The sequence below is a fragment of the Cetorhinus maximus genome, chromosome 33 (genome assembly GCF_964194155.1).
Source record: "Cetorhinus maximus chromosome 33, sCetMax3.hap1.1, whole genome shotgun sequence".
Lineage (NCBI taxonomy): Eukaryota > Metazoa > Chordata > Chondrichthyes > Lamniformes > Cetorhinidae > Cetorhinus > Cetorhinus maximus.
The window spans coordinates 10,000,280-10,137,966 of record NC_135911.1 but is presented as its reverse complement, the minus strand read 5'-3'; the positions used below and the strand labels follow the sequence as shown (position 1 = coordinate 10,137,966).

Genomic DNA, 137,687 nt, shown 5'->3' with positions numbered 1-137,687 from the left:
ATCAACTCTTTATCCATGTATAATTTCTATCAATTTTCTCAGAATGCCAGGTAACGCCCTTCTTTGGTTACTGGGAAGGAGCACCAACATTAATCTGCTCAGGGAAATGTCCTTCAGTGAGCACTTCATGGCCAGGTTTGACACCTCTGACCAAGGCACAGAAAGAGCCCAGCTTTTGGAAATAGTGGCTTATTTGACTGGGGTTTGGGTCCTGTAAGGAGATGTCACTCAGTCACTTTAACCCCAGTGTCTGACATGAGTGTCTCTCCCTCTCTTGTTCTTTCATTCTCTCTCTCTCTCTCTCTTTTTCTCAGTCTCCATCTCTCCCTCTCTCTCTCTATTTAAAGGCAGGTGCCCGGGACAGCCTTTCTGCACTTCCTACTGGGTAAGAGACCACAACACAAAGATGCTCCTAGTTTATCAGTAAGTCCACAATCCCACTCTGAGATGCGACAGTGAAAGATATGGGCAGCATAACACTGCTGCAGTCAGAGTTCTTTCCTAATCTGGGCTCCTCAACTAAATTTGAGGCCATTCATTCATCTTCCTCAGCTGTTTCCTGCCACCCCACCCACTACTTTTCCAGTCCTCCACTTTCCAAATATGCCTCTCCCACCCCCCTCCTCAATCCCGCCTTCACACCTTTCTCCACACTCTCTCCAATGTCCCCTCGTGCCATCTCTGAATTTGCCCCTTACCTCCTGCCCCCGTGACTCTAAGCCAAAAGCCACCCCACCCTCCTGCCCTGTTAGCTGGATCTCCAAACCGCTCCCGCTCTTCAGGTACTTCCCCTCCCCCTTCCTATTCTGCCGTCTTCCTTCCATTCCTCAAGGGACCCTTCCCTCATTGCATTGGCTTGTTTCCATCTCCAACCTCCCTTTCCTTTCCAAAGTCCTTGACTGAAGACTTCTCAGTGACTAATATCCCTCCCATTCAGAATTGACGATTCCTCTCACTCTTGACACATTCCTGATTCCATTCGCTCCGGCATTGGCGGCCCTGCCTCCCACTGCCAGGACCCTAAGCTCTGGAATTCACTCCTGCAACCTCTCCGCTTCTCCCTCTCTTCTCCTTCAAACCTGAGCTCAGCATCATCCCTCCTAACGTCACCCCCTCTCCGCCCCCCTCAGATTGCTATCCTGTGCTGCCTGGTCCTCCCTCACTCAGGCACCCCAGGATACCTTGCTACATTTCTTCAGTTCTCCGGTTGAACCACAGCGCCTCCAACATGGGCAGGGCAAGGAAACAGGTCCTGAATCCACCCAAGCCAGAATGGGGACTGAGCCCTGTGCGGTTGTCACCAATCTGATCCACACCGGCCATCCAGCCAACCGAGCCAGTAGCGCCAGTACTGAGGGAGCACCACACTGTCACAGGGTCAGTGCTGAGGGAGTGCTGCACTGTCACAGGGTCTGTACTGAGGGAGCACCGCACTGCCACAGGGTCAGTGCTGAGGGAGCACCGCGCTGTCAGAGGGTCAGTGCTGAGGGAGGGCTGCACTGTCACAGGGTCAGTGCTGAGGGAGTGCTGCACTGTCACAGGGTCAGTACTGAGGGAGCACCGCACTGTCACAGGGTCAGTGCTGAGGGAGCACCGCGCTGTCAGAGGGTCAGTGCTGAGGGAGGGCTGCACTGTCACATGGTCAGTGCTGAGGGAGCACCACACTGTCACAGGGTCAGTGCTGAGGGAGCACCGCACTGTCACAGGGTCAGTGCTGAGGGAGCACCGCACTGTCACAGGGTCAGTGCTGAGGGAGCACCGCACTGTCAGAGGGTCAGTACTGAGGGAGAACCACACAGTCACAGAGTCAGTACTGAGGGAGCACCACACTGTCACAGGGTCAGTACTGAGGGAGTGCTGCACTGCCACAGGGTCAGTACTAAGGGAGTGCTACACTGTCACAGGGTCAGTACTGAGGGAGGGCTGCACAGTCAGGGAGTCAGTACTGAGGGAGCGCCGTACTGTCAGAGGGTCAGTACTGAGGGACTGCTGCACTGTCAGAGGGTCAATACTGAGGGAGAACCATACTGTCAGAGGGTCAGTACTGAAGGACTGCTGCACTGTCAGAGGGCCACTACTGAGGGAGTGCTACACTGCCACAGAGTCAGCACTGAAGGAAAACCACACTGTCAGAGGGTCAGTACTGAGGGAGCGCTGCACTGTCAGAGGCTCAGTACTGAGAGAGTACTGCACTGCCAGAGGGTCAGTACTGAGGGAGTGCTGCACTGTTGGAGGGTCAGTACTGAGAGAGTGTTGCATTGCCAGAGGGTCAGTACTGAGGGAGTGCTGCACTGTCGGAGGGTCAGTATCGATGGATTGTTGCACTGCCAAAGGGACAGTACTGTGGGAGCTCTGCACTGTTGGAGGGATGTACTGGCACTGGTTGCATTGCCAGCAATGCAGATAAAATGTCCAAACTGAAGTTAAGGAACTGTTCTTCCTCTTTATTCCAACAGCCATCACCTGTTGATGAGGTTTCATTCGGTGTTAACTCACTGCATTGCCTTCCAACAGGAACTGGACCGCTTCATGACTGGAGCAGAGACCAGGCTGCAGATAGAAGGCGAGCGGGTTCAGGTGAGTGCTGGAACAAAGGCACCACCTTCCTCCTCAAGTGAGCATGACGATCCCATGGTATTGTTTGCAAAGAGTGCCGGTTACAATTTCCCCGGCAACCTGACAAATAGTTATCCCTGCGCCAACATCACCAAAACAAGCGATGTGGGTCATTAAAACATTGCTCTTTTGGGGGAGCTTGCTGCTCTGAAACTGATTGCTGCATTTACTGCATTACAACAGCGTTGGCCCACTTTGTATACGTGCTTCATTGACAGCAAAGGGAGGTCCTGAGATTGCGAAGGTGCTTGAGGAATACAAGTCATTCTTGTTAAGCGCAAAATTCAACCGGAAATATTCAAGACCTTAACAGGGGACTGTAAAAGAGGAGCTTGTGTAGATGGTGGTGCAGTGGACAATGCTGCTGCCTCACAGGCTCCAGGGATCCTTGGGGATCTGTCTATGTGGGGCTTGCATGTTCTCCCCGTGTCTGTGTGGGTTTATGCTGGGTGTTCTGGCTCCCTTCCCATTGCCCAAAGACAGGCTGGTTAGGTGGATTGGCTATGGTAAGCTGTCCCCCCTGTGATGGACTGGCACCCTGTCCTGGGTGTATCCTGCTTAGCACCCATTGCCTGCCAAGGTAGGCCCTGACTCCCCACGACCCCAAAGTGGGTGAACTGGGAAAGTGGGTGGGCTTGGTAGCCCCTAATGTGCATAGGTTGTATTTTTGTTTTTATTGACCAGATAGTATCAGCAATCTGCATCCACTCAAATTTGGAAATCCCCAGACTATGAGTCTTTTGCAGCATTAACAGTTTCCTCAAGAAGGAATGAGGAAACTGGAATAATTCATTGTCCCTTTAAATTAATGCTTAAAAAAAATTCCCTCTCGCAAGATTTGCATGCCTGAATGTTAAAAATATTCCTCAACCCCTCAGGGAAGGATGGAATGTACCAGGACAACCTTCACACCTCATCCACCATCACAGAGACCAGGCTGTTTATCCAGAAAGAATAGAACACAGAGCCAAAACAGCAACAATAATGATTTACATTTATATAGTGCCTTTGATGCAGCACAACATCCCGAGGCATTTCAAAAGAGCAATAATCAAACAAATTTAGATATTGAGCCAATGGAAATATTAGGGACAGGTGACCAAAATGCTTGACCAAAGAGGCAGGATTAAAGGAGCCTCTTGAAGGAGGAGAGAGAGAATCCCAGAGCTTAGGGCCCAGGCAGCTGACTGCACCACTGCCAATGGTGGGGCGATGGGAATCGGGGTTATGAAAGAGGCCAGAATTGGAGGGCTGCAGAGATCTCTGGGGGTTGTAGGGGCTGGAGGAGGTTACAGAGATAGGGAGGATTGTAGGGGCTGGAGGAAGTTACAGAGATGGAGAGGGTTGTAAGGGCTGGAGGAGATTACAGAGATAGGGAGGGTTGTTGGAGGGGCTGGAGGAGGTTACAGAGATAGGGAGGATTGTAGGGACTGGAGGAGTTTACAGAGATAGGGAGGGTTGTAGGGACTGGAGGAGGTTACAGAGATAGGGAGGGTTTTAGGGGCTGGAGGAGGTTGCAGAGAAAGAAAGCATGGTAGGGGTTAGGGGAACTTACAGAGATAGGGAGGGTGGCGTTCGCAACAGGTAAGGTATGAACTATACCCAAACAGCCCGTGCTTGCAAAACTCAAAACACAGTGTCCAACATTAGATGTGATTCCGCGATTGAACAATATTTGCTAAATAATCCTCTGTGTGCTAAGAATTACACTGCCAACCAATTTAAGATTGTCAGTTGGGCTCACAGTGTGGCGCATCTGCGAGTACTTGAAGCTACATATATTACTACACAGGGACCTGTTCTTTGCAGACAGAAAGAACATGTACACACATTGCACCTGTTTCAGCTAAACAAAATTAAGTGACAGCTATTCGTTCATTCATTCCCTAGGGCAAAGTCTTGACTAATCAGAATCAGGCTGCCTGGTTTAAATTCCAAAAACAATTCTTGGCAGTTAACTATCAGTCACCATCAATTGGTGCAATCTTCACGTCAACGCCTCTACCAATCAGAGTACCCTTGCTAACCAATCAGCACTCTCTTCTCATAAAGTATAAATATATTGTTTCCCCTGACATGGGCACTTTTTTGTATCTGTCCTAATCAGTGCAAGACAAAAGGCCTTGACAAAAAAAAGTTTTTTTTTCAGCAATATTTAACATCATGGTTCATACCCGGCCAATAGACTATCTCTCTTGTGAGTCATCTCATCTGCTCTCTGCCCATGTGTGAATGATGAAGTTGTTGAAGAATATCAGGCTGCAAAGGTTCTGGCATGATAACCTGCCTGCCTTTAAAACTGACGCCCCGGGAGATGCCAAGCTTGTCCCAGTAAGGCCAAAATAGACTCATGCCTTCATGGACATGCTGAATTGAATCAGGCCATCCTTCAGTGATGGTTTTCCAGTTACTATAGTGTAGAATCTTTCACCATTTCTTCTTGTAGCTGTTGGCATTTGTGTTGCGCAAAATGTACCAGATCAATTGATGGACTTGCATTCTCCTGCAAGTGTAATGCTGCAGCTCCCTTGAAACTGTCAATTTTGTCTAAACATAATGGATAAGTTGATGTTAGGTCATGAACTGAGCTGATAGGAGTGGTTTCTGATGTTAATTGGCTATGTGATGTCTGACTGATTCCATGGATTGGTGCTAATGTGAAGTCATGGCATGCTGAGAGACCTGAAACCACTGGGCCTGTGGTCACCACGATGTAGAAGATCTGTGACACCCAGGCAGACTGATTGTATTACACCTGAACTATGGAATCAGTGAACTGTTGTACGCTAAGGGTTGCGCAGTAGTAGGTTTCACCATGGCCTCCCATGTCTGTGGATACATGTCTCTTATAATCTGCAGGGACAGTATCTTGGCACTTTCCCCTGTGTCAACCTTGGCCAATGATGAATAGTTACCAACTTTCTTAGGCAGATAATTTGATTCCTGGCAAACACTTCAGATGGTGTGGCTGTGTCCATGTTTTCCACAATATTTACAGTGTGAAACATGCTCACTGCTCTTCATCTCGTCATGCACATCATCACCGTTTTCTGGTTTGTCAGTCACCTCATCTTTATGTTTCTGATGGGATACCTGATGGTCATTCCTATTGATTGAAGATACCCGTTGTGCACGATCTGTTTGGTAGCTGCATCAGCCTTTGAAACATAGAAACTAGGAACAGGATAGGCCTTTCGGCCCTTCAAGCCTGCTCCGCCATTCAATATGATCGTGGCTGATCCTCTATCTCAATGCCATATTCCTGCTTTCTCTCCATACCCTTTGATGCCCCTAATATCCAAAAAATTATCAATTTCTTTCTTGAATATACTCAGTGACCCAGCCTCGAAAGCCTTCTGTGGTAGAAAATTCCACAGGTTGACCACCCTCTGAGAGAAGAAATTTTTCCTCATCTCAGTCCTAAATGTCCTGCCCCGTATCCTGAGGCTATGGCCCCTGGTTCTGGACTCCCCAACCAGGGGAAACATCCTCCCTGCATCTAGTCTGTCCAGCCCTGTATGAATTTTATATGTTTCAATCAGATCCCCTCTCATTCTTCTAAACTCCAGTGAATACAGGCCCAGATGAACCAATCTCTCCTCATACAACAATCCTGCGATCCTCGGTATCAGCCTGGTGAACATTTGATGCACTCCGTCTACGGCAAGTATATCCTTCTTAGGTAGGGAGACCAAAACTGCACGCAATACTGCAGGTGTGGTCTCACCAAGGCCCAATATAACTGTAGTAAGACATCCCTACTTCTGAGCTCTAATCCTCTTGCAATGAAGGCCAACATACCATTTGCCTTCCTAATTGCTTGCTGCACCTGCCTATTTACTTTCATTACTGGTGTACAAGGACACTCAGATCCCTTTGTACGTCCTCATTTCCCAATATATAAATAATACTCTGCCTTTCTGTTTTTCACACCGAAGCATATAACTTCATATTTATCCACGTTACTGTATCTGCCATGTGTTGCCCACACACACAACTTGTCTAAATTGCCCTGAAGTGTCCTTGCATCCTCCTCACAACTCACAACCCCACCCAGTTTTGTGTCATCAGCAAACTTGGAAATATTGTACCTGGTTTCCTCATCCAAGTCATTTATATATATCGTGAATAGCTAGGGTCTGAGCACTGGTCCCTGCAGCACACCACTAGTCACCGCCTGCCATCTGGAAAAAGACCCATTTATTCCCACTCTCTGTCTCCAGTCTGTCAACCAATTCTCAATCCATGCCAGTATATCACCCCTGATCCCATGTGTTTTAATTTTGCCCACTAGCCTCTTCTGTGGGGCCTTATCAAAAGCTTTCTTGAAATCCAAATACACCACATCCACTGGTTCTCCCTTATCTATTCTACCAGTTACATCCTCAAAAAACTCCAGTAGATTAGTTAAGCATGATTTCCCTTTCATAAACCCATGCTGACTTTGACTAACCTCGTTAATGCTTCCCAAGTGTTCTGTTACCACGCCCTTTATAATAGACTCTAGCATTTTCCCAAGTACTGATGTTAGGCTAAATGCTCTGTAATTCTCTGTTTTTTCTCCCTCCTTTTTTAATAGTGGGGTTACATTTGCCACCCTCCAATCTGTAGGAGCTGCTCCAGAGTCTATAGAATTTTGGAAGATGACTACCAATGCATCTAATATTTCTAGGGCCACTTCCTTTAGTACTCTGGGGTGTAGATTGGCTGGCCCTGGGGATTTTTCAGCCTTTAACCTCATTAAGTTCTCCAGCACCATTTTTTTTTAACTAACTCTCAGCTAGAATGTCGGAGCACGGTGGAGAGGGCACTTCACACTTGCTTGAGGATAAGAGGGGATCTGATTGAAACATAAAGTGCTAACAGGGCTAGACAGGCTGGATAAGGGGAGGATGTTTCCGCTGGTTGAGGAGTCTGGAACCAGGGGCCACAGTCTCATGGTATGGGGCAGGCCATTTAGGACTGAGATGAGGAAAGGTTTCTTCAAGCAGAGGGTGGTCAACCTATGGAATTCTCCACCACAGGAGGCTGTGGAGGCCGGGTCACTGAGTATATTCAAGAAAGAAATCGATAATTTTTTGGATATTAGGGGCATCAAGGGGTATGGAGAGAAAGCAGAAATATGGCGTTGAGATAGAGGATCAGCTATGACCATATTGAATGGCGGAGCAGGCTCAAAGGGCCGAAAGGCCTACTCCTAGTTTCTATGTTTCTATGGCCAGAATTTTTGGCTCGGTGACCGGGGGCGGGGCTCACCTGACGAGGTGTAAAATGACACGGGATGACATCAGGCATGTGTCCTGACATCACCGCGTCATTTAGATTTTCAGTTCGGCGGGGGCACAGCCGAATTGGCTGCGCCCCCGCCGAACTGTCAAAGGTCTAGTAAGGCCATTTAAAAACTAATTAAACCAATGAACTGAGCTGCCCATCCAACCTTAAGGTTGGAGGGCAGGTGAAGAGCCCAGGCGGCCTTCGCATTTTTCATGGAACCTCATCCACGGGCGGGATGAGGCTTCACGAAGAGTTTATAAATTGAATAGAAATTTTTATAAAAATTCATTGACATGTCCCAGCTCATGTGAAACTGTCACATGAGGGGACATGTCTTAAACTTTTTCTTTTCTTTATTTAGCTTTTTAAAACTTAAACTGTGCTTGCACACGAACAGGAGAGCGAGCACATCCTGAGTGGGGCCCAGCCAGAGTGGGTATTCGGAATTTGGTGCAAAGCGGGAATTGAACTGGTAAGTCTTTAATTTCTCTTGAATTTCTGTAAGTTCAGTAGCCTAGTTAAAAGGTTGGTAAGGTAGCTGACTCAGCTAACTGTGCGACAGTTAACTGTCAATCACCTGAAGCCTGATTAGGGCCTGAATAGGGGTTAATTACTATTTGAAGCTTAACTAGTGGTGAGTCAAGTCAGCTCTATTTACATTCTATTATAGGAAGGATGTGATTGCACTGGAGGGGGTGCAGAGGAGATTCACCAGGATGTTGCCTGGGATGAAACATTTAAGTTATGAAGAGAGGTTGGATAGATTTGGGTTGTTTTCGCTGGAGCAGAGAAGACTGAGGGGCGACCTGATTGAGGTGTACAAGATTATGAGGAGCATGGACAGGGTGGATAGGGAGCAGCTGCTCCCCTTAGTTGAAGGGTCAGGCACAAGAGGGCATAAGTTCAAGGTGAGGGGCAGGAGGTTTAGGGGGGGATGTGAGGATAAACTTTTTTACCCAGAGTGTGCTGACGGTCTGGAATGCACTGCCTGGGAGGGTGGTGGAGGCAGGTTGCCTCACATCCTTTAAAAAGTACCTGGATGAGCACTTGGCACGTCATAACATTCAAGGCTATGGGCCAAGTGCTGGTAAATGGGATTAGGTAGGTAGGTCAGGTGTTTCTCACTTGTCGGTGCAGACTCGATGGGCCGAAGGGCCTCTTCTGCACAGTGTGATTCTGTGATTCTAATCTCCTTGAGGCACCTCTGTGCCTCAGGGCATGAAAGAGCGTAGGCCCCAACTCAGGGAATCCCCCCCTGCCCACACAGGGAGCGCTCAGCGCTTTCAGGTGAATGTAACGCTGGGCGGGCCTTAATTGGTCCGTCCACGTAAAATGGCTGTGCAGACCCGATCAGGGGCGCCGATCGAATCTGCGCACGCCCCAGCCCGGCCCCGCACAACCCCCCCCCCTCCACCCCCCACCAATGGGGGTAAATTTCTCCCCTGTGTTTCTAACACCCACCAAGGAGCTGGGATCTGCACTGGTGCCTGCTTCAGAGTGCAGGTGTGATGCAGGTGCTTGTGAAGCCTGGTGGTCCTCTGGCATCAGGGGCAGCTCTTCGGGGTCCTGCATTCGAGTGCAAGCTGGCGAATCTAAGGGAGAACAACAAAATATCATTAAGTTAAAGTCATCGCACTGTCACTGTGCATGCCAGGCACCCTGGTGAGGCAATGGAGACCTGCATCATGGTGCCATCATCTTACAATGATCAATGAGGACTCCAGTTTTGAGGCTCCCATCAATGATGAGACTACGCAAGATTTTCTGCACAATCTGACACTTTCACCTCAGTGCCTGCACTCTCACCTTTGTCAGAGACCCCTGCCGCTCCACAGCCAGTTGACCCCAAGGCGTCTTGCTCAAATCTGCTTAGGGGGGCTTGGGGGGGTCTCCGCCCGTCCATGACCTCTCTAAGTTGTTATGGGTCGTCTTCTCCAGAAAGGACAGAGGAGCATTGATGAGTCCGCTCTCTACCTGCAGCACGATTGCAGCCTGGCCAACCCTGCCTGAGAAGCACCTTGCAGGGCATATCCAAGTCGTGGCCCCTCGAGCCGCAAGGCACTCAGTCCAAGCAGCCAGGGCTCACCCCCTTGGCCAGCCCCGGCGTCATTGACAGTTGGCACTCACCGGACTCTAATACTCCTGAGAGCTCCACGGAGGGGGCGGGCGGGGGGACCAGCCAGACCCGCCCCCACCCAGCCCTTCCCGACCATTGGCCCTCATTGGCCAGCCAACGTGAAACGACCTTGGGCAGAGGCCTGTTTCCCAACCAGTTTCAGGCCCTCCAATCACGCCCACCCGCCATGGGTAAAATTTAGGCCTTGTGCGCTAATTGAGAAATCCACCAGGGGGTTCTCTACCACAGTCTACCACAAGCCTACCTTCACTGGTCAGTATACACATTGGGATTCTTGCAGTTCCACGCGCTATGAGATTGGCCTTATCAACAACCTCGTAAATAGGGCCCAAGCCCTATGCAAGCTTGATGCTGAAATAGGGGCATCAAAGACATCCTGCAGAATAATGGCTACCCTCATCAGGCCATTTTGCTCTGTTTATCGTGCTAGCTCATGAATAGGCCTAAGGCCATCACTTTTGGCCCTGCAGAGTGTCCAGTCGACCTCAGATCATCCTGGAAAGGTATCCCAAAAATTTGAGCAACAGGTGAAGCTAGCTGTTTCACGCTGCTACTCTGCAGTAGCAACACGAGTGGTATTCACCACTAACAGGAGCTGCCATCAAGGCAAAAAGACGTTCTGGCTATCACACAAATAAGTAAGGTGGTCTATGAATGTCAGTGCCAGTGTGATGCTAGGTATGTAAGCCAAACATCCCAAAGACTGGCGGATTGTATTAAACAGAATGTCCCAGCTGTTGTTCGCATTGGACAGGGTACAGACCGTAACCAACCAGCCCGAGCTTGCAAAGCTCAAAACAGTGTCCAACACTAGATGTGATTCTGCAATTGGATGATGCTTGCTAAATAATCCTCAGTGTGCTAAGAACTACACTGTCAACCAATTTAAGATTGTAAGTCAGGCTCAGTGTGGTGCATTTGCGTGTACTGGAAGCTACATATATTAATACACAGGGCCCTGTTCTTTGCAGACAGAAAGAACATGTACATACATTGCACCTGTTTCAGTTAGAGAAAATAAGTGACAGCCATTCACAGGCTCATTCCTCAGGGCAATGCCTTGACCAATCAGAGTTAAGCTGCCCAGTTTAACTTTCAAACAATGCTTGGCAGTTAACTGTCAGTCACTATCAACTAGTGCATTCTCCGTGGCAACGCCTCTACCACTTGCCAACCAATCAGCACTCTCTTCTCATATAGTATAAATTGTTGTTCGCTTTACATTTGGTATTCTTGCGAATTGCCCTGATGAGTGCAAGACGAAAATCTTCAACAAAAAACGTTTCTCTTTTTCAGCAATACTCAAGTCCTGTGCCACCAAACGACTATAATCATATTTCTTGGAACTGTGAAGAAGCCAATCATGTATTGTTGCTAAATGCAGTTCAAATTAATTCCTTGCTCTATCTCTTCCTAGCACACAGGCAATGTTTTTCATTATAGCATGTTTGAGAGCACTGGGTGCAAAAAGTTTCATTATCTAGTTTCAGAAGATTACTTATAATTTCCTAATTAAGTCTAGTTACAGCATACATACATATCATTCATGCATTTGGTGTTTGACTGTGTGTGTTTAGTAAACCATCACAATAGTTTCAAACTGCTAATAGCACCAACAGCCTATCTTTATTCTCTTTGCCACCTTTAGGTGCCTCTCGTCTTTCTGTGCCATGTCATGCATGAACTGTGGTGTGAGTTGTCTGCAAAGATGGGTTCAATCAACTTACTTCCAGCTCCTGGCACTTACTCGAAATCTTTCATCCCCTTCAAATGGTACATGAGAAGCTGAACTGTGCAGATTGTCTGCACAAAGCCTCAGCAGCCTCAATTATGCCCTAGTTATACACCCGGTTATTGGGAAGGTTGCAGGTTGCTGGCATCTCTGCTTTGCCTACTTGTTGGGACCTGTCCTCTATCTTAATTGTTGAAAACTGCTCCACGGGTTTTCAAAGTGTTCTTTATATGCCACAGGAAAACCTTTTGCAAGAAACATTGGCGCCCGTAGTTGAACCAATTAGAAATGTCGCCACACAAAAATATAATATCGGGCATCATGGCACCCGGTGCAAGATGGTAGGGGGAGGGACTGCAGCTGAAGACTGGACTCTCCACTTATCTAACCGCCCACTGCTTCAATAGGAATCCAGTGGAAGTTATAGGGATGAATTGTGGGTCTTCAGATTGGACTTCCTGGGATCGCCACCTGTTTCTCAACCTCTAACATAAAAGCAAAATACTGCGGATGCTGGAAATCTGAAATAAAAACAGAAAGTGCTGGAAAGACCTCAGTGGGTCTGGCAGACTCTGTGGAGAGAGAAACAGAGCTAATGTTTCGAGTCGGTGTGACTCTTCTCCAGTGCACGCTTCTTAACCTCCCCGATTTATAACCTAAGCTGCAAGGTTTGAATTCGGTTACTGCTCTGCCCTGGGAAAGGATTGAATCAAAATCTTCTGTGGTTGCGAGGGGGATGAATCCTATATTTACCCATCGAGGTAACTTTGCATAAATTACACTTTCTAAACCCGGGCAGACAACCTGTCCTGCTGCACATCAACCAGGGGCCGGCCACAGACCCTGAAACTCAGAGCTACCTCCAGACACAATCGCCTCCTGTCTCACACGCCGCCTCTCCCTGTTCAGCAGACAGAGAGAGGAGAGGAATTATTTTGGAATGTCGCTGTGCAGGGTGGATCTACCTAAACTCTAGCCAGCGGGTCAGCTGAAAGCAGGTACCATTAAAAGGAAGGAATTTGCATTTGCAGTGTGAGCATGGATGTGAATTAATTCACACGAATGATACTCTTAGCTAGCATCATCTCAATTTTAAATCTCTCCATGGCGTTACCCTGTTCCCTCTCTCCGTAACTTCCTCCAGTCCCTACAATGCTCCAGTGCCTACAACCCTCCCTATCTAAGTAACCTCCTCCAGTCCCTACAATCCTCCCTATCTCTGTAACCTCCTCCAGTCCCCACTACCCTCCCTATCTCTGTAACCTCCTCCAGCCCCTACAATCCTCCCTATCTCTGTAACCTCCTCCAGCCCCTACAACCCTCCCTATCTCTATAAACTCCTCTAGACCCCATAACTCTCCAAGGTCTCTTCATTGTTCCAGTTACCTCTTGAGTATCCCCCGATTCCTATCGCTCCACCATTGGCGGCCGTGCCTTCAGCTGCCTGGGCCCTAAGCCCTAGAATTCCCTCCCTAAAACCCTCCGCCTCATTCTCCACCTCCAAGGGGAAAATATTTACAGGGCCCTTGGAAAATAGCAGTGAAATGGGATTAGTAGCTCTCCCAGAGAGCTGGTGCAGGCATGATGGGCTGAATGGCCTCTTCCTTGCGCTGTATCATTCTATGAATTTGCTCCCTAAACCTCTCCACCAATCTCTCCCCTCCTTTAAGACGTTCTTTAAAACCGACCTCTTTAACCAAGCTGTTGGCTGCCTGTTCCTAATATCTTCTGGTGAAGTGTCAATTGTTGCCTGATTACATTCCTATGGAGCACCAGGAGAGGGTTTTACTGCATTTAGGGCACTATATTAAAGGAAGTTGTTGCTGTTGTCCAAATTTCTTTGGAACCTCAACTATTCTACACTGGGAAGTTCTGAGGAACAAAGGGACCTTGGTGTGTGTGTCAATAGATCTCTGAAGGCAGAGGGGCATGTTAGTGGGGTAGTGAAAAAGGCATATGGGACACTTGCCTTTATCAATCGAGGCATAGATTACAAAAGTAGGGAGGTCACGTTGGAGTTGTATAGAACCTTGGTGAGGCCACAGCTGGAGTACTATGTGCAGTTCTGGTCACCACATTGTAGGAAGGATGTGATTGCACTGGAGGGGGTGCAGAGGAGATTCACCAGGATGTTGCCTGGGATGAAACATTTAAGTTATGAAGAGAGGTTGGATAGACTTGGGTTGTTTTCGTTGGAGCAGAGAAGACTGAGGGGCGACCTGATCGAGGTGTACAAGATTATGAGGGGCATGGACAGGGTGGATAGGGAACAGTTTTTCCGCTTAGTTGAAGGGTCAGTCACGAGGGGGCATAAGTTCAAGGTGAGGGGCAGGAGGTTTAGGGGGGGATGTGAGGAAAAACGTTTTTACCCAGAGGGTGGTGATGGTCTGGAATGTGCTGCCTGGGAGGGTGGTGGAGGCGGGTTGCCTCACATCCTTTAAAAAGTTCCTGGATGAGCACTTGGCACATCATAACATTCAAGGCTATGTGCCAAGTGCTGGTAAATGGGATTAGGTAGGTAGGTCAGGTGTTCCTCTCGTGTCGGTGCAGACTTGATGGGCCGAAGGGCCTCTTCTGCACTGTGTGATTCTATTCCTCCTCAAATGAAACCTGTTTTGACTACTCCCTCTGCCACACAGCAGCCAATTTGGACATCAAAGCGTTTACGTTTTAAGCTGGTTCTTGCCCCATCAACAATTGGGCAATGGGCATGGGTGGGGTAGGATAGAACCTGGGACTTTCTGGAGCTGCATGCCACTGATAATCTCCAATGATCACAAGAGAGCTACAACAAAGGCTGTTTGTGTGCTAGAGGCTGAACTAGTTTCACCACGAATAAACATCAGATACCATAACAATTTCAAAGCTTCTATGTTCTCTAAGTACAGAGTCATCCTCAAATTACTCTTCCTGTTCTGTGGACTGAGTTGCGCTCATTGCCCCCCAAGTCAGAAGCCCTTGTCACCCCAATCCAGAAATTTGCTCTCCTCTATCGAGCCTCATGGATGAGGTTAAATCAAAGCCCCATTCTCCTCCAGCCGCATAACCCTCCGAAAATCTTTGATTCATATCATAGAGAGCCTGGGAAATTTACAGCACAGTTGGAGGCCACTCAGCCCATCATGTCTCTGCTGTTCCAGCTAAATTATCAGGCTGCTTCATCCGCTATTCAGTACTGGATGAGCAGAAGTTATCTCCGATTAAATATTGAGGGGGCTGAAGCCATTGTTTTTAGGCCCAGCTCCAAACTCCACTCCCGAGCGACGGACTCCATCCCTCTCCTTGGCAACAATCGGAGACTAAGTCCAAGTTTTTTGCAAACTTGGTGTCACATTTCACCCAGAAGTGAGCTTTGGCCACATTTCTGTGCCATCAATAAGACCACCCATTTCAACCTCGGTAACATGGTCCAATTTTGCCCCTCTCTCAGCTCATCCGCTGCTGAAGTCCTCATCCAAGCCTTTGCTCCCTCTTGACTGGACTATTCCAGCTCACTCCTTGCTGCTCTCCCACATTCTGCCCTCTGTAAACCTGAGGTCATCACGGGCTGCCCTGTGTCCTAACCGACACCAAGTCCCACTCCCTGATCATTCCTCTGCTCAATAACTTACATTGGCTCATGGTCAAACAGTGAACAGATATTATAATCCTCATACTCGTTTTCAACAGCCTCGGCAACTCTCTATCACCGTAACCTCCTCCAGCTCCTACAACCCTCCCTATCTCTGTAACCTCCTCCAGCACCTACAGCCCTCTCTATCTCTGTAACCTCCTCCAGCCCTACAACCCTCCCTATCTCTGTAACCCCCTCCAGCCCCTACAACCCTCCCTATCTCTGTAACCTCCTCCAGCACCTACAGCCCTCTCTATCTCTGTAACCTCCTCCAGCACCTACAACCCTCCCTGTCTTTGTAACCTCCTCCAGCCCCTACAACCCTCCCTATCTCTGTAACCTCCTCCAGCCCCTACAACCCTCCCTATCTCGTTAACCTCCTCCAGCCCCTACAACCCTCCCTATCTCTGTAACCTCCTCCAGCCCCTACAGCTGTCAGGTCCCTAAGCTCTGGAATTCCCTCCCTCATCCGCTGCCCCTCTCAACCTCTTTGTACGCCCCTGAAAACCAATATCTTTGTCCAAGCTTTTGGCCTCCTGTCCCGAATATCTCCTTATGAGGCTCGGGGTGGAACGTTACTCGAATTTTGTTCATGTGAAGTGTGCTGTGATGCAGCAGGTTGTGTGTCCGAGTCTCATTTCAGAGGCTTGAGCCCAGAATCTCGGCCGGCGATCCCAGTGCCAATACCGAGGGAGAGCCGCATTGTCGGGTGAAACATGGAGGTATGACTTTGTTTGGTGATTGAGGTGAACAGTACCACAGTCAATAGTGTAAGAAATCCAGCTGTCCTAGTGTTATGTCTGGTGCAGTTGCTAAAGTGGAGTTATTTAAAAATCCCAGAGGGAAACATTATGTAACTGTCATAACCTATAATTTTATGTGTTATGTTTGTGATGCGACTCTAAGTTCAGGAATCAGACTACCAGTTCTCAAGGTTTTATATTAGACTAAAGGAAACATTTTTATTAAGTTACACAGGTATACACATGGCTACAAATTACTGCGATCATAACTTTTAACAAATTTCCAAGCTAATCTCCATTAAGGCAACAGCAACCCATAGACTGAACCAAACACCAGGCAAAGCGTTTTCATCGTACAGATTCAAAATGAGGTTGTTTCCACTGTGGACCCAGCTAGAGGCTTGTGGCGGCTTTTTGATCTTACATTGCCTCTGCACACCCGAAAACTACTGAAGTTATACCTACCACCACTGATTGGATTCAAATTTTCATTGTCTCACTAGCCTCTTTGAACTTTACCTTTTAACCAATGAAACCCCTTTATTAGTAATATTTCTTGGTAGCTGCTGGATAGGCATCAAGTTTTCAACCCACTTCTTGAATGCTCTTTTCAACAAATGCAAATATGCTCTACCTCTCTGTTTACATCTCAAACTAAACATATCAAAGCACCCAGACTAGCTGACTTTAATCCAATTAAGACACAGCCGCAGACTAAGCCTCTATTTTAAAAGAAAAATATTTTACAAAATATTATATACATTAATAGCTTCATGACACTAGCCACACCTCAGCTGGTTCCACAAGTAGCTGATTAAATGGCCGCTTCATCTCATTTGGAATCTTGCTGTGCACAAAGGGGTCATAAACTAACTAACAACAGCTTCCGAAATAAGGCCTTGGCTGTGAAGGGTTGTTGGCAGGTTGGAGGGGGTGCAAGGCACCAGAGAAATTAAAGAACTTCCTTTCTGCTTACTGGCCAACACCTGGATCACCCACGCTGAGTGTTCTGCTTCCATTAATCTAAATAGGAATAGAGCCTCAGGCCTGGTTGTTGTCCCCTTAGCACTTTGCCAGCTCAGCTGATTCAGGCTGAAACCTCAGAACCAGTTTAAAAACCTGAGCCTGCAACAACTTGGGAAACCTGCGATGCTCACCTGAGGGTCTCTCAAAGGCGAGGGAGGGGTTAGGTGGGACAGAAGTGATGAGGAAGACAAGGCAAACTCCTCTTGTGTGCATTGCCTGCCCTCAACCACAGAGTGAGAGGCGAGAGGAGAGTCCCTCAATGGATATTGGAGAGGGGATTTCTCAACCAGGAAAGAGCTAGGGAAATTTCCAAGTCGGGGGCTGTCCCCAGAGAGGGTTGGGCTACAGCTACGGGTCCTGATAGTGAGGGTAAAATCATTGGCTCCCTTAAGAAAAAAAGCCTTGAAATCAATTTGACGCATTTAATGCAATTAATTTGGGAGCTTCACTCACCACTGACATTACCCTCCCCACCATCAACATCCTGGGGGCTTAACCATTGACCAAAAACTGCATTGGACCAGCCATATACCTGGAACCTCTGGTCTCCGGGTGGTTGTACCCTGGAGTGTGCCAGGAGGTCCCCTGGGGGACCCCCTCCCCCTTTCCCCACCCCCCCAGAAGCCCCCACGCAAGGATTGGGTGGCAATTGCCCAGGAAGTTCAAACGCCCAACGGGCAATTACCCTGCACTGGGAATCACCCGATATTCCGATCTAAATCGGAGATTTCAGATGGCTCCAGCTCCCATGCCAGGAATATTTCGCCAGGAAAGGTTCGAAGGATTAACTCCTGGGTAACTATAGCGTTGAACCCCTCCACCCCCACCCCCAACAACTACCTCCCAATATCCCCTACTGGGCCCTCCGGCTACCTCCCCAATGAACCCACCCCGACTACGCACAACCCCTACTTCATTCCAAGCACCCACGTGCCCTCTCAACCTCCCGGCTACCCTCCCCACCACCTGAATACCCCACGATCCCCAACTACCCCTGCACCCTCCCGACTACCCCCTCCCCCCATGAATACCCTTCCACACCCCTCCAGCCCCCACCCCGACTGCACCCCCCCCCACCCCTCAGACTGACACGCCGACGCTCCTCCCCAACACCTCCTGCCCCACACCCTCCCCCTACTCCCCACCCCCACACTGCAGGCCCCTCACCCACTTACCTTACACACTTACCTTCTCCCTGGCTTCTCAGCATCACTTGACCTTTAAACTTACCGCTTTATGGCAGTTATTGCTGTAAAAAGCTTCCCTTCATCTGATGATACTGCCCTGCAGAGTCCGAGGAGCTGGTACACGGCACATTTGTTTGTGGACCCGGGTCCGAAGGTCGGACGATAACTGTGCAGCCCCCCCCAGCTAAGGTAAGTGAAAAGGGACGATTGTGATTGTCACTCCACAGGAGCTTTGGTCCCCCATAGCTACAAGAGCAGGTCAGTGGCTGGGAATCCTGTAGCGAGTAACTCACCTCCTGACTCCCCAAAGCATGTCCCCCATCTACAAGGCACAAGTCAGGAGTGTGATGGAATACTCCCCACTTGTCTGGATGAGTGCAGCTCCCACAACACTCAAGAAGCTCGACACCATCCAGGACAAAGCAGCCCCGCTTGATTGGCACCACATCCACAAACATTCACTCCCTCCACCACCGACGCACAGTAACAGCAGTGTGTGTACCATCTACAAGATGCACTGCAGGAATTCACCAAGGCTCCTTCGACAGCACCTTTCAAACCCACGACCACTGCTGTCGAGAAGGACAAGGGCGGTAGACACATGGGAACACCACCACCTGGAAGTTCCCCTCCAAGTCAATCGCCACCCTGACTTGGAAATATATCGGCCTTTCCTTCACTGTCGCTGGGTCAAAATCCTGGAACTCCCTCCCTAACAGCACTGTGGGTGTACCTACACCACATGGGCTGCAGTGGTTCAAGAAGGCAGCTCACCCCCACCTTCTCAAGGGGCAATTAGGGATGGGCAATAAATGCTGGCCCAGCCAGTGAAGCCCACATCCCGTGAATGAATTTTTTTTTTTTAACTGCCTGAAGTGTGCCCTGAATGTGCAGCAGTTCTATTTATTCCATTGTTGGCACACCACCCGATCCAAGTAAAATGGAGGATATTAAAACCATGACAACTCCTCAAGATAAGGACGATCTTCGAAGATGCCCGGTCTCTTTAGTTTCTTGTCTCCGCTCATTCCCAATTTCACTCAGAAGCTTCACCGCGAAGGGGTTTGTTGAGAAAGGATGAGCCTTTCCTGTGGCACGCAGACCAGAAATTCCTCTTCGAAGCTCTGAAACTCTCATTATCAGAAGCATGGGCATTGTAATTTTACAATCGTAGGGAGATAACTACCCTGGAGGTAGATGCTTCTCAGAAAGGTCTGGGAGCGTGCAGACTGCTAAAAGGCAAACAGGCTGCATTGGCTTCAAAATCTCTGTCCGTAACACAATCCGACTACTCCAACATCGAGACGGCACATTAGCTTTAGTATTTTGGGATGATGTGTTTTCATACCTATCTCATTGGCAAAAGATTTGTGGTAGAGACTGACCAGAAGCCACTGGAGATGATTTGGTGAAACTATTGACCAATGCACTGTCGAGATTGTCTGTTGATAAAGGTTCAAGATTATGACTGTGAGATTAGGTACAAGCCTGGTAACCTGTCGATCACATCAGGTACACTTAACAGATTATCTAACCCAGTGAAAACACAAGATGTACCCTTCAATCTACAAGTTGACTTCACTGACATCAAACTTGAAGATGTTCTCCAAATTGATCGGATACATCTTCTGCTACTCAAATGCCAGCAGCAAGAAGAAGAGGCAAAAGGTTCGACACTATGGAAACATGGAAAACCATCACTGAAGGATGGCCTGATTCAATTCAGCATGTCCATGAAGACAGGAGACCATTTTGGCCTTACTGGGATGAGCTAGGCATCTCCCGCGGAGTCATTTTTAAAGACAGGCAGGTCATCATACTTGGAATCTTTGCGGCCTGATATTCTTCAACAACTTCATCACTCACACATGGGCAGAGTTCAGACGAGGAGACTCGCAAGAGAGACATTCTATTGGCTGGGTATGAACAATGACATCATCAAGAAGTGTGAGGAATGTCAAGTGAATATGCCGAAACAGCACAAAGAACCACTGATTCATCATGAAGTTCCAACCCATCCTTGGTCCAAAATCACATCCGGCCTCTTTCATGTCCATGGCATTGACTTCATCGTCATCGTCGACTACTTTTCCAAGTACCCCATTATTTGACAATTGCATAATACGTCAAGCACAACTATCACGCACACTTTAAGTGTTATTTTCAGTCCATTTTGGATGTGTCTAGAGAGATTATTGTGGATAATGGTCGGCAGGATATTTGTGAGAAGTGGAATATCGATCACACTACTTCTTCTCCTCCTCATTACCCTAGATCTAATGGCATAGCTGAATGCATAATTCGCACAGTGAAACCCCTAATTCTCAAATGTAGGCAGACCAAGCAAGATGTACGCATCGCAATGTTACATCTGAGAGCAACAGCTTTAACTGCAACTATTCCATCACCAGCACAGCTCATGTTTGGCAGACCAGTGCATACCAATTTACCAATTTACCCATTCTACTCTCTCAGAAGCTAGAGAGCAACTTTTAAAACTGCAAGAGCAGATGACCAACAAAAATGAGGCATACAATTTCCAAGTTTACAATTGGGACAAGTTTGCACCCAGGGTCCCATAGAAGGCACATGCCAACCAGCCAAGGTGACAAGGATTTGTTCAGAACCAAGGTCCTATGAAGTCATTACACACAGGCGTAACCAAGGACAAATCCAGAGATTAATACCTTTGAGGCTCTGCTTTTTAATTTGACCCCTAGTTGTTCATACTCTCTAGCAGAACCTCTTTCCCAGCCCCACCTATGTCGTTGGTACCTACGTGGACCACAACAATTGGATCCTCCCGCTCCCACTGCAAGTTCCTCTCCAGCTCAGAGCAGATATCCCAAACCCTGGGACCAGGCAAGCAACACAACATTCTGGAGTCTTGCTCTTGGCTTTAGAGAATTGTGTCTATCCTCCTGACTATACTGTCCCCTGCAACCACTACATTCCTATTAACACACCCCCCGCCACCCCACCCCCGCCATCTTGAATGGCTTCCTGGACCAAGGTGCCATGGTCAGTTCGCTCAACCACCCTGCATGCCCTACTTTCACCCATACATGGTGTCAAGGACCTCGAACTTGTTCACTCACCAAACCAGCCCACTGACCAATGGAAAACGATGTGGACAGATGAGTGCCAATCATTAGAAATTGTTGGTTGATTTTGATGTAATATCTCCTCCTGGTCACCAGATGGTGCTGCAAGGCTTCATTGGACAGTGTGGCGGTAAATGGCACAGCACTGCCCTCTGCTGGGCACAGCATGTCATCACAAGTGTTTATCAACCTCACCTGAGGCAACGCCTCCAATCATAGAATGACACGGCACAGGAGGAGGCCATTTGGCCCACTGTGCCTGTGCTGGCTCTTTGAAGTATCTATCCAATTAGTCCCCACTCTCCTCCCTGCTCTTTCCCCCACAGCCCTGCAAATTTTCCCCCTTCAAGTATTTATCCAATTCCCCCCTTTTGAAAGTTCCTATTGAATCTGCTTCCACCGCCCTTTCAGGCAGCGCCTTCCAGATCACAACAACTCGCTGTGTCAAAAAAAATAATTCTCCTCATCTCCCCCTCTGGTTCTTTTCCTGATTCTCTTCAATCTGTGTCCCTCTGGTTACCGACCCTCCTGCCAATGGAAACAGTTTCTCCTTATTGACTCTATCCAAACCCCTCATGATTTTGAACATCTCGATTCAATCTCCCCCTTAACCTTCTCTGCTCTAAGGAGAACAATCCCAGCTTCTCCAGTCTCTCCACACGAACTGAAGCCCCTCATCCCTGGGACCATTCGAGTAAATCTCCTCCGCACCCCCTCCAAGCCCTCGATATCCTCCCGAAGAATCCTCCTCCTTCTTGCGCAGTCCCTCAGGATTTTTAAAATTCCTTTTTATTCACAGAATGTGGGCTTCGCTGGCTGGGCCAGCATTTATTGCCCATCCCTAGTTCCACCGCCTTTTGAGGAAGAGAGTTCCAAACACTCTCAACACTCTGGGAGAAAAGAATTCCCCTCATCTCTGTCTTAAATGAGCAACCCCTTATTATTAAATGGTGACCCCTAAATCCAGGCAAATACTGTCAGTGCAAGAACTCCGGAAGGTGCCTTCATTTCTAGTCCATCTTCCACATTTCATCAGTTTCAGCTCATCCAGTCCCATGTCCTAACTCAAACCTGCCCCATTCACCCCAAACCAGTCACATTCACCCGGAATCCATTACTTGTTGATCGACTTTAGCTCTTGCTCAGCAGCACATCAATCTTTAAATTTTCATTATTGTGTTCAAATTCATTCAGACCTCACCCCTCCCTATCTCTGTAACCACCTCCAACGCCTACCGTCCTCCCTATCTCTGTAACTTCCTCCAGCCTCAATAACCCTCCCTATCTCTGTAACCTCCTGCAGCCCCTACAACCCTCCCTATCTCTGTAACCTCCTCCAGCCCCTACAACCCTCCCTATCTCTGTAACTTCCACCAGCCCCTACAACCCTCCCTATCTCTGTAACCTCCTCCAGCCCCTACAACCCTCCCTATCTCTGTAACCTCCTCCAGCCCCTACAACCCTCCCTATCCCTTTAGCCTCCTCCAGCCCCTACAACCCTCCCTATCTCTGTAACGTCCTCCAGTCCCTACAACCCTCCCTATCTCTGTAACCACCTCCAGCCCCTACAACCCTCCCTATCTCTGTAACCTCCTCCAGCCCCTACAACTCTCCCTATCTCTGCAATCTCCTCCAGCCACTACAACCCTCCCTATCTCTGTAACCGCCTCCAGCCCCTACAACCCTCCCTATCTCTGTAACCGCCTCCAGTCCCTACAACACTCTCTATCTCTGTAACCTCCTCCAGTCCCTACAACCCTCCCTATCTCTGTAACCTCCTCCAGTCCCTACAACCCTCCCTATCTCTGTAACCTCCTCCAGTCCCTACAACCTACGGTGGGAAAATGTGAAGTTGTTCACTTTGGCAGGAAGAACAAAAAAGCAGAGTATTACTTAAATGGAGAAGGCTGCATAATTCTGAGGGGCAGAGGGATCTAGGTGTTCTAGTACATGAGTCACAAAAAGTTAGTATGCAGGTACAACAAGTAATTAAGAAGGCTAGTGGAATGCTAACCTTTATTACAACAGGAATTGAACATAAAAGTAAGATTTCCAGCATCTGCAGTATTTTGCTTTTTGAAAAGGATGTTATGCACCAGTTATACAGGGCATTGGTGAGACCACATCTCAAATACTGTGAGCAGTTTTGATCTCTTTATTTAAAGATGGATGTGATTGCATTGGAGGTGGTTCAAAGGAGGTTCACTAGATTGATACCTGGAATGAGTGGGTTGTCTTATGAGGAAAGGGTGGACAGACTGGGCTTGTTTCCACTGGAGTTTAGAAGAGTGAGGGGTGATCTGATTGAAGTATACAAGATCCTGAACGGCCTTGACGAGGCTGTACGTGGAAAGGATGTTTCCTCTTGTGGGTGAGTCCAGAACTAGGGGGCACTGTTTTAAAATTAGGGGTGGCCCTTTTAGGACAGAGATGGGGGGAATTTTTTTCTCTCAGAGGGTTGTGCGACTTTGGAACTCTCTGCCTCAGGAAGTGGTGGAGGAGGGGTTATGGAATATTTTTAAGGCAGTGGTAGATAGATTCTCGTTAGGGAATCAAAGATTATCGGGGGTAGTTGGGAATGTGGAAATCGTAACACAAACAGATCAGTCATGATCATATTGAATGGCAGAGCAGGTTCACGGGACCGAATGGCCTATTTCACATGTTTGTATGTAACCCTCGCCATCTCTGTAACCTCCACCGGCCCCTACCAACCCCTCCTTTCTCTGTAACCTCCTCGAGCTTTCCCAGATCTCTGCGCTCCTCCAATTCCGGCCTATTGACCATCCCCCGATTTCCAATGCTCTACCGTTGGCGGCCGTGCCTTCAGCTGCCTGGGGCCCTAAGCTCTGGACTTCCCTCCCTAAACCTCTCCACCTCCCTCTCTGCTCCTACTAGGATGCTCCTTAGAACCTGCCTGTCTGCCTCAGCTGCTATTCACTTGTCCTAATATGTGGCTGAGTGTCAAATGTTGTCATTCCTGTGAAGCACATTGGGGTGTTTTGTTAAAGGCGCTGCAGGAATGCAAGCTGTGGCTGCAAAGTAAATGATAACTTTTTAAAACAACAATGCGGTTTGATAGGATGGGCGTAGCAAAACTGCTCCTACCAGTTGCTGAGTCAGACAGTCAGCGTTAGCTGAGGTTGATAAACACTTGCAATGACGGGCGTTTTCCACTTGAGGGCAGTGTTGTGTAGGCCTTAGCCACAGCTCACCCAATGGGCAAGGTCTTCCTGTCCCACCTGGTGGCCACATGCTGGCACTGCGATTCCCTGTCATTAACTAACCCCAAACAAAACCACACAGACCCTGCAAATTCAGAAAATGTTTATTGCTTATATAAAAAGATAATTTAGGGCTCATCCAAGATATACAAAACATATCCCGTACCACAGCTTCGGCAGGACACAGACAGCATTAGGATAATTAGTAATTTCATTTCATCCTGAAACAGTGAAAGGGAATATTCTGACACGCCCTCCCATTTATATCCAGTGTTAAATCTTTAATTTCATCTTGTTTTACACACACATACACGCACACGCACACAGACACTGTCAGGACAGAAATCAGCAGCAGGATTCAAAAGGCGTAGGAACCCCTCGTAGTGTCACTTTGATTAATCACAGAAATGAATACAATTATATCACAGAACATAAACTATTCACATTTTGTTATTTCTCTTGCAAAATTAAAATTCAGTTAATTCACCCATACGGCAGCAGCAATGATTTCTCTGGGTTATGAAGGACATCGGTACGAAATAACAGATCACCGTGCATCTCGCTTTGAACTTGCTTCCCCGCCTGCACACAATTGCATATCACCCACACCTCTTAGTGTTAAATAAAAACGAAAATTGCTGGAAAAGTTAACTCTGTCTTCCTCCCCACAGATGCTGTCAGACCTGCTGAGTTTTTTCCAGCCATTTTCATTTTTGTTTCAGATTTCCAGCATCCTGCAGTATTTTGCTTTTGTTCTTTCCTCTTAGTGTTAAGGCTGCTCCTTAAAAAACCAGCCTCTCTGACCTAGCTTTTGGTCACCTGTCCTCACTCCTCCTTATGTGGTTCAATGTCAAATTGTCTCTGACTTTTGCTCCTGCGAAGCACCTTGGGATGTTGCAATTTGGTAAATGCACTTTCGAAATGATGGGTGAATAAATTCAGGGTCTGAGGTTGCATGTTGTTGACAGGAGTCACCACCAGGTGGCAACATTACTCTACCCAAGTCAAGGAGTGATTGTTCTTCCAATTTACTCAAAGCCATAGTTTTTCCAACAGGGAGAGTCGTTATAAAACTTGGGTCATTGGCCATGTGCCAATTATTTACTGTGCAGATGTGTTAATTCTTCACTAAAAATGAACTTTGAGGGCCAAACGTATCATATCGATTTGCAGTTATTCTGAACTGTTGGAGTGTCAGTCCTAATTTTAATTAACTATCTAGGGCATTCCTGTCAATTGGAAGCAGTGAGTCGTACTCCCACTTCTGAATCAGAAGGTTGTTGCCTTGAGAACCACTCCGGAGACTTGAGTCCCTAATCCATCCCAGTACTGAGGGAGTGCTGCACTGTCAGAGTGCCAATACTGAGGGAGCAGCGCACTCAGGGAGTGCCGCACTGTCGGAGGGTCAGCACTGAGGGAGTGCCGCACTGTCGGAGGGTCAGCACTGAGGGAGCGGCGCACCGTCGGAGGGTCAGCACTGAGGGAATGCTGCACTGTCGGAGGGTCAGCACTGAGGGAATGCTGCACTGTCGGAGGGTCAGTACTCAGGGAGTGCCGCACTGTCGGAGGGTCAGCACTGAGGGAATGCTGCACTGTCGGAGGGTCAGCACTGAGGGAATGCTGCACTGTCGGAGGGTCAGCACTGAGGGAATGCTGCACTGTCGGAGGGTCAGCACTGAGGGAATGCTGCACTGTCGGAGGGTCAGCACTGAGGGAGTGCTGCACTGTCAGAGGTGCCATCTTTCAGATGAGACATTAAACCTAGGGCTCTAGCGTCCCCCTCAGTTGGGCAAAGATCCCACGGCCACTATATCGAAGATGAGTTTGGGGGTGGGGGGTGCAGTATGGCAGGACCGGCGGTGGAGTTCTCCCCAGTGCCCTGGGGCCAATATTTATCCCTCAACCGTCACTTAAAACTAGACGATTTGGATTATTATCACATTGCTGTTTGTGGGAGCTTGCTGTGCGCAAACCGACGACCGCGTTTCCTTATATTATCGTAATGACGACGCTTCAAGGCCACTCATTGGCTGCGAGGTCCTTTGGGACGTGTGAGGTTTGAAAAGCGTTTACAGAAATGAAAGCCCTTTCACCCCCGGCTGAACAAAAAGCCGGAATTCCAAAGATAGATCCTTTCTAAAATGTGCCAAATGGTTTAGTAGCTTTGCACCCACCCCCCACCCCCCCATCTCTCCTCTGTGGGCACACGGCCACAGGCCAGCTCCAGGCTTCATGCTTGGCCTGCAGTGAGGAACTGAGGTTTCATCAGCCAATAGCTCACAACGTAATCAGCGGCCCTCCTTCCAAAAATAAAATGAACACTTTTTTCAGATTGTAATAATCCATCTTCCTTTGACTCCTCGATAAAGATTTTGTCAAAGGAACGATGGCAGCCTTACAGGAGCTGACTATACAGCAGAGAGCTAACATTGGCTGCAGGCTAATCGCCAGTCTCCCTGGACAACCATTGTGCCTCTTGCTCAATTCACACGCATGACAGGGAAATGACAGCGTTTTAAGCCCAGTCTGAGATCACAGGAAAGGGAATAAATAAGGGAGGGACTGTTCCCACTGGCAGGAGGGTCAGTAGCTCAGAGAGGCCACCGATTGAATGCAGGAACATTAGAAACGAGGTCAAGGCTCTGGATGGGGGAGCGGAGGAGATGGCACCAGGGGGATGAGGGGCTGCAGCTCATGTGGGAGAGACCGGGACTGCGCTCCTCGGAGCAGAGACGATTAAGGAGGAGATTGAATCGAGATGTTCAAAATCATGAGGGAGTTTGGATAGAGTCAATAAGGAGAAACTGTTTCCAGCGGCAGGAGGGTCGGTAACCAGAGGGACACAGATTGAAGAGAATCGGGAAAAGAACCAGAGGGGGAGATGAGGAGAATTGTTTTTTTTTGACACAGCGAGTTGTTGTGATCTGGAAGGCGCTGCCTGAAAGGGCGGCGGAAGCAGATTCAATAGGGGAACGTTCAAAAGGGGGGAATTGGATAAACAGTTGAAGGGGAAAAATTTGCAGGGCTGTGGGGGCTGAGCAGGGGCCATAGGACTAATTGGACAGATCTTTCAAAGGGCTGGCACAGGCACGATGGGCTGAATGGCCTCCTCCTGTGCTGTAACAATCTACAAGAAGCTTTGTAGCTGGAAATACTAACCCTCAAACTTATTAAAACAATTTAAAATAAAAATCTAGCTGCGATGGCAACCCCGCAATTTATTTTTCCGATTATTCCTGATCCTAAACATCTTATCACTCCCGGAACAGAAGCTCGTAATCTTTTTCGTCCACCTTTAATCTTTGCTCTATTGTGATGGATGAAACAATTTTTTTTTAAAAATGGTTAAATCAAGAGAGTTTCTTTCTGACTGAATGAGGTGATTGGAAGGGTCAATCTGACGACATCGCCCTGCCCAAACAAATATCCCTCAGACATGAATTTAAAAATCAAATCAGATTTTAAGAAAACATTGAAAGGAACGATAATGAAAATTAAATTGGATTATTCCTAAATTCCAGATTAGGACATGATGGATTTTCCATCCCATGTGTTTCAATGGCTTTCAGACTCTAGAATACTTGCTCCCTGTGACTTCCTCTCACTGCACAATAATATCAGGGAGTCGCTAATTGTAATTCTCGATGACGCTGGGGGCTTGTCCCAGCTGTTAGTCGAGGGGCCGCGAGAGGCACACGCGTAGGAACACAAGGGCTCCACCATCCACCCATGCAGGGTTCACAGAGCCCAGCCGAGGTGGGGGGGAGTCGAGAAAGCAGTAATCTGCAGCCATTGCGCAAGGACATCCTGAGGGTGGCTTGTGATGCACAGCACAGTTGGACAGCCGGCTGGCACTTGTGGTTAAAGGACACGCCTGGGTAGAGGGGCTGGAGGACTGCCCAGGCCCCAGCTGATCGCCCCACCCCCACCCCCTCATCGAGTACCCCACTCCCCCCATACCCTCCCAATATCTCACTCCCCCAATACCCTCCCAGTACCCCACTCCCCCAATACCCTCCCAATATCTCACTCCCCCAATACCCTCCCAGTACCCCACTCCCCCAATACCCTCCCAATATCTCACTCCCCCAATACCTTCCCAGTACCCCAGTCCCCCAATACCCTCCCAATATCCCACTCCCCCAATACCCTCCCAATATCCCACTCCCCCAATACCCTCCCAGTATCCCACTCCCCCAATACCCTCCCAATATCCCACACCCCCAATACCCCACTCCCCCATTACCCCCCCAATACCCCACTCCCCCATTACCCCCCCCACAATACCTCACTTCCCCCATTCCCCCTAGTGTGCCTCACCCAAATCACCCAATCTCTCGAGTATCGGATCATCTACCAGCCTGGGTAAGAGGCCATTTCATGCCACTGGATTGTGAGGGTGGGTGGGGGGGACTCTAGAATGCACCTCCTACCCCCACCCCCACCCCACCCCCCACCCCATGCAGGAGTCAGGGGTCCCGTGATCGAGTCTCTCTCCTTCCCCCCCACCCCATCCCCTAACAAGGCCAAATGTATCCCCTCTGTGTTCAGGGAGCACCTCTGGGTCAAGACCAAACAGTGGGTGACACCAGCAGAGATAGAGAGAGAGGGAATTTGAAGAGATGGGGATTGGTTCAGCATTAATTGTTATATTAGTGTCATCCTGACATTGGTCAGTTTGAACAGTTGGAAAATGGGAACCATCTCTCCCTAGCAACACAGTTGCTAATAAAATTAGTGTACGAGTAAGTGAGATTTGGATTACCCATTGGTAGAAACAGCTATTGTTGGCTCCCAAGTAATCATGTGTGCTTAGTAGTGTCAGTCATAATTTTCTATTTACAAACTTGGATCCAAGGATTGGACAGTTCCTGTAGTGAGTGGAAAGGTGAAACTTAATCCCTAACCCGATACGCCCCCCACCCCACCCTCAACCCTGCTCACCACCCCAGGTGGGCCAGTGCAAGGGGACACAAACCCCCTCCCTTTCCCCTCCAGGCCCAGTTTGACAGCAAGGCTGCAATACAGGCTTTGCGGCCTAGTTTCTGCTACAGGAGGGCCTTCTCCCAAGCGAGGCCGAGGGTCAAATCAAGTGCCGTGGAGGGTTGGGAGTTGGGGGGGGGGGGGCGCGGATGGGGGGGAAGGATGGGTGAAGTGAGGTGGAGGGGTGGCATCCCTAGAGGTATCTCTACCCAAAAGGAGAGGGGTTCGAACCTCCCCTCGCACCCCCACAAAGGTTACAGGCTTCCCAAAGATTACAAGGCTCCAAATCCACCCCCAACCTCTGCAAAAAAAAGCATCAGTATATTAGTCTCCAGCAACATTTTTGAGTAGAAATAGAAAGGGAAGATGTCGACCCATTCCCCATTAGTGTTAAGAGGAACAAAGGTGTCGTGGGGAGTGGTGGTATCGCAGAGAGAAGCCTGAGCCTTACACGTACATTCCCTTTGACACAAACTCCTGGCTCTTGCGATGTTCAGGCTCCGGGTAGGACAGGTCATTGTAGATGGGGTTCTCTTGCTCCAGATATTTACCAGGCACGATGTCATTGGGAGACTTCAGGTCAGTGTTTAGGTCAGGTTCATCTTGATACTGGGTGACCATCTACGGAGAGAGAGCGAAGAAGCCAATGGTTAACAGCCCAATCTCTTATCTCCTCCCTATCTCTGTAACATCCTCCAGCCCCTTCAACCCTCCCTACTTCTGTAACCAAATCCAGCTCCTACAACCCTCCCTATCTCTGTAACATCCACCAGTTCCTTCAACCCTCCCTACTTCTGTAACCTCCTCCAGCCCCTACAACCCTCCCTATCTCTGTTACCTCCTCCAGCCCCTTCAACCCTCCCTATCTCTGTAACCTCCTCCAGCTCCTACAACCCTCCCAGATCTCTGCGCTCCTCCAATTCCGGCCTCTTGCACATCCCCCGATTCCCATCGCTGCACCATTGGCGGCCGTGCCTTCAGCTGCCTGGGGGCCCTGAGCTCTGGGATTCCCAAATACAGTATTTCCAGCACAACTATCCCCAACAGGATGAACATAACACTCGGAGGTCAAACACTCACCAACAGTCAGAACCAGGAACTAAATTTTTGATTTGGGTGCTCAAGGGCACTCTGGAGACCCTCACAACAGGAGGCCCATTGTGCCTGTGGTAGCCCTTTGAAAGGTCTGTCCAATTAGTCCCCACTCTCCCCCCTGCTCTTTCCCCCGTATCCCTGCAAACTTCTCCCCTTCAAGTATTTCTCCAATTCCCCCTTTTGAAAGTTCCTATTGAATCTGCTTCCACCGCCCTTTCAGGCAGCGCCTTCCAGATCACAACAACTCGCTGTGTTAAAAAAAAATAATTCTCCTCATCTCCCCCTCTGGTTCTTTTCCCGATTCTCTTCAACCTGTGTCCCTCTGGTTACCGACCCTCCTGCCACTGGAAACAGTTTCTCCTGATTTACCCCATCCAAACCCCTCATGCCTTGATTCAATCTCCCCCTTAACCTGCTCTGTTCTAAGGAGAACAATCCCAGCGTCTCCAGTCTCTCCAGATGAACTGAAGTCCCCTCATCCCTGGGAACATTTTGGTAAATCTCCTCCACACCCTCCCCAAAGGCTTTTTGGCATCCTTCCCAAAAGTGCGGGGCCCAGAATTGGACACAATCCTCCCAGCTGCAGCCTAACCAGGGTTTTATATATGTTTAGCAATAACTTTGTTTTCTGTGCTCTCCCCTTCTATTTAAAAAGCCTTCTCAACTTGTCTAAACATCTTCAAAGATTTCAGTACGTACACTGCCCAAGTTTCTGTTCCTTCATCCCCTTTTTAAAATGTCCCACTTAGCCTAGATTTCCTTTCGCTCCGAAGAATGAGGAAATGATTCCAATCACAATTCTCTACATTAAATTAACTGATGCCTCTTCCTGGCTGCGTGACACTTACGATCCGATCACCGTCGTCTGTGCTGGTTTCAAAGTAGGTTGTGTTCAGGGGGATACTCTCCATTTTCTCAGCTTCTGTTTTCTCGACCTACGGGAGAGCAGAGTTCGTATGAAACTTGTGATAGTGACGTCCGAACCAAGAGAGGACAAACTTTACAGCCAAGAGGTGCCAGTGGATGGGAGGTGTCTGCTGTGTGCTCGGTTCTCTCTCCCGCCGCTCAGGCCAGAAGGTCAACATCAGGAGGCCTGGGCTCAGAATCCAGCCCAACACTCCCGGTGCCCGCACTGTCGGGGGGCAGCACCCGAGGGAGCCCTGCACTGTCAGAGGATCAGCACCCGAGGGAGCCCCGCACCGTCTGAGGATCAGCACCCGAGGGAGCCCCGCCCCCTCAGAGGGACAGCACCCGAGGGAGCCCCGCCCCCTCAGAGGGACAGCACCTGAGGGAGCCCCGCCCCCTCAGAGGGACAGCACCCGAGGGAGCCCCGCCCCCTCAGAGGGACAGCACCCGAGGGAGCCCCGCCCCCTCAGAGGGACAGCACCCGAGGGAGCCCCACCCCCTCAGAGGGACAGCACCCGAGGGAGTCCCGCAGCCTCAGAGGGACAGCACCTGAGGGAGCCCCGCCCCCTCAGAGGATCAGCACCCGAGGGAGTCCCGCACCCTCAGAGGATCAGCACCCGAGGGAGCCCCGCACCGTCTGAGGATCAGCACCCGAGGGCGCGCCGCACCCTCAGAGGATCAGCACCCGAGGGAGCCCCGCCCCCTCAGAGGGACAGCACCCGAGGGAGCCCCGCCCCCTCAGAGGGACTGCGCCCGAGGGAGTCCCGCCCCCTCAGAGGGACAGCACCCGAGGGAGCCCCGCCCCCTCAGAGGGACAGCACCCGAGGGAGCCCCGAAGCCTCAGAGGGACAGCACCCGAGGGAGCCCCGCCCCCTCAGAGGGACAGCACCCGAGGGAGCCCCGCCCCCTCAGAGGGACTGCGCCTGAGGGAGTCCCGCCCCCTCAGAGGGACAGCACCCGAGGGAGCCCCGCCCCCTCAGAGGGACAGCACCCGAGGGAGCCCCGCCCCCTCAGAGGGACTGCGCCCGAGGGAGTCCCGCCCCCTCAGAGGGACAGCACCCGAGGGAGCCCCGCCCCCTCAGAGGGACAGCACCCGAGGGAGCCCCGCCCCCTCAGAGGGACAGCACCCGAGGGAGCCCCGCCCCCTCAGAGGGACAGCACCCGAGGGAGCCCCGCCCCCTCAGATATGCTATCTTTTCGAATGAGACATTAACTAAGGCTCCCATCTGCCCTCTGAAGTGGGCATAAAAGATCCTACTGCACTGTTGGAAAAGGAGCTGGGGGTGCGTGGGGGGTTGGCGATTGGGGGGCGGGGTGGTTGTGGGGGTTGGAGGGGGGTGCGGGGTAAAGGGAAAAAACAGTTTCCCCAGTAACCGCTAACATTTATCCGTCAACCAACATTACCAAACAAAAACAGGCGGTTAGCATCAGATCATCGCAAGACTTTGTGGGATCTTGCTGTGCGCAAATTGACTGCCACGTTTCCTTAGGTTACGAGAGTGACCAAACATCAGGAAGGGCTTCATTGGCTGTGCAGGCTAGAGACCCGGCAGCTGTTGGAAGGGGCTACATAAATGCAAGCGGTTTAAAGACAATTCGACCTGAAAATACCTTTCCAATTTCTTCCATGTTTTTCTTCGGGGGAGGTGGTTTGTAGTTTGGGGGTTCAAAACTAAGAAAAAAAAGAGAGATTTTATTTTCTTTGTGTTTTTAAATAGCCCGAGAGATACGCCACATCGCTCAGAGTAACATTCCCAATCATTTTCCAAGACCTCTTTTCTATTTCATAGATGATCACCGTGGAGACGTGTCAGGGGTACGCCGAGGTCTCAGAGTCACAGGGCTGACGTCTGCGTCTGAGATTCCCCCTCCCCTTCCCACAATGAGTTAGACAGACTCGTGATTGACAAGATCGGGGAGGTGGACAGGACAGAGGGAGCACCGCACCCGCCAGAGGATCAGCGCCGAGAGCACATCAGCCACGATTTTGACCAAATGGCGCAGCAGGCTCGAGGGGCCGAATGGCCCACCCCTGCTCCTAATCGGACGCTCGTACGAGCTCCCACTTCCCGCCAGCCCGTTAATATTCCCTTGTCTGGCCCTTCAGCCAGTGGGTACAGGCTTGTTGCTCAGCCGCCAGACATGACCATTAAGGGTCAGCCACATTGACCGGGGCTGGAGTCACATTCAGGCTTGGGCCAGGGGAGGGCAGCAGTTTCCCTTCCTTAACAGAGACATCAGCGAGCCAGAAGAGGTTCTTAAAAACCCCACAACCCCTGCAGTCACTTTCACCGAGGCTCATTTCCAGTTCCAAAAGGCGGAACCGAGACAATCAAACGTCCTTGGGGTTATTGGTCCAGTCACGTCCTCTCTTTCTTTGGCCCTCGTCCCCATCTCGTGAGATGGTGGCTGGAGGGTCCTCTCCAGGGTGCAAACCTTGGCAAAAAAAGTGTGGAAATCCTGGGCTATCCCAGGCGTCAGGGTCTCTCCCCTCTGGTGGGGTCCGCAGGAATGGAAAGCATTATTTTTGGCTTGGTTCTGAATGTTGTCGAAAAGATGGCGTATTTAGACTCGGGGCCCCCACCACCCACCTTCCAGGCTCCACACCAGATTTTTCAGTCAGGGTTTAATTCCCTTAGCCCTCAACTTTCCCCAAGTTATCCACAACACAGTGGAGCTATTCATCCGTAGCTGGGAGTTTGGTTCATGACTACCAGTAAGTGTCCATATGCCAGAGGGCCAGCACACTGCATGTCTCGGGGTGGAGGGAGGTGTGTGGTATGGGGGATGGTCAAACCTCCTCAGAGTTCCTCTGAAACTTCAGCCTGGGTCTGCGAGGAACCCAGTTTGTGAATCGTCACAAGGCAGCCCAGCTGAGGACATGTCGATGGAGAGGCTGTGTACTGACCAGGAGAGACTTACACATTGACCTCTCTCTGTCGCTCTGCTGCTACCCAGAGCTGCAGGCTGAAAATGAGAAGCAAACTAGCAACACACAGAAAAAAATAAACAGGAAGGACACTGACTCTCATCACCCACAAGAAACCCATCACATTGTCCTGTTGGACCAGTAACAAACACGCACCCTCACAGCCACAATACAATGCATGCAACATTAAGCTGTTTAGACATTTGGTAACACAGAACTTGAATATTGCTTAAAAAAAAAGACATGGTGTTGAAGCTTTTCATCTTACACTCATCAGGACATATTCGCAATAATACCAATTGTAAAGGGAACAACAATTTACACTGCACGAGAGGAGTCCATTTGCCAACCAATGTGCACTCTCTTTTCGTGCACAATAAATTGTTGCTCCCTTTACAATTGGTATTCTTGTGAATGTGATGATGAGCGCAAGATGAAAAGTTTCAACAGCACGTCTTTTTTCTCAACAATATTCAAGCTATTTAGCTGAGAGTTCCAGACGAGGCATATGCATAAGTGGTGGTAACTCCAAATTCCTGCTTTCAGAGAACAGCAATGGATTTGGGGTTGTTGGAGGATGGAATGTCTCTGCCCTATGGAACAAACAGAAGAACTTTCCCAGATTACTGAGGCATTCTTCTGCTGCCACTTCCTGCTCTACTTACAGTGGTCGGGACTCTCCAAGTGACAGTGGAATGTGGTTTTCCCATGGGAATGAATTTAGCCTGGGACCGCTCCACGTCACGAAGGTCAGCGGGCGTGAGACATCCTTTCCATCAGCCTGCACTGGGTGTAAACGCAGGGTCCAAGAGGTTAGAGGTCATGGTTCAACCCATCGCTCACCCTCTCCTCGTGTGACTGAAGTCAAGGAGCTTTTCACACCAGCTCCATACTCACTCTCCATCATCCTCGGTCATGTACTTCCTTTGCCTCTTGAATATCAGCACAGCTGTCACCAGCACTGTCAGAATGACGATTGCTGCAATGATTCCACCCACAATAGCTCCAGTCGTCGACCCTGAGTCCATCGGGGTCTCTAAGATGTGGAGAGGAAAGGAGACATTAAATTAATCATCACTGTTCTTCTACACTGTCCCCATCAAACACTCCCAGGACAGGTATAGCACGGGGTTAGATACAGAGTAAAGCTCCCTCTACACTGTCCCCATCAAACACTCCCAGGACAGGTACAACACGGGGTTAGATACAGAGTAAAGCTCCCTCCACACTGTCCCCGTCAAACACTCCCAGGACAGGTACAGCACGGGGTTAAATACAGAGTAAAGCTCCCTCTGCACTGTCCCCATCAAACACTCCCAGGACAGGTGCAGCACAGGGTTAGATACAGAGTAAAGCTCCCTCTACACTGTCCCCATCAAACACTCCTAGGGCAGGTACAGCACGGGGTTAGATATAGAGTAAAGCTCCCTCTACACTGTCCCCATCAAACACTCTCAGGACAGGTACAGAACGGGGTTAGATATAGAGTAAAGCTCCCTCTACACCATCCCCATCAATCACTCATTGAACACTGTCAGAGATGTTGTGTTTTAAGTGATACAACTTATCTGGTCATTATAATGCTGCTGTTTGTGGGATCTTGCTGTGTTTTCAATCTCTAAGGATGTGAGCTCCTCTTAAACAAGTGAAGTTACCAGTAAACTCTGACTTTATTTCCAACATTTTTACACCTGCCATTCCAAACAAATGGAATTGTGTCCATTCTGTCCTCCCAAAGGGTCAATGCACATTTTTTTTGTTCTTACATGGGCTGTGGGCTTCACTGGCTAGGCCAGCATTTATTGCCCATCCCTAGTTGCCCCTTGAGAAGGTGGTAGTGAGCTGCCTTCTTGAATCGCTGCAGTCCATGTGGTGTAGGTACACCCACAGTGCTGTTAGGGAGGAAGTTCCAGGATTTTGACCCAGCGACAGTGAAGGAACGGCCGATATATTTCCGAGTCAGGATGGTGAGTCGCTTGGAGGGGAACTTCCAGGCTGTGGTGTTCCCCATGTGTCTGCTGCCCTTGCCCTTCTAGATGGTAGTGGTCATGCTTTTGGAAGGTGCTAAGGAGCCTTAGTGAGTTGCTGCAGTGCATCTTGTAGATGGTACACACTGCTGCTACTGTGTGTCGGTGGTGGAGGGAGGGAATGTTTGTGGATGGGGTGCCAATCAAGCGGGGCTGCTTTGTCCTGGATGGTGTCGAGTTTCTTGATCGTTGTTCAGGCAAGTGGGGAGTATTCCATCACATTTCCTGACTTGTGCCCAGGATGTTGATAGTGGGAGATTCAGCAATGGTAATGCCATTGAATGTCAAGAGGCGATGGTTGGATTCTCCCTTGTTGGCGATGGTCGTTGCCTGACATTTGTGTGGCGCGAATGTTACTTGCCACTTGTCAGTCCAAGCCTGGATATTGCCCTGGTCTTGCTGCATTTGGACGTGGACTATTTCAGTATCTGAGGAGTCACGAATGATGCTGAACATTGTGCAATCATCAGCGAACATCCCCACTTCTGACCTTATGATGGAAGGAAGATCATTGATGAAGCAGCTGAAGATGGTTGGGCCGAGGACACTACCCTGAGGAACTCCTGCAGTGATGTCCTGGACCTGAGATGACTGACCTCCAACAACCACAACCATCTTCCTTTGTGCTCAGTATGACTGCAACCGGCAGAGAGTTTTCCCCGATTCCCATTGACTCCAGTTTTACCAGATGCAAAATTGGCCAGATTTCCTTGATGCAGACATCTTATATCCGACAGAGAAGCTCCACAACCCTCCCTATCTCTGTAACCTCCTCCAGCCCCTACAGCCCTCCCTATCTCTGTAACCTCCTCCAGCCCCAACACCCCTCCCCATCTCTGTAACCTCCTCCAGCCCCTACAACCCTCCCTATCTATGTAACCTCCTCCAGCTCCTACAACCCTCCCTATCTCTGTAACCTCCTCCAGACCCTACAACCCTCCCTATCACTGTAACCTCCTCCAGCCACTACACCCCTCCCTATCTCTGTAACCTTCATCAGCAATTACAACCCTACCTCTCTAACCTCCTGCTGTACCTCCACCCCTCCCTATCTCTGTAACCTCCAGTCCCTACAACCCTTCCTATCTCCGTAATCTCCTCCAGCCCCTACAACCCTCCCTATCTCTGTAACCTCCTCCAGCCCCTACAACCCTCCCTATCTCTGTAACCTCCTCCAGCCCCTACAACCCTCCCTATCTCTGTAACCTCCTCCAGCCCCTACAACCCTCCCTATCTCTGTAACCTCCTCCAGCTCCTATAACATTCCCTATCTCTGTAACTTCCTCCAGCCCCTACAACCCTCCCTATCTCTGTAACCTCCTCCAGCCCCTACTACCCTCCCTATCCCTGTAACCTCCTCCAGCCCCTACAACCCTCCCTATCTCTGTGACTTCCTCCAGCCCCTACAACCCTCCCTATCTCTGTAACCTCCTCCAGCCCCTACAACCCTCCCTATCTCTGTTACCTCCTCCAGCCCCTACAATGCTCCATATCTCTGTAGCTTCCTCTAGCTGCCTAGGGCTCTAAGCTCTGCAATTCCCTCCCTAACCCTCTCCACTTCTCTCTCTCTCCTCCTTTAAACCTCTCTCTTCAACCAATCTTGTGGTCACCTGTCCCTAGTATCTCCATATGTGGCTCGGGGTCAAATTTTGTTTGATAATCACTCCTGGGAAGCACTTGGGGATGTTTTGCTGCATTAAAGGTGCTAGATAAATACAAGTACTTGTTGTTACTATGACAGACCACAGTCTGCCAGGGAAAGGCAGGCTCTGAGAAGCGGAGAACGCTCGTGCTATTTCTAGCTGCAGCCTCACCACACAGACAAATGTAGCAACTTATTTTAGCACAATGTTCAGAACTGCATTCCCTGGTAACCCTGATACACTCAAATTGAAACATCACAACCCACGAACATATTGATTCCAAATGATCGAGATAGAAATGAAGAGTCTCACTTCATTGCTGTATTTCACCTAAACATCATGCACTGTCATCGCTTGGTCAGGAATTTAGCAAGTACTTAGTAGCACACTGCTGCATTTGCACCTCGTACAGCACAGGAGGAGGCCATTCAGCCCTTCAGTTCCATGATGGCTGTCTGTCAATCAGGGGCACTCACCCACACTATCCCTGCAGCCCAGCAAGTCCCGGACTTAAGTGCCCATCAAGAGGATAAAGCGGGTGGGGCCAGAGAGCAGTTTGGGGGGAGGAGAGGGGGTGTGAGTGAGCAGGGGGGAAGCGACATTGTAAGAACTGCACAGCAGTTAACTCGAAACCTTAACTCTGTTTCTCTCTCCACTGATGCCGCCAGACCTGCTGAATTTGTGCAGCGTTTTCTGTTTTTATTTCAGATTTCCAGTATCCGCCACATTTTGCTTTTACCAGGCTGTATGAAAACTTGAATTCAGTTTAAAAGCCTGGAAATAAAATAGCTGCTCTCAGTTATGCTATTGTCCCCAAAATAAAACACGTGACAGGTTCACTCATCTCCCTTTAGGGAACGAAATCTGCCATCATTACCCAGTCCAGGCCTAAGTGTGACTCCAGTCCCCCAGCAACTATCAACTGCCCTCCGCAGTGGTCACTCAGCTGTATTACAACCATTACCGCTGGTTCGAGGTGGTCCACCGCCACCTTCTCAAGGGAACTAGGGGGATGGGCAATAAATGCTGGTCTCATCAGCGCTGCCCACACCCGAGAACAAATAAGTCAGAGAAAGGGATCATAGTATGGCTACAGCACAGAAGGCCATTCAGCCCTTTGCATCCAGGCCAGCTCTCCGCTGAGTGAAATTCACCTCATGCCAATCGCCTGCCTTATCCCCCTAACCCAGCCACCATCTTCTTTTCAGCTAATAGTCTAATTCCCTTTTGAAAACCACAATTGAATCAGCTTCCACCACACCCTTGCAAAGTGCGTTCCAGACTCTAATCACTTTCTGCGTGAAACAGTTCCTCCCTCACGTCACTTTGCTCCTTTTTGCTAATGGCCTTCACACTGGTGTCCCTCTGATTCTTGATCCTTCCCCGCCCCATTGGGTACAGTTTCTCCCGACCTACTCTGTCCAGGCCCCTCGTGGTTTTGAGCCCCTCCATCAAAGCTCCTGTCGGCCTTCTCTTCTCCAAGAGGAGAAGTGCAGCTCCTCCGATCTGTCCACGGAGCTGAAGTTCCTCATCCCTGGAACTGTTCTCGTGAAATATTTTCTGCAGCCCCCCCCGCTCTAGGAAGGATGTGAAGGTCTTAAAAAGTGCGGTGCGCAGAATTGGACACAATACTCCAGCTGAGGCTGAACTAGCATTCTAGAAGGTTCTTCATAACTACTTGTATTCTCTGTCTCACTCTTCAAAGTGATATTCCAATCAAGTGGATGGCCACTGATGTTGTTTGTGTAGGAGGTTGGGAAGCAAAGCGTTTTAATAATAATATGTAAGGAAATTTGGTTGGACTGCATTTTTTTTTTAATTCATTCATGGGATGTGGATGTCGCTTTATTGCCCGTCCACAATTACCCTCGTTCAAAGGGCATTTAAGAGTGCGCCACATTGCCGAGGGCCTGGAGTCATGTGTAGGCCAGATCAGGTGAGGATGGCAGATTTCCTTCCCTAAAAGGACATTAGTGAACCAAACGGGTTTTTAAAACGGCAATCGACAATGGCTTTCTATGGTCATCATCAGGCTTGTAATTCCGGATGTTTATAGAAGTCAAATTCGAACCTGGGTCCCCAGAGCTTTACCCTGGGTCTCTGGATCACTAGTCCAGTGACAATACCACCACGCCATCGCCTCCCCTAACATTCGGGAGTACCTTGTTCACTTCTAGGCCACAGGGCGCATTGGCCTTGGGAAGAAAGTGCAGCGTAGGTTCAGCAGAGTGATACTGGGTTAAATTATAGGGACAGGTTGCACTGGCTGGGTTACATTCACTCAAGCACAGAAGAAAATGGGTGACTTAATTGAGGTGTTGATGCTGATTACAGGATTCGACAGGGTTGAGAGAGAGAGAAACAATTTCCTCTAGTGGGGGTGGGGAGAGGCAGTCTAAGACAAGGCGGGTGGTGTGGGGGTGGGGTGGGAAAGAAGAACCTTAAAACTTGAGCCCTGTCATTCAGGGGCAATATCAGGAAGCACTTCTTCACCCAAAGGGAAGTAGAAATCTGGAACTCTCTCTCCCCTAACAGGGCCAATGTGTAACTTGTTCTTATGTTTTGTTTTCAGAGAGTGCTGACTATCAACACATTATGCTATCTGCCCTTTACGCTGCTATTAGCACCAGCCTCAGTCTTTAACACTATCATTACCACTCCCTTTGCTCATGTCCATGACATCTTTGTCAAATCTCACCTGAACTCCCACCTATCCCTCACCTTCTATTTCGCTCCACCCCAGTTCAACAGTATAAAATCCACTCTGAAGAAGAGTCACACGGACCCGAAACATTAACTTGGTTTCTGTGGCCACAGATGCGGCCAGGCCTGCTGAGTTTTTCCAGCATTTTCTGTTTTTGTTTTGGGCAAGCTGGAATTTCCCTGGGCCAATCAGTGCAGTTTGTTCTCCACTCAAGTCACAGAGGCTGAAACCACGCGGAACAGAGAAGAATGGATTTATTCCTGCTGAGGTGGCTTCAGGAGGTTTTAGCACATTTAAGCACTCGATCCAAGTATAATTTGTTGTTGTCGTCTCATCGCCATTGCACTCCCAGGTGGATGGCCACTGGTGTGTGTAAAAATAAAAAGGGGCAGTCCTCCCCAATATCCTGGGACCAAAATATTCCCCTCAGCCAAGCAGCATTGCTATACCAAACAAAAACAGACCGGATCATTATCGTTGAACTTGCTTTGTCTTTGAACTATAAAACTGAAGTGGATTCCTCTCGATGGAGCCCCACTTCCTGTAAATATTCCAATCATTTATTACTCCAATCGAGCTTCAGTTTGTGGTGTCTCCCCCTTTTTCAATGGTGACTAACCTGCTTCCTACTCGTGACGGGGCTGATGACCTTTCACCTTCCAACTCCCCAACTCCCAGGAAGGAATCCAGAGAAAGGGGAACGTTTGTTATTCGTTATAACATTGGCGTTTGTGAGATCTTGCTGTGCACAGGTGAGCATCATTTTGCTACATTACAACAGTGACGACACGTCGAAAAGTATTTTGGTCGGCTGTCAAGCGCTTTGGGAAGTCCCGAGGTTGCGAAAGGCGATATAGAAATGCAAAACGTTCCCCTTTCTCTGGGTTCCTTCCTGATAGTTGTGGAGTTGGAAGATGAAGTGCATCAGCCCCGTCACTAGTAGGAAGTAGGTTAGTCACCACCGAAAAGGGTGAGTAACCACAAACAGAAACTCAACTGGAGTAATAAATGATTGGAATATTTACAGGAAGCGGGGCTCCATCGAGAGGAATCCACTTCAGTTTTATAGTTCAAAGACAAAGCAAGTTCAGACAGGTAGACACCTCTTAGCAGTTTGCAGTTAAGTAGTACCTTTAATATAGGCAGAAACATCCCAAGCTGCTTCACAGAAGCACTGATCAAAAACAATTTGGCACTGGGCCATGAATATTAGGGTTAATGACAAAAACTTGGTCAAAGAGGCTTTAAGGAGCATCTTTGAGGAGGAGAGGTTTAGGGAAGGAATTCCAGAGGTTAGGGCCCCCTGGCAGCTGCAGGCCTGGCCGCTAAATGGTGGAGCGATGGGAGGGGGTGTGGGGATATGCAAGAGGCCAGAATTGGAGGAGCACAATGATTTCAGTGGACTGTAGGGGCTGGAGGAGGTTACAGAGATAGGGAGGGTTGTAGGGGCTAGAGGAGGTTACAGAGATAGGGAGGGTTGTATGGGCGGGAGGAGGTTACAGAGATAGGGAGAGTTGTAGGGGCTGAAGGAAGTTACAGAGAAAGGGAGAGTTGTAGGGGCTGGAAGAGGTTACAGAGATAGGGAGGGTTGTATGGGCGGGAGGAGGTTACAGAGATAGGGAGGGTTGTAGGAGGTTAAAGAAATAGGGAGCAGGTGGAGCCAGTGGCCATGGGAGGATCTGAAAACAAGGATGATAATTTTAAAAATCGAGGTATTGCTGCACTTGGAGCCAATGTGGGTCAGTGAGCTCAGAGGGTGATGTGCCATTGGGAATTGCTGCGAGTTAGGATACAAGCCAGCAGGCTTTTGGATGAGCTCAAGTTTAAGGAGGGAGGATAGAAAATGGGAGTGTGTTGGAATAATTGGATTTTTTTCTCTCTCTGTCTCACTCTCTGCCCCTTTATTCTGATCTCACCCCAGAGTTAACTGTTCCTCCGTCTCTATGCGTCTACCAACCCCCCGTGTTAACAGTTTCTCCATATCTGTGTCTCTACCCAATCAAACACCTTCATAAATGTAAACACCCAGAGGAGATCTCCCCCGCCACCCCGATGTTCTGTAACTGAGGGAATACAAGCCTAGTCTGTGCAACCAGTCCTTATAATTAAACCTTTTAAGCCCTGGTATCATTGTGCTGCATCCCCTCAAAAGCCAATATATCGTTCCTGACGTGCAATGTGCAGAGCTGGATCCAGACGCCAGTCTAGCCTAGGCTCTGTAGTGTCATTACATTCGACCCTTTGACATAAAGCTGAGTATTCAGTTTGCCTTTCTGCTTATGGTTTTTCCCTTAGATTTGAACGCTTCATGTCCTGGGATATCCCAAATCTTTCTGCTCCTCTACAATTACTCATTGATTGATTTTAAGGATATAAAATCAAGCATGATGCATTGTTCAAAACCCTTTGCATGTCCCTCTGGGCGTACAAACCCAAACCGATGTGAGAGGACGACGACAGAGCGACACAATTATGGTGATTGGCTTTATCTAATTCTACAGTGGATTTCAACGTGTCAAATACCAGACGTTAGTTATTGGCAACTTTGCAGGTGTATCCAAGGCAACCCCAGGGAAATATTGTAGCTAATGCTTAGTTTCAATTCGTTCTGGAGTTGTGGCGCCACATGATTGCTGTGTGATCCCGAGATGTTCTGATAAAGCAATGGTAGGTTCATTTGTAACAGCTTAATACAATCGAGTAATTTACGAGACCATTCAAGACTGACGTGGTCTACCAGAATGACAGACCCGTCCCCACCAGTACTGCACCCCAGTGTTATACAGCGACAGACCCGTCCCCACCAGTACTGCACCCCAGTGTTATACAGCGACAGACCCGTCCCCACCAGTACTGCACCCCAGTGTTATACAGCGACAGACCCGTCCCCACCAGTACTGCACCCCAGTGTTATACAGCGACAGACCCGTCCCCACCAGTACTGCACCCCAGTGTTATACAGCGACAGACCCGTCCCCACCAGTACTGCACCCCAGTGTTATACAGCGACAGACCCGTCCCCACCAGTACTGCACCCCAGTGTTATACAGCGACAGACCCGTCCCCACCAGTACTGCACCCCAGTGTTATACAGCGACAGACCCGTCCCCACCAGTACTGCACCCCAGTGTTATACAGCGACAGACCCGTCCCCACCAGTACTGCACCCCAGTGTTATACAGCGACAGACCCGTCCCCACCAGTACTGCACCCCAGTGTTATACAGCGACAGACCCGTCCCCACCAGTACTGCACCCCAGTGTTATACAGCGACAGACCCGTCCCCACCAGTACTGCACCCCAGTGTTATACAGCGACAGACCCGTCCCCACCAGTACTGCACCCGTGTTATATGAACCAAGCCTCTTTAGACTGTGCTCAGCATCACCAATGTCAGGGTGTAATGACATTGTGATATTTTTACAATGTTAATTGCTGTACAAGTGTTATAAATTCTCATGGCGATAAAGAATAAGGATAGAATCGCTTGACTATAAAAATAGTAGTTGAAGCAGGCTGGCATTTCTTATTTTGATTCATCTCAGCTTGTGCTGTTTTTCTAAAGCCCCTACTTAGTCATCACATCAGGAAATGGTACAATACTTTAATTAGCACCACCGAAATGACTATTGGTGCACAGTGGATTAACATTCAGTACCTGTAAATCAACCAGCGCACGGGGCAGTAATTAAAAAAAACAAGGCCTCGGGAGGTAAATTTGTAATCCACCCAATCTGCCAACTCCAGCACTGGGCGGGAGTGAAATTTAACCCGGGAACTGAATCGAGGCCCAGGGCACATTTTCCCTTCAAACGAAGCCAGCAGTGTTAGTATGTTCAAAATATAGAGTGGGTACCTTTGCAAGTCATACATAATCAATCAATCTAGCCATATTTCTCCCTTAAATTTACAAGAACTCCTGTGGACTTCCCCACCCTGTGCTTTTATATCTTCTAGGTATTTTAAAATATAATTCCCCCCTCCACCAACCCCACCCCGCCTCATGTGAAAACAAAGCTCATTCAGCGACTCGACTGCTTCCTGATATCAACACTCGAGCCAAAAGTTCATCGCCAAAATTCCCCCTGAAAAGCCTCAAACAAGGTGTCTTTTACATCAGTTTGCACCTGTTGTTATCACTGAGTGATCCATTTGCTATTTAAAAAGCCTTTTTAAACAACATCATCACCCTACCCCTGAAGGTGGTCATAGTTCATGGTGGCATCATTGAGACAGTCAGGCTAAGAGCTTGGACAATGAATCAGGTACCCTCGGTCAGTGTGTGCGTACACAGCCCAGAATGAGGGACAGGTATCTTTTCGTTTTAACCAGCTTCCCCTTTATAAAGGAGGGTTCCAAAACTGGCCTCAGCACCAGAGCCAGAGAGAAAGCCCAACGTAAAAGCAAAATACTGCAGATGCTGGAAACGCAAAACAAAAGCAGAAAATGCTGGAAAAACTCAGCAGCTCTGGCAGAGTCTGTGGAGAGAGAAACAGAGTTAACGTTTCGAGTCCCTGTGACTCTGAAGAAGGATCATACGGACTCGAGAAAGCCAAGGTTCCTGCTTCTTCAGGACTGTTGTCAACTACATCTACAAGGTGGTGTCCAGACTGGGACACGCCAACACAATATAAATCAAAGAATACAGAAGGGAGGTCATTCGGCCCCTCGTGCCTGTGCTGGCCCTTTGAAGGAGCGATCCAATTTATCCCAATTGCCCCAGCTCTTTCTCTCCGCCCCCCCCATGGATGAGTCCATGAGTCATGGACTCATCCAGTTTTCTTCATAAAAATATTAGTGAATCTGCTCCCACCGCCCTTTCAGGCAGCGCCTTCCAGATCACAACAACTCGCTGTGTATAAAAAAAAAAAAAATTCTTATCTCCCCCTCTGGTTCTTGTCCCGATTCTCTTCAATCTGCATCCCTCTGGTTACCGACCCTCCTGCCACTGGAAACAAGGGCTTAGGCCAGCATTTATTGCCCATCCCTAATTTCCCTTGTTCCAAGGGCATTTTAAGAGTCACATGTTGGCCAGACCGGGTAAGGACGGCAGATTTCCTTCCCTAAAAGGACATTAGTGAACTGGATGGGTGTTTTTGACAAGCAGCAATGGTTTCGTGGTCATCAGACTTTTGATTCCAGGTATTTATTGAATTCAAATTTCATCATCTGGCTTGGTGGGATTCAAACCCAGGCCCCTGGAGCATTATCCTGAGTCTCTGGATTACTAGTCCAGTGACAATACCACTACGCCACCACCACCATGATTCTGAACGCCGTGATTAAATCTCCCCCTTAACCTTCTCTGCTTCAAGAGAACAATCCCAGCGTCTCCAGTCTCTCTACGTACCCGAGAACTCTCATGTCATCATTCTAGTACACCACCTCTGTGAGCTCTCAGATACTCAGTTAAAATGCCAAATGCGCTTGCGTTGGACTAAGAGAAAAGGCAGACTTGCATTTATATAGCGCCTTTCATGACCACTAGACATCCAAAATCACTTTACACCCAATGAAGTACTTTTAAAGTGTAGTCACTGTTGTAATGTCGGAATGCAGCAGCCAACAGACGCATAGCAAGCTCCCACAAACGGCAATGTGATAATGACCAGATAACCTATATTCGAGAGGGCAGACGAAGCCTCAGTCATCTGAAAAAACAGCACCTCCAAACGACGTGGCACTCCCTCCATGCCGAAAGTTACTAACCGATACCTTGCGGTAAAACCCCACCTGTCAAATAGCATGTTTTGAACTACCACAGCGCAAATGGTCCTTGCTAAACAGGTTCAGGGCAGGGCAGGAAAGTCAAACAATGCTGCACATTGCTGGAGGAGTCTCCCCTGTACTGGCTAAGTGGTGGATTAATCTCAGCTAATGAGCAGGGTCTGTCTTGGCTTTGCGAAATAAATGAAGTACTGCACTGGAGTATCAGCCTTGAATTTTGTGCTGAAGACCTGGATTGGGATTTGAACCCAGAATCTTGCAAGTCAGAGATGAATATGTCACCCACTGAGCCATGGCTGACACTAGCAAAAGGAATTGGCTTTAACCAGTCAAAGCTTTTAAACAGAAGAGGCCATTGAGCCATTATTAGGGTGTGGTAATTGGCTCAGTGATTTTTATCTTCTCATACATGGTTTGGTTTTCAGTCTGCAGTCAAGAGGAACATATTGTACAAAAATCTGTCATGTCAGCCTGTGGAATGAGGCGACGGCCTCTCCAGCTCCGTGGGAGGGGCCACTCTGAGGAACCCTGCTCAACCAGAAATGCCAGGAGAGGGCTGCACATCAGGCACAAGATCTTGATCCCACGCCATTCCATTGTGGGTGGTTGCTAAGCAGAAACCACGTGACCAAACCTCCCAGGAATGCATCCACAGTTGGCGACCCTATAAGGAAAATGGTAGGGAGGTCTAGAGCTGTATCCATTCGATGCTCAAGGCAGGCAATTTCTTCCCTTGCCTGTGACACCCAAGGGCGGAATCCAACAGAATTGGACAAGACACACAGGGACAGGAGGCCATTCAGCCCTTCCGGCCTGTCCTGGTTAACTAGATCAAGGCTGATCTGTCCCTCAGCCCCATAGGAACAGGAGGAGGCTGTTCAGCCCCTCCAGCCTGTCCTGGTTAACTAGATCATGGCTGACCTGTCCCTCAGCCCCATAGGAACAGGAGGCCATTCAGCCCCTCCAGCGAATTAGATCGTGGTTGGTCAATGCCTAACACCTGCTACCCAGCTTGATTCCATGACCCTTAAGAACCATCTCAGAGTTTTGAAACTTTCACTTGACCTCTTCCCCCACCCAACCCCTTGCCTCAGTTATGTTTAAGTAGTGGGGGTGGGGGGAGGGGTAGAGAGAGAGAGAGAGAGAGAGAGAGAGAGAGAGAGAGAGAGAGAAGAATTCCACATTTCCACTCCCCGTTTGTGTGAAGTGCTTCCTGACATCACCCCAGGACGGCTTGAATTCTTCCCCTTCCTTCTGGACTCCACACCGGAGGAAATAGTTTCTCTCTATCGACCCTATCGCTTCCTTTAACATTACATCAGCCCTTAATCTTCAGTACGCGAGGGATCACAGTCTGTGCGACCTCAAATTAACCCCTTCTGCCCCAGGAATTATTCCGGTGAATCGACACCACACCCCTTCCAAAGCCAACAGGCGCTTCCTAAGACGCAGTGTCTAAAGGGATAAAACCTGTACAAATGTTTAAGAATAGATGTATTTTTTTCTTATTTGTTTTAAAAATATCTACACAACAATTACATTTAAAACACACGCCTCCTCCCTCAGGCATCCTTCATCCATGATTCAGCTTGGCAAAGTTTGCCATCGCCTTCTGCAGTATGGCTGACCAGGAAACTCTCCCACTCTTTACTGTCGTCAGGCGTATTGGAAGGATTTACAGGCTGATAATCAGCCTGTCTGTCCGCGTGGTAAACGCACCTTCTATGGCCATTACGTCCTGAAGTGGGACTTAAAGCCAAAGCTTCTAGCCCAGCGGTAAGGACGCTACCGAGGCACCACAAGACCACCAATCACACACCACAGACCAAAAAGCATCTCGAGAGCACGCCAGGGTTGCCAACTCTCCAGGAATGCTCTGGAGCCGCGAGGAATTGCAGATCAAGCTCCTGAGCGTTGCTGTGAGCAAATCCAGAACAAGAAGAACCAGAGGAGCCTTATAATTTCATCAATTATACAAATACTGGACATGGGATAGAAGGGTCACTTGACTAATTTCAAAAAAACACCCAAACCGGGTAACAAAAGTCTATCCGCTTTCTGATTGGTGACCAATGATGGCAGTGTGGGGGCGGAGTGGCCAGAGGTAGGTGGTCATGTGATGGACCCTCCAGGAGGATGTCCAACCAGAGTTGGCAACACAGTCTCTCCCCCACCCCATACTCTTCCCCGAAGGGAAACTGAACAGACAGAAGGGGGAAGAAAGCAGCCCAAGTTAGAGAGATTGTCAAGGGCCTGAGCTGGTGCAAACAACTTGCATTGCTATAGTAACTTTCACACCCATGGGGCATCGCAAAGTTACTTACACCCAACAAAGTACTTACGAAAGTGTAGTCACAGTTTCAGATGTCAGGTCACCCAGTTATGCACATCAAGCTCCCACAAACTCAGAAACCCGATAATCCGTATTTAGTGATGCTGGTTGAGAGGTTGCCCGATGACGCGAGAGAGAACACTACCCCCTGTTCGTCTTTGAAACAGTAACTGTGGAATCATTTATGTCTCAACCAAAAGACAGTGCCACCGGCAGCCCGGCTCTCTCTCAGTGCCCCCCCACACCCACCTCCCCGGGCATTCCCTCAGTGCCGGAACTGGGAGTGTCAGCCTGGTTTACAGGGCTCAACTCTCTAAAATGGGACTGGAACCCACGTGGCTGCGACCCACTGAACTCCAGTGTTCGAAGTGCAACTGACCTAATGGACTCTCAATCCAATGACGCTCCTGCATGCCTAGTTTTATTTACAATGGATCTGGTAGCTACATGCACCATACTGAAGCGGCTAACTCCTAAACATAGTCAGATCTCTGATGAAAAGAAACTAGCTTCTGAAACAAGATATTAAAATATTGCAGAACTGTTCTTCAAACTGACAGCCATGACTGGTTCGAACACTCTCCCCTCCCGCGTACAAACATATAAAGCTGCCAATGGGGCTTTTTGTCAAGAATGTGTGCTGTTTCCAGTGGCAGGAGGGTCGGTAACCAGAGGGACACAGATTGAAGAGAATCGGTAAAAGAACCAGAGAGGGAGATGAGGAGAATTACTTTTTTTTTAAAAACACAGCGAGTTGTTGTGATCTGGAAGGCGCTGCCTGAAAGGGCGGTGGAAGCAGATTCAATAGGGACTTTCAAAAGGGGGAATTGGAGAAATACTGGAAGGGAAAACATTTGCAGAGCTATGGGGGAAAGAGTGGGACTAATCGGATAGATCTTTCAAAGGGCCGGCACAGGTACGATGGGCTGAATGCTGTAGGATTGCCTTCCATGCTGTAAGATTCTGCGATTTAACAATTGTATCAAGTGTTTGACCCTCACCTGGGGGAAATGAAGCAAAGCAGTCACGTCACATCACTTTAACACAGCTCACTGATTTTAAATCACCAGTGAGTCTATTTTAACACATGTAACTGGTGTCGTATTGAGTTACACAATCATGTTCCAACCATGGGCATTGGTTACCAGGGAAACCAAATCGTGCTAAGGACAAGGCACTCAAAGGGCTAAAAAAAAAAGCTCTCACTTCTCAGGGTTTCACAGCCCAAGTAGTATTTCTGGAAATGTGGTCACAGTTGCAATGTCAGATATGCAGCAAGCAACATGTGCACAAGCAAAGATCCCACAGACAGCAACATGGGGTCATATTTCAGTGCTGTTGATGGAGGGATCAGCATTAGCCCAGGAAGTGAGCGAGTTGCCCCTCTGCACTTCCACCCAGTGGCTATGGGAACTTTTACATCTCCGGCTGAGAGGGCAGACAGAGCCTCGGTTTAACATGTTACCTGAAAGACAGCTGCTCTGACAGCCCGGCACTCCCTCCGCACCGGCCCCTCCCTCAACACACTGGCACCGGGAGTGCCGGCCGGGAATTATGTGAGCTCAAGTCTATGCAGTGGGAATGAAACCCACCACCTAAGTCAGGGGTGCGAGTCACTTCCGACACAGAGATTAATAAAGTAGCAAGTTCCTTTGCTGGTCATTGGTAGCAAAGGACAGGGCAACATTACAACAGTGACAACACTTCAGAAGGGCTTTATTGACAAAACATCAAGGAAAACCCAAAAGGTGTTTTGCCAATACATTAAGAGAGAGTGAGTGAGAGGATAAGGGAGGAAAGAGTAGGGCCCATAAAAGACCAGTAAAAGGTCATTTATAAGTGGAGACAGAGGATGTGGGCATGGTTCATTATGGATACTTTGCGTCTGTCTTCACAAAAGAGGGGGGACGATACAGACATCGTAGCTACGGAGGAGGAGGAGTGTGAAGTATTGGATGTGATAAACTTAGGGGGCGGAATCCCACTGGCGGGATCTTCCAATCCCGTTGAAGCCAATGGAACTTTGAACAGCTCGCTACATTTTCTGGCCCCGCCCCTGCAGTGACAGGACTGTAAAATTCCACCCAGGGAGCGTCCGAAGGAGATTTGCATGCTTGAAAGTGGATTGGTAGGAGGATTAGAGGGGAGATGAGGGAATATATTTTCACCCAGCGGGTCGTGGGGGGTGGGGTCTGGAACTCACTGCCTGGAAGGGTAATAGAGGCAGAAGCCCTCAACTCATTTTAAAAGGCGCCTGAAGTGCCGTAACCTGCAGGGCTACGGACCCAATGCTGGGAAGTGGGATTCGGCTGGGCAGCTCGTTTTTGAGCCAGCACAGACACGATGGGCCAAGTGGCCTCTTTCTGTGCCATAAACTATGATTCTACGACTGTAAAACACTTTGGGATGCCCAAGGTAGTGAAAGGCACTACACCAATGCAAATTTCTAAATCTTTTTTGTCAAAAACAGAAAAGAAAGTGGGTAAACCAGGTTAGCGTATTACTGCCTGTGAGGACTCACTGTGTGCAAACTGGCTGCCCATTTCCTGCACTACAAAAAAAAATGTGACTACATTTAAAAAGCTGTGTCGCCGGATACGAAGAGATTTGGGACATTTGGAGATGTTGATAGGCATTCTAGAAATTCAAGTTCACTCAGCATGGAAAAAAAAAAGTACATTTACGATTGATGCAAAATAGCACACAAGACAACAGTGAAGCTGTCTCTCCCCATTTACCCCAACTTCTGTAACCTGGAGTCTATTTGGGGACCGTGAGGAGGGGAACCGAAAGGAGGATTGTTCCCACACGTCAACACAAATCTGTTCACTGTAACAAAGAAACCAAGTCAGCAAATAGTTGGCAACTTTGAAGGAAAAAAGGATGTTATGCCCATCAATCAAACTTGTTGACTCAGATTTTGTTTTACTATTAAAACAGTGTGAGTAAGATTGTCCAACATTATAATACAGAATTGGCAGCAACTTCTGGAGCTCACACATGTACAGCTAACTATGTTGAACCAGGAGGTTGCAGTCAGAGATGCATCCTGCTTTTCTACTGCGTGAGCTATCGCAGTCCTCGTCAATAGACTCAGCACTGAAATGGCTTGCCCACCACTAATGATTTCATGAAAAGCTTGGGCCAGAGCTTTCCAGAGTAATTTGAGCTTTCAACGGCGTGATCATTCATCATTACTACCATGCAACCGCTTTGACCTTGGAAATTTTATTTTACAAGTATGGGGTCTGATTCCTTCAAAAGTTAAATTTCTAAAAAACAAAAAAATTAAATAGCCTTTTCTCTCTTCCTTAATCCCCACTGCCTTTTTCCAATCTTTATTCCACCTTTGTGTGATTTGGAATCTAATTTGCTCAGGATTCCTCAAATTTGATTGGTTAAAAGAGCTGAGCTCTCTCTCATTATGCTCACAGAAGGCTCTGCGCTCAGTAAGACCACCCCAATCACAGCGAGTCTCCACTCCAATCCACCACCCCACGCTCCACCCCCCCACCCCCCCACCCCCAATTCCGGGCCATCACATTTATAAATAAAAAAGTTACACCCAGTAATTATTTAAGACTGTTTTCAGGTATCGACAATCTGCCCACATGCAAGGGCAGCACCAACACCAAAGGGCCGGAACTCCTGCAATAAAAAAATAATAATTTCTCAAACCACCTGAAAAAACAAACGGGTCACCCGACATTTCTACAGGAAATCAATCGCATGGCTCAGATAGCGTGTCACTGCCACGAGAGATCAGCGCTGCACAAATGGACATTATATTTTTGACAAATTAGTTTGGGTGCAGCAAGAATTAGAACCAGGGGCCAGACGATAAAGACAGCAGCCTCAGAGGGAGGGGCTCGCCAAGGCCTTAGTCATGATATTTCTGGCCCGTGTTCAGCGGAGTGAGTGAGTGAGTGAGTGATGCATTAGCCAAGGAGAATTAGTTCAGTCCCGATAATTAAAGACCAAGTTGGTTTTACCTTGCCTTCTCACCCTGCTGTACACAGTGATCAAGGGCTATTCAACTGCAGGGGCTGTGCCGAATCCATTCAGATGCCCATATGCACATGGGATAAGGGGGGAGGGCGGGAGAGAAGAGATGGCGGGCGGGCAGGGACAATTCCTTTGGGGTCTCACTTGTAGTCAATTCCCACGTCTCTATAAACAAACCTTCTGCTATAATCGTGAGCTGGAATCATTGGATAACCACCAACACTCGGCTTCGGCTAAAATTACTTCCCACTCCCCGAGTACCAAGCCCGAAATACCAGACACCCATTCTCCCCCATCTGCCCCTCTCCTCTCTCTCTCTGTCCCCACACATGCCGCACCCCCCCACCGCCCCCACAACTTCCCACCCCATTGGCCAGTCTCCCTCCTCAAAAATCTCTGTCCAGCATTTTCACTCGCCCATACTCACTGCCATTTAATCCCACTGGCTTCCCCAATACTCCATCCACACATCGCTTTTAAAAATAAAGAAATAGCCCGACGACCCCAGTTAACCCTGAAACGGAAACAGAGTCTCACTTTCCCCCAGCTGAACAAAGCAGTCAAAGTGCAGTCACTGGGGTGGGGGGGAGGGTGATCCTTTTCAACGAAAAAGCACAGCTCACGGTTATGCACCATTGACAACTATTTTTTAAAAATCGAGCAGGGTTACCCATGTCACCGCACGATGTCTAGTCAGTTAGAGTCAGAGTTATACAGCACAGAAACAGGCCCTTCGGCCCATTGTGTCCATGCCAGCCGACCAGTCACTGGGAACTGAAGCAAAAAATAATAATAAAAATCTGTCAAATCGCACAGGCAGTGCAGAATTGATAAGGCATTTTTGCAAGTATAGTTACTAACACAATCTCGCCTCCCCCCAACTACAGTATAAGATCTCCCATTTTATAACAGCAGTTACAGGAGGCGATCTTGTCCGCACTTGATACCCAAGAGCAGTTCACACTGATGGACAAAATAGACTTTCTCAATCGAACATGGTTAGCTGCGTTATAAATTCCCCAGCATGGAGATTTAGCCCATATTTGGGTAAAGTGAATTCCATCAAACCACAAATCTTTCCCTATGACTCAGGCACATGGGCAGTATAATGAGTCAGTGCAGTGTGGTCTCGTTCAGGGATGTGCAGCGCAGTTATTAATGCAGTTTACTAAATTGCGATTTTACATTCAGGTTTTTAGTGAAAATGACACGTGATTTTTCTGACGTAGCCCTAGAATATTAAACCCTGGGGCTCGGCCAAACTCTTAGCAGAAGCAAATTCCAGGAAAACACTCAAATGAGGACAAGGGGAGAAACAGATTCTTGATGTCAAGTGTGAACCCGTTGCTGTGTGTGAGAATGCTCAAATCCACTCACATTTTGGAGCCTCGTGCAAAGCTCCTCATACATTTCAGAGCATTTGGACACCAACCCCATCAGATCAATGGAGGGAGGGGCCCACCGGCCCTTCTAGACCAGTGCTGTCCGATAAAGAGATCACTGACTAGACTACAGGGGATGCCACAGTGGGGTTGTTTTAACCAGCTGTGTTAATTTTAAAATTGAAGATGCCTCACCGAAACAACACAAGCAAATTTAATACATGTGTGTCTATTCACTTATCATCATCCACTGGTATTCAGTAACCCAGGAGTTAAACCCACCACATCGGTCAGAATAAAACACACACATATAAGTTAAAGTTCAAACACATAAAGCACTTCAATAGGACAATGGATATCACATGCCCAAGGAGAGTCTGTTAATCATTTTTCAACTTGCTCATCAGATCGCAAGTGGATTCTCATTTAGCCACATGTGGCGAGCTGTCAAATTATTTCCAAACCTACAATTTGACAAAAGAACCTAAACTACAAGCTGGTTTGCACAGTGGTCACCACTCCCCCCACCACCCCACCCCACCACCAAGCCCCTGCGCTTACTCAACAGTTCCTTTTCGCCTGACATCTTCAAGAGGGCTGTAGTCACCCATGTAAAATGATTGAATCCGCTCAGGTCTTCCCCATCTCCTCCTGAAGGGACTGACTACAACTGAGGGGTTACTTTGACTGGCAGTTCCAGCCTTGCATTAAGCTCACCCACACACACCACAGTTATACACCCAGGAGCCCAGGGGCTCCGAGGCCTTGCTGTCTTTCTGCAGAATGTGCAAAAAGGCCAGGGAGAGGGTGGCAGCCTCCTCACGTCTAGAGGTTAAAATTCTCATCCTGGTTTCCAAATCCCTCCGTGGCCTCGCTACTCTCCTTCTATCACCTCCAACCCTCCCTATCTCTAACCTCCGGCAGCTCCTCCAACCCTCCCTATCTCTGTAACCTCCGGCAGCCCCTACAACCCTCCAAGATCTCTGCGTTCCTCCAATTCCAGCCTCTTGACCATCCCCCGATTCCCATCGCTCCACCATTGGCGGCCGTGCCTTCAGCTGCCTGGGGCCCTGAGCTCTGGGATTCCCTCCCTAAACCTCTCCGCCTCTCTCCTTTAAGGCGCTACATAAAACCCACCTCTTCTGACTGAGTTACCTGTCCCTAATTTCTCCTTGCGTGCCTCGGGGTCAAATTTGTGTCTGACAATGCACTCCCATGAGGCACTTTGGGACGTTTTACTACGTTAAGGCAAAGACTCAAAGCTGGTCAGGGCAAGCAGGAGTGGAGTATTAAACTGATGCCTTGGGACTGTAAATAAAACAGGATCACACACAAAAAATATATCTTTCAGGACATGAGGAAATACATGAAACAGAAATCAAATTCAGAATTTTTTTTTTTATATTCACAAAAAAAATGTCATATTAACAAGTGGGGGAATTTACAAATTTTAAAAACAAGTTGAGTTTTGTATCAAAATGATGAATGAACCACAAAATACCAGTAATGTTCATTTTGCAACAGTTCTAAGAACCCCCTTTCAGTAGTTAGCAAGACAGGCTACAGTGCTCTCCGATATAGCCCCCAAACCAAATCGAGCACATTCGTCGGCCAGAGATGAATCTCCCAGTGTTTATCAGTCTCTTTGCTCTGCTTTCTCACGTCCTGTTCAATGCCACCAATGTGTAAACCAGAGACAATCGTTCATTGGACTTAAACCCGGCTCATGTTTTAAAAACGAGAATAAACACCATCTCTTTGTGACAAGTTTCTGCTACATCTTCTGCGGGAGAAAGAGGCGTGGATCTCAAGGTGTTCCCCCCAACCCCCCTTGCCAAAGTGGGACGTGAAATGCTCAAGATTTACAGGAAGGCCCCGATCTGGTCACATGAAATGGGACAACCAGCACGCGACTGGCTAGCAAGTAGAGTTGCCGACCCTTCCTGGGATTACCCTGGAGTCCTCAGTCCGGAATCACCAGCGAGATTAAATCACAAAGAGGCATTAATAAAAAACGGTGGGGGAAGCAACCACCACCACCACCCCCAACCATTTCCTCACAACATCGATACCGCTCACTCCCATCTCTGATAGGTTTTTGTAAGAGCCTTTTTGAATGGCAACACCATAAACATCCAAATTAGGTGTGGAAGATCCAGTTGGTTGTCCAATTTGGGGGGAGGGACCTCAAGATGACTCACGCGGTGGGCCACCCATGGCAGGAGGCTGGGGAGATGGGGTGGGGTGGTTTGATCAGGTGACAAAACCTCCAGGGACGGACTCCAAGCAGAGTTGGCAACCCATAGTCAAGTCAGGTGAGAGTATAAATCGTCCAAAATAAAGGTGGGAGCACAAGGTCAGTCCAGGCGATGATCCTCTTACCCTCCAGCCCGCCATTTTGTCAAAGGCTGGTCAGTGCAGGCTTTGACCCCCTTCCCTTCACCCACTCTCTCCCTCTCCCCACCCCCCCCCCCACAACCCCCACCGCCTTCCCCATTTTATCAAATAGTAGTCAGTCCAGACATTAACCTCGTTCCCTCATCGCCATTTTGTTAACACGCACACACTACAGTTTATCAACTTCCTGACAACATCCTCCTCTCTGATTTCAGTTTATTGGAAGGGATAACTTAGACACAAGGAAGATGGTGTCTTACTCATGAGGTGGTTGCGGGGGGGTGGTGGGAGGATGGGACAAGGGGTCTCAGGACTCAGACGTAGACTGCTCTCTTGGAGATGACGGAGCCATCGCGTTGAGATTCCATATCGTCCTCCATTTGCATTTCGTCCCTATAGTGGCCTGGAAGGGGGACCACGGGCCCCCTCGGGACGCCAGGCTCCTCCTCCTCCTCCTCATCCCTCTCCCGTCTCTTGTAATTTTCATAATCGTGGGGTTCGCTCGTCAGCAGGTTCTCGGCCTCCCCGGAGTGGTGGCCCTCCGCCATGGTGCTGGCTGTCACGGTGACGCTGGGGCCCTTCTCGGAGTCGGAGTCCGGCCGGTAGGTGTAGTCGGGCTGGGGTGCGCCATTGCCCGCCCCGAAAACCCGCCTCTTGGGGTCATACGAGCCGGCGGCTCCGCTCTGCTGCTTGTGCAGGAAGAAGCCAACCAGGAAGATGATAAGCAGCAACGCCAAGATCCCTCCAATCACACCGCCCGCGATGGCTCCCGCATTGCTCGACTGTGCCACCTCTTGTTCTGGGGTGAAATAAAAACACATTGGGTGGTTCCCAGTCATCCAACGTCTCCTTAGCAACAAGCACCATAAAGTTTCCCATTTTACATAGAGAGAGGTCCAGCCTCTATACAGCCAGGGCAGCTTGGTTGGCAATGGTTTCCCTTCCCAGTCCACGTGCATGAGGACAGGGCCAAGTAGAGCCTGAGGGGTGGGGCGGAGGAGTTTTTAGGGGGATGGGGTGGGGTCAGAGTCCAGGACAAGGGGGCATAATCGTAAGACTACAGCCACGCCGTTTAGGAGTGATGTCAGAAAGCACCTCTTCACACAGGGTGGGGAGTGCAATCCTCCCCACCCCCAGCAAAAAAAACTGTCGAGGCTGGGAGGGGTCAATTGAAAATTTTAAAACCACGATTGATAGATTTCTGTTTTTTGTTGGGTAAGGGGGTCAAGGGCACGGGGACCAGGCAAGTAGACGGAGTGAAGGTACAGATCAGCCACGATCTGACTGAACGTCGGAACAGGATGGGAGAGGCTGAATGGCCTCCTCCTGTTCTTACTGCTATCCCAACACATGTCCAAACTGAAATAGAACAAAAAGGGGATGTTGTCATATTATGAACTAATCTATTTTTAAAAAAGTTATTCATTCTCAGGGTGTGGGAATTACTGACATTTATTGCCAGTCCCTAGTTGCCCTGAGAAGGTGGTGGTGAGCCATCTTCTAAGGCTGTCCACAGTGCTGCTTGGTTAGGTCACTTCAGGAGGGCTACACAAGAGTCAATGAGGTTAGGCCATGGCGACAGGAGACATCTAGACGTGGACAGCAAGTTCCTTTCCCTAAAAAGGGAGATTAGTGAACCAGATGGGTTTAAGCAACAATCCACCGGCTTCAACAGTCAATTATACTTTAAAGATCGTTAATAGGGTTATGTCTTGATTTGTAAAGGATGGGATACCAGCAATACTTCCAACCCCAGTGTCTTCAATATTTTGAATGAACAAAACCGGATTTGCAAAAAACAGAAAAATCGGAGAGCTACAAATAATGGAAAGATCGATGGCCACTGCAAAACCCAAAACTCTTTCTTAACGCCAGGTTTGAGAAGCTTCAAGTGACAAAGATCATATCTAGAACCGTTCTGTGCCCACCTGTTCCAGGGCAGGGGATTCAAGGGCACTATTAGAACAAGCCAAAGAAAATGCCTCATACAATCAAGCCACTGAAAACATCCTTCTCCGCACATGCCACAGATACAGAACCACCACCGCGATCTCTACCACCGCGATCTCTACCACCGCGATCTCTACCACCGCGATCTCTACCACCGCGATCTCTACCACCGCGATCTCTACCACCGCGATCTCTACCACCGCGATCTCCAGACCAGTATCTAACTGCAAAACACCATACGTGCGCCTTTACGTGCCCATTTTCTCAAGGGGGAGTCTGCATTCATGGGAATGCTTGCTCGACCCAACTGTCCAACAATTAGGGTAAAGTGATTTGGTGTGATGCAGAGATCGCTGTCACAACTGCCAACAGATAGCTACATATCAATGCATGGTGTGATTCGCAGTCCACTGAACGTTAAGTAATGGAAACAAATATCAGTCTCCCCAAATTCAAATCCTACCAAGGGAGGTGCTCCCTGGCCACACTCAGTTACAGTGCATTTACATTGACTGAAGGGATGCTTTGTTAGAACAAGAGAAAGAGAAAGTAAGAGAGAAAGAGGGGGGAAAAAAAGACCACAAGGGAAATTCCAAAATACTCAGGACTCGTTCAGTAGCTGAAAGAAAAATAAAAGAGCGAGAAAGACAATGATAACAAACCAAGGAGCTAACACAGTGGGAATCCCTTGTGTCACTCAATTTCCCTTCATCATTTTTCAGCTACTGCTGACTGTCCCCACTACACATTTCCTTCTTCCCCAATAGACAGTTGCCAGCTCTGACTGGACACACATCCCAGGAGGTTTCACCACATGGATTTCCTGGCTCCTTTCTCCCGCCATTTGCCGGCTGACATGACCATCCTTGCCTTGCCTGCACCAATTGGAAAGCAAGTAACCTCTGTTACCCAATTGGATGACCCCTCTACTGATAGCCAATCGGATGAACCTTGAATCAAGTCTTGCCAATCATTCCACAATGAGCAAACAGGTTGAAACTCTTTCGAGTTATCAACAGTCACAGATTGCAACTCTTTCGAGTACAATCACAGTTCTTGGTTTCCGGGAGTGGGACACGAACCCACAACCCTCTGATTCAAAGGCGAGGGTGCTATGAACTGAGCCATACCATTTACTTGATTACCTCCTGTGGTTTTACTCCAGGGGTTTATGTTTGCAGATGAGTCTTCACAGAATCATGGGAATGGTTACAGCACAGAAGGAGGCCATTCATTCCGTCGTGTCTGGGCTTTCTCTTTGAAGGAGCAATTCACCAAGCACCACTCCCCCGCCTTCTCCACATAGCCCTGCACTTTCTTCCTTTTCAGGTAACAATCCACTTCCTTCTCGAAAGCCTCGATTAAGCCTAGTCTCCTGCACACTCAGGCAGTGCAGTCCAGGTCAATCAGTCGATTCATGAAAATAATTTTCTTCATGTCTACTTTAGTATTTTTGCCAATTGCCTGATAAACCAATGGGAACAGTTTCACCATATCTACTCGGCCCAGACGCCTCACAATTTTGAAAACCACTATCAAACCTCCTCAGCCTCAACCTTCCAAGGAGATCGGCCCCAACCCCTCCAATCTAATATAACTGAAGTTCCTCTACCCTGGAACCAGTCTCGTGAATCTTTTCTGCACCCTCTCTAAAGCTTTCATGTCCACCCTAAAGTGTGGCGTCCAGAGCCAGGGAAACCAGGACAACTATGGAATGTCGGCCACCTACCCTCTCGTAGAATCTTAATGGCACAGGAGGAGGCCATTCGGCCCATCGTGTCTGCACCGGCTCTCCAAATGAGCATTATGACCTAGTGCCATTGCCCTGCCTTTTTCCCCATATCCTTGCACCTTGTTTCTATTCAAATAATTCTCGAATGCCTTAATCGAGCCTGCCTCCACCACACTTCCAGGCAGTGCATTCCAGAGCCGAACCGCTTGATGTGTGAAGAAGTTTTTTTGTCAAAGTCATACTGTATTGTTGAAGAATTCTGCCCCACTCTCCTATAGGATAACAGAATCTGCAAACCAACCTTAAGCTAACAAGTCACCAATGTATTAATCATCAAAAGTCAATGACTCATGACATCAGCAAACCACAGGGACAGCCCCCCTCCACGATAGCACGGAAGTCATATCATTGATAAAAGGGAGAGCTTGTTAGAAATGGTGGAACTGCATTGCTAAAACACACCACCTCGCGCCGCGCACACACAATGAACAACTTTCAGGAACTTCTTGATCAGGTAGTTCCAGAGGATCAACAGGACCCCCATCAACAGAAAAAAAATGATCGCCAACATATCATAATTATTTATTTTTTTTAAAATAGCGTCTCATTCAGGCACAGGAAAGATCCCACGGACACTGTCCTGAAGAGCGGGGCAGGGAAGTCTGCCCGTTTCCTGAGCCAATATTTATCTCCTCACCCCAAAGCAGTGACTTATGGTTAGCTGCCACATTCTGTGCTTCATAACGCTGACCACGCATCAAAAGGAGGATATAATTGGCTGTGAAGTGCTTTGGGATGTCACATGGTTGTAAGGTACCATTCGCCCATCATCCTTTGCTGCTCACTGACTTGCACCTGTGCCCCAGCCCGGCAGCGCCTCCATTTTAAAATTCCCAATCCTGTTTTTCAACCCGCTCCATGGCCGCCTCCCTACATCTGTAACCTCTTCCAGCTCCTCATCCTCCCAGGAGCCATCTGTGCTCCTCTAGTTCCGACCTCTTGTGCATCCTCAATTTCCAACCCTCCACCACTGGCGACCGGGCCTTCAGCTGCCCGGGGCCCCCAAGCCCTGGAACTCCCTCCCTAAACCTCTCCGCCTGCTTCTCTCTCCTCCTTTAAAGATGTTCCTTTAAATCCATCTCTTTGGCCAAAGCGTACGCCTCAATCAACAGCATTAAAAACAGATTAACCGGTCATTCATCAGCGGGAGCTTACTGTGCACAAATTGGTTGCCACGTTTCATGCAGGCAGTGTTAGATTAAAACCTTGATTCAAAACATGCTTTTTGACTAGCCACAAGAGAACAGGCTGGATAACTGATTAAGTTACCAGACTAATGACCCAACATTTTTTCCATTAATGACATGTCCATAACAAGACAATGTACGAGCTCAAAAACAAGCTTGGTATCCAAGTCATTGGTTCCAACTTTTCTCCCCACTCCTATCCAGCAAAGAAAGGTTACCTATCGAGAGCCACAAACTTTTTCTCTGTTCTGTGAGCAGGAACAATCTTGTTACTCTAATGATTTGCATTTCCTTTATCTCTTTTAACTCAAATGAGGCTGAGCTTGAAAGCATGGCCAGAAAATGCTCAAAAAAGAAAAAAACCACATGCTAGTTCAAGCCAAGTTGCATCTCAAAGCAGCAGAGCCTCAGCTCACTAAAGAACAAGCTGCAATCGACTGCTAAACTCTTCGGTAGAGACTACACAGCAAGGTCGCTTTCAGTTATTATTAGCATTTGGCCAAAAGTGGACTCACACAAAGTTCAGCCATCTCGGAACACCATCATGACCAACTTGCAAAAAGTGCACAGGCCACAGAGCTTGTGATGAGCCAAACGACACAGGGCGTCGTTTTGTGTGTCACCTCTGAATCACAAGGCTCCAGAGTCAACTCCCACTCCAGGGAGCAAGCACAAAAATCAAAGCCGACGCTTCAGTGCAGTACTGGGGGAACACTGCACTGTCGGAGGTACCAGCTTTCAGATGAGGTGCTAAACCGAGGCCCCGTCAGCCTGCTCAGGTAGATGCAAAATTACTGCCGCTCGGTCAAAAATCCCTTCCTAACAGCACTGTGGGTGTACTTACACCACATGGACTGCAGCGGTTCAAGAAGGCAGCTCACCACCACCTTCTCAAGGGGCAACCAGCAATGGGCAATAAATGCTGGCCCAGCCAGCGAAGCCCACATCCCCGTGAATGAATGAAAAAAAATCCCATGGCCATTATTTCAAAGGAGAATGGGAAGAAGGCCGGTTTGGGGGGGAGGTGTTCTCCCCACTGTCCTGACCAATATGTATCCCTCAATTAACATCACAAAACACAGATTATCTGGGCCATTACCACATTGCTGTTTGTGGGATCTTGCTGTGTGCAAATTGGTGGCCATGTTTCCTGCATAACACCACTTCCAAAAAGCACTTGGTAGGCTGTGAAGCGCTTTGGGATGTTTGGCAGTCATGTAAGGCGCTAGATAAACGCAAATCTTTCTTTCTTACGAATGCACTCATGAAGCTTTCTATGAAAGCCCTCAAAGGTTGGCACCAGTCAGTCAGTAACAATGGGCGAGATGAAACGCATTCTGAACAATCTGAAGTCAACAAGGGAAACATATTGCTGGTCAAAGGGTGCAACACAACTCGAATCAACAACTAAGTTGACAGTCTCCCCATCCCCACATTTATCAGTCAACCGCTGTCCCCAAAACAGAGAAACTTGGCTGTTCATTCCATCGCTGCTCGTGGGAGCTTGCTGTGTGCAAATGGCTGCCGTGTTTGAAATTTTCATGGTTAAGTTTTGACAGAGGAAGTGATGGGTACAGAGCAAAGGCAAACTCGAGTTATAGAGGTCAGCCACCGTCTGACACAATGACTGCAGGGGGCTGAATGATCTACTCCAGTTCCTGTGGGGTCCAGTGAGGGATCAGCCTTGATCTCAGTGAATGCAGGAAGAGGCCCAAGGGCGTTGTTTGGGGGAAAAGGGGGGGGGGGGGGGGGGGGGGGGGGGAAGAGAGAGAGAGAGAGAGAGAGAGAGAGAGAGACAGACAGAAAGGCCTCCACCCATTAACTAGATGCACGCAGGGTAGCTCAAAACAAAAGGCCATTGTGAATAAGCTTTCCAAATAGCGGGATTAAACAATGGAGGGAATAGAGAGTTGGCCATCATACAATTGAAATTTTAAATGTTTTGTCAACTCATCTTCCAATCCATAAATATGATAGAGGAGGTTGAACTGATTTTTAAAAATATTATAATAAACACATTTCAACAATAGCAAAGCCTGTTGGGCATCGATCAAAGTTATGAAATGTCTTTGCCAGTTTGCTCAGAAGAGATTAAATACACAGATGACATTCCCATGTAGGGGGCTGCCAAGAGAAACTCAATAGGCTTCCATACAACCTTACAAGGGAAGCCTGCTACATGGCCTAGAATTCTGAAGTTCAAGTATTTGCACAGAAACCGTTCCCATAAACTGCCCGCTCCCCAGGGTTCCACCAACTTAAAAAGGACAGGCATGTGAAAAAAATCCATCGGACTGTGTGAACACATTTGCATAAGCTTCTACAAAGTTGGCCAGCAATAATTAACACCGCTCTCTCCAAACTTGAATCGAGAGCAAATGTCACCAAAAGCGAGCAGATTATTTGGTCATTCTCCCAATGTTATCAGTAGGAACTTGCTGTGTGCAATTTAGCTGACGCATTTCCTATATTATTACAGTAACAGCACTTTTTTTTAAAATGTAATTAATTACCTGAAGTATTTGGGAAGTTCTGAAAGATGCTATCTGAATGCAAGGTTTTCTTCAGCAAAGCCTGTGATTTTTAGCAATTCAAAATGCCCTCAAGGTGGCTGTGGAGAGGGGCACACCATCCCCCAGCAGAATGGAGATGATTGGAGGGGCGGAGTGAATCACCTGATCACATCCTGAGGGCCATGTCTCTGGGATTGATTTTACATACATGATCTGTATTATACAACCATACTCCATCTGTTGCAGGGGGGAAAAGAAATAACATCGCTCATCGGAAGACATTGCTGTGGTTTCACTCACCAGTTTGGTTTGCTGCAGTTCACCGAGGCTCTCTAAGTAGATTCTGTTTGCTGCCAGACCTGCCTTGCTAACTGGATGCAAAGTGCTTCAATAGACACCCTTGCCTCAGAATTGAATCAAATGAAGGCAGCAATCTGACTCATCAGTTCTTCCACCATCACCCCCCAATCACAGTGCCCGAGGAACTTGTTGACTTCAGTCCACAACTTGCTTAGAATGCCACAATGTACAATGTAAAACTGGTTAGACCTCGATGGAGGATTGTGTCCAAATCATTTACAAGATGTGCATGCCTTAACAAGAAGCAGTGGCATCACAGGGGAGGGAGGCTTCAGTTAATATGGAGAGACTGGAGAAGCTTGGATTGTTCTCCTTAGAGAAGAAAAGGTTAAGGGGGAGATTGAATTGAGACGTTCAAAATCATGAGAGGCTTGGATAGACTAAATAAGGATAAATGGTTTCCAGTGGCAGGAGGGTTAGTAACCAGAGGGACACTGATTGAGGGGAATTGGTAAAAGAACCGTTGGCAGGGGTAGGGGGGTGCGGGATGGTTAGGATGAGCAGAATTATTTTACAATTCAAAGTTCACTGCCCGAGGGCTACTGAAAAGGAAACATTTGCAGGGCTATGGGGAAAGAGGGGCTAACTAGATTGCTCTTTCGATTGTACCATCGAAGAGGCGGTCAGTAAATGCTGCCATCGCTGATACACAAACAACTTAAAAGAAAATTCCCCCAGGAGGAACCTGTGCAGGAGAGAGAGAGATTGGGCTAGGATGAGATGGCACATGCCATTGAAAAGCCCACAGATTCGCCAACGCGTATGCTCACACCATGACCATTTGAGGCTAGTACAAGAGAGTGGCCCAAGGCCCTGAGAGAGAAGCAGAGGACACCACCCCACCCCCCAAACACCCAGCCTCAGAGAGAGTGGCCAGAACGAACAGAACAGTGCAGCAAGTGTCAGTAATTCCAGGGCACTGTGATAACTTACAGAGGGGAGTTTGTTGAGCGACAGAGAGATTCTACAGAACATCCATTGTCAGGGTCACAGCTCCAACACTGAACTGAACTCTCATCTCAAAGGCACAAAGCCAACTATTTTTGACGGGGACTCCAGCATCACGCACTGTCATGCGTGAAGAGTCATTCTGACACACTTGGAGACCATTCAGCCCATTGGGCCCCTGCCAGTTCCCTGTAGAGCAATCCAGTCAGTCCCATTCCCCCTGCTCTAACTCCATAACCCTGCAAATTCACTTCCCTCAACTGCCCATCCACTTTGAAATCATTCACCATTTCCATTTCCCTTGTAGGCAGAGTGCCCCAGGTCATTACCACTCACGTGAAAAAAAAAAAATTCTTCTTACATTCCCTCCTGCATCTCTTGCCTAAAGCCTTAAAATTGGTTTTCTTGGCTCCTGTACCATCAACTAATGGGAACAGCTTTTTTCTTGGTCTACCTCATCAAAACATGGTATTATCCTGTCCACCTCTCTCAAAACTCCCCTCAATCTCCTTTGCTCCAAGGAGAACAACCCCCAGCTTTTCTAACCTTGCCTAGTCACCGAAATCCCTCATCCCTGGAACCGTTATGATGAATCTCCTCCGCACCCTCACATCCTTCCGAAACTGTGACGGCCATAACTGGACGCAGTTCTGTCCTACCAGGGCTTTATAAAAAGGTTCAGCATAAGTTCCCTGTTTTTATGCTCAATCCTGTTATTTATGAAGTCCAAAATTCCATATGCTTTGTTAGCCACTCACTCAATATGTCCTGCCACCTTCAATGATCTATGCACATGCACACTCAGGTCCTCTGTCCCCGCACACTCTTTAGAGCTGTGTCATTTTGTTTACATTGCCTCTCGCTATCCCTTCTGCCAAAATGCATCACCTTACACTTCTCTGTGTTAAATTCTATCTGCTACTTGTCTGCCCACTCTGCTAACCTGTTTATGGATGGTTGCAGTTGATTGGCATCATCCTCATGGTTTGCCCTTCATCCATTGGGTTTTTACAATGTCCAGCAAGGGTCTTACATATATAAAAATAGATTACGGACTTTCAGAAAGGCTCAATTACCTCGGGATCCCCATCATTGGCCTACTGGACAACCAACCATGTCCAGCCCCAAATCAGCAAACAAAGTCAGTAAAGTAGAGATGGAGCTAAATTACGTAATGTTTATGGCTCACAAACACTTTGTTTTGAATCAAAGCCAAACAAATCATGTCTTTCCATTATTTGCAAAAAAAAAAATCGAAGAGCTAACAAATAAACCAATGTTGAGAAAAGAAGCATTTTTGGTATCGCCATTCTCACCCCACCCCCCCATAAAATTCCCCAGTGCTCTTGGCTTTACCCAAAAACTAGCTAGAATTTATTAGCAGTTACCAGGACCAAGCCAATCTATCTTTGGAAATTAACTGTGCCCACCCCCCACCACAACTTCAGTTACTTCCGCACGCAGAGGTAACCTCACTGTCCCCCGGGTCAGATCTTATCGGAGGGATAGAGAAAAGTGGGACTCACCACGAACGAGAACGTCCATCTTGGCACGCCCCTCTCCGAGGCTGTTGTTGACCTGGCAAGTGAAGGTGCCATTGACAGCGTAAGTCACTTTGTTCACGGTAAGCTGGTGTCCATCCACATGGGCCGAACTAGGAACAGCTTCACTATTCCTGTGGAGGGATGCAAAGCATCATTAAAAAGATGGAAGGCACTTCCAACGAAGAGCGGAACCTCAGCCTGCGCAAGACGGCACAGGACACACTCAGCAACAACTTGCATTTATCTAGCACCTTTAACAAAATGCACTTTGGGGGAGCTTAAAAAAAAATCAATTCCAAGCCACAGAAAAGATATTAGGATGGATGAATATTGCCTCAGGGAAGGTAATGGTGTAGTGGTATTGTCACTGGACTAGTAATCCAGAGACCCAGGGTAATGCTCAGGTTCAAATCCTGCCACGGCAGACAGTGGAATTTGAGTTCAATAAAAATCTGGAGTTAAAAGTCTGATGATGACCTCAAAACCATTGTCGATTGTTGTAAAAACCCATCTGGTTCACTAACGTCAGGGAAGGAAATCTGCTGTCCTTACCTGGCCTGGCCTACATGGGACTCCAGACCCACAGCAATGTGGTTGTGGTTGGCTCTTAAATGCCCTCCTGAACAAGGGCAACAAAGGCTGGCCTAGCCGGCGACACCCACACCCCTTGAATGAATAAAATTAAAAAAAGTGTCAAAAAAGGTTTTAAGGAACGTCTTTAAAAAAGGAGCCTTGAGAAAGTGTGCAGGGAAAAGTTTAGGGAGGGAATTCTAGGAGCCATGAGGAAAAATTTCTTTAGCCAGAGAGTGGTGAATCTATGGAATTCATTGCCACAGAAGGCTGTGGAGGCCAGGTCATTGAGTGTATTTAAGACCGAGATAGATAGGTTCTTGATTGGTAAGCGGATCAAAGGTTACGGGGAGAAGGCGGGAGAATTGGTTTGAGAACCTTATCAGCCATGATTGAATGGCGGAGCAGACTTGATGGGATGAATGGCCTAATTTCTGCTCCTATGTCTTATGGAGCCTGGACACCTGAAGGCAGGCCGGGTTGAGCTGGACCAGAGAGATCCTCATTTTGATCTGACAGTGACGTCAGGTGGAAAAGAGAAGGTGCACAAAACCGTTGGAAATGGAGCTCATTGTGGGGAAGGGTCCACTTTGGATCCAATACAGCCCAAAATCTGAGAGACAAGGAATGAAGGAGCAAAAAGAGATGTGCAAAAAAAAAGGTACAGAAATCATGAAAAACAAATCAGACTATCAAAAAGGCAAATGGAGCATTGGCCTTTATCTGAATGGTTGCGGGGGTGCTGCTGGGTAGGAGTCAGGGGAAAAGAGGTGTGCAGGTCATACTCCTGTTGTACAAAGCTCTTGTTAGACCTCATCTTGAGCAACTGTGTTCAGTTCTGAGCTTCAGGAAAAACATATTGGCTTTAAAGGGTGTGCAACGTAGATTCACCAGAATGATCCCAGGGGCCAAAAGGGTTAAATTAGGAGGAGAGATTACAGAGATGAGGCTTGTATTCCCCTCAAGCTTAGAAGGTTAAGGGGTGATCTAGTAGAGATCTTCAAGATGACTAAAGAGATTCGGGACGGTCGATTGAGAGAAACTACTTCCTCCGGTCGTGGGAAGAGTCCAGAACAAGGGGGCAGAACCTTCAAATCTGAGCCAGGCCATTCAGGGATGATGTCAGGAAGCATTTCTTCACACAAAAGGGAGTGGAAATCCCCCATAAAGCTTTCAAGGTTGGAAGGACAAATTGAAAACGTCAAAATTGTGAATAGATTTTTTTTTGTTGGGTAAGGGGATGTGTGCACAGTTTTGGTCTCCTCCTTTAAGAAAGGATGTAAATGCATTGGAGGCAATTCGGAGGAGGTTTACTAGATTGATATGTGGAATGAACTTACGAGGACTCCGTTTGTTTCCAGTGGAGGTGATTGAAGTACATAAGATCCTGAACAGCCTTGACATGGAAAGGTTGCTTCCTCTTGAGGGCAAGACCAGAACTATGGGGCCCTTATAGGAACAGACGTGACAGAAATTTTTTCTCTTGAGGGTTGAGAGGCCTCAGAAGGCAGTGGAGGCAGGGTCACTGAATATTTTTAAGGTGGAGGTAGATAAGCTCTTGTTAGGTACAGGAATCTTTTTTGTTTATTCGTTCATGGGCATGGGATGTGGGTGTCACTGGCCACTGGCGAGCATTTATTGCCCATCCCTTGTTCAGAGGGCAATTTTAAAGAGTCAATCACATTGCTGTGGGTCTGGAGGGGAGGATGGCAGATTTCCTTCCCTGAAGTGGACCAGATGGGCTTTACCACAATCATTTCATCATCATCATCGTTAGACTTTTAATTCCACCATTTGCCATGGAGGGATTCGAACCTGGGTCCCTAGGGCATTAACCAGTCCAGTGATAACACCACTACGCCACCACCTCCCCATAGAGATGGGAATGTGGAACTCGAAACACAAACAGTCATGATCTCAGTGAATGGTGAAGAAGCCAAATAGTCTACTTCTGCTCCCATTTCGTATGGTCGTCAAGGGAAATGGCTCTATTCAGCTGCCTTTGATCCAAGCTATGGATCAGCTATGACCTGAAAGAGAGTGGTGGAAAAGTCCCAAAGAGGAGAGTGTGGCCTTGGAATACTTCATTCCCCAGGCTGTAGGAGGCTTCCCTCCCCGACAGCAATAAAGGAAAGCCTTTTGGCCCGTTTTAGTTAGTTTGGAAGCTGCGATCACCTCCATTTCAGGAAGTGTGTTCTGGATCATCATACATCACTGTGCAAAAAAAATGAACACTCTGCTCATCTTCCCTTCAACAACAAAAAAAATTATAAATTAAAACACTTCATGGGTCAATACTTACATGAGCCATTTGTAAGATTTTTCTGATGGATTTGCTTTGGCACTGCATGTCAGGGAAGCATACTCCCTTCCCAGGTACCAATTGTCATCATATCCCTCGATAATCACTATGGGCTTGTCTGGAAATTAAGGGACAGATTTAGGGAAAAGCTTCGTGCATTGGCAAGAACACGCTAGAATTAAAACACTCCTACTCGTTTTCAACTTCCCCCATGGCCCTCTCACCCCCACCCCTCTTCCCTCTTTGTAACCTCCTTCAGCCCCGACAACCTTCCCGATCTCTAACCTCCTCCAGCCTCTTCAACTCTCCCTCATCCCGTAACCTCCTCCAGCCCCTACAACCCTCCCTATCTGTAACCCCCTCCAGCCCCTACTGTACTCCTCCTATTCCAGCCTCTTGCACATCCCCCGATGTCCATCGCTCCACCGTTGGTGGCCGTGTCTTCCGCTGCCTGGGGCCCCGAGCTTTGAAACTAACTCACTCCCTCCCTCACCTATCTATCTCCTCCTTTAGGAGGCTCCTTAAAACCAACCGCTTTGACCAAGCTTTTGGTCACACGTCCTAATATCTCCTTGCGTCTGACTTATACTCTTAAGCGGTGTCTCTGGGATTATTTCACAGTGTTAAAAAGTGCGATATAAAAGCTACTCCTCTTTGGCTGGTGGGACAGACTCATCAGGACAGGATAAGGCCACTCAACCCAAAGTAAATGAACATTCAAGAGAAAGAGGTTGGATGTTAAGCAAGCACAAGTAATGCGAATTGATACGTTTAGTGACCCAAATAGTTTTCACAGATGCTTCAATAGGAAAAGCCCCTTTCGTTTAGAACCAGACGACCCCAGTTTTGACTGCAGGGAACCCGAGTTCAAAATTCATCTGCAGGGACAACATTTCCCTCAGCACATGGTCAATCTGTGAATGGACTCCCCAGGGAGTCAATTTCAAATGAAAATCGGATTAAAGATTTCTTTCAACAGTTGGAGATGCACAAGAGGCCAGGGCTGATTGCTGTATGATCATTATCGAATACTTACATTGCACTGACAGTGTGATAGGGATGGCGACGGGCTGTTTGAGAGTCTGTTGATTCACTGAACAAGTTATCTGCATCCCGTCAATCTCTCCAGTGGGGACAGCCTTGAATTCACTCTTCACCGTGAAGGTCCCATCGCTGTTCTTTGTCGTGACGTAGGAGGCATTCCCCCCAACATTCCCCGACCAGCTGATGGATGCTGCCGGCCTGCCATTGGCTGAGCTGCACACTGCCACGGTAAGTTCAGCAGGCCCAGCCTTCACCACGATCGCGGTGCCATCATTCGTAGGCTTGGCTGCAAGAGAAAAATAAACAAACAGTCATAGGGAGTTAAAATACAGGCTGACCGCGATCACGCCATGCAGCGGATCAGGCTCGAGGGGCTGAATGACCTTCCCCCTATCCCCACGACCGTGTCACATGGGTCAAACTCTGGTTTGACTGGCTGCAACTTGCTCTCCAGGATATGGTGTTACCGTGGTTACCACTGGCCTGGCCTTGGAATGACCGATTCACAGAAGGGTTCAAGACCCACCGAGGCCACTCGAGAATTTTGAAACTGGCTGGAAAAAAAAAAGGCTTGGAAATAGGTGGCTGTGACGCTTTCAGATTGTGGTTAGGAAGCCCAACTGGTTGAGGAACGTCCTTATGGATAAGGATCTGCTGCCCTTACCTGACCCGGGCCAATGTGTGACTCCAGCCTCCACACCAACGTGGTTGACTCTTAATGGGCTGTGCCCAGGAGCAGTTAAGACACTCAGTGGCTCATAAGGTAGCCAACCACCTACCCAGGGTAACTAGAGGACAGGCAATACATCTTTGACAGCCCCTCCCAAATCCTTGGCCTCCATGATAGGACTATGGGGGAGGGTGAGGCAGAGTGGGACCAACAAGATAGCTCTTTCAAAGAGCAGGCACAGTGGAGCAAATGGCCTCTGTGCTTTGTAAGATATATCGTTTCACAGGGTGTGGGCCCCGCTGTCTAGGCCAGCATTTATTGCCCATCCCTAACCGTCCTCGAGAAGGTGGCGGTGAGCTGCCTTCTTGAACCGCTGCAGTCCACGTGGTGTAGGTACACCCACAGTGCTGTTAGAGAGGGAGTTCCAGGATTTTGACCCAGCGACAGTGAAGGGACGGCCAATATATTCCCAAGTCAGGGTGGCAAGTAGCTTGGAGGGGAACTTGTAGGAGGTGGCATTCCCACATGTCTGCCGCCCTTGTCCTTCTAGGTGATAGAGGTTGTGGGTTTGGAATGTGCTGTCTAAGGAGCCTTGGTGAGTTTCTGCAGTGCATCTTGTAGATGGTGCACACTGCTGCTACTGTGCATCAATGGTGGGCGGAGTGAATGGTGGTGGATTGGGTGCAAAAAAGTTGGCTGTTTTGTCCTGGATGGCATTAAGCTTCTTGAATGTTGCTGGAGACACACCCATCCAGGCAAGTGGACGGCATTCCATCACGCTCTTGACTTGTGCCTTGTAGATGGTGGACAAGCTTTGGGGAGTCAGGAGGTGAGTTACTCACCGCAGGATTCCTATCCTCTGACCTGTTCTTGTAGCCACAGTATTTATATGGTTGGTCCAGTTCAGTTTCTGGTCAATGGTAACCCCCAGGCTGTTGAAAGTGGGGATTCAGTGATGGTAATGCCATTGAAATGTCAAGGGTTGATGGTTAGATTCTCCCCTGTTGGAGATGGTCATTGCTTGGCACTTGTGTGGCGTGAATGTTACTTGCCACTTGTCAGCCCAAGCCTGGATATTGTCCAGGTCTTGCTGCATTTGGACATGGACTGCTTCAGTATCTGAGGTGTCGCAAATGATGCTGAACATTGTGCAGTCATCAGCAAACATCCCCACTTCTGACCTCATGATGGAAGGAAGGTCATTGATGAAGCAGCTAAGATGGTTGGGCCTAGGACACTACCCTGAGGAACTCCTGCAGCAATGTCCTGGAACTGAGACGATTAACTTCTAACAATCACAACTATCTTCCTTTGTGCTAGGTTTGACTCATCCAGCAGAGAGTTTTCCCTCCGATTCCCATTGACTCCATCTTTGCTAGGGCCCCTTGATGCCACACTCAGTCAAATGCTGCCTTGATGTCAAGGGCAGTCACTCTCATCACCTCCGGAGTTCAGCTCTTCTGTCCATGTTTGAACCAAGGCTTTAAAGGGGTCAGAAGTGGAGTGACCTTGGTGGAACCCAAACTGAACATCAGTGAACAGGTCGAACAGGTTATTCCTAAGCAAATGCTGCTTGACAGCACTGTTGATGACCCCTTCCATTGCTTCATTGATGATGGGGTGGTAATTGGCCAGGTTGAATTTGTCCTGCTTGTGTACAGGACATACCGGAGCAATTTTCCACATGCCAGGTTGACATCAGTGTTGTACAGACACATGACCAGAGAGTCAAGAGCATAATCTAGGGCTGGACAGAGACCTGTGTAGAAGCCAGTATGGAGTTAGCTCCTAGCTTGTGCTATACCCTGTATATAAGTACCTAGTTATGCATTACCAATAAACACGATGGTTAACTGTACAAGATTCAGAACATCTTCTTGAGGCCAACTAAGCAGCATCTTACAAAGGAGACAGTTGGCGATTCTCCATACCTAGCATCGTCAGGTTGGTGGCGGCCTCCTGGTTGCCATCAGGATACGTGGCGAACTCACAGCTGTACACCCCCTCGTCTGCCATCTCCAGGCGCTCGATGACCAACGTGGCATCCCTATCGCTGGGCTGACGAAAGTGAATGCGTCCCCCAGTATCAGTGGGGTAATTGGTGCCTAGCTCAGGATTGTACACTGCCAGGTTGATCTTGGCAGTAGAGGGGTCCTTCACCCAGGTGATCTGTGTGACTTGGAGGGAATTATCAGGGTCAATAATCTGGCATCGGAGGACTGCCTGATGGCCCACATATCCAAGAACGTTGCGTTCCACCTTCACGTTTTGGGCATCAGAAACTGTAGGAAGGAAGGAGAGACAGTAGGGGGAAAAAGAGAAAGTTAGCATAAACTTAACCAATTGCACTATTATAAATAGTAGTTTGGTAGCATAGAACTCAACTGTTGCTGAAAAAAGACACATTGAAGCTTTTCATCTTGCACTCATCAGGACGCATCACGAGAATACCAACACCAGGGAAAAAACAACAATTTATACTGTATGTGAAGAGAGTGCTGATTGGATGATGGCAAGTGGACTCTGGTAGAGGGTAGAGGCATTGCACGAGAGAATGCACCAGTCACGGTGACTGACAGTTAACTGCCAAGCATGATTTGAAATTTAAACCAGGCAGCTTGACCCTGATTGGTCAAGGCATTGCCCCGAGGAATGAGTCAGCGAATGGCTGTCACTTATTTTGTTTAGCTGAAACAGAACATGTACACATAATGTTCTTTTTGTCTACAAAGAGCAGGGCCCTGTGTAGCTTCCAGTACACGCAAATGCACCACACTGAGCCTGACTTACAATCTTAAATTGGTTGATAGTGTAGTTCTTAGCACACTGAGGATTATTTAGCAAGCATCATCTAATTGCAGAATCACATCTAATGTTTGGACACTGTTTTGAGCTTTGCAAGCTCGGGCTGGTTGGGTATAGTCTGTACCCTGTCCAATGCAAACAACAGCTGGGACATGCTGTTTGATACGATCCACCAGTCCTTGGGATATACGACCTATATACCTAGCATCACAATGGCACTGAAATTCATAAACCACCTTACTCATTTGTGTGATAGGCAGAATGCCTTTTTGGCTTGATGGCAGTTCCTGTTAGTAGTGAATACCACTCGTGTTGCTTCTACATCTAGCTTCACCTTGAAGTCAGCTGTTTCACATGTTTCACACTGCTACAATGCAGTAGCAACATGAGTGGTACATGTCCTGTTTCAGCTAAACAAAATAAATGACAGCCATTCACTGATTCATTCCTCAGGGCAATGCCTTGACCAATCAGGGTCAAGCTGCCTGGTTTAAATTTCAAACCATGCTTGGCAGTTAACTGTCAGTCACCATCACTGGTGCAACGCCTCTACCAATCAGCACTCGCTTCATAAACAGTATAAATTGTTGTTTTTCCTTTGGCATTGGTACTCTTGTGTTGCGTCCTGATGAGTGCAAGACGAAAAACTTCGGCATGACTTTTTTTTTTCCAGCAATATCATCGTACACAATTAGGAACAGGGAAAGGGCATTCAGCCCTTCTGGCCTATTCCGCCATTCAATTAGGTCATACCTGATCAGCACCTCAATCTCATTCACCCGCCTTAGCTCTATTATTCCGGAATACTCCCTTCCAAAACAAGTTTATCAATTGCAGCTTTGAAATTTTCAAATCAATTTTCAGCCTCAGCCTTTTTTTTTTTGAAATGGGTTTAGGGGGGAGGCAGAGCAGAGAACAGATTTCCACTTGCCTTTGGGTGAAGTAGTGCTTCCTGGCATCATCCCTGAAAATCTCTGGCTCGAATTTAGGGTTTTGCCCATTTTTCTAGACTGCCCCCCCACCCCACCCCCCCCACCCCCCACCGAGGAAATAGTTTCTCTCCATCGACCCTGCTGAATCCTTCAATGATTTTCAATACCTCAATGACCCCATAATCTTCTATGCCCAGGAGAGTACAAGCTCTGCGTGAGTCAAAGGACTATTGGTTGAAGTGTGGACACTGGTTCAATGTGGGAATCGCAGCCAATTCATTCACAGTAAGCTCCTACAAACAACGATGCAATAACGACCTGCTCAATCTGTTTTTGTGATGTTCACCGGCCAAATCCCTCCTATTCTTCTTCCAAATTGCAGCCACGGGTACTCTTAAATCTAAGGGGGGCAGACAGGGCCTCGATTTAATGCCTCATCTGAAAGATGCCACTGCCCCCACCCGACATCGCAGCGCCACAGCGATATCGACCCCCCCCCGACAGCGCAGTGCCACCCACAGCACCGAACCTCCAAGAGCATGTCAACAACCACCACCCCCACAGCACCGAACCTCCAAGAGCATGTCAAACCCCCTCCACAGCACCGAACCTCCAAGAGCATGTCAACAACCACCACCCCCACAGCACCGAACCTCCAAGAGCATGTCAAACTCCCCCCCACAGCACCGAACCTCCAAGAGCATGTCAACAATCCCCCCCACCCCTCCACAGCACCAAACCTCCAAGAGCATGTCAACAACCCCCCCCACAGCACCGAACCTCCAAGAGCATGTCAAACCCCCGCCCCCCCACAGCACCAAACCTCCAAGAGCATGTCAACACCCGCCCCCCCCAAACAGCCCGGAACCTCCAAGAGCATGTCAAACCCCACCCCCCACAGCACCAAACCTCCAAGAGCATGTCAACAACCCCCCCCACAGCCCGGAACCTGACAGTACAGCAGTCCCCCACCCCGCTGACAGCAGAGTGTGGGGGGGTGGTGGGGAAGGGCCTCGGAGCTCAACAAAAAAAAAAGTGGAGGGAACATTAAGTGGAGCATTCGGTGACTGCAGTGAACGTCCTCAAGCAATCGATACGTGACTCTGTTCTCTCTCTCTCTCTAGTGCACCGAGAGCATTTAAAAATAAACTTGCTGTGGCAGGGCCGGAACAGCCTCAGCCCAAATGCCACGGTTCAAGTGACCAGTTCCCATGGCAATGGGAGTATCTGTATATAAAAAAAATGCAGCCCTGACTGAAAGGCTGGCCAATTAAAGCTTCTACTTAACCCGAAGCTAGGCAGCAGAATACAGATACCCTTTGATGGGGCTTCGTCTAGATTGGCCAAGTAATCAAGCCTTGAGAGAGAGAGACAGAGAGAGAGAGACAGAGAGAGAGAGAGACAGAGAGAGAGAGAGACAGAGAGAGAGAGAGACAGAGAGAGAGAGAGAGACAGAGAGAGAGAGAGACAGAGAGAGAGAGAGACAGAGAGAGAGAGAGACAGAGAGAGAGAGAGAGACAGAGAGAGACAGAGAGAGAGAGAGAGACAGAGAGAGAGAGACAGAGAGAGAGAGACAGAGAGAGAGAGAGACAGAGACAGAGAGAGACAGAGACAGAGAGAGACAGAGAGAGAGAGACAGAGAGAGAGAGAGACAGAGAGAGAGAGAGACAGAGAGAGAGAGAGACAGAGAGAGAGAGAGACAGAGAGAGAGAGAGAGCAGAAAGGAGAGAGAAAGCAGGGGATGTGTTGTTGGGGGTGGCGGGGGGGGAGAGAGGGGATGCTTGGCTTGTTGCCCTTTGCTTGTGTTGTCTTCTGGCTGGGTGAGGGTTTCTCTTACTCAGTGAATATGTCACCATCAGGTTTTGACTAAAACTATTTGGTTACAGCTATTTACATTTCATGGCAAATGCACTGTTCTGTGGACACAGACCACTCTGTGTCCTGCTCCCCTGGAGTGTCTCTCGATCATCTGACCCTGATGTCATGCTTACATCATTGTCTGAGTAACATGGCCATTAACCCTTTACTCTACGGAGGTGGGAAAAAGGGACACACAATCTCCCCTCTGCTTCTATTATGTACTTTCCCAAGAGGCCATCTCCATCCCCTCTGCTCGCTATCCCATTGCAACCCAGTTTCTTCCTCACAGTCCATTGCTCACCCTTCCATCCATCTCTCCCAGTCCATTTGTCCTCATTCCTTTCATTCCCCTCCTGCCCAATCTCCTAGCGATAGTGACCATCAAAACATGGTTGGGGATTTCGGAGTCGCAAGGAAGGGTGGCTAGTTGAGTCTAACTCCACCCCCATGACAAGGGCCAGGGCATCTCAGAGTCACTTGGGAGTTGCAGCCATGGTGAGTGGGTCACTGCAACCCATCCCCCTCCCCCACACCACATCCAAGCCCCTCTTCCTTCCATCTCCAGGCCTTAGACCCTCTCCCAACTCCCTGGGATCCTCTCTGGCATTTGGGCTTGGACACCATCAGGAACCAGCATGGGCAGACCAGGAAAGAGCAGACAGTACCGCCAGTTACCAGCATTCACCATCACGGGCACCGGCTGCTCCAGGGATCCTCAGAGCCACAACCCAGTGGGTTTGACCACTCTTCCATTGGCACTGGAAAGAGCGGCGATTAAGAGCTCACCTAATCGCACTCCACCTCACTAACCATCACCGCAATCCCTCAAATCATTCCCTGTCCTAGGATGAGTTTGAGTTCATTAAAGGACATGCGCGCGTTTTAATTCATCCTTCAGGATACGGGCATCACTGGCAAGGCCAGCATTTATTAGCCGCCCCTTCTTGATGACCGAGAAATAAGCTTAATCCAGAGTGTCTGACTGGGCATTTGTTCAAAGCTACGGTCAAGCACATTGGTGTGGGGTCTCACCACATAGAGGCTCAAACTGGGAAAGAGGGCAAAGCTTCCTCCCTTAAAGAGGATATTACTGAAATGGCTGTTTTTTTCTTATTTTTAGAAAAAGACAAATCAGACAGATTCATGAATACTTTTTGCTGATATCAGCTTTCTCAGGTTCCTGGATTTGTTTGCAAACTCGATTCACATTTTCAAATTGGTGGGATTTGAATGCATGTTCTCTGGGGTTTTATGTCCCAGGCATCTGGAGCAATAGTCTAGTAGCACAACCAATACACTCAGGTACCCCAGAATAACATTGATCGATTGCTGGGGTAGTAATGAGAGCACAGAGAGCGGGAACAGCTGCAGCTTCAACTCTGTGGCACCAATTTCACATTAAGTCATGTACTTCCTTCCCGTCTGACACTCGAACCTCGCTTCCCAACAAACTTTAGGCCCTTTATAGGAGGGAGGTGGTGGCGTAATCCACAGGCCCAGGCTAACCCTGTGGGGACAGCAGCTGGTGGAATTTGAATTCAATTAATGAAATCTGCAATCGAGGGCACTCATCTCAATATCAGTGACGGTGAAAGCATCACGAAAATAGGGAAGGAAATCTGTCGCCCTTCCCTGGTCTGGCCTACGTGCTACTCCCGACCCACAGCGATGTGGTTGATTCTTAACTGCCTTCTGAAATGGCCTAGCAAGCCGCTCAGTTCAAGGGCAATTAGGAATGGGCAACAAATGGCCCTCTTGCGAGCGACGTCCACATCCCAAAGAATAAAAAGAGACAAGAGACTAGCCAAATTGGAAATTCTTCCCTCTGGGCTCCGAATGTTTGCCCTGCCCCCTCCAACCTGCAACCAGGATTGGATCAGAGTTTACCTGACCGGATGGTCAATGGTGACACTCGCTGTGACTCCACATTGACCCATTTTCAGGAACCTCTGACTCTTTGCTATTTACATAGTTGGTGCAGAAAGTTTCAGGATTTTTCACTCAGACACATGGGGCTCGTTTAAGTTCTACACCTAAGCCCCCTCAATACCGGAGCTGTGAGCATCAGCCTGGATCACGGGCTCAAACTCTCGACCTTCGGACTTGGAGGCAAGAGGAGGAGCGAGAAAAACACAGAAAAGGGAGCGAGTGTGAGAGGGAGCACGTTACCCACCGAGTGATTTGGCTTCGGTGTATTTTCCCTCAATTTCTAATCCGCACCCACGTTCTCAGGATATTTTTTTTCTAATTCATTGGAGGTGGACATCGCTGGCTAGACCAGCATTTATTGCCCATCCCTAATTGCCCTTGTTCAGAGGGCCTTTTTAAGAGTCAACCGCATTGCTGTGGGTCTGGAGTCACATGTAGGCCAGACCAGGTAAGGACGGCAGATTTCCCTCTCTAAAAGGAGATCAGTGAACCAGATGAGTTTTTGCAACAATCGATAATGGTTTCTAGGTCATCACTCGATTTTTTAAATATATATTTAATTCAAACGTCACGATCTGCCGTGCTGGATTCAAAGCCCCAAAGCATTATCCTGGGTCTCTGGATTACTAGTCCAGTGACAATACCACTGCGCCAGCACCTCCCCTGGTAGTCTGTAGGGATCTGGTAAAGGACTAATACGATAGCTGGCCTGACCAGAGATTATTGGCATTGCCACTCAGTTGTGGGCAGCAGTAGAGGGAACAGGAAGTTAACCACGATGTCAGTCACAAGCCACAAAAATATTTCCACCCAGCACTCCACTCCCAAGAAGGCTCTCACACCGGAGGCCATTTCTTGCCACTGGTTTTCAGAAAGCCCCGGGTGGTTGCCGCCAATGATGAACTCATGGTGGGGGAGGGGTTGGGGCCTCAGTACAGGGCGACGAGGCAGCTCTTCCCCGAGGAGTGTCCAAAACCCTGAGAATACCCCCTCAGCGAGAGCTAGGGAGAATCGGACATTGTCACCGAATTCCAGGCTCCCCTCCCCCGCCACCAGCCATGGTCTCCACCTTCCTCCCTGCCAGCCCCAAGTACCCAGAGTATCTGAAATGAACTTGAATATACTCAACGACTGAGTGTCCACGGCTCACTGGGGGAGAGAATTCCAAAGATTCACAACCCTCGGGAGTGAAGAAATTTCTCCTCATCCCAGTCCAGAATGGTCGACCCTTTATCCTGAGACTGTGATCCCCGAGTTCTAGACTCTGCCCGCATTGGGGAAGGGAATATAAAATTCTGACAGGGCTGGAAGAATACTATGTTTAATGAGATCACCACACAAGTCTTATAAATTCAAGAATCTGCCCACTCAACTTGTTTCTCAAGCCCCAAACAATAAAGGAAGAAAGCTGTTGAAATCAATGCCATAACTGCAACTGTCACAGGATGTGTGTTTGTGTGTCGTGCTCTCTCTCTCTCTCAATCTCTCTCGTGTCCCCTCCCCCCACAAGCACTCTCACTGTTTCCTTAACTTTGCTGGGGGTTGGGAAGGAACTGGAGACGATTCACTCTCTGGAATTCCAAAGCAGTGACAGTATGAATGGAGACTGGTATTTTCTCCAAGGAATGCAAAGCAACAAAAGATTCCAACCAACTGACTCCTCATAAAAGGGGCAAGTTGCGGGGCACCTGGACTGTGTCAAAAACTGGCTTTTACGGAGTGTCTTTGGTAAGGCACTACACAGGAGTGATTATCAGTCAGAAATCTGACACCGAGCCATACAAGGAGAGATCAGGGCAGATGGCCAAAAGCTCAAAAAGATAGTTGTTTAAAAGGAACCTCTCAGAAAGGGGAGGGAGGGAGGGAGAGACACACACAGGTTTAGGGAGGGAACTCTCGAGCTTAGGGCCCCAGGCAGCTGAAGGCACGGCCGCCAATGATGGAGCGATGGGAATCAGGGATGTGCAAGATGGAGGAGCGCAGAGATATGAGGGCTGTAGGAGGGGCTTACACAGAGATAGGGAGGGTCATAGGGGCTGGATGAGGAGGTTACACAGAGATAGGGAGGGCTGTAGGGGCTTACACAGAGATAGGGAGGGAGGGTTGTAGGGGTTGGATGAGAAGGCTACACAGAGATGGAGGGTCGTATGGGCTGGAGGAGGTTAAAGAGATAGGGAGGGTCGTAGGGGCTGGAGGAGGTTACAGAGATAGGGGGGGTTGTAGGGGCTGGAGGAGGATATAAAGGTAAGGGATTTAGAAGCCAAGATGAAATTGAGAAATTGAGGCATTGCCAGACTAGGGGGTTGATGTAGGTCAGTGAGCCCGGTATGATGTGATGAATGAGCAGAACCTGGTCTGAGTTAGGATATGGGGTAGCAGAGATTTGGATGGGTTCAAGTTTACAGAGACTAAGATGAGGCGCCAGTGCAGAGTGTTAGGGCATTGTAGACACAAGGTGTCTATGAGTGTGTTTAATTATCTTAAATTCATCTGTTGTTAGTCACCGACTAGTGAAAATATCCCCTACTTAACCAGCACTTATCAATTCTGGCCACCCTCATCAGGTCATCTCTTCATTACAACACGCCAGGAAGAGATCTCCAGCTTCTTGTCCCAATCCTCATTACTGACATCCCTTAGGTGAAGGGGTTGATTCTGACAAAAGCTCTCGCGCACTGTCGTCTCGCATGGACATCTTCTCAAAAGCAAAAACACCCAAAGATGATACAGAATATCGTTACCTCACTGTAACCTGACCAACAATTGTTATTATTATCCAACTGCATCACGCCCAATTCTCAGCCGATTTAAAGCCCCATTATATTTGAAGATAATCTGTTTCTCAATTTTCCTTTAACACATAGCCTGACAGTTTTGCAATCTCCAGTGAAAATAAACACCACTTTTAACCTTGGAGACTGGTTGGGTGAGTGCAGAGTCAGATCCAAAAATATTATTTTAGGGGGAACACGCTTGCTTATTATTTCACAGGCTGGCTAGCTCAAGACTGAGAAGTAGGGACAACAGGGGAGAGGGGGGAGACACACACAGGGCGAGGGCAAGGGCGATCCTTGTGCTCAAGACACTCACTGCACGTCTACCAGCGCCGATGCATGGACAACTAGAGATGAGCGATGAATGCCACCCTTCAGCAGTAAGAACAGCCACCTCCATCCAACATATGAACCCCTTGGCTTTGATACAGTCACTCCAAGGAAGATCCGCGAGTAATTAGCCGTAACCCACACAGGGCCATAGGCACCTCTCTCTGCTGACTGAGACATGTGGTTGTAACTTGAGGAGTGCCACTCCTCATCAAGTGTTGGGCAAGGTCAGGAAGCAGGGCTCCATGAGCTACCACAGCTGGTACAGGGACAGAACCCACATTGTTGGCATCATTCTGCACCACAACCAACTGAGCTAACCAACACCCCCCAACCCCCACAGAAAATTCTGCAGTAGCTGCACCCCAGAGCCAATTATTTGTCCGGTTTTGCAGCTAGCACAATGACGTGGATGAGCTGCGGCTTGGTAAATCCTTTCTGCAGGTATTCACAAAGAATCCATACAGTAAGCTCATCTTGGGGAATACACGGCTACACAGGTATTGATGGGGGAGGGGGGCGAGATTTTAACGCCTTCCAGCCAGCAGACACGGTGCAGTACAGCCGCAGGTTTAAGCCGAGTGTCCTTCTCCTCTGTCAATCGTTCCTTGTAACATACCTCGTAGCTATCTTAACATCGGGTGCAGCTTGGTACCGGATTAATGCTCCTGTGAAGAGCCTTGGGAGGTTTTCCTGAGTTCGAGGCACTATATAAACGCAGATTGTTGTTGTTGCAGAGATAAAAAAAGGTCAGAAGTCAGGCCCAGAGTTACTTCATCCAAACTTGTCCAGCCCCATGTGTGCACAGCTTCAACCTGACCATCCTCCCATTAACAGTTTTTAATCTTAGAGCCAGGTGCCTAATGGTCATAGAATCACAGCCCAGGAAGAGGCCATTTGGCTTTTGGGCTGAATAGCCTCTTTCTGTACAGGAAGCCCTTTCGTAATATTATGATCACTCTTCCTCAGCTGCCAGCACTGCTTTCTTTTGATAAAAGCAAAAAACTGCAGATGCTGGAAATCCAAAACAAAAATCTTTTCTATTTTTACTTAGTTCTGTTGAAGAGTCATACGGACTCGAAACGTTAACCGTTTTCCTGTCCGCAGATGCGGTCAGACCTGCTGAGTTTTTCCAGGTATTTTTATTCTGCTTTCTTTTGAACCGGGGCCGGAAACGCTCAGCAGTTATATCAGGACAGGATTTAGCAATTGTCTAATTTGACTACACTCCAATCCGAGATATGGCCCCTCCAAAAAAAAAAAGGACCAACACTCTCACTGCACAAAACCACCAGGCCCAGTCACATTTCTGTGGTTCGAGGTCAGTCTGACCTCTCGCTACAAAGGTGACTGATGTTGGCTCGCTTAGGACGACACTTGCCTGATCAGGCTGCGTCAAGAGGAGCCTCTGACTTACCACAGACCTGCCCCTCCATCAGTTTTGCCAAGAGCAACCCGGAGCTACACACAGAACAGTAGGATCCCAGATTCAAAACCTTGCCCATGTGCACTTAATTGATCCCTAACTCAGTGACAGGAGCTCCAACACTGTAGGGGGTCAAGGGTAGAGAGAGAGGAAGGAGGCAGTAGAGGAAGGAGAAAGGAAAAAAAGAGGTGGGGGGGGGGGGTGGGGGGGAGAAGTCAGCCAGACTTCTGTTAAAATTCTGAAATGGGACAAACCGCACCCCCTCCCATCTACCAATCAAAGCAAATCGTGACCTGTGAACAGGATTAAATTGGGTGCGGTGTTTATAAGGTGCAATATCATCTCATTAACATACAATCGATAATATATCTATCGCACATCCCTCCCCCAACCTCGCTCTCATCAGACATGCTGTTCCCTGGGATGTGAGGCCTTTGACCCTGGTAAGGAGCACACGGAAACCGGGGTCATGTTAAATGGAGTTGGAACTGCCTAAATAATACACAAAACCAGTACAACATTGGCCGAGGGATCCTCACCAAGTCCTTATCACTCTATTAGCCATCACCGGTGAAATTAAACTAAGGCGTCAGGCCCATTCTCTCAGCTGGACGTGAAATATCTCGATACCATTCGGAAAGAACAGGGCAACATCTCCCCACTGTCCTGGAGCCCAATATTTATCCCTCAACCAACATCACTAACAAAAAATCTGATTTTTGGGAGCTGGCTGCAGGCAAATTGGTTGCCACGTTTCCTACATTGCATCAGTGGTGACGTTTCACTGGCTGCAAAGCCCTTCGGGACATTCCGGGCTGGAGCAAGGCGCTACGTAAACGGAAGCCCGCCCATCTTTTCTGGAGCCACGTGACAGAGCCCATTTCATTACATCATTTTAAAACCCCCAACCCCACCATTTAACCCTTCCTCAACCCGAATCCAGTGCCCTGACCTTAACCATCTCGACTTTTGTTCAACAAAACGACTGAAGGATACGGGCTAATGGAGCCAAGTTGCAGGTCATCCACAGCCTGACTGAACAGGCCCGCGGGCCTGTTCCCTATCCCTACCTCACAACTTGTTATAGTTGCATTCCGAAAAGCTATTTGTTCATGGGAGGCATCACCGCCCAGCCCAAGCCACACTCCTGTCAAACTTTTCAGAGTTATAGCTTGCACTCCACTACCCACCTGCATCCCCCCCCCCCCACCAATCAGCACCCCCCCAATCAGCACCCCCCCACCCAATTTCCATCACTCCACCATTAGCCTTCAGCTGTCTGGGGCCCCAAGCTCTGGAATTCCCTGCCTAAATCTCTCCGTCTCTCTCTCTCTCTCTCTCTTTCTCTCTTTCTCCTCCTTTAAGATGCTCCTTAAAACCTCTCTATCTAAGCTTTAGGTTACCTGTTCTAATAATTGGTTCACATCAAATTTTGTTCGAAAGAAGCAGGTTTTGTTATGTGAATGGTGCTATACAAATGCAGTGTGCTGTAACAACATTTGCAGCTGATTTTGGAGTGTGTGGTTTCTGTAAACTATCAAATAAGCATCAATAACCATCTAACTTTCATTTCTTAGATGCCTTTCCGCTTCGACCAGCGTTTTGTTTCTTCTGCTGTAAACACCGTGTGGTCACATTCAGGCATCCCTAACCACAGTCCATCAGCTTCTGACAGGTGGGAGTTGCCAGCAGCGGGCTGTGTGCGAGGCTCAATCAATGTTTAACTCTCAGGCCTGCCGTGGGTTACAGTCAGCAGGTTCAAAAAAACAGACTGTTCCACCAACCCATCACAATTATTGATTGCTATCTGTAGGAGCTGATGCTTCTCATTACACAGGCGTGCGCGCACACAGGCACACACACAGGCTAAGTAGTCAAGCTTTCCTCTGTCACCCCTCACGTCCACAGGTCTTGCCTGTAACTTAAAAGCTACACAGGAGCAGGAGGAGGGCCCTTCAGTCAGTCAGTGAGATCTGATTTGTATCTTAGCCCCATCTATGTACCTTGCCTCCAGAACCCTTAAGCCCTTCACCCAACAAAAATCCAACTCCTCCCCAGCCAGATGAATTGGTTTCTCTATCGGCCGTATCGAATCCTTTAATCATCTTAAGCACATTAATTAGATCACCCCTTGCCCTTCTATATTCGAGTGAACATGACTAGCCTGTGCAACCGGCCCTTGTAATTTAACTTCTTTAGCCCCACCTTGTATCGTTCTGGTCAATCTGTGTTGCATTCCCTCCAAGGCCAATACCTCCTTTCTGGAGGTGCAGTGCCCAGGCCAGAACGCAGTTACCCCAGACGTGTATCTAACCAAAGCTCTGTACGCAATAATGATCGCCCAGCTTCTCAAGCTACTCCCATCTTCCCTTCCATTGTTCTCAGTTAGTGGGATCATCCAGTCTGGGCCTTCTACAGTGCTGCAAGATAGGTAGTGAAAATATAAAATGATACAGCAAAGGAAGCGATTTGGCCCATCGTGCCTGGGTCAGCCCTTGAAAAGGGTTATCCCCAGTTACTCCCAGATTTTCTCCAACTATTTATCCAATTCCCCTTTTGAAAGTCCCTGTCGAATCTGCCTCCACCGCCCTTTTCAGACAGCGCCTTCCAGATCACAACAGCTCGCGTGAAAAACACACATCTCCCCAGCTCCCCCACTTTTACTAATTGTTTGAAATCTTTGTCCTCATGGTTACCAGTCGAAACAATTTCTCCCCAACCACTCTGCCAACTTTACAAAAAAAAAATCTCTTTTTAAAATCTCCCCCTTATCCTTCTCTGCTCCACGGAGAACAATCCCGGCTTCTCCAGTCTCTCCACACGAACTGAAGTCCCTTGTCTCATTCTGGGAAATCTCCTCCTGCGCCCTTTCCCAGAATCAACATCCATGTCTGCACAACTGTGTGCTGCCCTAGTCCTCATATCACCAAATTAGGACACTGAAGCAGTGGCCAAAGTGCACGGAAGACTTAGGAACATTGAGAGAGTGCAATAGGAGAGGTCGAGCAGGTTGGAGTATTTTCTCTGGGAAAGGGAGGACAGAAGAGAGAGATTGAGATGTTTAAAAAAAGGGGGATGAAGAGATAGTTGTGGGAAACAGATTTACTAACATACCAAAGGAGGGACGTTGGCGGGGGGCGGTGGGGGAGGTGTGTGTAGGGGGGGGTGGATTTCCTTACACAGAGCGTGGTGAGAATGTGGAACTCACATAGAATGGCTGAAGCTGAAAGAATGAGTGCTGACACATTTAAGGGGAGGATTGACATGTACATGTGCAAATGCGGCGTGTACTTTTTCCTACACTGGAAGTGCAGCCACTGTTGCCGAGCGCTTTCTTTCAGCTGTGGAAATGTAACCCCTTCCGCAGATTCATCCGGGGGCAGAGTTGGGGGTGGGCAGTACGTCGCCATACAGGTTGAAGTGATAGGAGATGATTAGGGTGGTGGGGCGGAAATCGGAAAAGGGAGAAAAGAAAATGGAGGCCAAAATTGGACTTAAAGTGGAAAAGTCACCTTGTAACCAGGAAACATCAGAGTGGTCGCACAACCATTCATGCTCTATTCACCGTTGGGACGTGGGCAAGGCTGGCATATATTGTTCATCCTCCCCGACTGCCCCTTGAGAAGTCGGTGCGGAACTCCTTCCTTGAGCCACTGGTAGCAGACTTTGCCCATTCAGCAGGCAAGTTGAGAATTAACCACATTAATGTGGGTCTGGAGCACCACCAACCCCCCCCCCCCACCACCCCCCTCCACCCCCTGCCCAGGCCGGGTATGGATGCCCAGATTTCCTTCCCTAAAAAGGGGATAATTGGGTTTTTAAACAACAATTCAGCATCCTCATGGTCTTTTTTTTAAAAACTGAAACTAATGTTTTCCCTCCCCGCCACCCCCCCCCACCCCAAAATAATACTCAATTGCAATTCTCAAACTGTTCTGATGAGATTTAAGCCCTCTGGCTTATTAATCCAATAATAAAACTACAAAGCAAATCACTGTTAAATTGATTAGAACTGCACTCAAAAGACTTGCATCTCTATGGCGCCTCTTATGATCAAGAGTTTTCTTTTAAACAGCCAGTTCATTATCTCTGACGTGTGGCCATTGATGTCGGAAATGCGGCAGTCAATATGCACACATTAAGCTCTCACAAACAACACTGTGATAGTGGCCAGATCATCTGTTTTCAATGGTGTAGTGGAGTTAATTGAGGGATAAATATTGGCTGCAGGACTCCAGGGAGAACTCCCCACCCCACCCCCAATCCCCCACCCTTTTTCCAATGGTGGCTGTGGGATCTTTTACATCCAGGTGAGAGGGCAGAGGTTGGGGGGGAGGGGGATCCTCAGTTTAACACGAAGGATGGTACCTCCAGTACTAGCAGGAGCGTCAGCCAATTTGTACACAGCAAGCTCCCCATATGCAGCAATCTAACAATGGCTCCATGCAGCTGTTATTTTTGTATGTGGGTTGAAGGATAAATATCCACAGTGTGAAGAGTCAGCAAGTGAAAGAAGAAGTGTAAACTTTTTGATCCTTTATTAATATGGTCATATCGAGTAAGCAGGGGACTCCCTCCTCTCAATAGAAATTCCACACGCTTCATATGGGGGTGGGGGGTGCGGTGAAGTGGGGAGGGAGGGGATTCCCTCATTGATGGGGCAAACAGAAACATTCCCTCAGATAGCTGGGCCAGCATTTATTGCCCATCCCCAATTGCCCTCGAGAACTGAGTGGCTTGCTCGGCCATTTCAGAGGGCATTCAAGGGTCGACCGCATTGCTGTCGGCCTGGTGTTACATGTAGGCCAGACCAGGTGGGGACAGCAGATTTCTTTCCTTAAAGGGGCATTAGTGAACCAGATGGGTTTTTAAACAACAATTGACAATGGTTTCATGATCATTGCTAGACTTTTACTTTTTTATTGAATCCAAATTTCAACCGTGGTGGGATTCGAACCCGGGTCCCCAAAGCATAACCCCGGAGTACTAGTCCAGTGACACTAGCACTACGCTCCCGCCTCCCTTCCACTCGAGCATCAGATTGCAGACAGATCCATGGTGATTGATGTGAAAGTCAAGCACAGTCAAAAGGGTCCCGAGTTTTGTATAAAAGAGCTGCATTTCTATGTCACCTTTCAAGTCTCTTATGCATTTCACAGCCAATGACTTACTTTCCGTAAGAGTGCTCACCATTGTATTGCAGGAAACACAGCAGCCAATCTGCGCAGGGCAAGATCCCACAGACAACAATGTGATTTAAAAACGGGTTATCTGGTTGTTAAGTGACTTCAATTGACCAATAAATATTGGACACAGGACGTCAGAGAGAACTACCCCCCCACCACCCACCACCCACCACTCTTATTTAATCAAATAAAGATCCTGAGGGAATTTGGTAGGGTGGATGCTGGCAGAATGAGTCCAGAACTAAGGGCGTGGACGTGGCCAGCAAGGTCAGCATTATTTACCCAACCCTAACTGCCCCCGAGAAGGTGGTGGCGAGTCACCATGGCATCTGAGTAGCGAGGCCATTTTGGAGGGTATGTAGGACCCATTGCTGTGGGTCTGGGCTCACATGTAGGCCAGACTGGGTAAGGACGCCTGATAGGGTAGTGAACCAGATGGGTTTTTACAACAATCGATGATAGTTGTGCGGTCGCGAGACTGGCTTTCAATTCCAGATTTTATTAATTGAATTTTTTTTAATTCCACCAGCTACCGTGGTGGGATTTGAACCCATGTCCCCAGAGTGTTAGCCTGGGGCCTCTGAATTACAAATCCAATGACATTGCCACTACACCACCGTCTCCCCATATTGAGATACTAGGGGTCTCCCATTTAAGATGGGTGAGGGGAAATTTTTTTTCTCTCAGTGGGTCATTAGCCTGTGAAATCCTCTCCCCAGGACAGTAGTGGAGACTGGGTCATTGACTAGATTTGGGGTTGAGTTAGGCAGATTTTTGATCGACAAGGGAGTCCAGGGCTATGAGGGAGAGGCAGGAAAGTGGAGTTGAGGCCACACTCAGGCCAGCCACGATCCTTAATCGGATGGCGGAGCGGGTTTGAGAAGTTGAATGGCCTACTCCTGCTCCTAGTTTGCGTTCTAGTGTTGTGCTCTTCCAACAGTGGTCATGGGGTCATTAACATCCATCCGAGGGGGCAACCGGAGCCACAGTTAAATGTCTCGTTCAAAAGGCGGCAACTCAGACAGTGCTGCACTTCCTCAGCGCTACCACTGTCAGCCTAGATCTTATACTCTGGTCTCTCAAATGGGGCTTGAACCCATGACCTCCAGAGGTGGTGCTATCCAGTTAAACAAAGGTCACATTAAAAAACAGATGCTTTAAGCCTTTTTAAAAAAAAATGCACATGGAATGTGTTCCTGTAGACTCCTTCATCTAGACACACACCCAACTACACCCAACACACACCCTTACCATGCCTAAATTAGACTGGGTTGACAGGAAGGCACAAGTGCATTCATCATAAGTGCATGCCAGCAAAAATTCCTCAGCTTCCCAAGAATCTTACATCATTTGTTCATGCAATCTCTCTTCCTGCAGATCAAATGTCTGATTGTATCTGGGAGGGAGGGGCAAATTAAATAAAATTATTTCTGAAAACAACGTTTTGGGATCCAGTCTGAGTCATTTCAGACATGACCTGAGGCGTATGTAACATGTTTAGGAGAGACAGGTGACTTTTGGACCATTGGTTTCCAAAGCTTCACCACTGGGGAATTTCCATATCTTTGTTCCTGTTGTAGACTAATAGGTAGAAACTGATTGCAGTGAATATAGTCAATGACTCCATTAACATCTTATCACATGACAAGAGAACCCAATTTACTTGGACGACGTCACCTTCTGATTCCAGTGAGACATTTAGTATCGATGGAAGTCACATGACCCCACCTGGACCAGCCCATTCCCCATTGTTCCTATTGGCCCTCGTGCCCCTGAACACCCATTCCCAACACTAGAAAAAAACTTATCCACTTCCCCTTTTAAAAGCTAGTGTCGTATGGTTCTATGGTTCAATCATTTAACGTCAACAACAACCTACATTTACCTAGTGTCTTTAGTATAGGGAAACCAAGATGCTTCACACGAGTGGCAACTGAATTTGGCTACGAGCCCTCAAGGTGGGGGATATTAGGGCAGGTGACCAAAAACTTGGTTAAAGAGGGAGGTTTTCAACCACTTCGGAAAGAGACAAAGGCACAGGGGTTTAGGGAGGGAATTCCAGAGCTTAGGGCCGCAGGCAGCTGAAGGCACGGCCATCAATGGTGGAGTGAATTGGAGGAGGTTACAGGAATAGGCAGGGTTGTAGAGGCTGGAGGAGGTTACAGAGACAGGGAGGGTTGTAGAAGCTGGTGGTTAGAGATTATAGGGAGGATTGTATAGGCTGGAGGAGGTTAGAGATTATATGGAGGATTGTAGAAGTTGGAGGAGGTTACAGAGATAGGGAGGGTTGTAGAAACTGGAGGAAGTTAGAGATTATAGGGAGGGTTGTAGAGGCTGGAGGAGGTTAGAGATTATAGGAAGGATTGTATAGGCTGGAGGAGGTTAGAGATTATAGGGAGGGTTGTAGAGGCTGGAGGAGGTTACAGAGATAGGGAGGGTTGTAGAAACTGGAGGAGGTTAGAGATTATAGGGAGGATTGTAGCGGCTGGAGGAGGTTACAGAGATAGGGAGGGTTGTAGAAGCTAGAGGAGGTTAGAGATTTTCAGGAGGGTTGTAGAGGCTGGAGGAGGTTAGAGATTATAGGGAGGATTGTAGAAACTGGAGGATGTTACAGAGATAGGGAGGGTTGTAGAAACTGGAGGAGGTTAGAGATTATAGGGAGGGTTGTAGAAGCTGGAGGAGGTTAGAGATTATAGGGAGGATTGTAGAAACTGGAGGATGTTACAGAGATAGGGAGGGTTGTAGAAGCTAGAGGAGGTTAGAGATTTTCGGGAGGGTTGTAGAGGCTGGAGGAGGTTAGAGATTATAGGGAGGATTGTAGAAACTGGAGGATGTTACAGAGATAGGGAGGGTTGTAGAAACTGGAGGAGGTTAGAGATTATAGGGAGGGTTGTAGAAGCTGGAGGAGGTTAGAGATTATAGGGAGGATTGTAGAAACTGGAGGAGGTTAGAGATTATAGGGAGGGTTGTAGAAACTGGAGGAGGTTAGAGATTATAGGGAGGATTGTAGAAGCTGGAGGAGGTTAGAGATTATAGGGAGGATTGTAGAAACTGGAGGAGGTTAGAGATTATAGGGAGGGTTGTAGAAACTGGAGGAGGTTAGAGATTATAGGGAGGATTGTAGAAACTGGAGGATGTTACAGAGATAGGGAGGGTTGTAGAAGCTGGAGGAGGTTAGAGATTATAGGGAGCATTGTAGAAACTGGAGGATGTTACAGAGATAGGGAGGGTTGTAGAAACTGGAGGAGGTTAGAGATTATAGGGAGGGTTGTAGAAGCTGGAGGAGGTTAGAGATTATAGGGAGGATTGTAGAAACTGGAGGATGTTACAGAGATAGGGAGGGTTGTAGAAGCTAGAGGAGGTTAGAGATTTTCGGGAGGGTTGTAGAGGCTGGAGGAGGTTAGAGATTATAGGGAGGGTTGTAGAAACTGGAGGATGTTACAGAGATAGGGAGGGTTGTAGAAACTGGAGGAGGTTAGAGATTATAGGGAGGGTTGTAGAAGCTGGAGGAGGTTAGAGATTATAGGGAGGATTGTAGAAACTGGAGGAGGTTAGAGATTATAGGGAGGGTTGTAGAAACTGGAGGAGGTTAGAGATTATAGGGAGGATTGTAGAAACTGGAGGATGTTACAGAGATAGGGAGGGTTGTAGAAGCTGGAGGAGGTTAGAGATTATAGGGAGGATTGTAGAAACTGGAGGATGTTACAGAGATAGGGAGGGTTGTAGAAACTGGAGGAGGTTAGAGATTATAGGGAGGGTTGTAGAAGCTGGAGGAGGTTAGAGATTATAGGGAGGATTGTAGAAACTGGAGGATGTTACAGAGATAGGGAGGGTTGTAGAAGCTAGAGGAGGTTAGAGATTTTCGGGAGGGTTGTAGAGGCTGGAGGAGGTTAGAGATTATAGGGAGGATTGTAGAAACTGGAGGATGTTACAGAGATAGGGAGGGTTGTAGAAACTGGAGGAGGTTAGAGATTATTGGGAGGGTTGTAGAAGCTGGAGGAGGTTAGAGATTATAGGGAGGATTGTAGAAACTGGAGGAGGTTAGAGATTATAGGGAGGGTTGTAGAAACTGGAGGAGGTTAGAGATTATAGGGAGGGTTGTAGAAGCTGGAGGAGGTTAGAGATTATAGGGAGGATTGTAGAAACTGGAGGAGGTTAGAGATTATAGGGAGGGTTGTAGAAACTGGAGGAGGTTAGAGATTATAGGGAGGATTGTAGAAACTGGAGGATGTTACAGAGATAGGGAGGGTTGTAGAAGCTGGAGGAGGTTAGAGATTATAGGGAAGATTGTAGGGGCTGGAGGGGATAACAGAAATAGGGAGGCCTGTGCGGGCTGGAAGAGGTACAGGGATAGGGAGGAAGCAAAGCCATGAATGGATTTGAAAACAAGGATGAGAATTTCAATGAGAACAGTGGAATCTCAGGGTACCAAGTGTATGTGTGTTTGACAATGATTAAATTTATCTGCAGTTAGTTACCAATGAATGAAAATAGTTCTTCCTAATTACATCAAGAATGTCTCCATTCTGATCACCTCCAGCCTGCTCTGTTCCAATCTCAGAAATAAGCGGCCATTCGGTTCACCTCGTCTCCCCATAACTGAAACCCCAGCACTGTACCCTCTCTCGAAAGCAAAACGCCCCGAATCTAAAGTCGTATTCCAAACTTGACCAATGTTCGGTCGATTCAAAAAAAAATCTCCCTCGAATTTTCCAGAGAAATTCAGTGGGTCAAGTGATGATTCATGAGGGGAAGAGAGAGAGAGAGAGAGACACACACACACAGAATTAATCAGATCCTTTAGCACAAAAGCAGTAAACGCCCTTTTGGGGGAAAAAAGCATCTCCTTTTGTTTTTCTTTGTAAAGGCTGAGGCGGGGGCCAACATAAAAGGACACGCTGGTTTCGCTAACCGTCCCTAACCATTTATCTGTTTTTTTTAAAATAACTAATGGGAGGGGTTAGCTTTTCAAATGGTTTTGATCTTTTTTTTAAAAAAATAAAAGGACCCATCGTCTCTTCTCCGGGGGTAATCTGAGCTCACCAAATGTGTGTAACTTTAAACGACGAATAGCCTAAGTTCAGAAGTGACCTATAGAGGGAGGGAGGGGAGCAGAGAATTTGACTGCTTCGACAGAAAAGGACTGTAATCGAGAGAACATTCTCTCTCTCTCTCTCTCACACACACCAGGCAAGGTGCAACCATTTTACATTTGGTGGGAGGGAGTTGCATTTAAGACATAACCTCACCAACGAAAATAATACACACACACACAGCACCTGTACACGCTACACCTAACATGGCGAATTGTTAATGATTCCAAAACAGGAGCCATTTTATTTGAAATAAGTCTGACTTATCAAAATTACTTTACTGGGGCTCCATACAGCAATGAGTAGAGTTACAATGCAGCTTAAATGTTGCCGATTTGATGGTGAAATTTAAATCCTACCTGCCCAGAGATGAAGGAACACGATGAGAAGCAATGTAACCATGCCCGAACACCAGTGCAACTGACAAGGCGTGTTGGTATTTCACTGTCTTGGTGGGATCTGCAGTCCAGAAAAATTCTTCCTCTTCTGATCGTGCGCCTCTCTCTGCCAGCTCTCCAAAGCTCCACTTCAAATAAATTGCTTTCCTTTCTCTTTCGCTCCCTCCCCAAAGCAGGTCCTCGAAACTACATGGGAAAAAAAACCCAGTATCGAGCGCTTTACTCCGCCCCTTTAAAAGGGCAGCGTCTCTCGTTCTCTCAGACATCCCCCCCTCCCACACCCGAACACATAACAAAAACAAAAATACCTGGAAAAACTCAGCAGGTCTGGCAGCATCGGCGGAGAGGAGCACAAGTTAACGTTTCGAGTCCGAATGACCCATCAACATACCCGGAAACTGAACGCAGACCAGAAAAAGACTAATTTTTTTTGAAATGCGAAATGCCAAGAGAAAGATGCAAAAAAAAATCAGTCTTATTGGATTTTTCGCTGTGAGCTGCTCATCAGAATTATTAGTGATCAAAATGAACGTCCCCTTTTTGTTTGCTATGTGAGATCTTAGTGTTTTCACTGATTGCCAGTGGCGGGGGCGCTCCATTGTCAGAGGGTCGGTGCTGAGGGAGTGCTGCACTGTCAGAGGGTCAGTTCTGTGAAGCGCTGCACTGTCTGAGGGTCAGTACTGAGGTAGAGCTACACTGTCAGATGGTCAGTACTGAGGGAGTGCTGCACTGTCAGAGGGTCTGTTCTGGGGAATGCTGCACTGTCGGAGGGTCAGTTCTGTGAAGCGCTGCACTGTCTGAGGGTCAGTACTGAGGTAGAGCTACACTGTCAGATGGTCAGTACTGAGGGAGTGCTGCACTGTCAGAGGGTCTGTTCTGGGGAATGCTGCACTGTCGGAGGGTCAGTTCTGAGGGAGTGCTGCACTGTCAAAGTTCAGTGCTGCACTGTCCGACGGTCAGTTCTGAGGAGCGCTGCACTGTCGGAGGGTCAGTACTGAGGGAGACCTATGCTGTCAGAGGGTCAGTACTGAGGGAGAACTGCACTGTTGGAGTGTCAGTACTGAGGGAGTGCAACACTGTCAGAGGGTCAGTACTGAGGGAGTGCAACACTGAAAGAGGGCCAGTACTGAGGGAGTGCTGCACTCTTGGAGATGCCATTTTTTGCGATGCACTGTTAAGTCAAGTGCCCTGCTGCCGTCTGTGGTGAATGTCAAAGATCCCACAGTGACTGTTGGAAGAAGAGTGGGGGCAGGGTTTGTGAGGAAATAGTTTTCCCCGGTTTCCCAGAGCAAACATTTACTTTAAAATCTCCTCTATATTGGAGAGACTAAACGCAGACTGGGTGACCGCTTTGCGGAACACCTTCGGTCTGTCTGCAAGCATGACCCTGACCTCCCTGTCGCTTGCCATTTCACACACCACCCTGCTCTCATGCCCACGTATCTGTCCTTGGCCTGCTGCAATGTTCCAGTGAAGCCCAACGCAAACTGGAGGAACAGCACCCCATCTTCCGATTAGGCACTTTACAGCCTCCCGGACTTAACATTGAGTTCAGCAACTTCGGATCATGAACTCTCTCCTCCATCCTCACCCCCTTTTCGATCCCCCTATTTCTAATAATTATTATTTTTTAAAATATTTTTCTTTTCCCACCTATTTCTATTATTATTTTAAAATTTATTTCCATCCATTGATTTATCTCCACCTTTTAGCTTGTTTCGATCCCTTCCCTCCACCCACCCCACCCCCACTAGGGTCATCTATCACTTGCTCATCCTGCTTTCTGCCCATTAGCACCTCCTTGAGCCAGTATCACCACCATCAACACCCCTTTGTCCTCTTGTCTATGACATCTTTCGCAATCTCTCCTTTGCCTCCACCTATCACTGGCCCTCTATCCAGCTCCACCTGTCACACCCCCCCAACCAGCTCATATTTCGCCACACTTCTATTTCTCTTCAGTTCTGATGAAGAGTCATACGGACTCGAAACATTAACTCTGTCTTCCTCTCCACAGATGCTGTCAGACCTGCTGAGTTTTTCCAGCTATTTTTGTTTTTGTTTCAGATTTCCAACATCCAGAGTATTTTGCTTTTATAACTTTAAAAAAAAATGATTTTTGGTGTTTGTTGCGATCTTGCTGTGCACAAATTGGGTGTCACATTTCCTTCATCGTAGCGGAAACTAAACTTCACAAAAGTATGTCATTGCTGTGAAGTGCCTGATGATGTGAAAGGTGCTATAGAAATGCAACATCATTTTTTCCCGTAGCAAGTTTGTTTCCAGTTCCCTGTAAGTTGTGTCTTTTATTCATTTGGAAATGTTGCTGGACATTTGGTCACATAAGAAATAGGAGCTGGAGAGGACCATATTTCTAGTCGAGCCATCTTGACCATTCAAGCTCCAGAAATTGAACATCAAAATCTCGGCTGACACTCCAGTGTCAGTCCAGCGGGAGTGCTGCGTTGTTAGTGTTACGGGCACTGTCATCTCACAGGTGGATGTAGAAGATCCCAAGGCCACTGCTTCAACAAAGAGCAGAGGACTTCACCCCGGTATTCTGGCCAATCGTTACCTGTGAATTTAACATGACAGAAACAGATAATCTGGCCGTTAATCACACTGCTGTTTGTGGGAGTTTGCTGTGACCTTATGTGGCTCAATGTCAAAATTTTGTTTAATAATATTCCTGTGAAGCACCAGTTTGCGGGAGCCATTAAATGTGCTATATAAATGCAAATATTTTACTTGATGGTGCTGTGGGCCCCGCTGACATTGCCACTTTAAGAATATATTCTTGCTCAAAGGAGAAACAGCCCTTAAAACTGTGGTGTGCTCCTAAGGTGATAGTATTTACTTAAAGTTTTAAATTTAATGCAAGTTTTGGTGGTTGTTGGATCTTGTTTGCAAATTCGGTGGGGGTAAGGTGCAGTTGGGTGGAGGGGGCTGGTGGAGGTGTTGAAAGGTAACAGCACAAGACTTAACCAGACTAGGGTCTTGTGGAAACCAGTGATGGCATGAGTACATTGGATGAGGACCATGATTGGACCCGACGGTGAAATCCTCACACAGTTGACTAGCCAACGCTCACTGGAGTAAACAGGAAATGCTGGAAAAGCTCAGCAGGTCCTGCAGCGTCGGTGCAGAGAGAAACAGAGTTAACGTTCCGGGACCGTGTGGCTCTTCTTCAGAGCGTCATGCGGACTCGAAACGTTAACTCGGCTTCTCTCGCCACAGATGCTGCCAGACCTGCTGAGTTTTTCCAGCGTTTTCTGCTTTTACCTCAGGTTTCCAGCATCCGCAGCATTTGGGCCTTTTCTCACTCGCTGAAGAACGTTGCTATCTGTGGAATCTGCCTCTGTGCATCAGACTGTGGTTTTATCCTGCCAATCAGCCTGTTTAGTATTACATGGCGTGAGTTATTATTCAATGTATTTAAGCCTATACAGGTTAAAAACCCCAACTGTCGGATAGGATATTTTACTGAGGCCTCATTTACTCTCACAGGTGGATGCAAAAGACCTCACTATCACTGCTTGGAAACTCTTTCGAGTTACCAACAGTCACAGATTGCAACTTCTTTCGAGTACAATCACAGTTCTTGGTTTTCCAGGAATGGGATGTGAACCCACAACCCTCTGATTCAAAGGCGAGGGTGCTATGAACTGAGCCACAGCTGACACCTCAACCACTGCTTGGAAGAAGAGCAGGGGGCAGCTCTCCCACAATCCCACACATCATTAAAACAAATTCTCTGCATCGTTGTCACATTGCTGTTTGTGGGAGCTTGCTGTGCACAAATCGGTTGCTGTGTTTCCTACGTTACTGCAGTGACTACAGCTCACCTCAAAAAGTACTTCATCGCCTGTAAAGCAGCTTGAAGGTGGGGAAAAGTGTGATGTAAATGCAAGTCTTTTTAAAAAATCTTTTAAATCATTTTAAACATCTTAGGACATGTTAAAAGCCTCCATATTGGGGGAAATACAAGCCTTATCTATGCGACCTATCCTCACTACTCCTTTAACTCTTGCATGGAATGAGCCAAAGGTGTGATCATTTCTGTTTAATCTTTACCAAGTATTAACCTGCGCGACATGGGCCAAAATAGAGCATAGAATAATAATTGCATTTATATAGCACAGTAAAACGTCTGAAGGGGTTTCACTAGACCGATTATCGAACAAAAAAATTGTCTAGATATTAGGGACAGGTGACCAAAAGCTCGGTCAAAGAGGTCAGTTTTAATGGGCATCTTAAGGGAGGAGAGACAGAGCAAGGGATAGAGAGGTTTAGGGAGGGAATTTCAGAGCTTAGAGCCCCAGGCAGCTGAAGGCATGGCCGCCAATGGTGGAGCAATGGGAATCGGGGGATGGTCAAGAGGCTGGAATTGTAGGAGCGCAGAGATCTCGGAGGGTTGTTGGGGCTGGAGGAGGTTACAGAGATAGGGAGGATTGTAGGAGCTGGAGAAGGTTACAGAGGTAGGGAGGGTTGTAGGGGCTGGAGGAAGTTACAGAGATAAGGGAGGGTTGTATAGGGGCTCGAGGAGGTCACAGAGATCTCGGAGGATTGTAGGGGCTGGAGGACGTTACGGAGATAGGGAGGGTTGTAGGGGCTGGAGAAGGTTACAGAGATCTCGGAGGGTTGTAGGGGCTGGAGGACGTTACGGAGATAGGGAGGGTTGTAGGGGCTGGAGGAGGTTACAGAGATAGGAAGGGTTGTAGGGACTGGAGGAGGTTACAGAGATAGGGAGGGTTGTAGGGGACTTGAGGAGGTTACAGAGATAGGGAGGGTTGTAGGGGCTGGAGGAGGTTACAGAGATAGGGAGGGTTGTAGGGGCTGGAGGGGGTTACAGAGATAGGGAGGGTTGTAGGGGCTGGAGGAGGTTACAGAGATAGGGAGAGAGCGTGGTCTTGGAGGGATTTAAATCCAAAGATGTAAATCTTAAAATCTAGGTGTTGTTTAACCGAGAGCGAATTTCAGGTCAGCAAGCACAGGATGGATGGGACGTGATGCGAGTTAGGATAATGGGCTGCAGTTGTGAAATAACCATAGTGCTATTAGAAACATTGAGAGATAGGGAGACAGAGAGAGGGGTGAGGGGGTGGGTGGGGGGCAGTGGGGAGGATAGGATTGCCTGGCAAACAAGAAGATTTCTCTCCCATCCCACCCAGACAGTGAAAGTGAAAGCTATTAAAACAAGGGCTCCGAATCAATCAGCTCCCTACGGGCACTAAAACCGACCGGGAATGAGTTCTGATGGTCTGTGCTAATTGTTTCCTAAACGATCCATTTGCTGTTGAATGTCAATCCGAGGAAGCAGGGATAATGCAGGATTGAATGGGTAGATGGACATACTGGGGAGACAGGGAAGGGGTAAGAAGATAAATGGTTTTGGGATGAGCGCGTGATGGGGCGAGGCCTATGATAGGAGAGGACTGAATGGGCCAAATGTCCTTAGCCATGTATACAGAACTCCCTTCTGCTTCGGGTTAGCTGGACATCAGCTGAGCCTGTGTGTAGGTGGGTGATGGAGGTTTCATTTCTGGGATGTGCTGAGACTGATCAAGGTTGGCTTCAGGTCTAACGCCAGGGCGGCAACTCAGGGAGCGAGGAACGAGCATGAAGTTGGGGAGAACTGGTCGTTCTTTCGAAGGTAATGTCACAACGCCGGTCTTCTTGTGTGAGCGCTATTCGAGAAGGTGAGGCATCGCAAGCAATTTCACTGCTGTCCTCCTCGTGAGGTGAGCACTTTCCAGCATTGCCACTGGACAAGAGGTCATTTTCCCCATTCCCTCGACAGATCCGTGTCCCCAACAGCCTCCCAGCTGAGCTGGGACAGGCCAGCATGGAGCCTGTGGGGTGATCCTGCCTTACAACCGAGGGGTACGTTTTCCTCCCCTGCTCGGAGCCGTCTCAAGCATTTGGATTGACTCACAGTGTGCACCAGACTACACCCACACATCAACAGCTCAATTATAGGTTGTCTGAATATTTAATAGCTGTTGTACGAGGATCTTCACTTGGCGCATTGCATTTCTCATGTTGAATTCTTGGATGTGGATCAATGGAAAACACTCGGCTCATTTACTCAGAAGGTTCAAGGCTCAAGTCCCACTCCACCGACATGAGGCTGAAATCCAGGCAGCAAATCTGAAGAAGAGCCATAAGGACTTGAAATATTAACTTTTTTTTTCACTCCACAGATACGGTTGACCTGCTGAGTTTGTCCAGCATTTTCTGTTTTTGTTGCCGCAACTCCTGGTGCTGGAACAGAAGCAGCGCTGCACTGTCGGAGGGAAAGCACTGAGGGAGTGCAGCACCGTCAGAGGTTCAGTACTGAAGGAGTGCTGTACTGTCTGAGGCTCAGTACTGAGGGAGTGCTGTACTGTCGGAGGCTCAGTACTGAGGGAGTGCTGTACTGTCGAAGGCTCTGTACTGAGGGAGTGCTGCACTGTCGGAGGGTCAGTACTGAAGGAGTGCTGTACTGTCTGAGGCTCAGTACTGAGGGAGTGCTGTACTGTCGGAGGCTCAGTACTGAGGGAGTGCTGCACTGTCGGAGGGTCAGTACTGAGGAAGTGCTGCACTGTCGGAGGGTCAGTTCTGAGGGAGTGCTGCACTGTCGGAGGGTCAGTACTGAAGGAGTGCTGCATTGTCAGAGGGTCAGTAATGAAGGAGTGCTGCACTGTCAGAGGATCAGTACTGAGGATGCGCCGCACCATCAGCGGGTCAGTACAGATGGCAAGCCGCACTGTCGAATGTGTATTCTTTCAGATGAGAAGTTAACTGAGGACTTTTCTGTCTTCTCAGGCGGTTGTAAAGAACCTATGGCCAGTACTTGGAAGAACAGAGGGCATTCTCTGGTGTCCTAAGGCCAGTATCGGACCCTCAACCAACATATGGAAATTATAGCTTATCTGGGTCGTTACCACTATTATCTGTGGGAGTTTGTTAAATGCAGATTGGCTGTTGTGTTTCCTGCATTGCAATGAAACTTCAAAAACAGAATACATTTTTAAATTATTTTGCGGGATGTGGACTTCGCTGGCTAGGCCAGCATTTATTGCCCATCCCTAGTTGCCCCTTGGTGACCTGCCTTCTTGAATTGCTGCCTGCGGTGTAGGTACACCCACAGCACTGTTAGGGAGGGAGTTCCAGGATTTTGACCCAGTGACAGTGAAGGAACGGCCGATATATTTCCAAGTCAGGATGGTGAGTGGCTTGGAGGGGAACTTCCAGGTGGTGGTGTCCCCATGTGTCTGCTGCCTTTGTCCTTCTAGATGGTAGTGGTCGTGGATTTGGAAGGTGCTGTCGAAGGGAGTTGCTGCAGTGCATCTTGCAGATGGTTCACACTGTTGCTACTGTGCCTCGGTAGTGGAGGGAGTGAATGTTGAAGGTGGTGGATGGGGCGCCAAACCAGCAGGCTGCTTTGTCTCAGGTCATGACTGGCTGTAGGGTATTTTGATACATCCTGAGGCTCCATCAGTGTAAGGTTTGACTTTCTTACATGCCAGTAGTTTTTGGAAGAGGAATGGAAGATCTCTGCAAATAGATATAATTCCAGCAAATGATATGGTGGTTGGCAGTTGTCTTTGACACATAATGGCCCAGCCTTGCAATAATCCTGTTTTGCAATGGTTATAATAACTGGTTTGGCAGTTGTAAGTTGATTATAATGTTCAAAATACAAGGCACTGAGGTCGATGACTGCTGCAGTTTAATATTACAAAAAATGTTTTGCTTTGCCCTTGTTCTGTCTCAACCATCCTACCCTGAGATAGGTAACCATCACTCTTCCCTGTACTCTGAACCCCATCGAAAGGTCTTTCTCTGATAAATTAGCCCAGACTCTTGGTGAGGGTACAGAGGAGATTTACGTGGAAGGTCCCAGGGATGAGGGGACTTCAGTTCATGCGGAGAGACTGGAGAAGCTGGGATTGTTCTCCTTAGAGCAGGGAAGGTTGAGGAGGACATTTAATCGAGGTGGTCAAAATCATGAGGGGTTTCCCTTAGAGTAACTAAGGAGAAACTGTTTCCAGTGGCAGGGGGGAGGGGGTCGGTAACCAGAGGGACACAGATTGAAGAGAATCGGGAAAAGAACCAGAGGGGGAGATGAGGGGAATTTTTTTTTTACACAGCGAGTTGTTGTGATCTGGAAGGCGCTGCCTGAAAGGGCGGTGGAAGCAGATTCAATAGGAACTTTCCAAAGGGGGAATTTGATAAATAGTTGAAGGGAATAAGTTTGCAGATCCAAGGGGGATAAAGCAGGGGGGAGTGGGAATAATTGGATAGATCTTTCAAAGAGCTGTTACAGACATGATGGGCTGAATGGCCTCCTTCAGTTCTGTAAGATTCTATGGGCGGAATTTTACGGTCTCGTCATAGTGGAGCGGGGCCATAAAATGCAGCGAGTCGTTCAAAAGTCTGTTGACGCGACGGCACCATAAATTCCCACTGAAGCACAATTCTGGCCCTATGATTCTATTTAACTGTTCTTATCCAGGACATCGTTGCCTTGAGGCTTGACTGTATTCTCCAATATTTGACCAATACTCTCCAGACTGGTGACCCAGTTTCCACACTCCAGAACTCTGCTGTCCCTTACTCGCACCAACTTCCACTCATCCATCATCCTCTGGATTCACTGACCTGCACTGGCTCCCGGTTCAGCAACAAATCACTGTTAAAGTCCTCATCCTCTTGCTCAAATCCCTCCATGGCCGCACCCCTCCCTATCTCTGTAACCTACTCCAGCCACTACAACCCTCCCTATCTCTGTAGCCTCCTCCATCCCAACAACCCTCCCTATCTCTGTAACTTCCTTCATCCCAACAACCCTCCCTATCTCTGTAACCTACTCCAGCCACTACAACCCTCCCTATCTCTGTAGCCTCCTCCTTCCCAACAACCCTCCCTATCTCTGTAACTTCCTCCATCCCAACAACCCTCCCTATCTCTGTAACCTCATTCAGTCCCTAGAAACCCCCCCATCCTGTAACATTTTTCAGCCCCTACATCCCTCCCTATCAGTGTAGCCTCCTCCAGCCCCTACAACCCTCCCCATCTCTGTAACCTCCTTCAGTCCCTACAACCCTCCGAGATCTCTGCGCTCCTCCGATTCTGGTCTCTTGATCAACACCCAATTCCCATCGCTCCACCATTGGCAGCTGTGCCTTCAGCTCCCTGAGGTCCTGAGCTCCGGAACTCCCTCCCTAAACCTCTCCGCCTTCCTCTCTCCATGTCTCTCTCTTTCTGCTTCTTTAAGATGCTCCATAAAACCTACCTCTTTGACCGAGCTTTTGGTCACCTAATATCCCATCTCCAGGTGTCAATTCTTTGTCTTGTAACACTCCTGTGAAACACCCTGCGACCATTTAAAGGTGCCATATAAATGCAGTAGTTGTCCTTGTGAATTTTGGCTGGCTAACACTACAATGTCATCTCATGGTCTGCGCTGTTCACAGAGGAAGCTGGAGAGGGGAGCTTATTCACTGAGAATGTCTGATTGCAACAAGAATGGCATTTCTGCTCACCTACTTTCAGGAGAGATGGGGGTTGGACTTGTGTGGGAACAAGCCGAAAAAAAATTGTTATCAGAAAGCAAAGGAATGTTTGGCATGTGTTAGGGCCAGGAAATCGATGAGAGGCTGCAATAAATATTCAGCATTTCATCACACAGAAACTGTGACTGTTACACACACACCCACAGACACACACACACAGACAAACACATACGCACACACACGTGCGCGCGCGCACACACACACACACACACACAAAGAGAAGTATTGGTTCATTTAGAAATCTCACAGGCAAGAGTACACACTTGGCTTATAGTTTCAGCTATGAGTCACTGGCTTGTACTCTCGCCTCTGAGTAAGAAAGTTATACGTCCAAATCACACTTCAGAGATTTGAACCCGCAATCCAGGCCAATACTCCCAATGTCAGTACTGAGGGAGTGCTGCACTGTCAGAAGGTCAGTACTGAGGGAGCACTGCACTGTCGGGGAGCCAGTACTGAGGGAGTGCTGTACTGTCAGAGGTTCAGAACTGAGGAAATGCTGCAGTGCCAGAGGGTCAGCACTGAGGAAATCCTGCACTGTCAGAGGGTCAATACTGAGGTGGTGCTGCATTGTCAGAAGGTCAGTACTGAGGGAGTGCTGCACTGTCGGAGGGTCAGTACTGAGGAAATGCTGCACTGTCATGGTCTACTGAGGAAATGCTGCACTGTTGGAGGTCAGTACTGAGGGGGTGCTGTACTGTGAGGGCCAGTACTGAGGGAGTGCTGCACCATCAGAGGGTCAGTACTGAGGGAGTGCTACACTGTCGAAGGCTCAGTACTCAGGGAATGCTGCATTGTCAGGGGGTCAGAACTGAGAGAGCGCCGCACTGTCAGAGGGTCAGTACTGAGGAGGACTGCATTGTCAGAAGGTCAGTACTGAGGGAGCACTGCACTCTTAAAGGGTTAGTACTGAAGGAGTGCTGCACTGTTGGCGGGTCAGTACTGAGAGGGTGCTGCACTGTCAGAGGGTCGGTACTGAGGGAACACTGCACTGTCAGAGGGTCAGAACTGAGGGAGTGCTGCACTGTTGGAAGGCCAGCACTGAGGGAGCGTCACACTATCGGAAGGTCAGTACTGAGGAAATGCTGCACTGTCACATTCAGTACTGAGGGAGTGCTGCACTGTTGGAGGGTCAGTACTAAGGGAGTGCTGCATTGTCGGAGGGTCAGCACTGAGGGAGTGCTGCACTGTCGGAGGGTCAGCATTGAGGGCATGCTGCACTGTCAGAGGGTCAGCACTGAGGGAGTGCTGCACTGTCGGAGGGTCGGCACTGAGGGAGTGCTGCACTGTCGGAGGGTTAGTACTGAGGGAGCGCTGCATTGTCAGAGGGTCAGTACTGAGGGAGTGCTGCACTGTTGGAGGGTCAGCACTGAGGGAGTGCTGCACTGTTGGAGGGCCAGCGCTGAGGGAGTGTTGCATTGTCAGAGGGTCAGTACTGAGCGAGTGCTGCACTGTTGGGGGTGCCGTGTTTTGGTGAAATATTACACTGTGACATTTTGTGCCTTATTAGTTAGAAATAAAAGATACATTATTTCCATGAAGAGCAGAGGGCCTCTTCAAGGTGTCCTGCAGTGAACCTTAATCAACAAACATCTACAAAACTTTATTGCTTGTGGGAGCTTGCTATGCACAATTTGGCTCATGCATCTACATTACAACAGTGACTACGCTTCAGAGAAAGTACTTCATTGGCTGTAAAGCATTTCGGAATGTCGTGAGACAGCGAAAGACGCTATTGAAATGCAAATTCTTCCTATTTTAATGGTCTCTCAGCATTGAACAGGAGACTTTCAATCTGATGGAATGGTGATTAACTTTACATTCACTGTGGCCAGATTCATGAACACCCAATGAAGGAATGCTCTGGTTTATAAAGAAGAGAGGAAACCTCAAAGAGTATTTTAATTAGAGGCTAAAAGTGCATTTTAAGGTTTTGTGGATTTATTATGAGGTAAAATATTTAAAAATGGCATTTTTGGACCAGATTTTGAAGTTTGATAGATTAATATCTGCCATGGGAGAAGTTCTGAAGTTAATAAATAGTAAAGGAATGACTGTCCATTATAGCAGATATAATAAGTGTTGCTGATGTCTTTAATAATGACATTAGTTTCTGTAGCTAAAAGAATGATTATTTTGGGCATCAAACAATGATTACTATGTTGTAAATGTGTTTGATGTTGAATAAGTTGAAGAGCAGTAAGTTTAGTAAGCTGGTTTTGTGACGCAGCACTACCATCTGGTGGTAGGAAACACCAATTACAAGTTAATTAATGCGTCTTTCCCAAGACGTCCTGAAGCATTTCACAGCCAGTCCACCAGCAAACACAGCAGCTAAACTGTGCACAGCAAAGTGCCACAAAGAGCTGGGGAATAAACAAGCATTTAAACTAATAAAAACAGAACATTCTGCAAATACGCCGCAGGACTGACAGGATGTGTGGAGAGCGAAGCAGAGCTAACATTTCATGTCAAAGACCTTTCAGCAGAACTCATTTTAACAGTTTTGTTGGAGGGATGAAACCGCATTGGTTCTGACATCACAACAGTGACTACACTTGAAAAGTCCTTCATTGTGTGGGCGTCCTGAGGCTGCTGAAGGTAACCAGACGGACCACCCGACATCGGCCTAGGCACCAAAACCAGCCTGTCGACTCTGCAAAGTCCTCCTTACCAACATCACAAAGACTAGTCTCACAGTCAAGCAACAGTCTGACATAGTCATGCTCACGGAATCATACCCTACAAATAATGTCCCAGACACCACCATCATCATCCCTGTCCCACTGGCAGGACAGGTCCAGTAGAGCGGTATACAATCGGAAGGGGGTTGCCCTGGGAGTCCTCAACATCAACTCCGGACCCCATGAAGTCTCATAGCATCAGGTCAAAGATGGGCAAAGAAACCTCCTGCTGATTACCATGTACCACCCTCCCTCAGCTGATGAATCAGTGCTCCTCTATGTTGAACACCACTTGAGGAAGCACTGAGGGTGGCAAGGGCACAGAATGTACTCTGGATGGGGGACTTCAATGTCCATCGCCAAGAGTGGCTCGGTAGCACCACTACGGACCGAGCTCGCTGAGTCCTAAAGGACATAGCTGCTAGACTGGGTCTGCGGCAGGTGGTGAGGGAATCCACAAGAGGGAAAAACATACTGGACCTCATCCTCACCAACCAGCCTGGCGCAGATGCATCTGTCCATGACAGAATCAGTAGGAGTGACCACTGCACAGTCATTGTGGAGATGAAGTCCTGCCTTCACACTGAGGATACCCTCCATTGTGTTGTGTGGCACTACCACTATGTTAAATGGGATAGATTTCGAACAGATCTAGCAACTAAAGACTGGACATCCATGAGGCGCTGTGGGCCATCAGCAGCAGCAGAATTGTACTCGAACACAATCTGTAACTGTATGGCACAGCATATCCCCCACTCTACCTATACCATCAAGCCAGGGGATCAACCCTGGTTCAATGAAGAATGCAGGAGGGCGTGCCAGGAGCAGCACCAGGCATACCTAAAAATGAGGTGTCAACCTGATGAAGCTATAACATAGGACTACTTGTGTGCCAAACAGTATAAGCAGCAAGTGATAGACAGGGCTAAGCGATCCCACAACCAACGGATCAGATCTAAGATCTGCAGGCCTGCCAGATCCAGTCATGAATAGTGGTGGATAATTAAACAACTCATTGGAGGAGGGTCCACAAATATCCCCATCCTCAATGATGGAGGAGCCCAGCACAGATGTGCAAAAGGTAAGGCTGAAGCATTTGCAACAATCTTCAGCCAGAAGTGCCAAGTGGATGATCCATCTCGGACTCCTCTGGAGGTCCCCAGCATCACAGATGCCAGTCTTCAGCCAATTTGATTCATTCCACGTGATATCAAGAAATGGCTGAAGGCACTGGATGCTGCAAAGGCTATGGGCCCTGACAATATTCTGGCAATAGTACTGAAGACTTGTGCTCCAGAATTTGCTGCACCCCTTGCTAAGCTGTTCCAGTACAGCTACAATGCTGGCACCTACCCGGCTATGTGGAAAATTGCCCAGGTATGTCCTGTACACAAAAAGCAGGACAAATCCAACTAGGCCATTTACCATCCCATCAGTCTACTCTCGATCATCAGTAAAGTAATGGAAGGGGTCATCAACAGTGCTATCAAGTGGCACTTCCTTGGCAATAACCTGCTCACTGATGCCCAGTTTGGGTTCCACAAGGGCCACTCAGCTCCTGACCTCATTATAGCCTTAGCTCAAACATGGAGAAAAGAGCTGAACTCCGGAGGTGAGATGAGAGTGACTGCCCTCGACATCAAGGGAGCATTTGATCGAGTGTGGCATCAAGGAGCCCGAGCAAAACTGGAGTAAATGGGTATCGGGGAGAAAACTCTCCGCTGGTTTATGTTATACCTAGCACAAAGGAAGATGGCTGTGGTTGTTGGAGGCCAGTAATCTCAGCCCCAGGACATCACTGCAGGAGTTCCTCAGGTAGTGTCCTAGGCCCAACCATCTTGAGCTGCTTCATAAATGACCTTCCATCCATCATAAGGTCAGAACTGAGGATGTTCGCTGATGATTGCACAATGTTCAGCACCATTCATGACTCCTCAGATACTGAAGCAGTCCATGTACAAATGCAGCAAGACCTGGACAATATTAAGGGTTGGCTGACAAATGGCAAGTTACAGTCACGCCACACAAGTGTCAGACAATGACCATCTCCAACAAGCAAGAATCCAACCATTGCCCTTTGATGTTCAATGACATTACCATCACTGAATTCCCCACTATCAACATCCTGGGGGTTACCATTGACCAGAAACTGAACTGGACTAGCCATATAAATACTGTGGCTACAAGAACAGGTCAGAGGCTAGGAATCGTGCGACAAGTAACTCACTACCTGACTCCCCAAAGCCTGTCCACCATCTACAAGGCACGAGTCAGGAGTGTGATGGCACACTCCCCACTTGCCTGGATGAGTGCAGCTCCCACAACATTCAAGAAGCCTGACACGATCCAGGACAAAGCAGCCTGCTTGATTGGCACCACACCCACAAACATTCATTGCCTCCTCTACTGGCGCACAGTAGCAGCAGTGTGTACCATCCACAAGATGCACTGCAGGAATTCACCAAGACTTCTTAGACTGCATGATCCAAACCCACGACCAGGACTACCTAGAAGGATAAAGGCAGCAGATAGATGGAAACATAATCACCTGGAAGTTCCCATCCAAGTCACTCACCATTCTGACTTGGAAATACATCCCCGTTCCTTCACTGTCGCTGGGTCAAAATCCTGGAACTCCCTTCCTAATAGCATTGTGGGTGTACCTACACCACATGGACTTCAGCGGTTCAAGAAGGCAGCTCATCACCACCTTCTCAAGGGCAACTAGGAAAGGGCAATAAATGCTGGCCCAGCCAGTGAAGCCATGAATAAATTTTTTAAAAATTCAATGACCCTGCCTCCACCACCTTCTGAGGCAGAGAATTCCAAAGTTGCACAATTCGCCAAGAGAAAAAAATTCTCCTCAACTCTGTCCTTAAAGGGTGACCCCTAATTTTAAAACCGTTCCCCGCGCTTCTGGACTCACCCACAAGAGGGAACAAGGGAACGTTTACCTTGTCAAGGCCATTCAGGATCTTTATATACTCAATCAAATCACCCCTCACTCTTCTAAACTCCAGTGGAAACAAGCCCTGTCTGTCCAACCTTTCCTATTCCAAGTATCAATCTAGTAAACCTCCTTTGAAAAGCCTCCAATGCATTTACATCCTTCTTTAAATAAGGAGACCAAAGCTGCACATGGTATTCGAGGTGCGGTCTCAACAATGCCCTGTATAATTGAAGCATTCCATCCTTACTTTTATGTTCAATCCCTCTCATAATAAAGGATAGCATTCCATTAGCCTTCTTAATTACTTGCTGTACCTGTATACTAACTTTTTGTGAAACATGTACTGGAACACCTAGGTCTCTCTGCACCTCAGAATTATGCAGCAATTCTCCATTTAATTAATGCGCTGCTTTTTTGTTCTTCCTGCCAAAGTGAACAACTTCACATTTTCCCACATTAAACTCCATTTGCCAGATCTTTGTCCACTCACTCAAGCTATCTATATCCATCTGCAACCTCCTCATATCCTCTTTACAACATACTTTCCTACCTATCTTTGTGTCATCTGCAAATTTATTTACCATGTCTTCACTCCCCTCATCTAAGTCATTGATGTAAATCGTAAAAAGTTGAGGTCCTATTGCTGTGGGACTCCATTGGTCACATCCTGTCAATCAGAAAAAGACCCATTTATGCATACTCTCTGATTTCTGCCAGCCAGCCTATCTTCTACCCATGCTAATATGTTACCCACTACACCATAAGCTTTTATTTTCCGTTATAATCTTCGATGTGGCACCTTATCAAATGCCTTCTGGAAATCCAAGTACAGTACGTCTACAGGCTCCCCTTTATCCACTGCGCGTGTTACTCCTTCAAAAAACTCCAATAAATTGGTTAAACATGATTTTCCTTTCACAAAACAATGCTGATTCTTCCCTATTGCTTTGAGATCTTCTAAGTGCCCAGCTAAACCTCCTTAATGATCGATTCTAATAACTTCCCCACGATAGACATCAAACTAACTGGCCTATAGTTGCCTGTTTGCTGCCTCCCTCCCTTCTTGAATAGAGGGGCTATATTTGCTAATTTAAAATCTGATGGAACCTTTCCAGAATCTAGCGAATTTTGGAAAATTAACACCAGCACATCGACTACATCATTAGCACCTCTTTTAAGACAATAGTCCATCGGGACCCGGAGACTTGCCAGCCCGCAGCTCCATCAATTTGCTCAGTACCATTTCCCTAGTGATTTAAATTTCACCAAGTTCCTTTCTCTTGTTCACCTCCTGATTTGCAGCTAACACTGGAATGTTTTTTGTATCCCCTATAGCGAACACAGAAGCAAAATATTTGTTCATTTCTTCCACCATTTCCTTATTATCTATTATTAATTCCCCACTGTCACTCTCTAGAGGACCAACACTCACTTTACTGACTATTTTCCTTTATAAATACCTGTAGAAACTTGCTATCCATTTTTACCTTTCTAGCTAGCTTCCTCTCATGCTCTAATTTCTTTCTCCTGATTAACCTTTCAGTCATTCTCTGTCGTTCTTTATATTCTGTCCACTCATCTGTCCTGCCACTCATCTTTGCAGAGTTGTTTGCTTTTTCCTTTCTTAAGTTTGATGCTTTCCTTAACATCTTTAGTTTACCACGGATGGTGGGTCCTCCCCTTAGAATTTTTCTTTATAGTACAAATGTACTTATTCTGAATACTCTGAAATATCCCCTTAAATGTCTGCCATTGCTTCTCCATCGATCTATCCTCTAGCCTAGTTTCCCAGTTCACTTCAGCTAGCTCAGCTTTCATTCACACACAGTTGCCCTTATTTAAGTTTAAGATACTAGTCTTAGACTCTCTCTTCTCCCTTTCAAACTGGATGTAAAATTCAATCATATTGTGGTCGCTGCTACCTAGGGGTGCCTTTACTCTGAGGTCATTAATTAATCCTGTCACATTACACACTACCAAGTCTAATGTAACCTGCTCTCTGGTTGGTTCCAGAAAATGCTGCTCTAAGAAACTACCTCAAAAGAATTCTAAGAGCTCCTCATCCAGGCTATTACTGCCAATTTGATTTTCCCAGTTTACGTGTAGATTAAAATCATCCATGATTATTGCCAGTCTTTTATCACAAGCACACAGTATTTTCTCTTGAATACTTTGCCCATACTGTGGCTACTGTTAGGGGGCATGTAGACCACACCCACTAATGACTTTTTCCCCCGGCTATTCCTCATCTCCACCCAAACCGATTCTACACCCTGATCTCCTCAACTAAGGTCATCTCTAACTATTGCACCAATGCCCTCTTTGATTAAACATGCTACCCCTCCAACTTTACCTAGCTTCCTATTCTTCTTGAATGTCATGTACCCTTCAATATTAAGGACCCAATCTTTGTCGTCCTGCAGCCATATCTCCGTAATTGCTATCAGATCATATTTATTTACTTCAATGTAGGCCATCAATTAACTTACTTTGTTATGAATGCTACTTGCATTCAGATAGAAAGCCTTCAGTTTTGCCTTATTGTTACCTTTGTAACATCTAGTCTTGACTGCTGATGTATGCTTAGGTATTGTCTCTCTGTCCCTCCCTGCCATTTTCTGACCTTCATTTGTCATATTACTATTTTGCTCCCCTTTCTTGACTCTACACCTTGAATTGCTATCTCTACCCAAACTTGATCCATCGCCCCTCTTGTTTAGTTTAAAGTCCTCTCTACTTCTCTAGTTATGCGATTTGCGAGGACACTCATCCCAGCACGGTTCAGGTGTAAACTGTCCCAACGGTACAGCCCCCACTTTGCCCAGTACTGATGCCAGTGCCCCACAAACTGAAACCCACTTCTCCTACACCAGTCTTTGAGCCACACATTCGTCTCTCTAATATTATTTGCCCTATGTCAATTTTGCACATGGCTCAGGAAATAATCCAGAGATTATTACCTTTGAGGCTCTGCTTCTTAATTTGGTACCTATCTCCTCATATTGACTTTGCAGAACCTCTTTCCTTGTTCTACCTATGTCATTAGTACCTATATGGAGCACGACAACTGGATCATCCCCCTCCTACTGCAAGTTCCTCTCCAGCCCTGACCAGATGTCCCGAACCCTGGCACCGGGCAGGCAACATGGCCGTCTGGACTCTAGCTCTTTATTGGAGAGAACAGTGTCAATACCCCTCACTATACTATCCCCTACTACCACTCCCCCCGCTTGAACGGTTTCCTGTACCACAGTGCCATGGCCAGCCAACTCATCCAATTTGCAGCCTTTGCTTTCATCCACACAGGTTGTGAGCACCTCAAACCTGTTCGACAATTGCAAAGTCTGAGGCCCTTCCACTGCTGTGCGCTCGGTCCCATTACCTGCCTCACTGACAATCATGTCCTCCTGTCCCTCACTGCTGACCAAAGCAGATGACCCTATTCTAAGAAGTGTGACTGTCTTCTGGAACAAAGTATGCAAATATTTCTCCCGCTCCCTTATGTTGCTCAGTGTCTGCATTTCATCTTCCAGATCAATAAGCTGATCCGGAATTCCTCAAGCTGCTTACACTTCCTGCAGACATGATTGTCATGGCTCGCCTTGGCGTCAAAAAACTCCCACAGTTCACAGCTGCAACATAATACCTGTCCCGCCATTATAACTTAAGTTAGTTAATTTACGTTAATTACTTTCTTCCCATCAATGCTACAATTTACTGTGTTTATTGAATGCTAGTGCCACTGACAACTTCCGTCATATGCTTCTTAACTACAATGTATGTCTTCATGCTCTTCTATCCTGTGTTTCCGAAACTCTCCTCATGCTCTTTTATCCTGTGTCTCTGCTGCTCGCCTCGCGCTCATTTATCCTGTGTCTCTGGTCTCCTCAGGCTCTCTTATACTGTGACTGCGCTGCTGTCCCTGCGCTCTTTTATCCTGTATCTCCACTATCCTTACGCTCTTTTATCCTGTGTCTCCGCTTCTTTCACGCTCTTTTATACTGTGGCGCTGCTCTCCTCACGCTCTTTATTGCTGTATCTCCGCTAACTTCACTCTCTTTTATCCTTTGTTTCTCCCGCTCTCCTTGCACTCTTTTATCCAGAGCCTCTGGCAGATTCCTCGCACCCTTTTATCCTGTGTCTATGCTCTCCTTGTGCTCTTTTATCCTGTGTCTCTGCTCTCCTCGCGCTCTTTTACCCTGTGCCTCCGCCACCATCCTCACGCTCTTTTATCTTGTATCTCCACTGCTGTCCTCGCTCTCTTTTGTCCTGTGTCTCTGCTCTGCTCGTGCTCTTTTATTCTGTGTCTCCGCCGCTTTCCTTGTTCTCTTTTATTCTGTCTTTCTGTCTCCACTCCCTTCGCACTCTTTTATCCTGTGTCTTCGCTCTCCTCATGCTCTTTTAACCTGCGTCTCCATTCTCCTCATGCTCTTTTATCCCGTGTCTCTGCTCTACTCGCGCTTTTTTGTCCTGTGTCTCTGGCGCTCCCGTCGTACTCTTTAATGCTCTGTCTCAGCTCTCCTCGCGTTTTTTATCCTGCGTCTCCGCCACTCTCCTCTCACACTTTTATCCTGACTCTCCGCCGCAGTCCTTGCTCTCTTTTATCCTGTATCTCTGCTCTCCTCATGCTCTTTTATCCTATGTCTCCGCCACTCCCGTCGTGCTCTTTAATACTCCGTCTCAGCTCTCCTCGTGTTTTTTATCCTACGTCTCCGCCGCTCTCCTCTCACTCTTTTATCCTGTGTCTCCACTGCTATCCTTGCGCTCTTTTATCCTGTGTCTCCACTCTCCTCACGCTCTTTTATCCTGTGTCTCCGTTCGTCTCACACTCTTATATTCAGTTTCTTCGCTGCTCTCCTTGCGCACTTTTGTCCTGTGTCTCTGCCGCTCTCCTCGCACTCTTTAATCCTGTGTCTCCAACTCCTCGTGCTCTTTTACCCTGTGTCTCCACTCGTCTCACGTTCTTTTATCCTCTGTCTCCGCTACTCTCCTCGCGCTCTTTTATCTGTGTCTCCACTCACCTCATGCTCTTTTATTCTGTGCCTTTGCCGCTCTCCTTGTGCTGTTTTATCCTATGTCTCCGCTCGTCTCAAGTTGTTTTATCCTCTGTCTCTGCTACTCTCCTCATGCTCTTTTATCTGTGTCTCCGCTCTCCTCACGTTCTTTTATCCTGTGTCTCCGCCACTCTCCTCATGCTGTTTTATCCTGTGTCTCCAATCTCCTTGCGGTCTTTTATCCTGTGTTTCCACCGCTCCCGTCATGCTGTTTAATGCTCTATCTCAGCTCTCCTCACGTTTTTTATCCTGCATTTCCGCCGCACTCTTCTCACTCTCTTATCCTGAATCTCCGCCGCTATCCTTGTTCTCTTTAATCCTGTATCTCTGCTCTCCTCACGTTCTTTTATCCTGTGTCTCCGCCACTCCCGTTGTGCTCTTTAATGCTCCGTTTCAGCTCTCCTCACGCTCATTTATCCTGTATCTCCGCTCTCCTCATGCTCTTTTATCCTGTGTCTCCGCTCTCCTGGTGCTTTTACCTTGTGTCTCTGGCACTTTCCTTGCACTCTTTGATCCTGTGTCTCCGCTGCTCTCCCCGTGCTCTTTCATCCTGTGTCTCCACTCTCCTTGCACACTTTTATCCTGTGCCTCTACTCTCCTCACGCTCTTTTATCCTGTGTCTTCGCTGCTCTCCTTGTGTTCTTTTATCTTCTGTTTCCACACTCCAGGGATTTTTTATCCTGTGCCTCCACCACTCTCCTCGTGCTCCTTTATGCTCTGTCTCGGCGCTGCTCACATTTTTTATCCTGTGATTCCACTGCTCTCCTCACGCTCTTCTATCCTGTATCTCCGCTGCCCTCCTTGCGCTCTTTTATCCTGTGTCTCCACCGCTCTCCTCGTGCTCTTTTATCCTGTATCTCCACCGCCCTCCTCGCGCTCTTTTACTCTGTGTCTCCACTCTCCTTGTGCTCTTTTATCCTGTGTCTCTGCCAGTCTCCTCGTGCTCTATCATCCAGCGTCTCCGCCAGTCTCCTCGTGCTCTATCATCCTGCATCTCCGGTATCCTCATGCTCTTTAATTCTGTCTGTCTGCCGCTCTCCTTGTGCTCTTTTATCCTGTGTCTCCGCTCTCCTCGCGCTCTTTTATCCTGCATCTCCTCTGCTCTCCTCATGCTCTTTCATCCTGTGTCCCTGCTCTCCTCATGCTCTCTAATCCTGTGACTCCGCCGCTGTCCCTGCGCTCCATCCTCCTGTAGCTCCAATCTCCTTGCGCTCTTTTATCCTGTGTCTCCACCACTATCCTCGCGCTCTTTTATCCTGTGTCTCTGGCACTCTCCTCACGCTGTTTCATCCTGTGTCTCCAATCTCCTCGCGCTCTTTTATCCTGTGTTTCCACCGCTCCAGTTGTGCTCTTTAATGCTCTGTCTCAGGTCTCTTCATGTTTTTTATCCTGCATTTCTGCCGCTCACCTCTCACTCTTTTATCCTGAATCTCTGCCGCTATCCTTGCTCTCTTTAATCCTGTATCTCTGCTCTCCTAATGTTCTTTTATCCTGTGTCTCCGCCACTCCTGTCATGCTCTTTAATGCTCCATCTCCGCTCTCCTCATGCTCTTATATCCTGTATCTCCGTTATCCTCACGCTCTTTTATCCTGTGCCTATGTTCTCCTTGTGCTCTTTTATCCTGTGTCTACGCCACTGTCCTCGCGCTCTTTTATCTTGTGTCTCTGCTCTCCTCGCGCTCTTTTATCCTGTGCCTATGCTCTCCTCGTGCTCTTTTATCCTGTGTCTCCACTGCTGTCCTTGCACCCTTTTATCCTGTGTCTATGCCCTCATCACGCTCTTTTATCCTGTTTCTCCGCCACTATCCTCGCACTCTTTTATCGTATATCTCCGCCGCTGTCCTCGCTCTCTTTTATCCTGTGTCTCCACTCTCACTGCGCTCTTCTATCCTGTGTCTCTGCCACTCTCCTCGTGCTCTTTCATTCTGTGTCTCTGCTCTCCTGGGTTCTCTTGTACTGTGACTGTGCTGCTGTCCCTGCGCTCTTTCATCCTGTATCTCCATTAGCCTCGCGCTGTTTATCCTGGGTGTCCGCTTCTTTCGCGCTCTTTTATACTGTGTCGCTGTTCTCCTCATGCTCCTTATTGCTGTGTCTCCACTAACTTCACTCTCTTTTATCCTCTGTTTCTCCCGCTCTCCTCACGCTCTTTTATCCTGTCTCTGCCACTCCCCTCACTCTCTTTTGTCCTGTGTCTCCATTCTCCTCGCGCTCCGTCATCCTGTGTCGCCGCTCTCTTCACGCTCTTTTATCCGGTGTCAACATTCCCCTCGCGTTCTTTGATTCTGTGTCTTCCCCACTCTCCTTGAGCTTTTTAATCCTGTGTCTCTGCTCTGCTTGTGCTCATTTATCCTCTGTCACCGCAATCCTTGCACTTTTTTATCCTGTGTCTCCACCACTCCCTTCATGCTCTTTAATGCTCTCTCAGCTCTCCTCGTGTTTTTTATCCTGTGTTTCCGCCACTCTCCTGTCACTCTTTTATCCTGTGTCTCCGCCACTCTCCTTGCTCTCTTTTATCCTGTATCTCCGCTCTCCTCAAGCTCTTTTGTCCCGTGTCTCCGCCACTCTCCTCACACTCTTTTATCCTGTGTCTCCGCCACTATCCTCACGCTCTTTTATCCTGTGTCTCTGGTGCTCTCCTCATGCTGTTTTATCCTGTGTCTTCAATCTCCTTGCACTCTTTTCCACCGCTCCCGTTATGCTCTTTAATGCTCTGTCTCAGGTCTCCTCATGTTTTTTATCCTGCATTTCTGCCGCTCACCTCTCACTGTTTTATCCTGAATCTCCGCCGCTATCCTTGCTCTCTTTAATCCTGTATCTCTGCTTTCCTAATGTTCTTTTATCCTGTGTCTCCGCCACTCCTGTCATGCTCTTTAACGCTCCATCTCAGCTCTCCTCACGCTCATTTATACGGTATCTCCGCTCTCCTCACGCTCTTTTATCCTGTGCCTATGCTCTCCTCGCGCTCTTTTATCCTGTGCCTATGCTCTCCTTGTGCTCTTTTATCCTGTGTCTCCGCCACTGTCCTCATGCTCTTTTATCCTGTGTCTCTGCTCTCCTCGCGCTCTTTTATCCTGTGCCTATGCTCTCCTTGTGCTCTTTTATCCTGTGTCTCTGCCACTATCCTCGTGCTCTTTTATCTTGTATCTCCGCCGCTGTCCTCGCACCCTTTTATCCTGTGTCTATGCCCTCATCGCGCTCTTTTATCCTGTTTCTCCGCCACAATCCTCGCACTCTTTTATCCTGTGTCTCCGCCGCTGTCCTCGCTCTCTTTTATCCTGTGTCTCCACTCTCATTGCGCTCTTCTATCCTGTGTCTCCGCCACTCTCCTCATGCTCTTTCATTCTGTGTCTCTGCTCTCCTGGGTTCTCTTATACTGTGACTGTGCTGCTGTCCCTGCACTCTTTCATCCTGTATCTCCATTATCCTCGCGCTGTTTATCCTGGGTGTCCGCTTCTTTCACGCTCTTTTATACTGTATTGCTGCTCTCCTCACGCTCCTTATTGCTGTGTCTCCACTAACTTCGCTCTCTTTTATCCTCTGTTTCTCCCGCTCTCCTCACGCTCTTTTATCCTGTCTTTGCCACTCCCCTCGCTCTCTTTTGTCCTGCGTCTCCACTCTCCTCGCGCTCCATCATCCTGTGTCGCCGGTCTCTTCACGCTCTTTTAACCGGTGTCAACATTCGCCTCACGCTCTTTGATTCTGTGTCTTCCCCACTCTCCTTGCGCTCTACAATCATGTGTCTCTGCTCTGCTTGTGCTCACTTATCCTCTGTCTCCGCAATCCTCGTGTTTTTTATCCTGTGTTTCCGCCGCTCTCCTGTCACTCTTCTATCCTGTGTCTCTGCCACTCTCCTCACTCTCTTTTATCCTGTATCTCCGCTCTCCTCAAGCTCTTTTGTCCTGTGTCTCTGCCACTCCCCCCCCCTCTTCTATCCTGTGTCTCTGCCGCTCACCTTGCGCTCTTTTATCCTGTGTCTCCACTATTCTCATGCTCTTTTATCCCGTGTCTCCGCTCTCCTCGCGCTCTTTTATTCTGTGCCTCCATTCTCCTCGTGCTCTGATATCCTGTATCTCCGCTCTCCTTGCGCTCTTTTCTGCTGTGTCTCTGCCACTCTCTTTTATCCTGTATCTCTACTCTCCTCACACTCTTTTAGCCTGTCTCCGCTACTCTCCTTGCTCTCTTTTACCCTGTGTCTCCGCTCTCCTCATGCTCTTTTATCCTGTGTCTCCGCTATTCTTGCACTCTTTAATCCTGTGTCTCTGCTCTGCTTGTGCTCATTTATCCTCTGTCTCCGCAAACCTTGCGATTTTTATCCTGTGTCTCCACCGCTCCCATCATGCTCTTTAATGCTCTCTTAGCTCTCATCATGTTTTTTATCCTGTGTTTCCGCCTCTCTCATGTCATTCTTCTATAATGTGTCACTGCCCCTCTCCTCACTCTCTTTTATCCTGTATCTCCGCTCTCCTCAAGCTCGTTTATCCTATGACTCCGCTGCTTTCCTCTCACTCTTTTATCCTATATCTCCACTCTCTTCGTGCTCTTTTATCCTGTGTTTCCAATCTCCCCATGCTCTTTTATACTGTGTCTCCACCACTCTCCATGTGCTCCTTTATGCTCTGTCTCTGCTCTCCTCGCGCTCTTTTATCTTGTATCTCCGCCCCTGTCTTCGCAACCTTTTATCCTGTGTCTATGCCCTCATCGCGCTCTTTTATCCTGTGTCTTCACCACTATCCTCACGCTCTTTTATCCTGTATCTCTGCTGCTGTCCTCGCTCTCTTTTATCCTGTGTCTCCACTGTCATTGCGCTCTTCTATCCTATGTCGCCAACGACTCTCCTCGTGCTCTTTCATCCTGTGTCTCTGCTCTCCTGGGCTCTCATGTACTGTAACTGCGCTGCTGTCCCTGCGCTCATTTATCCTGTATCTCCATTATCCTTGTGCTCTTTTAGCCTGGGTTTCTGCTTATTTCGCACACTTTTATATGCTGTTGCTGTCTCCTCACGCTCTTTATTGCTGTGTCTCCGCTAACTTCGCTTTCTATCCTTTTTTTCTCCCGCTCTCCTCATGCTCTTTTATCCTGTCTCCACCGCTCTCCTTTCTCTCTTTTATCCGGTGTCTCCACTTTCCTCGCGCTCTTTGATTCTGTGTCTTCCCCACTCTCCTTGCACTCTTTAATCCTGTGTCTCTGCTCTGCTTGTGCTCATTTATCCTGTCTCCGCACTACTTGCGTTTTCTAACCTGTGTCTCCACTGCTCCCGTCGTGCTCTTTAATGCTCTGTCTCAGCTCTCCTCACATTTTTTATCCTGTGTCTCCACCGCTCTCCTGTCACTCTTCTAGCCTGTGTCTCTGCCACTCTCCTCACTCTCTTTTATCCTGTATCTCTGCTCTCAAGCTCTTTTATCCTGTGTCTCCACTGTCCGCTCGCTCTTTTATCCTGTGTCTCCACTCTCCTCATGCTCTTTTATCCTGTGTCTCTACTCTCCTCACGTTCTTTTATACTGTGTCTCTGCTCTTTTATCCTGCATCTCCACCACTCTCCTCATACTCCTTTATGCTCTGTCCCGGCTCTCCTCGCATTTTTTTATCCTGTGTCTCTGCTGTTGTCCTCACGCACTTTTACCCTGTGTGAACCCCGTTCTCCTCGCGCTCATTTATCCTGTGTCTCCGCTCTCCTTGTGCTCTTTTCTGCTGTGTCTCCGTACTCCTCACACTTTTATCCTGTGTCTTTGCTGTTGTCCTCGCGCACTTTTATCCTGTGTCTCCCCTGTTCTCCTCGCGCTCATTTATCCTGTGTCTCCACTCTCCTTGCGCTCTTTTATTCTGTGTCTTCTCTGCTCCCCTCTCACTCTTTTATCCTGTCTCCGCCAGAATCCTCGCTCTCTTTTATCCTGTGTCTCCGCTCTCCTCATGCTCTTTTATCCTGTGTCTCCACTGTCATTGCGCTCTTCTATCCTATGTCTCCACCACTCTCCTCGTGCTCTTTCATCCTGTGTTTCTGCTCTCTTATACTGTGACTGCGCTGCTGTCCCAGCGCTCATTTATCCTGTATCTCCATTATCCTTGCGTTCTTTTAGCCTGGGTTTCCGCTTATTTTGCACTCTTTTATATGCTGTTGCTGCTCTTCTCATGTTCTTTATTGCTGAGTCTCCGCTAACTTCGCTTTCTATCCTTTGTTTCTCCTGCTCTCCTCATGCTCTTTTTTCCTGTCTCCACCGGTCTCCTTGCTCTCTTTTATCTGGTGTCTCCACTCTCCTCGTGCTCTTTGATTCTGTGTCTTCCCCACTCTCTTTGCACTCTTTAATCCTGTGTCTCTGCTCTGCTTGTGCTCATTTATCCTCTGTCTCCGCACTCCCCGCATTTTTTATCCTGTGTCTCCACTGCTCCCATCGTGCTCTTTAATGCTCTGTCTCAGCTCTCCTCACATTTTTTATCCTGTGTCTCCGCCGCTCTCCTGTCAGTCTTCTATCCTGTGTCTCTGCCAGTCTCCTCACTCTCTTTTATCCTGTATCTCCGCTCTCCTCATGCTCTTTAGTCCTGTGTCTCTGCCGCTCTCCTTGCATTTTTTATCCTGTGTCTCCACCGCTCTCCTGTGACTCTTCTATCCTGTGTCTCCGCCACTCTCCTCACTCTCTTTTATCCTGTATCTTTGCTCTCAAGCACTTTTATCCTGTGTCTCCACTATCCTCTCGCTCTTTTATCCTGTGTCTCCACTCTCCTCACGCTCTTTAATCCTGCATCTCCACCACTCTCCTCATGCTCCTTTATGCTCTGTCTCGGCTCTCCTCGCATTTTTTTATCCTGTGTCTCTGCTGTTGTCCTCGCGCACTTTTGTCCTGTGTCTCCCCCATTCTCCTCGCGCTCATTGATCCTGTGTCTTCGCTCTCCTTGCGCTCTTTTATTCTGTGTCCCCGCTCTCCTCACACTCTTTTATTCCGTGTCTCCGCTCTCCTCACGCTCTTTTATCCTGTGTCTTTGCTGTTGTCCTCGCGCACTTTTGTCCTGTGTCTCCCCCATTCTCCTCGCGCTCATTGATCCTGTGTCTTCGCTCTCCTTGCGCTCTTTTATTCTGTGTCCCCGCTCTCCTCACACTCTTTTATTCTGTGTCTCAGCTGTCCTCACACTCTTTTATCCTGTGTCTTTACTGTTGTCCTCATGCACTTTTATCCTGTGTCTCCCCCATTCTCCTTGCGCTCATTTACCCTGTGCCTCCGCTCTCCTTGCGCACTTTTATCCTGTGTCTCTTCTGCTCTCCTCTCACTCTTTTATCCTGTATCCGCTAGACTCCTCGCTCTCTTTTATCCTGTGTCTCCGCTCTCCTCATGCTCTTTTATACTGTGTCTCCCCTGTCATTGCGCTCTTCTATCCTATGTCTCCACCACTCTCCTCGTGCTCTTTCATCCTGTGTCTCTGCTCTCTTATACTGTGACTGTGCTGCTGCCACTGCGCTCATTTATCCTGTATCTCCATTATCCTTGTGCTCTTTTAGCCTGGGTTTCCGCTGATTTCGCACTCTTTTATATGCTGTTGCTGCTCTCCTCATGATCTTTATTGCTGTGTCTCCGCTAACTTCGCTTTCTATCTTTTGTTTCTCCTGCTCTCCTCATGCTCTTTTATCCTGTCTCCACCGGTCTCCTTGCTCTCTTTTATCCGGTGTCTCCACTCTCCTTGTGCTCGTTGATTCTGTGTCTTCCCCAATCTCTTTGCACTCTTTAATCCTGTGTCTCTGCTCAGCTTGTGCTCATTTATCCTGTGTCTCCGCTCTCCTTGTGCTCTTTTATTCTGTGTCTCCATTCTCCTCACACTCTTATTCTGTGTCTCCGCCCTCCTCACACTCTTTTATCCTGTGTCTTTGCTGTTGTCCTCACGCACTTTTATCCTGTGTCTCCCCCATTCTCCTTGCGCTCATTTATCCTGTGTCTCTGCTGTCCTTGCGCTCTTTCATCCTGTGTCTCTGCTCTCCTGGGCTCTCTTGTACTGTGACTCTGTTGCTGTCCCTGCGCTCATTTATCCTGTATCTCCATTATCCTTGCGCTCTTTTAGCCTGGGTTTCCGCTTATTTCACACTCTTTTTTATGCTGTTGCTGCTCTCCCCATGCTCTTTATTGCGGTGTCTCAGCTAACTTCGCTTTCTATCCTTTGTTTCTCCTGCTCTCCTCATGCTCTTTTATCCTGTCTCCACTGGTCTCCTTGCTCTCTTTTATCCGGTGTCTCCACTCTCCTCGTGCTCTTTGATTCTGTGTCTTCCCCACTCTCTTTGCACTCTTTAATCCTGTGTCTCTGCTCCGCTTGTGCTCATTTATCCTCTGTCTCCACATTCCTCACGTATTTTATCCTGTGTCTCCACTGCTCCCATCGTGCTCTTTAATGCTCTGTCTCAGCTCTCCTCACATTTTTAAGCCTGTGTTTCCGCTGCTCTCCTGTCACTCTTCTATCATGTTTTTCTGCCAGTCTCCTCACTCTCTTTTATCCTGCATCTCCACTCTCCTCATGCTCTTTTGTCCTGTGTCTCTGCTGCTCTCCTTGCGTTTTTTATCCTGTGTCTCCGCCGCTCTCCTGTGACTCTTCTATCCTGTGTCTCTGCCTCTCTCCTCACTCTCTTTCATCCTGTATCTCCGCTCTCAAGCTCTTTTATCCTGTGTCTGCACTGTCCTCTCACTCTTTTATCCTGTGTCTCCACTCTCCTCACGCTCTTTTATACTGTGTCTCTGCTCTTTTATCCTGCATCTCCACCACTCTCCTCATGCTCCTTTATGCTCTGTCTTGGCTCTCCTCGCATTTTTTTATCCTGTGTCTCTGCTGTTGTCCTCGCGCACTTTTATCCTGTGTCTCCCCCGTTCTCCTCACGCTCATTTATCCTGTGTCTCCGTTCTCCTTGCGCTCTTTGATTCTGTGTCTCCGTTCTCCTCACACTTTTTTATTCTTTGTCTCCGCTCTTCTCACACTCTTTTATCCTGTGTCATTGCTGTTGTCCTCGCGCACTTTTATCCTGTGTCTCCCCCATTCTCCTCGCGCTCATTTATCCTGTGTCTCCGCTCTCCTTGCGCTCTTTTATCCTGTGTCTCCGCCGGTCTCCTGTGACTCTTCTATCCTGTGTCTCCTCCACTCTCCTCACTCTCTTTTATCCTGTATCTCCACTCTCCTCATGCTCTTTTGTCCTGTGTCTCCGCTGCTCTCCTGTGACTCTTCTATCCTGTGTCTCTGCCGCTCTCCTCACTCTCGTTCATCCTGTATCTCCGCTCTCAAGCTCTCTTATCCTGTGTCTCCACTGTCCTCTCACTCTTTTATCCTGTGTCTCAACTCTCCTCACGCTCTTTTATACTGTGTCTCTGCTCTTTTACCCTGCATCTCCACCACTCTCCTCATGCTCCTTTGTGCTCTGTCTCGGCTCTCCTCGCATTTTTTTATCCTGTGTCTCCATCGCTCTCCTCACTCTTTTATCCTGTGTCTCTGCTGTTCTCCTCGCGCTCTTTTATTCTGTGTCTCTGCCATTCTCCTCGCACTCTTTTATCCTGTGTCTCCGCTTTCCTTACGCTCTTTTATCCTGTGTCTCCGTTCTCCTCACACTCTTTTATTCTGTGTCTCCACTCTCCTCACACTCTTTTATCCTGTGTCTTTGCTGTTGTCCTCGTGCACTTTTATCCTGTGTCTCCCCCGTTCTCCTCGCGCTCATTTATCCTGTGTCTCTGCTCTCCTTGTGCTCTTTTATCCTGTGTCTCCTCTGCTCTCCTCACTCTTTTATCCTGTCTCCGCCAGACTCCTCGCTCTCTTTTATCCTGTTTCTCCGCTCTCCTCGTGCTCTGTCATCCTGTGTTGCCGCTCTCCTTTCGCTTTTTTATCTGGTGTCTCCACTCTCCTCATGCTCTTTGGTTCTGTGTCCTACCCGCTCTCCTTGTGCTCTTTAACTCTGTGTCTCCGCTCTGCTTGTGCTCATTTATCCTCTGTCTCCGCACTCCTTACGTTTTTTATCCTGTGTCTCTGCCGCTTCCACCGTGCTCTTTAATGCTCTGTCTCAGCTCTCCTCATGATTTTTATCCTGTGTCTCTGCCGCTCTCCTCGCTCTCTTTTATCCTGAATCTCCGCTCTCCGCTATCCTGTATCTCCACTCTCCTCACACTCTTTTGTCCTGTGTCTCCGCCACTCTCCTTGCACTCTTTTATCCTGTGTCTCCGCTGCACTCCTCACGCTATTTTATCCTGTGTCTCCATTCTCCTCACGCTCTTTTATCCTGTGTCTCCACTCTCTTCACACTCTTTTATCCTGTGTCTCCGCTCTCCTTGTGCTCTTTTATCCTGCGTCTCCGCCGCTCACCTCGCGCTCTTTTGTCCTATGTCTCCAACCTCCTCGCGCTCTTTCATCCTGTGTCTCTGCTCTACTCGCGCTCTTTTATCCAGTGTCTCTGCCGCCCCTTCACGCTCTCTTATCCAGTGTCTCCACTCTTCTCGTGCTCTTTCATCATGAGTCTCCGCTCTCCTCGCGCTCTTTTATCATGTGTCTCTGTCACCCTCTGTGCACTCTTTTATTCTGTGCATCCATTCTCCTTGCACTCTGATATCCTGTGTCTCCACTCTCCTCATGCTCTTTTATCCTGTGTCTTTGCCGCTCTGCTCGTGCTGTTTTATCCTGAGTCTCCACTCTCCTTGTGCTCTTTTATTCTGTGCCTTCACCGCTCTCCTTGTGCTCTTTTACCCTTGGCCTCCGCCACTCTCCTTGCCCTCTTTTATCCTGTATCTCTGCTCTCTTCACATCATTTTATCTTGTGTCACTGCCTCCTCTTTTATCCTGCATCCCCGACGCACCCCTCATGCTCATTTATCCCACGTCCCCGCCGCATTCATCATGCTCTTTCATGCTCTGTCTCCACCACTCTCCTCATGCTCTTTTATCCAGTGTCTCCTCCGCTCTCCTCGCAATCTTTTATCCTGTGTCTCCTCTCACTCTTTTATCCTGTCTCCGCCGTTCTCCTCGCTTTCTTTTATCCTGTGTCGCCATTCTCCGCGTGCTCCGTCATCCTGTGTTGCCGGTCTCCGCGTGCTCTTTTATCTGGTGTCTCCACTCTCCTCGTGCTCTTAGATTTTGTGTTTTCCACACTCTCCTTGTGCTCTTTAAATCTGTGTCTCCACTCTGCTTGTGCTCATTTATCCTCTGTCTCCGCTCTCCTCGCGCTTTTTTATCCTGTGTCACCTCCGCTCTCCTCACACCTTTTTATCCTGTGTCTCCGCTCTCCTCGTGCTCTTTTATCCTGTGTCTTCCCCACTCTCCTTGTGCTCTTTATCGCTGTGTCTCCACTCTGCTTGTGCTCAATTATCCTCTGTCTCAGCTCTCCTCACGTTTCCTATCCGGTGTCTCCGCCGCTCTCCTCGCACTCTTTTATCCTCTCTGCGCTGTTTGCCTCGCTCTCTTTTACCCTATGTCTCTGCTCTCCTCATGCTCTTCTATTCTGTGTCTCCGCCATTCTTGCACTCTTTTATCCTGTGTATCCCCTCCTCTACTCACGCTTTTATGCTGTATCTCTGCTGTGCTCATGGACTTTTATCCTGTGTCTCCGCTCTCCTTGCATTCTTTTATCCTGTGTCTCCGCTCTCCTCATGATCTTTTATCCTGTGTCTCTGCCTCTTCCCTCATGCTCTTTTATCCTGTGTCTCCGCTCTCCTCGCATTCTTTTATCACGTGTCTCTGCTCTGCTCGCGGACTCTTATCCTGTGTCTCTGCCGCTCTCTTCACACACTTTTATCCTATGTCTCCTCCGCTCTCCTTGCACACTTTTATCCTGTCTGTGCTGCTCTCCTCGCTCTCTTTTACCCTATGTCTCCGCTCTCCTCATGCTCTTCTATCCTGTGTCTCCGCTATTCTTGCGCTCTTTTGTCCTGTGTATCGTCTCCCCTACTCACGCTTTTATCCTGGATCTCTGCTCTGCTCGTGGACTTTTAACCTGTGTCTCCGTTCTCCTTGCATTCTTTGATCCTGTGTCTCTGCTCTCCTCATGGTCTTTTATCCTGTGTCTCTGCCGCTCCCCTCATGCTCTTTGATCCTGTGTCTCCGCTCTCCCTCGCATTCTTTTATCCTGTGTCTCCGCTCTTCTCGTGCTCTTTTATCCTGTGTCTCCTCCGCTCTCCTCGCACACTTTTATCTTCTCTGCACTGCTTTCCTCGCTCTCTTTTACCCTATGTCTCTGCTCTCCTCATGCTCTTCTATCCTGTGTCTCCGCTATTCTTGCGCTCTTTTATCCTGTGTATCCTCTCCTCTACTCACGCTTTTATGCTGTATCTCTGCTGTGCTCGTGGACTTTTATCCTGTATCTCCGTTCTCCTCGCATTTTTTTATCCTGTGTCTCCGCTGCTCTCTTCACACACTTTTATCCTATGTCTCCTCCGCTCTCCTTGCACACTTTTATCCTGTCTGCGCTGCTCTCCTCGCTCTCTTTTATCCTATGTCTCCGCTCTCCTCAAGCTGTTCTTTCCTGTGTCTCTGCTATTCTTACGCTCTTTTATCCTGTGATTCTGCCGCTCTGCTCATGCTCTTTTATCCTGTGTCTCCTCCGCTCTCCTCGCACTCTTATATCCTCGCTGCACTGCTCTCCTTGCTCTCTTTTACTCTATGTCTCCGCTCTCCTCATGCTCTTCTATCCTGTGTCTCCGCTATTCTTGCGCTCTTTTATCCCGTGTATCCTCTCCTCTACTCACGCTTTTATCCTGTATCTCTGCTCTGCTCGTGGACTTTTATCCTGTGTCTCCGTTCTCCTTGCATTCTTTTATCCTGTGTCTCTGCCATTCTAGTCACGCTTTTTTATCCTGTCTCTCCATTCTCGTCGCACTCTTTCATCCTGTGTCTCTGCTCTCCTCACGCTCATTTATCCTGTGTCTCCTCCCCTCTCCTCCAGCTCTTTTATCCTGTGTCTCCACTGTCCTCATCTTCTTCTACCCTGTGTCTCTGCTCTCCTCACGTCTTTAATCCTGTGTCTCCGCCGCTCTCCTCATGCTCTTTTATCCTGTGTCTCCGCTCTCCTCACGCACTTTTATCCTACGTCTCCGCTCTCCTCGCATTTTTTATTCTTTGTCTCCGCTCTCCTTGCGGTCTTTTAACCTGTTTCTCCGTCGCTCTCCTCACACTCTTTTATGCTGTATATCCGCTCTCCTCACGCTCTTTTATTCTGTGTCTCCGCTCTCCTCATGGACTTTTATCCTGTGTCTCTGCTCTCCTCACACTCTTTTATCTACTCGCGGTCTTTTGAGCTGAGTCTCCGTCGCACTCCTGATGCTCTTTTAGCCTGTGTCTCTGCTCTCCTCACGCTCTTTCATCCTGTGACTCTGCACTCTTGCGCTCATTCATCCTGTGAATCCGCTCTTCTCGCGCTGTTTTATTCTGATTTCACGACTCTCCTTGCACTCTTACATCCTGTGTCTCTGCTCTGCTTGCGCTCTTTTATCCTCTGTCTCCGCACTCCTTGTGTATTCCATCCTGTGTCTCCATCACTCTCCTCGTGCTCTTTTATCCTGTATCTTTGCTCTCCTCCTTTTGTTTTATCGTATGTCCCCACTCTCTTTGCGCTCCTTTATCCACTGACTCTGCTCTCCTCGCGGTCTTTTATCCTGTGTCTCCGCTCTCCTTATGCTCTTTTATCCTGTGTCTCTGCTCTCCTCACGTTCTTTTAACCTGTTTCACCGCTGCTCTCCTCACACTCTTTAATCCTGTGTCTCTGCTCTCCTCGCGTTCTTTTATCCTGTGTCTCTGCTCTCCTTATGCTCTTTTATCCTGTGTCTGTGCTCTCCTCACGTTCTTTTAGCCTGTTTCACTGCCGCTCTCCTCACACTCTTTAATCCTGTGTCTCTGCTCTCCTCGTGTTCTTTTATCCTGTGTCTCTGTTCTCCTCGCATTCTGTTATCCTGTGTCTCTGCTCTCCTCACGGTCTTTTATCCTGTGTCTACGCCGATCTCCTCACGCTCTTTGATCCTGTGTCTCCGCTCTCCCTCGTATTCTTTTATCCTGTGTCTCCGCTCTTCTCGTGCTCTTTTATCCTGTGTCTCCTCCGCTCTCCTCACGCAGTTTTATCCTGTCTGCGCTACTCTCCGCACTCTCTTTTACCCTATGTCCCGCTCTCCTCATGCGCTTCTATCCTGTGTCTCTGCTATTCTTGCACTCTTTTATCCTGTGTCTCCTCCGCTCTCCTCGCACTCTTTTATCCTCTCTGCGCTGCTCTGCTCGCACTCTTTTACCCTATGTCTCTGCTCTCCTCATGCTTTTCTATCCTGTGTCTCCACTATTCTTGCGCACTTTTATCCTGTGTATCCTCTCCTCTACTCACGCTTTTATGCTGTATCTCTGCTGTGCTCGTGGACTTTTATCCTGTATCTCCGTTCTCCTTGCATTCTTTTATCCTGTGTCTCTGCTCTCCTCATGCTCTTTTATCCTGTGTGTCTGCCGCTCCCCTCATGCTCCTTTATCCTGTGTCTCCGCTCTCCTCGCATTCTTTTATCCCATGTCTCTGCTCTGCTCGCGGACTCTTATCCTGTGTCTCCGCCGCTCTCTTCACACTCTTTTATCCTGTGTCCCCACTCTCCTCACACACTTTTATCCAGCGTCTCCGCTTGCCTAATGTTTTTTATTCTGTGTCTCCGCTCTCCTTGTGGTCTTTTAACCTGTTTCTCCATCGCTCGACTCACGCTCTTTTATCCTTTGTCTCCGCTCGTCTCATGCTCTATTATCCTATGTCTCCGCTCTCCTCACGTTCTTTTATCCTGTGACTCTGCTCTCCTTGCGCTCTTTTATCCTGTGTCTCCGCTCTCTTTGCGCTCTTTTATCCTGTGTCTCTGCTCTCCTCCCGGTCTTTTATCCGGTGTCTCTGCTCTCCTCGCGGTCTTTTATCCAGTGTCTCCGCTCTCCTCACAGTCTTTCATCCAGTGTCTCTGCTCTCCTCATGCTCATTCATCTTGTGTCTCCGCTCTCCTCATTCTCTTTTATCCTGTGTCTCCGCTCTCCTCACGTTCTTATATCCTGTGTCTCCGCTCTCATGCTCTATTATTCTGTGTCTCCGCTCACCTCGCGTTCTTTTGTCGTATGTCTCCGCTCTCCTCATGCTGTATTCTCCTGTGTCTCCGCTCTCCTCACGTTCTTTTATTCTGTGTCTCCGCTCTCCTCACAGTGTTTTATCCTGTGTCTCCGGTCTCCTCGCATTCTTTTACCCTGTGTCTCCACTCCCCTCGTGCTCATTTATCTTGGGTCTCCTCCGCTCTCCTCGGACACTTTCATCCTGTCTGCGCTGCTCCCCTCGCTCTCTTTTACCCTATGTCTCCGCTCTCCTCATGCTCTTCTATCCGGTGTCTCCGCTATTCTTGCGCTCTTTTATCCTGTGTATCCTCTCCCCTATTTACGCTTTTATCCTGTATCTCTGCTCTGCTCGTGGACTTTTATCCTGCGTCTCCGGTCTCCTTGCATTCTTTTATCCTGTGTCTCTGCTCTCCTCGTGGTCTTTTATCCTGTGTCTCTGCCGCTCCCCTCATGCTCTTTTATCCTGTGTCTCTGCTCTCCTCACATTCGTTTATCCTGTGTCTCCGCTCTCCTCATGCTCTATTATTCTCTGTCTCCGCTCTCCTCGCGTTCTTTTGTCCTGTGTCTCCACTCTCCTCATGCTCTATTCTCCTGTGTCTCCGCTCTCCTCATGCTCTTTTACCCTGTGACTACGCTCTCCTCACGCTTTTTTATCTGGAGTCTCTTCTCTCCTCGCGGTCTTATATCCTGATTCTCCGCCGATCACCTCACGCTCTATTATCCTGTGTCTCTGCTCTCCTCACGTTGTTTTCTTCTGTTTCTCCACTCTCCTCACAGTCTTTTATCCTGTGTCTCCGCTCTCCTCGCATTCTTTTATCCTGTGTCTCTGCTCTCCTCGTCGTCTTTTATCTTGTGTCTCCGCCGCTCGCCTCATGCCCTTTTATCCTGTGTCTCCGCTCTCCTCACGCTCTTTTCTCCTGTGTCTCCGCTCTCCTCACGTTCTTTTATTCTGTGTCTCCGCTCTCCTCATGCTCTATTATTCTGTGTCTCCGCTCTCCTCGCGTTTTTTTCTCCTGTGTCTCCGCTCTACTCATGCTCTATTCTCCTGTGTCTCCGCTCTCCTCATGCTCTTTTATCCTGTGACTCCGCTCTCCTCACGCTCTTTTATCCTGTGTCGCCACTCTTTGTGCATTCTTTTATCCTATGTCTCTGCTCTCCTCGCGGAATTTTATCCTGTGTCTCCGCTCTCCTCGCCTTCTTTAATCCTGTGTCTCTGCTCTCCTCGCCGTCTTTTATCCTGTGTCTCTGCTCTCTTCGTGGTCTTTTATCGAGTGTCTCCGCTCTCCTCACGTTCTTTTATCCTGTGTCTCCGCTCTCCTCATGCTCTATTCTCCTGTGTCTCCACTCTCCTCATGCTCTATTCTCCTCTGTCTCCGCTCTCCTCACGCTTTTTTATGCGGAGTCTCTGCTCTCCTCGCATTCTTTTATCTTGTGTCCCTGTTCTCCTCATGGTCTTTTATCCTGTGTCTCTGCCGCTCTCCTCATGCGCTTTTATCCTGTGTCTCCACTCTCCTCACATTCTTTTATTCTGTGCCTCTGCTCGCGGACGTTTATCCTGTGTTTCCGCTGCTCTCCTGACACTCTTTTATCCTGTGTCGCCGCTCTTGTTGCATTCTTTTATCCTATGTCTCTGCTCTCCTCGCGGACTTTTATCCTGTGTCTCCGCCGCTCTCCTTACGCTCTTTTATACTGTGTCTCCGCTCTACTCACGCTACTTTATACTGTGTCTCTGCTCTCCTCGCGGTCTTTTATCCTGACTCTCTGCTCTCCTTGCAGTCTTTTATCGTGTGTCTCCGCTCTTCTTGCGTTCTTTTATCCTGTGTCTCTGCTCGCCTCGCGGTCTTTTATCCAGTGTCTCCGCTCTCCTCACACTCTTTCAACCTGTGTCTCCGCTCTCCACACGCTCTTTTATCCTGTGTCTCTGCTCTCCTCACGTTCGTTTATCCTGTGTCTCCGCTCTCCTCATGCTCTATTATTCTCTGTCTCTGCTCTCCTCGCGTTCTTTTGTCCTGTGTCTCCACTCTCCTCATGCTCTATTCTCCTGTGTCTCCGCTCTCCTCATGCTCTTTTACCCTGTGACTACGCTCTCCTCACGCTTTTTTATCTGGAGTCTCTTCTCTCCTCGCGGTCTTATATCCTGATTCTCCGCCGATCACCCCACGCTCTATTATCCTGTGTCTCTGCTCTCCTCACATTCATTTATCCTGTGTCTCCACTCTCCTCATGCTCTATTATTCTGTGTCTCTGCTCTCCTTGCGTTCTTTTGTCCTGTGTCTCCACTCTCCTGATGCTCTATTCTCCTGTGTCTCCGCTCTCCTCACGTTGTTTTCTTCTGTTTCTCCACTCTCCTCACAGTCTTTTATCCTGTGTCTCCGCTCTCTTCGCATTCTTTTATCCTGTGTCTCTGCTCTCCTCGTCGTCTTTTATCTTGTGTCTCCGCCGCTCGCCTCATGCCCTTTTATCCTGTGTCTCCGCTCTCCTCACGCTCTTTTCTCCTGTGTCTCCGCTCTCCTCACGTTCTTTTATTCTGTGTCTCCGCTCTCCTCATGCTCTATTATTCTGTGTCTCCGCTCTCCTCGCGTTTTTTTCTCCTGTGTCTCCGCTCTACTCATGCTCTATTCTCCTGTGTCTCCGCTCTCCTCATGCTCTTTTATCCTGTGACTCCGCTCTCCTCACGCTCTTTTATCCTGTGTCGCCACTCTTCGTGCATTCTTTTATCCTATGTCTCTGCTCTCCTCGCGGACTTTTATCCTGTGTCTCCGCTCTCCTCGCCTTCTTTAATCCTGTGTCTCTGCTCTCCTCGCCGTCTTTTATCCTGTGTCTCTGCTCTCTTCGTGGTCTTTTATCGAGTGTCTCCGCTCTCCTCACGTTCTTTTATCCTGTGTCTCCGCTCTCCTCATGCTCTATTCTCCTGTGTCTCCACTCTCCTCATGCTCTATTCTCCTCTGTCTCCGCTCTCCTCACGCTTTTTTATGCGGAGTCTCTGCTCTCCTCGCGTTCTTTTATCTTGTGTCCCTGTTCTCCTCATGGTCTTTTATCCTGTGTCTCTGCCGCTCTCCTCATGCGCTTTTATCCTGTGTCTCCACTCTCCTCACATTCTTTTATTCTGTGCCTCTGCTCGCGGACGTTTATCCTGTGTTTCCGCTGCTCTCCTGACACTCTTTTATCCTGTGTTGCCACTCTTGTTGCATTCTTTTATCCTGTGTCTCTGCTCTGCTCATGGACTTTTATCCTGTGTCTCCGCCGCTCTCCTCACGCTCTTTTATGCTGTGTGTCCGCTCTTCTTGCATTCTGTTATCTATGTCTCTGCTCTCCTCGCGGACTTTTATCCTGTGTCTCTGCTCTGCTCACGGACTTTTATCCTGTGTCTCCGCCGCTCTCCTTACGCTCTTTTATCCTGTGACTCCGCTCTCCTCACGCTTTTTTATCCTTTGTCTCTGCTCTCCTCGTGGTCTTTTATCCTGTGTCTCCGTCGCTCTCCTCATGCTCTTTTATCCCGTGTCTTCGCTCTCCTCGCGTACTTTTATCCTGTGTCTTTGCTCTGCTTGCGGACTTTTATCCTGTGTCTCCGCCACTCTCCTCATGGTCTTTTATCCTGTGTCGCCACTCTTCATGCATTCTTTTATCCTATGTCTCTGCTCTCCTTGCGGACTTTTATTCTCTGTCTCCGCTCTCCTCATGTTCTTTAATCCTGTGTCTCTGCTCACCTCGCCGTCTTTTATCCTTTGTCTCTGCTCACCTCGTGGTCTTTTATCCAGTGTCTCCGCTCTCCTCATGTTCTTCGATCCTGTGTCTCTGCTCTCCTCATGCTCTATTATTCTGTATCTCTGCTCTCCTCGCGTTCTTTCATCCTGTGTCTCCACTCTCCTCATGCTCTATTCTCCACTGTCTCCGCTCTCCTCACGCTTTTTTATCCAGAGTCTCTGCTCTCCTCGTGGTCTTTTATCCTATGACTCCGTCGATCTCCTCACGGTCTTTTATCCTGTGTCTCTGCTCTCCTCGTATTCTTTTATCCTGTGTCCCTGCTCTCCTCGTGGTCTTTTATCCTGTGTCTCTGCCGCTCTCCTCATGCTCTTTTATCCTGTGTCTCCGCTCTCCTCGCATTCTTTTATCCTGTGTCTCTGCTCACGGACTTTTATCCTGTGTTTACGCTGCTCTCCTGACACTCTTTTATCCTGTGTCGCCGCTCTTCTTGCATTCTTTTATCCCATGTCTCTGCTCTCCTCACGGACTTTTATCCTGTGTCTCCGCCGCTCTCCTTACGCTCTTTTATCCTCTGTCTCCGCTATCCTCACATTCTTTTATCCTTTGACTCTGCTCCCCTTGCGCTCTTTTATACTGTGTCTCCGTTCTACTCACACTCCTTTATCCTGTGTCTCTGCTCTCCTTGCAGTCTTTTATCCTGTGTCTCCGCTCTTCTTGCGTTCCTTTATCCTGTGTCTCTGCTCTCCTCGCGGTCTTTTATCCAGAGTCTCCGCTCTCCTCACACTCTTTCATCCTGTGACTCCGCTCTCCACACACTCTTTTATCCTGTGTCTCCGCTCTCCTCATGCTCTATTATTCTCTGTCTCCGCTCTCCTCGCGTTCTTTTGTCCTGTGTTTACCTTATCCTCATGCTCTATTCTCCTGTCTCTCCACTCTCCTCATGCTCTATTCTCCTGTGTCTCCGCTCTCCTCACGCTTTTTTAACCGGAGTCTCTGCTCTCCTCGCGGTCTGTTATCCTGTTTCTCCGCCGATCTCCTCACGCTCTTTTATCCTGTCTCTCCGCTCTCCTCACATACATTTATCCTGTGTCTCCGCTCTCCTCATGCTCTATTATTCTGTGTCTCTGCTCTCCTCGCGGTCTTTTGTCCTGTGTCTCCGCTCCCCTCATGCTCTATTCTTCTGTGTCTCCGCTCTCCTCGCGTTCTTTTCTCCTGTGTCTCCGCTCTCCTGATTCTCTATTCTGCTGTGTCTCCGCTCTCCTCACGTTCTTTAAACCTGTGTCTCTGCTCACCTCATCGTCTTTTATCCTGTGTCTCTGCCGCTCTCCTCATGCTCTTTTATCCTGTGTCTCCGCATCTCCTCACGTACTTTTATCCAGTCTCTCTGCTCTCCTTACGCTCTTTTATCCTGTTTCTCCGCTCTCCTGATGCTCTATTCTGCTCTGTCTCCGCTCTCCTCACAGTCTTTTATCCTGTGTCTCTGCTCTCCTCGCATTCTTTTATCCTGTGTCTCTGCCGCTCTCCTCATGCTCTTTTATCCTGTGTCTCTGCTCTCCTCGCATTCTTTTATCCTATGTCTCTGCTCACGGATGTTTATCCTGTGTTTCCGCTGCTCCCCTGACGCTCTTTTATCCTGTGTCGCCGCTCTTCTTGCATTCTTTTATCCTATGTCTCTGCTTTCCTCGCGGACTTTTATCCTGTGACTCCGCCGCTCTCCTTACGCTCTTTTATCCTCTGTCTCCGCTCTCCTCACATTCTTTTATCCTGTGATTCTGCTCTCCTTGCACTCTATTATCCTGTGTCTCCGCTCTACTCACGCTCTTTTATCCTATGTCTCTGCTCTCCCCGCGGTCTTTTATCTTGACTCTCTGCTCTCTTCACGCTCTTTTATCCTGTGTCTCTGCTCTCCTTGCAGTCTTTTATCCTGTGCCTCCGCTCTTCTTGCGTTCTTTTATCCTGTGTCTCTGCTCTCCTCGCGGTCTTTTATCCAGTGTCTCCGCTCTCCTCACACTCTTTCATCCTGTGTCTCCGCTCTCCACACGCTCTTTTATCCTGTGTCTCTGCTCTCCTCACATTCGTTTATCCTGTGTCTCCGCTCTCCTCATGCTCTATTATTCTCTGTCTCCGCTCTCCTCGCGTTCTTTTGTCCTGTGTCTCCACTCTCCTCATGCTCTATTCTGCTGTGTCTCCGCCCTCCTCATGCTCTTTAATCCTGTGACTCCGCTCTCCTCACGCTTTTTTATCCATTGTCTCTGCTCTCCTCGCGGTCTTTTATCCTGTGTCTCCGTCGCGCTCCTCATGCTCTTTTATCCCGTGCCTTCGCTCTACTCGCATACTTTTATCCTGTGTCTCTGCTCTGCTCGCGGACCTTCATCCTGTGTCTCCGCCACACTCCTCATGGTCTTTTATCCTGTGTCGCCACTCTTCATCCATTCTTTTATCCTATGTCTCTGCTCTCCTCGCGGACTTTTATCCTGTGTCTCCGCTCTCCTCGCGTTCTTTAATCCTGTGTCTCTGCTCTCCTCGCCGTCTTTTATCCTTTGTCTCTGCTCTCCTCACCTTCATTTATCCTGTGTCTCCGCTCTCCTCATGCTCTGTTATTCTGTGTCTTCGCTCTCCTCGCGTTCTTTTATCCTGTGTCTCCGCTCTTGTCATGCTCTATTCTCCTGTGTCTCCGCTCTCCTCATGCTCTATTCTCCTCTGTCTCCGCTCTCCTCACGCTTTTTTATCCGGAGTTTCTGCTCTCCTCGCGATCTTTTATCCTGTGTCTCTGCCGCTCTCCTCATGCTCTTTTATCCTGCGTCTCCACTCTCCTCGCATTCTTTTATCCTGTGTCTCTGCTCGCGGACGTTTATCCGGTGTTTACGCCGCTCTCCAGACGCTGTTTTATCCTGTGTCGCTGCTCTTCATGCATTCTTTTATCCCATGTCTGCTCTCCTCGCAGACATATATCCTGTGTCTCCGCCGCTCTCCTTACGCTCTTTTATCCTGTGCCTCCACTCTTCTTGCGTTCTTTTATCCTGTGTCTCTGCTCTCCTCGCGGTCTTTTATCCAGTGTCTCCGCTCTCCTCACGCTCTTTCATCCTGTGTCTCCGCTCTCCACACGCTCTTTTATCCTGTGTCTCTGCTCTCCTCACGTTCGTTTATCCTGTGTCTCCGCTCTCCTCATGCTCTATTATTCTGTCTCCTCTCTCCTCGCGTTCTTTTGTCCTGTGTCTCCACTCTCCTCATGCTCTATTCTCCTGTGTCTCCGCCCTCCTCATGCTCTTTAATCCTGTGACTCCGCTCTCCTCACGCTTTTTTATCCATTGTCTCCGTACTCCTCGCGTTCTTTTCTCCTGTGTCTCCACTCTCCTGATGCTCTATTCTGCTGTGTCTCCGCTCTCCTCACATTCTTTAAACCTGTGTCTCTGCTCACCTCATCGTCTTTTATCCTGTGTCTCCGCCGCACTCCTCATGCTCTTTTATCCTGTGTCTCCGCATCTCCTCACGTACTTTTATCCGGTCTCTCTGCTCTCCTTACGCTCTTTTATCCTGTTTCTCCGCTCTCCTGATGCTCTATTCTGCTCTGTCTCCGCTCTCCTCACAGTCTTTTATCATGTGTCTCTGCTCTCCTCGCATTCTTTTATCCTGTGTCTCTGCCGCTCTCCTCATGCTCTTTTATCCTGTGTCTCCGCTCTCCTCGCATTCTTTTATCCTATGTCTCTGCTCACGGATGTTTATCCTGTGTTTCCGCTGCTCCCCTGACGCTCTTTTATCCTGTGTCGCCGCTCTTCTTGCATTCTTTTATCCTATGTCTCTGCTTTCCTCGCGGACTTTTATCCTGTGACTCCGCCGCTCTCCTTACGCTCTTTTATCCTCTGTCTCCGCTCTCCTCACATTCTTTTATCCTGTGATTCTGCTCTCCTTGCACTCTATTATCCTGTGTCTCCGCTCTACTCACGCTCTTTTATCCTATGTCTCTGCTCTCCTCGCGGTCTTTTATCTTGACTCTCTGCTCTCTTCATGCTCTTTTATCCTGTGTCACTGCTCTCCTTGCAGTCTTATATCCTGTGCCTCCGCTCTTCTTGCGTTCTTTTATCCTGTGTCTCTGCTCGCCTCGCGGTCTTTTATCTAGTGTCTCCGCTCTCCTCACACTCTTTCATCCTGTGTCTCCGCTCTCCACACGCTCTTTTATCCTGTGTCTCTGCTCTCCTCACGTTCGTTTATCCTGTGTCTCCGCTCTCCTCATGCTCTATTATTCTCTGTCTCCGCTCTCCTCGCGTTCTTTTGTCCTGTGTCTCCACTCTCCTC

The 137,687-nt window shown here is 48.3% G+C and overlaps 1 protein-coding gene across 2 annotated transcripts; it reads right to left on the bottom strand.

Moving 5' to 3' along the window:
* Positions 1-29,828: 29,828 nt before the first annotated feature.
* Positions 29,829-94,562, bottom strand: LOC144671666 (nectin-2-like). 2 transcript variants are annotated; one of them, XM_078533676.1, is made up of 9 exons: positions 94,361-94,562; positions 73,598-73,948; positions 70,989-71,282; positions 69,953-70,070; positions 67,063-67,211; positions 35,467-35,605; positions 33,252-33,312; positions 31,583-31,669; positions 29,829-30,260 (listed from the first exon to the last, which is right to left on the bottom strand). In XM_078533676.1, exons 1-9 carry the CDS (start codon positions 94,401-94,403, stop codon positions 30,087-30,089), a joined length of 1,416 nt encoding a protein of 471 aa, XP_078389802.1. In that variant the 5' UTR covers positions 94,404-94,562; the 3' UTR covers positions 29,829-30,086. The 2 variants fall into 2 exon arrangements, with proteins under 2 accessions (XP_078389802.1, XP_078389801.1); XM_078533675.1 differs by lacking the exons at positions 29,829-30,260; positions 31,583-31,669; positions 33,252-33,312; positions 35,467-35,605 and adding an exon at positions 55,768-57,585.
* Positions 94,563-137,687: the final 43,125 nt, after the last annotated feature.

What these genes read in the sequence shown, in the direction of transcription:
- LOC144671666 (XM_078533675.1), bottom strand. Translation starts at nt 94,403, where the DNA reads ATGGTTACATTGCTTCTCATCGTGTTCCTTCATCTCTGGGCAG. An exon ending in GTTCCTTCATCTCTGGGCAG is followed by an intron (nt 73,949 to 94,360) that starts GTAGGATTTAAA and finishes TCCTTCCTACAG; the next exon opens with TTTCTGATGCCCAAAACGTG. An exon ending in TATCACACTGTCAGTGCAAT is followed by an intron (nt 70,071 to 70,988) that starts GTAAGTATTCGA and finishes CTTAATTTCCAG; the next exon opens with ACAAGCCCATAGTGATTATC.